Genomic DNA, 144,179 nt, shown 5'->3' with positions numbered 1-144,179 from the left:
TCAGCCATGGACTTGGGAGTGGGAGGTTAGGACACATGCGCTGTGTACATGCTGTGTCTTCCACTCCTGTGGTAGAAGCACTAAACAGAGAGTCCGGCGAGCTGGGTTCTAGGTCTGGCTCTGCTCTTTCCACGGACTACAGGTGTCACTCAGCTTTCCGTGCACCAATGGTCTCACCCATAAAACAGAAACAGTGAGTGATTTAAAATTTCCCTACGTGTCCTAAAATTCTACGGTTTCTGTAAAGAAAATAATTCACTTACTCTTCCTGTCTCCTGAAGAACAGTTTGTAAATGTGTAAATTTACATATATGTGCCTCTTTGGACATAAAATACAAATATTTTATAGGAAAAAAAGAGCATATATTTCTGAGCAGGATTATCCAGCAAGATTGCAGGATTTCTTGCCCAAAAGAGGAGTAAGTTTATCAGAGAAATATCTGTCCAGTTGTTGGCAAGAGCCTCTTGGATAACTCGTATTCAAAATAATGTAAAAAGTGGGTGCTCCTTTGGTGGGAGCTCTCACTGTCCCATCAACACCCCACTGGCGCATAAGAAGGAGTTCCTCCCTCGTTCGTTGTTCAGTCTGGGGTTGGGTGACCATAGGTGGGAGATCATTTGCATTCATCTCAACTATTCAACTGTATTCTTCATTTCTCAGAGGAGCTAGAAGGATTAATGACTGTCTGGCAATTTGACATTTGTAAGGCATTTTGTAATCCTCGAAGCAAAGACACCATAACCATGTAAGGTCTTTGCCAGGCTGAAATAACAACCTCATCTCTCTCTCTCCTTCGGAATCTGCCAATAAGCTCTCTCTACATACAAATCCTGTCATGCTGCTGTGAGAGAATTTAAAAGAAAAGCCATGCAAACTTATCCCACCCTTTCCCCCCCGTGATTCACCATCATTCTCAAAATAAGTGCGTCTTTATATCTGAACTTTTCAGACCTTGAGAGCTCGGGGCAGGATCAGACCATCTCTGTCCATTCGGAAGTTGGCTCCACCACTCCACGGCAGCCAGCCTTTGATCAAAAACTTGTCACGAGCAAAGGGCAGGCTGCTTTTGTCCTCCTCTCTACTACAGGCTCCCCCCTGTACTAAGGGTTGCTCCCCGCGAGCCCTCCTGGGGAGCAGGAGCAAGGAGGCAATATGTAAGCACACGCACACACGGCTACCACCAAAAGTCACTGGATAAGTGCCTGCTAGAACTGCAGTAGGATATTAGCACAGAATGAATTAGCTCCCACCAGAATGAATAAAAATCAACAGACTGACCATACCACGGTGCTGGCTTACCTACCGGTGCCGGCCGAGCTCTCGTACGCTGTGGGGGAGAATGTGAAACGGTGCCACCACTTTGGAAAACAGCTTTTTCTTAGAAGGCCGAATGGACACATACCCTACAATCCAGCCACTCAACTCCTAGATAGTCACCCAAGAGAAGTGAAAGCCTACACATACTACCTTAGCAGTGTGTGCACACAAATGTGCCGCATTATCCGCAGCAGCGTTCTTTTAATGATAGCCCAGATCATGGGAAAATGGGAAAATAACCCAGACGCTCATCAACAGGTGAGTGCTACTTTCACACGACAAATGCCTACCCTCCAAGAAAAAGGAATAAACTGTGGACACGTGCAAGTGATATGGCTCAATCTTAAAATCGTATTGCTGAGTTAAAGAAATCAGGTCAGAGTGGGGACGTACTATATAATTGCATTTATGTCAGAGTTAGAAAATGCAAACTCAACAATAGTGACAGATAGATCAACAGTCGCCTGGGGAGAGAAGGTCCCCAAAGGGCACAAGGACATCTTTGGAGGGGATGCATAATGCTCACTATGCTGATCCGGGTGGTGGCTTCACAGATGTTTCCAGATAGCCCAAACCAGCCAGCCGTACACTTTAAGTATATGCAATTTATTTCATGTCAACTGAATATGTTTTCTTTAAATGCTGTCTTGATCCAGTGGAGACCCTGGAGAGGGGCTGGTGGTGAGGGCCCCTTCGTGAGCAGCGGATTAAGCCCCCCCTGGGGCTAAGACCTCCTCCCTTATCACACCCTCACACTCCCGGCCACTGTCCATCTGCCCCATCAGACAACTGGGACCTGTGCCCCAGAGCCCACGGAGTTACCCCAACTGGCCAATCCTAGGCCTGCTTACCCTGCCTCACCTGTTCCTACCTGCAGACCACAGTCCCCCCCCTCGCCCCCGGCTCCTGACTGACCCTGCTGCTTTCAGGGAGGCCCCGCTTGGCCTGGGGAGTTCTCCCCGGGGTGCCGCGGGTGCGACAAACCCACAAGGCCGGAGTGTGGGGGTCAGGCCCAGGCCCCAGCCCACTCCCCAACTCCGGGGCTGCCTAAGTGCAGGGATGCTTCACCCAAGTCTCTGAACTTCCTTTAATGGGCAGAGAAAGGAGCGGGAAAGCATAGACCCTGGGGTGCTACAAGCTCACCCCTGCAGGGAAATGACAACTGGGAGCCCAGGGTGCAGCGGGGCACAGCGGGGCACAGCTGGCCAGGGGGGCGAGGGAACGCCCCGGGGACCTGAGGCCCACCCAGGCAGCTGGTGAGTGCAGGGGGGCCGTCCTGTCTGAGCCCCCCCAGGACTGCAGGGCACCCTCTCCTTTCCTCTGGGTCCCCACACCTTCGCCGCATGTCACTTCTCCCCTCTCGCACACTGGGCCCGCTCACTGCTGCAGCCCCCCCCGCCCCCCGCCCCAGTTCTACGGGAGCCTGGCTCAGGAGGCGGGGGGGGGGGGGGGGGGCACACAGGGGCCGCGGGAAAATTCTGCCCCACTGGCAACACACCTGTCCCTTTTAAGCTCCAACTCGACCGAGAAGCCGAGCTAGTTAAACTCTCTGACCTCACTGTGTCCACCAGACTGTGAGACAGGCCCTGGAGGGTTCGCGTTCATTTCTCCGAAAATCAATGCTTCAAAAACTAATTCACCAAATGACCAAATTTGCTGAAGGGCTGATTCACCAAAAGCCAATGTGCTGAGTTGTTGATTGAGGCTCACAAGTTATTGATTGGGGCCCAATGATCCAGGCCAGGGGCTTGTCCCCAGGGCCAGGGGCCAGAGCTGTGGAGTAATAAACGGATTTTGCTTGGTGTCCCTTCATCTTCCTTGTACAGCTGTCCCCAAAGCCTGGAGACACCATCTGCTGTGAGTCCAAGGATTTGGGGATCCTATGCTCCCACTATTGCTCCCTCAGCCACTTGCCCTGGAGATGAGACCCGACACTAGGGTGGCCCTTTGCTGGATATCTCATCACCATATTGCGACCACCCTCTACCTTCCACTCCTTTACATAATCTCAACATTGTAAGAGATAAACCTGTAGATAATTTATTGGGGGGGTATAAAAGCCCTTTTATAAAGTCATTTTTAAACAAAACAAAAGTTCACAAAAGAAAAAAGATACATAAAAAGAATAACTTGCTTCATATGTCCCAAAAAGAGAAAAAAATAAAGGGGATCATGCTCAACAATAAAGGGTTCTTTTTCTATTCCATTTATTTATTTATTTATTTATTTATTTATCAGAGAGAGAGAGAGCATGAGCAGGGGAGAGGGGCAGAGGGAGAGAGAGAAGCCCAGACTCCCCGCTGGGCAGGCAGGATGCTCAATCCCAGGACCCTGGGATCGTGAGCAGAGCCTAACTAAGGCAGATGCTCAACCGACTCCGCCACTCAGGGACCCCTTTCTTATTTTTTTTTAATACAAAATACATAACTTAAAACAGAGCTCAGGAGCAGACACCCAGTCCTGGAGACCCTCAAATAAAAGAAAGCAAGAGTTTATTTTCCTTTGCCTGTGCAGATACATGCAGAGGCGGGGGTGTGTGCAAACCAAGTAGCACAAAAGAGCATCTTCCGAATCTACCAACGCAGGTTGCCTCTGTGACTCACCAACATGGTAAATGAAATCACGTTCATCTCAACTTCATTTCATTTAAATTAAAAAAAAAATCTTGTAAATAAAATGGTGATGTCGAAACTTTAACGTCCCTAGTACCTGCTGCCAATAGGCCTGCACCGTGAAGGTGGGGCGAGAGTGGCCACACCTGGTGTGTGATCGCATCGCCAACAGCGCGGCGGCAGCAGGGCAGGGATGTCCCCTCTCAGCCCATGGACTAACTACATTCATCCAAACAGGCTCCGCTCTAGAACCCTTCTTGCTCAGGCTAAGAACTAAAATCGAGGAAGACTGGGAGTTTCAGAGCCGGCAAGATGAACCAAGGCAAACAATTACTGAGAACTTGGCTGCTGCTTCACCTGGCAAAGCTTGGCCTTCCCTTAATACCTGCGTATAATTTAAATAATAACTCTGAAATGCGCTCTCACTTGCATGGGAACTAGATTCTGCAGACTTTCTCATGGTCTGCCTGGAGCGCTGCCCCTTGCCCTCAGGACTGAGAAGCGATTTGTCACTGAGAGCCACCTGGCCAGACCCCACGGAGGACAAGCCGGCGGGGGCCAGTCCCTGTGCCAGGTGAGGGTGGCAGCCCCTCGGTGAGGGCAGCTCGCCTGCTTGGCCATCCCCTCTGAGCTTCTTGGAGACTTTTGGGACCTGTTTTCCTGACTTCTTTCATTACTCAGCATTTGACAAACTTTTTACAACTTTTCTAAGACCAATGTTTTATTAACTCAGGGGTCGATTCCATTTGAGAACTTCCCATGCTGTTCTACTTCCCTTCTGGACCTTTTTTTTTTTAGATTTCATTATTTATTTGAGACAGAGCATGTGGGAGACAGAGCCCAAGCGGGAGGGAGGGACGGTGGACAGGGAGAGGGAGAAGCAGGCTCCCCGCCGAGCAGGGAGCACTATGCTGGGCTCCATCCCAGGACCCCGAGATCATGAGCTGAGCCCAAGGCAGATGCACCCCAACCCTCATGTGCCCCTTGGCATCGGCCTCCCCACCCCACACACCAGTGCCCCTGAGGGCTGTTCCCTGAGTGGAGGCCATGGAGCTGCCCCTCTTCCCCTAGCTCCCTGCTCACTTCAGGAGAGGGAGAGCTGACTGTGTATTTAAAAGCTAGCTCATCAGAATATCTTGTGTTTGATCCCTCCTCCAAATGTCCTAGAGCAGGAAGAGAATGAGGGTGGCAGGGTACCTGAGTCAGGTGCGAATCCCCACGGCCCCCCGGTGGAGGAAGGCGGAGGGCATGCTGTTGGGTGGGTCTGTCGTTCCTCAGTTTCTCTACTATGACGCCTTTCTGGAAAGCTTTCCAAGCAGTAAGAGAGCTCTATATCTCCCGAGCCGAAAGGCCCATGCACCGTGGCAGTGCTCTGTCTAGGTGAACATGACCATTGCCATCCTATTCAGCCTGCCGCTTTGAGCTGTAAGTGTCTCAGAGACCTGCTGTCTCCCTAACCATCTTGGTGCCTCCGAGACGTGTGGAATGAGAGAGCAAAGTTCAAGGATAAACAGAATCGATATTGGTATTGAAAACTAGGCTGAACTTTTTTCCCACTACAAGGACTGGAGTCCATGTTTTTGTTGAACTTCCTTGTCAACAGCTGAAACTCTCGCCGATGACATGATACTCTACATAGAAAACCCAAAAGCCTCCACCCCAAGATTGCTAGAACTCATACAGCAATTTGGTAGTGTGGCAGGATACGGAATCAATGCCCAGAAATCAATGCCATTTCTATACACTAACAATGAGACTGAAGAAAGAGAAATTATGGAGTCAATCCCATTTACAATTGCACCCAAAAGCATAAGATACCTAGGAATAAACGTAACCAAGGAGGTAAAGGATCTATACCCTAAAAACTATAGAACACTGCTGAAAGAAATTGAGGAAGACACAAAGAGATGGAAAAATATTCCATGCTCATGGATTGGCAGAATTAATATTGTGAAAATGTCAATGTTACCCAGGGCAATTTACACGTTTAATGCAATCCCTATCAAAATACCATGGACTTTCTTCAGAGAGTTAGAACAAATTATTTTAAGATTTGTGTGGAATCAGAAAAGACCCCGAATAGCCAGGGGAATTTTAAAAAAGAAAACCATATCTGGGGGCATCACGATGCCAGATTTCAGGTTGTACTACAAAGCTGTGGTCATCAAGACAGTGTGGTACTGGCACAAAAACAGACACATAGATCAATGGAACAGAATAGAGAACCCAGAAGTGGACCCTCAGCTCTATGGTCAACTAATATTCGATAAAGGAGGAAAGACTATCCACTGGAAGAAAGACAGTCTCTTCGATAGATGGTGCTGGGAAAATTGGACATCCACATGCAGAAGAATGAAACTAGACCACTCTCTTGCACCAGACACAAAGATAAACTCAAAATGGATGAAAGATCTAAATGTGAGACAAGAGTCCATCAAAATCCTAGAGGAGAACACAGGCAACACCCTTTTTGAACTCGGCCACAGTAACTTCTTGCAAGATACATCCACGAAGGCAAAAGAAACAAAAGCAAAAATGAACTATTGGGACTTCATCAAGATAAGAAGCTTTTGCACAGCAAAGGATACAGTCAACAAAACTAAAAGACAACCTACAGAATGGGAGAAGATATTTGCAAATGACGTATCAGATAAAGGGCTAGTGTCCAAGATCTATAGAGAACTTATTAAACTCAACACAAAAGAAACAAACAATCCAATCATAAAATGGGCAAAAGACATGAACAGAAATCTCACAGAGGAAGACATAGACGTGGCCAACACGCACATGAGAAAATGTTCTGCATCACTTGCCATCAGGGAAATACAAATCAAAACCACAATGAGATACCAACTCACACCAGTGAGAATGGGGAAAATTAACAAGGCAGGAAACCACAAATGTTGGAGAGGATGCGGAGAAAGGGGAACCCTCCTGGACTGTTGGTGGGAATGTGACCTGGTGCAGCCACTCTGGAAAACTGTGTGGAGGTTCCTCAAAGAGTTAAAAATAGACCTGCCCTACGACCCAGCAATTGCACTGTTGGGGATTTACCCCAAAGATTCAGATGCAATGAAACACCGGACCACCTGCACCCCGATGTTTCTAGCAGCAATGTCCACAATAGCCAAACTGTGGAAGGAGCCTCGGTGTCCATCGAAAGATGAATGGATAAAGAAGTTGTAGTCTATGTATACAATGGAATATTCCTCAGCCATTAGAAATGACAAGTACCCACCATTTGCTTCAACGTGGATGGAACTGGAGGGTATGATGCTGAGTGAAGTAAGTCAATCGGAGAAGGACAAACATTATATGTTCTCATTCATTTGGGGAATATAAATAATAGTGAAAGGGAATAGAAGGGAAGGGAGAAGAAATGGGTAGGAAATATCAGAAAGGGAGACAGAACATGAGAGACTCCTAACTCTGGGAAACGAACTAGGGGTGGTGGAAGGGGAGGAGGGTGGGGGGTGGGGGTGAATGGGTGACGGGCACTGAGGGGGGCACTTGACGGGATGAGCACTGGGTGTTATTCTGTATGTTGACAAATTGAACACCAATAAAAAATAAATTTATTAAAAAAAACAGCTGAAACTCAGAGCTGAGCTCCTGAATTTGGGAACAAATGCTCTTCCAGAGATGCCTGGAAAAATCTCAGCATGAGGACTAAGATAAGTCTAATTGTCCCCACACTACACAGGTCTTGGAATGGACGTGGATGACAGTCCCACAAGGGTTTGGCCCAGTAGCAGCCTCAGTCCCCCAGTAATCCTCCCCACCCTCTGCGTGTAGACCCCAGATATTTCTCCTTTTTACTATTTTTGCTTTTCACTTCTCAGAGTTTTCTTTATAATCCCTTGTGCTCTGCTTTGCTCAACTTTTGGAAGGACTGCCTTCAATTATTATGGGCCTTTTAGCCAATGAGCATCTGGCTGCTTTAAGTCTTCAGCTTGGACTGAAAAAGCCAAAACTAAGAAGAGACCCGGAGAGTGGTCATAGGCTGAAACAAACCAACCAACAAACCAAAATACACTTAAGTGCAACCTCATATGTTCTGCTCTAAAGAAATAGGTTGATGTCAAGGCCTGAGTTAATAGCAGGCAGCTCTAATCTGGATGATGTGATCCTCTAAGGCTAAGAGCACTCTGAGATAGGAGGTAACAGGGCTGAGGAGGAGGCAGGGAAGGAAAGGGGGGTTTTCACCTGTATATGAGGCAGGTGTCTCTCAACTGAGCATCTGATAGTCCTTCCTTTGATGGTCTTTAAGTAAACAGCCTAGATGTGACTAAGCCTCCAACATGGCTCTAATAAATCAGATTTATAAAGCCACCTGCTTAGAAACATCAAGCATTGTTGGAGTACAATGCCCACTACGCACGTGAAACCATTCCTCTGGAATGCAGGCCAGTTTTCTAAGTAAGAAGGCATGTCTTCTCACTGACTCGTGAAGACTGAGGGCCTCGGGGATTAGGACAATGCATTTGTCAGAACTTCGTTAGCAAGCTTTTCTTAGGAATTGAGTTATCATAAATTATTTATTAAGTACATAAGAATTTGTTGGAAGGTACTAAAGTGCATCATGTGATCCAGGGAAGGGTCAACCAGCACGCCATAAGTCAAGTGGGGACGTATTTGGGCCTTAGGAATGATCAGTGTCAGAGTCCGGATGTCCCCAGGACTCTTATCTCTTTCTGTGCCTTCCCCCAGTGGCCTCCCCTCTCCCTCACTGCTGGATAGCTCTCTCCAACAGGACAAGAAACACAAAGGCCACCTCCCAAGTCCCACATCTTGCTACTCTTACCTCCACAAAGACCGTGTTTCATTGACAAATCGAAGCATTCCAGAGGAGGATTCTCAAAGGCAGTGCCCAACTGAGCAATCACGTGTAGTCAAAGGGATGTGGGGCTCCACTTAACTCACCCATAATACTAATTAAGTGAGGGCAGAGAGAGGTAGAGTAGAGCACTCCATGAATATGGCAGCTCCCAAGAGAACCATGGAGATGGACTGTAACGGCCATTCCCAGAGGAAGGGAAGGGGCTACACGTCCCTTAACACAGATGTCCAATGCAAGTCCTTCTCCTGGATGTCTCCCATTTTCCCTCAACTGACCTCAAGAAAAACCTTCTGTGATCACCACGTAGATGAAGTGTCCTGCCTACGGTCTTCCCCGCACTCAGCATAGACATCTATCCCTATACTGGGCTTCTGGTCAATTGCCTGTGGCTCTACCCGAGACTATGCTCTCCTTGAGAATGTGATGGTGGCTATATCTCTTTGCATTTCTAATAGGCTAACCCAAGGCCTGGCATGTGACATGCTTTTCACAAAAATTTGTTGACTAATACATCAAAGAAACTTTGAGAAATAAGGGCCAGTACAGAGGTGATGAGAGAGAGGCTACAGACTCACTAGCTAGAAAGCAGCTCCTGGGCCATTGGTGCAGGAGATAAGACACTTCAGAAGACCCTGAGGGCAGCATCACATGCCAGCTCAGAGCAACCAAGGGTATTCCCAGAGTCCTCAAGAAAAGGGCTGGATTTCGTTAGTTTATGTATATATTTTTAAGGTTTTATTTAAAATGATGACAAAATAAATCTCCATTTCCTTGATTTCTGTGAAATTGTGCTTTCCTGGTTCCCTTCTCTGTTTATTTTTAATGAAGGCGCACAACAAGCCCTTACCACGTGCCAATTATTGGACAAAGACAATACTAGGTATCAGGGCCATAAGGCATTCACAGCCTGTCAAAGCCAGGCAGGGACTTTAAGAGCAGAGGACAGTGTGTTCTTGGTCAGGCTGAGGGACCTGGAAGCTTTCAGGAACAACAATATAGAGAGTGAGAAGGCGGGCTTTTGGGTTGCAAGCACAGAATCCAACTCTGGCTAACTCAAGCAAAGGGAGATTATGGTAGAAAGACACTAATGAAGACAGACTCAGGAAAGGCAAGAGTCAGAGCAGATCCAGAGATCCAGGAGTCCAGCCAGCAAGGGACTGCCGACCATCTGTCAGAGCTGGGTGAAAGAGCTCCTAGCATTTCTTATCCTTCCTTTGATCATGTTTCCAAATCCTGAGATGAGGATCCAGGGGCCCAGCCTAAATCCCACATCTTCTTCCCCTTTGCCAGGGGAGGCTAAAACCTGTAACTGGCAGATCCACAGTCTTGCACATACTGGTGGAGAGAAAATGCCCCCTAAAGAATAAGGAGGACGAGATGCTGATAATAAAACAGGAAAGTAAGTATGGCAGAGACTAGCTAAGTGAGGAGAAAGAGGAGATCCCGGCAATTGTATGGAGATGCAATTGCTTCTGTTATTGGAGCAAAAGGCCAATGTCAAGATTGAGCAAGAGGAGTATTGTGTGGACCGGCTGCCATGAATTTTCTGGGCCAACTTACAGTGGGCTTTCTCCCAACAGCCTGGAGAACCACTGGAAGGTTTGAGGCAGGGAAGTTGACATGATGAGTTTGTACTTTACAAAGATCCCTGTCAGAGATGGAGCTGGCTGGTAGGGGGGCATCTGGAGGGAGGCAGACCTATTTGGAAGCTACTACAGGTTCCAGGTGAAGGTGGTAAGGAGCAAGGTAGGAGAGGAGGGAAAGAGAGAAGCAGGAACCAGGAATGACTGATGGGATGGAATCCTAGAACTTGATGTCTGGACCTGGGAAATGGGAGCAGGGAATCGAGGATGTCAGGATTTTGGGCTTGATGACTCAATGTGTAGTGACAAGGATAAAGGCAGAGAAGTAGCTTGGGAAGAGGACAAAAAATGGTGAGTTCAGTTTGGGATATCTTGAGTCTGAGGTTCTTATGAGGCTTCCCAGGGTCCTAAAACCACAAATCGACCCCAAGTGTAAATAAACAACACTAAGAATGGCAGCATTATTCCTTCTTTCATTCATCAAACATTTACTGACCACCCACCACGTGCAGGTGGTGGGAATATAGCAGTTAACACAACCCCTGTCTTTAAGGACTCACCATCTAGTGGAGAGAAGCTAACAAAAGAATACAGCACACTGAGATAATGTGCTATTACCGAAGTAGAGTAACAGAGCTACAGTAAATTTCCTCATTTACTATTACAATTTGGTCTAAAGCCAACTCTAAATGGAAGAAAGATTAGAAATGATTTTCAATAAAGCCCTGATGTCATTTTCCTGTGATCCCTAAAGTTTATATTTTCAACTCTCCAGAGGTCTTCAATTTTCACACTAAGACATGAAATTAGCAAAAAAAAAAAAAAAAAAAAAAATCCTCCATAATTCATTTTAGTTTGTTTCGATTAAATCAGTCTATTTTCACACCTAAATATATATCACATTACTGAACACCCAGTAACTGAAGGGAGTTGCGAACGGCTGCAATAAACAACAAGCTGATGAAAACCTAACTTGATAGAAAGCCAAGCGGGAAGTGAACCCCAGTCAGTCTCATGACCGCCATACGCCCTGACACCAGAGCAGCCCTGGGAGTATACTGCAGGCAGGAAATCTGGAATATCCTGCCCCTTGCTATTCCCAGGCCTGGACCCAGAGGATAATTTATTGCATCTTCATAGACAACACAGATCCCCACAGTCATTTATTTTCAAAAAAAATGATGATGCCAAACTCATCCTGGGAAACATACTCTGAAAATGTGTTTTAAAGTATGAAGTGTGTTGTGAAGAGTCGAGAGCACAGGTGAGTGGAAAGCCTTTCTAGCTGCCCCAGATTCAGGAGTGATACATGCTTGTGGTTGGCAGCTGGCTGCTCTCTAACTGGAGACACACAGCCGTCTAACTGGTGTCTAACTGGTGGTCACTAAACACATCTACTAAATGTTTCCCTGGTGCTTCACTCTGATGGTTAATCTTATGTCACCTTGGCAGGGCCATGGTGCCCAGATACTTGGTCAGATATTATTCTGGATATTCCTGTGAATGAGGTTTTAAAAAAATTAAGATTTATTTATTTATTTGAGAGAGAGAGAGAGAGAGAGAGAGTAGGGGGAGGGGCAGAGGGAGAGACTTCAGACTCTGCTGAGTGTGGAGCCCGACACAGGGCTCGATCCCACTACCCATGAGATCACAACCTGAGCCGAAGCCAAGAGCTGGATGCTTAACTGACTGAGTCACTCAGGCACCCCTGTGAGTTTTTTTTAATGAGATTAAGATGTAAATCAGTGGACTTTGAAATAAAGCAGATTATTCTTGAGAATGTGGGTGGGCCTTGTCCAATCAGTTGAAGGCCTTAATGAAACAAAGACTCATCTATCTCTCCCAAAGGAATTCTTCCCACAGACCGCCACTGTGTTTGGAACACAGCTTTTACCTAGGCCTCCAGATTCTCATCCAATATCCTGCAGATATTGGACTTACCAAGTCTCTACAATCACATGAGCCAATTCCTCCAAAATCCCCCACCTCCATCTCTTCCTTCCCCCCCCCCCCCCCACACACACAAACTGTTAGTTCTGTTTCTCTAAAGAACCCTGACTGATACATTTGGCTTGTCCTCAGCAGTGTTTTCTGGATACTGCCCCCAGGACTGACAGTGCCTTTTGCCCTAAATCCCACATGGTTTCTAGAACCTGCCCCTTTGTGGAGCAGAAGGAAAGGTGGGAAGCAGTTGAGTGGCAAAAGCAAGCCCCTCTCTCTGGCTTTCTGTGATCCTTCCCTAACATTGGTGCCCATCTCAAGTCACCTCTGAGAATTGGGGGCATCCAACCGTGTGGGATTTCATATGAGAGTGGCAGGAAGGGACCGTACCAAAAAGTTCCAGTCCATCCAGGCCATCACTAAGGGACCAATGAATGCATCACCCCTTGCCCCCCCTCCCACATTCATAAACATTTCAGGAGCACCAACCGTACCCCAGCTGATGTTGGAACAAGGGATGCAAACAGTAATAAAACAGAGCCGGCCCCCAGGGGATCAGAATCTCATATCCAGTCTCTTATTTTTCTTTATAACAGAAAGCATCATCCAGACAGCAGAATTTCAACTACCTTTTTAATCCTTTCAGAAACCATTTAAAGGAGAAGCTTCAGAGGAAAAGCTACAGATCATCAACTAGGGACCAAATTTTGACATCCCATAGTCTTCAGGTGACTCTACCCAGGGGCTGGGTAAGTGCTGAAGAACCGGAGGCACTTATTTTCAGATAAACACAGCAGCATACTTAGAGGCTGCTATTAAATGCATCCTCTGTCCACCCCCACCGGACTGCGGACAAAATTTTAAGGTTCTTCAAAGTGAGGATTAATCCTTCCTGGTGCAGGTTTTTTAGACATATGTAAGATTTTTTGAAGCTTAAAAATCCTATTTTTAATTTGAGCCAAAACACAGCATTAGGAGGGAATGCAGGCTTCATTTTGGAGCGAAAACTGCAATTCAAAAACTTGAGTTCCCCGAAGACGGGGCACACATGTGTAGTTGAGCGACTGTTGTCAGTAGATGGCAGCAGAGGGACTTCTGTGATTTCCGTCCTTGGCCTTGAGAGGGAAGGGGAAGGAAGGGAGTGGAATCCCGACCCCCCACCTCTGTAGGTGATTGCAGTGCTTTTTCGGTTGGCATCAAATATGTCAAATCCCCATAGTGCCGATTATATAGAGAGATATATAAAAAACATTACCCCGTGGTGTAGAATTGATTAGAATACAGCATCATCAATTTAATACGTGGGCTGGAGTTGGGGTGGGATGAGGCACGGAGAATCTCCTAGGTCCCAAACCCACTGGTCTCATGTGGCATTTCCTTGGCATTCATGAGCAGTGGTGGTATCCTAGTTTTACACCTGTTGGGTTTTCCGGAGGTGTCTTTCTCATAGCCCAGTGTCCCGGACACCCCTAGGTTCAAAAGTATCTGCTCCCCAAGTGTGTGGTATTTGTTACAGCAGCCCTAGCAGACTGATACAGTCTCCATTGCAATTATTCAGCTTTGCCATTGCAGAGTGAAAGCCTCCACAGGCGATGGGTAAACAAAATAGGTGGTTCTGTGATCCAATAAAACTTTCATTTCAAAAATGGTGGGAGCCAGGCACCACAGTTCAACTCCTGATCTAGCCTGATTCATCGCGTCCCTTGCGAGCATCATTAATTATGTAGCATGTAAAACTATAAATGAGGACAGGCCCAGCGAATGGATGAAAACACAAGTCAGAACAAGTTCAAGGCTTTGGGTACTATGATAACAGATACTATTCTGTATCCAATTTGCTTCTGCAAAAAAACAGAGATTTTTCTCTTAATTGCACTTGAGGAGATATTGTATGGTTTGCCAAGGAAAATAGTAATTCTACATCATTTCATTTTCTAATTAGTAATGGGAACTGTTTGTGTACAGGAAAGTAAACCAAGTACTATAGCCTACCACCACAAAATCACTGCCTGCTGGCCCCTGTGCTGTGGAATGTCCTTGGGTAGAGTTCAAGATCTCTGACTCTGCAATCTTTGTACAATAGGTTGCCTGGGACAAATGCTCTCTTAGATAAATACTCTAACATTTTATGATTCTTTTTATTGAGGTCCTAATCAACACATAGCACAACGAAAGGCACTGAGGAAAATATGAAAGAAACAAACTTGGCTACTCATAATCAGATGAGACAATCCATAAATAATTAAAAACCGTATATCAGGGGCACTTGGGTGGCTCAGTTGTTTAAGCTACCAACTCTTTCAATTCAGGTCATGATATTGGGGTTGTGCAATTGAGCCCCATGTTGAGCTCGAAGCCCAGTGGTGATTCTGCTTGTGATTCTCTCTCCTTCTGCCCCTCCTCCCCACTCATTTTCTCTCTCTCTAATAAATAAATAAATAAAATCTTAAAAAAAATACATTATAAAGCACTATATTCTATACCCTGAGGCATCACAGCTTTGTAGATACAATGAGAATTCAGAGGATAGATAAAAAGATCAGAGAGGGGGGCACCTGGGTGGCTCAGTTGGTTAAGCATCCACCCCTTTATTTTGGTTCAAGTCATGATCCCAGGGACATGAGATTGAGCCCAGCATTGGGCTTCACACTGGGCATGGAACCTGCTTAAGATTCTCTCTCCCTCTCCTTCTGCCCCTCACCATCCCCCCAAAAAAATGTTTGAATATCAAAAAAAAAAAAAAAAAAGATGAGCCCATATCAGAGAAAATATAAGGGTTTAGTTAATGAAAGATGTCTGGTGCTTTGACAGTGGAAAGAGAAAGGCACTTTATTTTATTTTATTTTAGTGTTTCATCTAAGACTGAGATTTTTACTGTATTATAATGGAATACATTCATAAATAAGTCCAGTAATACAGTGATTTCTCCTTATCTGCAGTTTTACTTTCCATGGTTTTATTTATTTATTTTTCTTTCTTTCTTTTTTTTTCATTCAAATTTTGTTAGTCAACATATAGTACAATGTTGGTTTCTGGAGTAGAACTCAATGATTCATCACTTGCATACAACACCCAGTGCTCATCATAACAAGTGCCCATCTTTTCATATAACTATTAGCCATCTGGATATCTTCCTTGGAAAAGTCTTTATTCATATCTTCTATTTCTTAACTGGATTATTTGGGTTTGGGGGCATTGGGTTTGGTGAGCTCTTTATAGATTTTGGATACTAATCCTTTATCAGATATGTCATTTGCAAACATCTTCTCCCATTCCAAAGGCTGCCTTTTAGTTTTGTTGATTATTCCTTTGCTGTGCTGAAGGTTTTTATCTTGATGAAGTCCCAATAGTTCATTTTGTTTCCCTTGCCGCTGGTGATGTGTCTAATAAGAAGTGGCTATGGCCAAGATCAAAGAGGTTTCTGCCTTTGTCCTTTTCTAGGATTTGATGGTTTCCTGTCTCACATTTAGGTCATCTATCCATTTTGAATTTATTTTTGTGTATGGTATAAGAAAGTGGTCCAGTTTCATTCTTCTGCATATCGCTGTCCAATTTTCCCAACACTATTTGTTGAAGACTGCTTTCCATTGGATATTCTTTCCTGCTTTGCCAAAAAATAGTTGACCATATGGTTGTGGGTCCATTTCTGGGTTCTCTGTTCCATGTATCTGCTTTTGTGCCAGTACCATACTCTCTTGATGACTACAGCTTTGAAACATAGCTTGAAATCTAGAATCATAATGTCTCCAGTTTTGTTTTTCTCTTCCAAAATTGCTTTCGCTATTCAGGGTCTTTTGAGGTTCTATACAAATTTTAGGATTGTTTGTTTTAGCTCGTGAAAAATGCTCATGGTATTTTGATAGAGATTGCATTAAATGTGTAGACTGCTTTGGGTATTAGAGACATTTTAACAATGTTTATTCTTTCAATCCATGAACATAGGATGCTTTTTCATTTCTTTGCGCCATCTTCAATTTCTTTCATAAGTGTTGTATAGTTTTCAGAGTACAGATCTTTTACTTCTTTAGATTTATTCCTAGATATCTTATTGTTTTTGGTGCAGCTGCAAATGGGATTCTTTGATTTCTTTTTCTGCTGCTTTGTTATTGGTATATAGAAACGCAGCAGATTTCTGCACATTGACTTTATGTCATGTGACTTTGCTGAATTCATATATGAGTTCAATTTTTTGGTGGAATTCTTCCAGTTTCCACAAAGTATCATGTCATCTGCAAATAGTGAAAGTTTGGCTTTTCCATTGCCAATTTGGATGTTGAGAAAGGCATTTTTTTTTTTTTTTTGAGAAAGGCATTTTAGATGTGAGAAATGATGTGAGTACAAGAATGAAGACTTGTAGAGGTAGGCAGCCATTGGAGCGACAGAAGCATATCACGAAAGACACGGAAGCTAACACAGTGGTTCTCAATTGCAAGTGGGAGAAGAGGAGTGTGAAGTAAAATTAGCTAGGAAGTTTCCTAAAATACATACGCTATCACTTCCAACCAGAGCACAACCTAAGAGATAAGAGATGGGTATGATTTGATAGACCTTCCCCGGTGATTCTGATGCCCCATGCCATTCTAATGGGTCAGAGGTCAGTGGTTTTCAAAATGCAGCCCATGTGCATCTACATCACCTGGTAACTTAATAGAAATGCAAATGTGTATGCCCCATCTCCAATGAACTGAGATAGAAACTCAGCAATCTGTGTGTTAACAAGATGTCCCTGTGCATCTGATGCATGGTAAATCTGAAAATTCTGGGCAGGAGGCCAGTACTTGGGGAGCTTTTAACAATTCTCCTGGGCAGGTATCTCAGCATGTATTTTTTTAAAAGATTATATTTATTTATTTTAAAGAGAGAGAGAGCGAGTGCAAGTGGGAGGAGGGGCAGGAGAGAGATAATCTAAAGCAGGCTCCGTGCCCAGGACAGAGCCTGATGTGCGGCTCAGCCTCATGACCCTGAGATCATGACCTGAGCCAAAAATCAAAAGTGGGATGCTTAACCAACTGAGTCCCCCAGGTACCTCTCAGCATGTATTTTTAAAAGGAAGAAAATACTGATACCTGCTACAATGTGGATGAACCTTGAAAACATGCTAGGTGAAGTAAGCCACTCACAAAAGGCCATATATTGTATGTCCACATTTATATGAAATACTCAGGATACATAAATCAATAGAGATCAAAAGCAGATTGGTAATTGCCTAATGGGGTTTTTTGGAAGGCAATGAAATGTTTTGGAACCAAACAGTGTGGTGGTTACACAACCTTGTGAATGTACTAAACGCAACTGAACTGTACACAATGGTTCATTTTAGGGGATGCCTGTCTCAGTTGGAAGAGCATGTGACTCTTGACCTCAAAGTTGTTGAGTTCAAGCCCCACATTGGGTGTAGAGATTACTAACTAACTAACTAAATCAATAAATAAATCCTTAAAAATTTTTTAAAAAGAAAATACAGTGGTTTAATACATTTTGCAAATTTCACCTCCATAAAAAAAATAAAAACTAAAAAATATATAGAAGCCCTTCTAATAAGAGCACATGGTGAGAATGAGCTCACATGTATGATTTTACTGCCAACATTGCACTATGGTCCTGGACTGTTGGTTTTCTCCATGTGTGCCTGTTCCCACTCTCCTATATCAAGCAGAGAGACTGGCTTTGTCTCTCTTACCTCAAATTTAAGTTTGTGGCTTAAAGCCAAAGTCTTCTGTAAAAGTCTAAGGAATTTGCAATGGTCATGTCACGGGTTGATGAAGAAGAGGAAAAACTGAAGAGAAAGTTTGAGGGTGCCTGGAGACATGCAAAAGATATTTTCCCCTAGGCTAAGTGGAAACAAGGGACTTTGGGTCCAAGAAAATAACAAGTAGACCATATTCCTTGGTGGTCCCTTTGGGAAGATGACAGACCTTCACAGCATTGAAAGGTAGTCCCACCTCTGCAATAACTACTGGGTACCTTGAATATCATGTAGGCTCAATCAATGCAGCGTCTAGCAGAAACTGTTATCCTTTGGATCAGAGGATCCATCTTCTCACTATCACATAAGCTTGTGACCCTAGAGAGGGAAATAATCTTAAAGTTTGCATTAGACAGGATAGGAGCTTTGAACGGAATTTAGGTTGAATTTAAGTTGATATTTAAAGATTAAGAAATGTGAGTCTTCTTAGAGCACACGCATGTAGACTGTGTTAATAGAACCACGTTGGGACGCCTGGGTGGCTCAGCAGTTGAGCACCTGCCTTTGGCCCAGGGTATGATCCTGGAGTCCTGGGATCAGGTCCTGCATTGAGCTCCCTGCATGGAGCCTGCTTCTCTCTCTGCCTGTGTCTCTACCTGTCGCTCTCTGTGTCTCTCATGAATATATAAATACATTTTTTAAAAAAATAAAGCTAATTCTTTAAAAAAAAAAATAGAAGCACCTTGCAGAGACCAAAGTAATGGAGCTAATATAATAGTTCATCTTTACTTTAGGCTGTAGGCTGTAGGACTACATCTGGAGTGTTGTGGCTAGGAACATTGATGAGGTTAGCTAAAAATAACCCTTGTAATGATTACAGTAGTGGTTAACATTTGCCATGCCCTAGGAACTCTTTTAAGCACTTATGCCATTATCTTCCACTGCCTTACCTTACTTTACATTATCCTTTATGCCATCTTACAAATTTATAAACCCATTTAACCAATATGGCAAGTGACAGAGCTAAGGGCTTAAGGCTTCTAGATCGCAACCTGAGCCAAAGGCAGATGCTCAACCACTGAGCCATGCAGGTGCCCCTGGAGTCTCTTTTATAAGGACACTAATCCCATTCATGAAAGCTCCACTCTCATGACCTAATCATTTCCCAAAGCCCCCCCCCCCCCCGCCAAATACCAACATAGGTTTCAACATATGAATTTGGTGAGGACACAATTAGTTTATAGCACCTGCTGATATGTTAAGAGCTATACACATTTTTTTTTACTTCAGAGCCAGATCACACATTTTCACCCTCTCATCTGAAACAACTGGGGAAAATGAACAAAATATGTGAAACAATGGTTTTTGGACAATAGGTAACATCACAAGCAAGTCATCCCAGAGAGAAGGGAAACAAAGTGATGCCTTCAATTACCTCCAACTTACTGCTTGGAGAAATATTCCAGACCATGACACAGAAAGGAGGAGCTTGGTCAAAGCCCATTAATCTGAGTTGAGGACGTAGAAGTAGGAGTCCAGGGAGGTCAAGGCAGCTCAAGTTCACAGGGCTGAGTATCCAAAGAGATAGCTGAACAATGAGACAATTCCAGAGACGTGCAGATAGTCCTCCCCACATATATGGTCATGACAAAATTACTCAAGGGCAATGAAAAAACTACCCAAAAGGATTAGAAGAAACTATGACCATTAGAGCAAATTATGACATACCAGGTCAGGAACAGTGCCTGCTCCCACTAGTCAGAGTGGAGAACACTGTAATTCACAGAAAATAGGTATGGGGAAAATCAGTATTAGACTAAACCCTGTTCTGACCATCCCAAACAAAGCCTGGAAACAACACGCAAAAGAAGCAAACTGTTTCTTTGATAAGTTAAACACATTCTAGAACAAAACTCAAGAATATTTATGGAATATAAAAATATCTAGCACCAATCAAGATAAAATGCACAAGGTCTGGCATCCAATGAATAATTATCAGGCATGCAAAGAAGCAAGAAAATGTAACTCATTATGAAGAAAAAAGCAACCCATCCAAAGTGACCCAGAAAAGACATATACAATGAACAAAGACAAAGACATATACAATGAGCAAAGACAAAGACACTAAAATAGTAATTATTACTATATGCCATATGTTCATGAGACTAGAGAAAAGACTGAACATGGTAAGACCCAAATCAAACTTCTAAAGAGAACAATACAATGTCTGAGATGCTAAATTTACTGGATAGAACTAATGGCAATTTAGACACTGCAGAAGAAAAAGATAAGTGAAATTGAAGACAAAATAATATAAACTACCAAAAATCAAGCACATGCTGGGGAAAGAGGCTGAAAAAATGTACATAGTGCCAGTGGGTTGTGGGACAACTTCAAGAGATTAATGTATATGACACTGTGGTCTCCAAAGGAGAAAAGAGAAGGTGATAGAAGATTTTTAAAAATGTGTTGAAAACTATGAATCCACATATCCAAGAAGCTCCATAAACCTTGAGCATAAGAAACATGAAGAAAATTATCCCACAGCACATCATAGTCAGATTGCCTAACACTAACACTAGGGATAAGGTCAATATGTTACAAGTAACTGAACTGAAAAAGACGCATTACATACAAAAGAACAAAGAGGAGGAGGATGGCAGATTTCTCACGAGAAACAATGTAAGCCAGAAGACAGTGAAATAATACTTTTAAGGTGCTGAAAGAAAAAGATCCTATCAATGTATTTATTTTTTCTGTTCTTTCTTTTTTTAGAGAGAGAGGAAAAGTGCACACAAGTAACAGAGGGGACAGGGGGAGGGAGGGAGAGAGAGAGAGAGAGAGAGAGAGAGAGGGAGAGACCCAAGTAGCCTCCATGCCCAGCATGGAGCACAGAGCCTGACATGGAAATCAATCTCACGACCCTGAGATCATGACCTTGAACCAAAATCAAGAGTCAAAGGCCCAACTGACTGAGCCATCCAGGCACCCCTCTATAATTCTTTACCCCCCCCAAAAAAAGTTTTCAAAATTATTTACATTTTTGTATAAAATTATTTATACTTTTTTATTAAATTTTAAATAAGTATAAAATAAGTATACATGATTATTAAATAAGTATACATGGGTCCATACTAATTGTATCTGCCTCCCATTGCTATTTTAACAATTACCATACACTTAGCAGTTAAAATAACAGAAATTCATGATCTTATAGTTCTGGATGTTGGAAGTCAAAGTCAGTCTTACTGGGCTAAAGTCAAGGTGTTGGTAGGGCTGTGTTCCCTCTGGAGGATGTGGAAAAATCTTCACCTTTGTCAGCTTCTAGAAGGTGCCTGTACCACTCCAGTCTCATCTTCCATCATCTCTTTCTCTTACTCTAACCCTCCTGTCTCTCTCTGAAAGGGACACTGATGATTGCAGTGGGCCCACCCAGATAATCTAGGATAATCTTTCATTTCAAGGTTCCCAAGTCACATCTGCAAAAATCACTTTTGCCATATAAGGTAACACAGTTACAGGCTTTAAGGGTTAGGATACGGACATTTTTGGGAGGCTGCTTTCAGCCTATGCATATGAATAAATAATAGCATGAATTTTTAAACTGGGGAGAAAAGACAAATCAGAGTTAACATCACCAGTGAGAATTCATGACAGTAGAATGTACCCCTGATATGATGTTAAGAAGGGCACTCTGTCTCTGTGGTATCTTTCCCAGAAACCCATAATTCCAGTCTTGTGAAAAAAAATAAAATAAAATCTGACAAAATCATACTGTCACAGAGCAGAGGAGACTAAGGATAAATGAGGACTAAGTGCCACATAGTATCTAGGATGGGATCCTGGAATAGGAAAAACCTGTTAGTGGAAAACAAGGGAAATCTGGATAAAGTCTAGAGTTGAGTTATTAGTAATGCATTGATGTTAGTTCATTAGTTTGCCAAGTATATCAAGATGATGTGAGGTCTGAATATCAGGGAAACTGTGAGGGGCATTAAGGAGCTCTGTCTACTAATTTTATAACTTTTCTGTAAATCTTAAATGATTCTCAAATTTAAAAATTCAGGTGAAATGAAAACTATTCAAACGTACAAAAGCTGAAAGAATACATCACCAGCAGACCTACACTACAAGAAGTGTTAACGGAAGTCTTGCAACTAGGAGGAACGTGATACCACATGGACTACTGGTATACCTGTGGCCAAACAAAGAACTAAAGGTACCAGAAATGGTTACTATATAAGTAAATATAATGACTCTTTTCCTATTATTTATATCTCTTTAAGAGACCATTAATAGGAGTGCCTGGGTGGCTCAGTAGGTTAAGTGTCTGCCTTCAGCTCAGGTCATGATCCTGGGGTCCTGGGATCAAGCACCACATCTGGCTCCCTGCTCAGTGGGGAGCCTGCTTTTCCCTCTCCTTCCTGCTGTTCTCTCTCTCATTATCTGTCTCTCTCTCAAATAAATAAATAAAATCTTTTAAAAAGAGATAATTAAGGACAGCCCGGGTGGCTCAGCGGTTTAGTGCCACCTTCAGCCCAGGACATGATCCTGGAGACCCAGGATCGAGTCCCACGTCGGGCTCCCTGCATGGAGCCTGCTTCTCCCTCTTCCTGTGTCTCTGCCTCTCTTTCTCTCTGTCTCTCATGAATAAATAAATTAAATCTTTTTAAAAAAATAAAATAAAAAGATAATTAATAATATAATATGGAATTTGTAACACATGTAGGAATAAAAGATGGGAAAATCATGGCACAAAAGTCAGAGGAGGGGGATCCCTGGGTGGCTCAGCAGTTTAGTGCCTGCCTTTGGCCCAGGGCACAATCCTGGAGTCCCAGGATCGAGTCCCGCGTCGGGCTTCCGGCATGGAGCCTGCTTCTCCCTCTCCCTCTGCCTGTGTCTCTGCCTCTCTCTCTCTATGTCTATCATAAATAAATAAAATCTTAAAAAAAAAAAAAAAGTCAGAGGAGGCAAGAGAAATGGAAGGATATAGTTGCAAGGTTCTTTTTTTTTTTTTTTTTTCTTTTTAGATATATTTATTTAGGGACTCCTGGGTGGTTTAGTGGTTGAGCATCTGCCTTCAGCTCAGGGCGTGATCCCAGAGTTCCAGAATTGAGTCTTGCCTCCCCTCGGGGATCCTGCTTCTCCCTCTGCCTATGTCTCAGCCTCTGTGTGTGTGTGTCTCTCTCGTGAATAAATAAATACAATCTTTTTAAATTTTTTTATTTATTTATTTTAGATGTGAGTGGGGGAAGGGGGAGAGAGGGAGGAAGACAAGCAGACTCCCCACTGAGTAAGGAGGCCAATGTGGGGCTCCATCCAAGGACCCTGAGATTATGACCTGAGCTAAAACCAAGAACTGGATGCTTGACTGAGTGAGCACCCACGCACCCCTACAGTTGTGGGGTTCTGATGCTATATGTGGAATGGTACAATATCGCTTGACTGTAGAGAGTAATAAGTCAAAGATGTATACTATCAATTCTAAGCAGGCACAAAAATAACAACAAAAAAGTTATAGCTAATAAAAGCCAGTAAAAGGGAAAATGTAATAAAAGGTGAGACAAAATATAGTCATAACTCCAAAAAGAAGAAAAAAAAGAGGAAGAAGGTAAATGGACAATAACAGAAGGGGAAAAAAAGGAAAAAATAGCTAGGTAATAGATTTATGCCCATACATATCAATAATCCCATTAAATGGCAGAGATTGGATTAAAGATAAATAATGTCCAACTATATGCTGCCTTCAAGAAACTCACTAAGTAAAGAAACACAAACCAAGTTAGGAGTAAAAGGATGGAAAAAAATCGTGCTAACACTAATCAAAAGAAGGCTGGAGTGCCTATATTAATATCAGACAAGGTAGATTTCAGAGCAATGAATATTACTGGCAATAAGGAACATCATTTAGGGGCACCTGGGTGGCTCAGTCCGTTACGTTAAGGAACTGCCTTCAGCTCAGGTCATGATCTCAGGGTCCTGGGATCCAGCCCCACATCCGGCTCTCTGATCAGTGGGGAGTCTGCTTCTCCTTCTCCTTCTCCCTCTGCTGGCCACTCCCCCTGCTTGTGCTCTCTCTCTCTCTCTCTCTTTTTCTGTCAAATAAATAAAATCTTAAAAAAAAAATCATAAGGCAGTCCAGGTGGCTCAGAGGTTTAGTGCCGCCTTCAGCCCAGGGCCTGAGCCTGGAGAGCCAGGATGGAGTCCCACGTCGGGCTCCCTGCATGGAGCCTGCTTCTCCCTCTGCCTGTGTCTCTGCCTCTCTCTGTGTGTCTCTCATGAATAAATAAATAAATAATCTTAAAAAAAATAAAAAATCATCATTTTATAATGATAATTGAGTCAAGATAATCATTAAGAAAATATAAGAATCCTGAATATTTATGCAAGTAATGTCGGATTTTCAACATACAAAAGCAAAAGCTGATAGAACTGCAAAGACAAGTAGAAAAATGCCCAGTGATAGTGAAAGACTTCAATATCCTTCTCTCAATAAGTGCTAGAACAAATAAACTGAAAATCAGTAAGGCGAGGGAAGACCTGAACAACACTATCAGCCAAATTAACCTAACTGAATTCATTTATAGGACACTTTATGCAAAAATCGTAAAACACACATTTGTTTCAAGTGTACATATAACATTGTACAGACCATATTCTGGGCCATAAAACAGGTCTTGCCATGTTCTAAAGGATTTAAGTCATACAAACTACATTTTCTGACTACAATTAAAAAATCAACAACAGAAAGAGATCTGGAAAAAAAAAACCCTCAGATATTTGAAAACTAAATAATAGATTTCTATTCCATTTTAAAAGTATAGCAGTAATGGATAACTTATGCCTTCTTTAAATCAGTATATTTCCCCAGAGTAGCCAGGAAAGCAGCCATCATCAATATTCAATATTTTATTAATTGCTGAGGAGCAACTAATCTGGCTAAAACTCCAGAGGCCCACTCAACCCTCTACTCCATTTGGTTTTGGTCCCAAGGAGGTGTGTGTTTCTTGGGGTTAGGAGGGCAGTTTTCTGCCAAGGGTGTCTTCCTACTGGAGATATCACATTGCCAAAGGTAGTCTGTGCTTCTCCCCTTCTTTCTTTTCGATCAGCTGTTACAACCAATTAGTAGCCTAGAATAAACGGACCAGTAGTCTTGACCACTAGTAGCCATGGCAGGAATAAGAGCAAAGGTGTTTTATCATTTTATTCTTCATAGGGCCAGAGCCATGAGCAGAAATCAGTGTTCATCTCCAGGGCTAAAAAACTGGTGGCTTGTCTGAGAGCAAAACTGATAATCCTATTGTTCGGGGGGATCTGTCTTTAGCCTTGTCATTTATTTAACAAAAACGTACTGAGCATTAACCATGTACTGAGCCCTGTACTAGGCATTCAGAGTATATAAGCCACAGTTCCTGACCTACAGCTACTCATGAGGTGATGGGTGAAATCAGGTGATTGAGAAATTTTAAAAGGATGCAATAAGTTGTCAGCAACATAAGTGTGCTATGGGCTGCTACAGGAACACTAGGTACTTGGAATTTAAAGAAAGAACAGAAATAACATCATCAGGAACAAAAAAATAATAAGCTTAAGATGTCTATGTATTTAGTGTCCAGTAGAGTGATGAGAACAGATTATTTAAATGTTGAAATGACTCAAAATGATATCACTCAATACAGGCTCTCTTCTTCCATTTTGTTGGTGGCGGTGATGGTGGTAGGGGTGGTTGGTGGCATTTATTTCAATTCCTGAAATAAATCAGAACTTGTACAGCTGAATCAAAAATGTGCACAGGTGAGAATTTTCAGATTCCAATGACAAATGTTCAGATCCCACTTTAATTACAGTTTCAGAGATGGTTTTCCCCTAAAATAATGTTAAAAATGCATGAAGAGTATGTCCTAAAGGATGTTAATTACTATGGAACTGGAAGTCTTTTTCATCACAAGAGATTCTTTTCTCACTCAAACCTGCACTTGGATCAACCACAAAAAAAATAAAATAAAATAAAAATAAAAATCCTTGTTTGCAGAGCCTTTCTTTCCCTACCTAATTGTTCCCAGGCCAAAAAAAAAAAATGCAGAAATATAATCATAGTATATAGGGTGGTTCAGCTGTGAACAATTTTTATATAATACAATAATGACTGAATATTATTCAGCCGAAGTGTAGTAAAACTCCATTGGGAGAACAGAGAAAAGGGGAAAAAATCCTTATTTGCTGCAGAACAAAATAATCCCTAACCACAAAAATCCAGATATAAAGAAATTTACAAGTAAAAGTATTATCTAGAAATAAATGAATTAATGGCTAAAGGAATTAAAAGCAGTACCTTTGAGAAAGGTATGATGAGAGATACATCAGGGGTGAGCTAGTTTTCATTATAAACTTTGCTATACTACTGACATCCTAAACTTTGTGTATAAAGTTAATAAAAAATTTAAATATTTTAGGTAAAAGAAATAAAAATTTTGCAAAAGAAAACTGCCCAGCCTTGGCTGATCACAGCATTTTGTACACTGAGACTCAGGAAAAGCTCTTGGGAAATACTTTCCTAACTGAAAAGTTTTCTCAGTGCCATGGTGACCGGCAATAGCTCTGCTCCCAGGAGTCATCTGGCCCTTGTCTCCACTGCAAACTACGTAAGGTGGCATGAAGAACATCACTTTTGTCCATTATATATTACACTTTGTAGATGTCTGAGAACTATTGAAGTCACTGATAGTTTCTGAGGTTTTAGAAGTATTTTGCTAGATTTCAGCAAGATATCATAGAAAGCCATTATTGCAGAATAACTACCTAATAACATATTCGTAGAGACACAAAATTGCATGTCAAAAAAGCTAATTAAAAGGTTTGTTTGGCCTAGCAGTGAGGTTCACCTTCATTACATCACTTGTTGGGCTTTAAGTCTGATCTTTTGCATTCTCCTGAAGCACTTAAATTTATTCACCCTTCCTCAACTCTACCATGAGTTAGCTGTTTGCCCATACAACTGTGTAGACCACAATCCAGGATTCCCAATCAGCCATTCTCTTTATAGGCTTCTAAACTTTGTTGTACATTAGAATCACCTGGGGAGTTTCAAATGATCCCAATGCCCAGATTTCACACCACAGCAATTAAATGAGAATGTTGGAGTGTGGGAGCTAGGCATCAGTACATTTTTAAGATCCCAAGGTGATTCCAATGCATAACAAAATTTGAGAACCACTGCAGCATCATAATTACTTCTTGGGAGTCAATTTTGCAAATATTAAATGGTGCCAACATACACACAAGCTGCTGTTCTCATTTTCCTTTGAGTGCCTGAATTTAGGGAAACTTTCTTTTATATGTCATATATTGCTGGTAGAAGACAGTCACAACTACTTCTGGGACAGGTTGCATTATGCGTGTTCTATTATGCATGTTGCATGCTGCGTGGAATTGATCTTCAGGGCCTCATGCTAGATGGATCCAGAACTGATTTCTAAGGAAAATCTGGGTTGGGAAAAATACAAGTTCTACACTTGGTCCACCATAGGAGTCCTTTATTGAGGCCCAACATAATCGTGAAGATTTACTCAGCATAAAGGTGATAATTCATTCTGAAGTTTCAGAACACTGGACATAGGAGATCGTACAAGCTTTCAGAGAGGAAAGCAAGACAAAATAAAGAGGTCCCGTATGAAAAGGTCTGTTATCAGAATATCTTTGCTTTCTTAATAGTAACACTGGTAGCCAGAAGATAATTGAGAGGCACACCATCTCAAAAATTTACTTTCTATACACAATGTTTAGAAAGCCACTGAAGATATGCTTTACAAAAACAAGTAAGTAAATCACGAAAGAGAATGACACATAACATAAGAAACAAGATTTCTAACACTAGAGAGAGGCAAAGAGAGTACTTACCACAATGGTGAAGGGAGAATTCAGATAATAGCTGGCACCAATAGAAGGCAACAGGTCAAGATAAAAGGTTTAAGGAGAGACTTCTTTTGGAAGATAAAATGATAAACTACCTCATGCAGATGAACGTATTGAGAGGAGGTTTAGACAAATGGTGAAGAATTTAGGATTGAGTTAGTAATAAGTACATGGAAAACTTACCAAGCAAACAAGAACCTCATAATCACTAGGAAAAACAAACAAACAAAGAAACCATATAGGAGAGAAAAGTAATCACAATTACTACATAGTTTGGCTCTTAATAGCAAAAAAAAAAAGGATCAGAATAATTAAATTCTGAATAGTAATCTACTTAGAATTATAACATGACCATATTAGAATGAAGGGACAGGAAAAGTTGGATGGAGGGGAAGGAAGTTGATAAGAAGAGTGGGAAGCCAATAGGCAAATACCTAAAACCCAAGAGTTAAAAAACAAAAAGAAGTATATTATCTTGAACTATGGCAGGCAGTACCAAAATCAGCTAGAAGAGTTGAAAGTACTTGAAATGGCAGGGGAGACATGTTGAAGATTGCTCCTTGCCTTGACAAATCTCAAAATATCAGTTGGCTCTTTAAATCATATATGTGTAGAACTTTAATAAAAACTTAAAATTTTTAAAGTTCTGAGGATTTTTATTTATTTGCCTGCTTTGTAATGTTAAGGTGAACTTCATCTGCCACTCCAAAAAAATAATCAGTACGATATGCATTTCCAACAAATATTCTGTGGAGTAGATTCCTGTGATGGAATTCATGCTACGAAGCTGGCACTGGCAAACTAGCAACTTCCAATGAGAAGCCAACCACATATGGTTTGCTTTCATTTATATCTTTTGTGAGGGTTCAACTTGAATACAGTTTTTATACATATTACAATTCCAGCATAGAGCCTCAAGAATTTGGCTAGCCAATGATTTTGAGGGTCTGTGCTGATTAGTTAACTTTTTAAATTGTCATATGTTGGCTAATAGCCCATGTTATTAAGCCCTACATAACATAACTATAGCAATATAAAGTATCTTAATCTCAGAACATTATCGGTTCTTCTATTAGTAGATTTATTAGATATTTCCTATTAGTTGAAAATAAGCTATTACTACCCATTGGGGAGTATTCTGGGAACTAAATTTAAGGAACCACTAACAGGAAAAGGAAAGCGGAGGGAGAGGAAGCAAGAGGATGAAGGTAAAGAGAAAGGCTGGACAACTTTGACAAGTCAGCCTATGCAACTGGTGCATGAAAATCATCAATTTCACATGGAATACTGTCTCTGGTTCTCCTTATAATTTACATCTACTTGTCCCCATTTTTGCTGTTACACTTACAAATCCTCTTTCCATACTCAACCTTTGCATTTTCTCCATGTTCTGCTCTATGATGACATTGAACTCAGTCATATTTCAGTTAAAAATTCATTCAGCTTCACTCATTCTTCAGAACATTAACTTTTTTTCCCCCTAAATTAATCTTCCTCCTTGTTATAATTTGCACACACTCCCTCTTTAGAGAAAAAAAACAATAATCCCCACTTTCCATTGCCTGCATTGTGTACCTTTCTTTCTTACTACTTTTCTGGCTCACTGAGCACCTTTTTCTAAAGGTATAGGCTTCTTTCTTGTCAATTAAAATCAGCAAGAGTATCAATGATCTGTCCTAGCCTATGCTGCAGAGTTATTTACTGAAATACACTGTTAACCAGAATTTATCTAATAAAACAATTTCACAAAGGAGGTTATACAGATATTTATTTACACACATATGAATAAGAAATGAAGCATTCAAAATTTTCTCTCTAATCCAAGCAAAAAAAAAGTGAACAAAAGTTCCAGTCAAATTATCAGATTTTTTTTTCCTATGCTAACTTACCACAAAGGGACCCAAGACCCTGAATTTCACCGTGAATATAGCTTTACATGGTTTCAGTTGTACTCCAACAGACTATGAGATAAATGAAAAATAGTAACTCAATAAACAAGATACCAAAGTCCCTATTTCCTCATTGTGCTGAATGGCACCCTTAAATCTCTTAAATGAAAAGGGTATGCAAACTATACACGTGAATGCATGCGTTTTCTTTGGAAGATGTACCACAGCCTTTATGATTTTATTAGGTTCTCATTCCAGTACTCCACATAGATTGAGAATTACTGGCATAAGGTAAAAATAAGTACACTGAGCATTAAAACTAATTTAAAATGTAACAACAAGTTAAAACAGTCACCATAAAGATGATACTAAATTAACCACAAAAGACAAAAACTATTTTTTTACAAAAACTATTTTAAAAAATAGTTTAATAAAAATTGGTAATAAGCATAGATTTCATGTACTTTTCTATAATTATGGTATATTTCACCTCCAAAAAATGCTTTTTAAAACTGTACATCCCAACAGAAAGAGAAACCAGTGTTTGCAGTCCCTGAATAAATCTTAAAGGACTAGAAATTTTTTAAAAAAGGATTCGAGAAATAAAAGCATGATGTGTTTCCATGTGTAGGGATGAGTTTAAAATGTGGTTTTATTCTTGATTCTCACAAATCAAGAAATGCATGTTTAAGTATATATTTAACAAACAAAAATAAATGCCTATTATTGAAATTACCACATTATATATATATATATATATATATATATATATATATATATATATATATAGTGTGTGTGTGTGTGTATAAAAGAGAAGGACAAGGAGGAAGGCAGGAAGGGACGAGGGAAAAAAGAGAACAAAGGAAATGAGACTGGCCATCCTCACGCACACACACAGCAAAAAATAACCACATGGAGACTAAAATAACTCTCCTCTTGGGACAAAAGGGAATTTAAAATTACTATCTACAAACTACATTCAAAACATATGGAATGTGATCATGGTGCCATTAATAATAACTCTCAGGTGATGAAGTTTTGGAATACAGGTGAGGTCTGGAGCCGACGACCAAGAAAGAATTCTTGAGACATCTTTGGTGCAAGATGGTGATTTTTATTAAAGTGTGGGGACAGGACCTGTGGGCACGAAGAGCGGCTGCCCCGGCCTCTGAAGGGGGGCTGACTATGTACCTGAGAGTTGGGAGGGGTGTGAGGATAGCGTCCTCTCTAAGGAATTTTGGAAGCAAGGTTTCCAGGACCCCGAGGGGGCTGCTACTGTTGGGAAAGGTCGCTTATTACCGTCTAATAAAACCTGAGTCATGAGACCCTTCAGATGTGTATCCGTGGGCCATGTGCTTAGGGGATGATCGCCAGCATGTATCTTGGGGGGTAGAGATAAAGGAACTTTCTACAGGAATTTCTATATGTTAAAGTAGACTTACAGGATCCTGGGGGTCGGGCTCAGATTGCCTGTTGTCCTCAGCGCAGTATGAAACTCGAGGCAGTTGAGTCCGTAGAGGAAGGTCCCTCTGCCTGTTTCAAGGACTTGTCAATGTGCTGCCCCCAGGTCGTGCTTTGTCCTCAGCTGGCCCTGCTCCCCCATCACAACCATTACCATTTTATAATATTTGTAAATTGCAGCAAATACAAAAGGAAAGATGAAACAGAAATAAGAAACATATGAATAGCAGGGAAAAGAAAATGTCATTATTTGTGGACAACACAATTATATTCCTAGTAATCTAAAAGTTTAGTTTAGAGTCTGTAGAGTTCCCTTCACTTTTGGCAACTTCTCCCCTTTCCTGGAAACTGTCCCTGCGCCCTGCCATTTTGTCCCTCTGGGCACTTAAAGAATGTCCCTCTGGTCACTTGAAGAATGGTTAGTGCAATGGGACTCCACTGTCTGGCAACAGTTGACTGATGGAGGAAAATCCTTAGTCTGAGTCCCTTCCCCAGATATGTGGACTTGACCCTGCCTTAGTCCTCCTTGGAATACTTAAACTGTGGTGTGTGAAACGCTGGGGTAGGTAGTGGCCATAACTGACTGAGACTCTCTCCTGTTCTCAGACTCCAGGAAGCATTCCTAAATCCTTAGAATACACTTTCCTTTTCTTCACACTAATTCAAATTCTATTTCTGTTACTTGCATCCGAAAAGTTTTAATTTGTGCGTCTACAAAGCTTATTTATTTTTGTTTAAGATTTTATTTATTTACCCACGAGAGACAGAGAGAGAGAGAGAGGCAGAGAAGCAGGCAGAGGGAGAAGCAGGCTCCCTATGGGGAGCCCGATGCGGTCTTGATCTCAGGACCCCAGGATCATAACCTGAGCCGAAGGCACACGGTCAACCACTGAGCCAACCCAGGCGCCCCCATCTAGAAAGTTTAAGTGAATCAACTGAAAACTGTTATTTTTTTTTTAAATATTCATTTCTAAATATTTGGGGGGCTTTGATGGTTAGATTTTTTTTAAGGTATTTATTTATTTATTTGTGATAGTCACAGAGAGAGAGAGAGGCAGAGACACAGGCAGAGGGAGAAGCAGGCTCCATGCACCGGGAGCCCGACGTGGGATTCGATCCTGGGTCTCCAGGATCGCGCCCTGGGCCAAAGGCAGGCGCCAAACCGCTGCGCCATCCAGGGATCCCTGAAAACTGTTATTTATTTTTAAAATTTTGAAGTAATACCAAACTTACGAAAAGGTTGCAAGTACAATACAAAAAACTTCTTTCCTAAACCACTGGAGAATAGTTTTTGTTGTGATAATCCTCACCTCTGAACAGTCTGGTAAATATTTTCTATAAACCGGACATTCCCCAACATAAAAACAATATAAATATAAAAACCTCCACCTCCTTGCTACATAGATAATGACCTTGCCCTACCAGCCTAGTGGCTTTAGGATAGAATTTTTCAGCAAAAAAAAAGAGTAAGAACTATTAAATATTTCTTAAATCTTAGAAAGATATATGAATACAAAACAAATTACACTTTTCTCTTTGAGTTTTTAATAGCACATGATTGATCACTAGGAAATACAGTTTGCAAGTATAAATTTCATAGAGATGGTTGCCAGAAAAAAAAAAAATGCTATTGCATGTCAGAAACTTTCTGCCCTGGAATTTTTCTCACTGAAATAATTTTATAACATAATTTTTGATATTTCAAATTTTCTTGGAAATACATAAAAAATATTAAAACAGAGGCACCTGGGTGGCTTAGTTGGTTAAGTGTCCAACTCCTGATTTCGGCTTAGGTCATGATCTCTGGGTCATGAGATGGAGCCCTGCATCCAGCTCTGTACTCAGTGTGGAGTCTGCTTGAGAGTCTCTCTCATCCTTTCCTTCTGTCCCTCCCCTCACTCACTCTCTAAATAAATAACATCATATATATATATATATATATATATATATAATATTAAATATATATATAAACAAGAGTCATTATGCATAACTACTGATGCCTTTCCTGAACATCAGCAATAATCAGAAAATAACTCTAACTCAGATCTGACTTCTGAACTCCAAATTTATTTTCCCAACTCCCTACTTAATATATTAATTTGTATTTCTTACAATCATTTTACACTTAATACATTCAAAATTAAACTTTTGATTTATAATCCACCAAATACATTTTCTGTTCTCTCACAATGCTCCCCACCCTGCCCTCAGTCTTCCTCAGTCCAGAAAAACTTAAAGCCAGCCCTAATTCTTCCCCTTTCTTAACTTCCCCCAATAGCTCATTAGGAACATTTTGCTCCCAAAATATACCCCAAATCTGTCCACTTTGCTCTCCTCTGCTATTCTATTAGCCAGGCTCCGCCATCTCCAAGAACACCAATATGGTGCCCACATTGGCTCTCCACCGCTATAGTTTCTATCTCTGCAATCAATCTTCCACACCAGAGACATCTTTGTAACACTTGAAGTAAATCAGGCTGTTATTCATTAAATAAACGAAGAAACAAGAAGTTTTACAATTAAAAAAATAGATCAAAAACTACCTGTTTTTTAAGAGAAAATATCTAAAAATCTTATCTGGGATGCTTTCTAGAATATCTGAAGGATTCGGAACTTTTGCATGTCCTCACCAACATGCATTGGATTCCAGTCTATTGCAATCATAGGGGCCTGATAGATGCCAAGGAAAAATTTAGAGATGTAGCTATCTACATGCAATTCATTCATATGAGGGAAATATAGCCCATAGTCTAGTCAACAAAGGCAAAGACAAGAATCACGGGAGAGGGGAGTGACAGGACAAATGATAACTGCAATGGACCAGGCGAATCATACTTTATACTTTCCAACTAAAAAGATTAGTTAGAAAATAGTAGTCAGTTTAGGTCATCTGCACTTGAGCAAGTTGACCAGGGGATCTGAAAACAAATGTTAACTGTTTCTGGGTTTTCCAAAAATCAAAGGCATTGAACTCTGCAGTGTAAGTGACAGGTTGCCAATGTCCTTCCTCAAATACCTCCATCTTGACTAGGTTAGGTCTCACCAATTCTCTCCATACAACTTTTCTGATACGAGAATTTCAAAAGCTACTTTAATATTTTGCAAAGAGCTAATTCAAAGTGAGTCTTTCAAGGCTAACAGTTTACTCTCAGACTATACTTGCAGTAATAATGTTCTCTTCTAATTCAAAAAAGATCATACCATCACCGGAATATACCCTACCCTTCCTCAGCTGGGATTTTGGTTAAGCATTTACCTCCACCACCCTGCACCTTACCTGTCCCCAGCCTGTGAAAGTCTGCTCAACTCTGATCTGCTCTCGGAGCTTCTCAGAACCCCTCCTCAGTTTTGAGGGGATTCTCTGTCCTCTTTCCTTGATTGCACTACAATGATAGCACAAATAACTGCCTGGACCTTAGAAAGAAATCCACCTGAGCTCAGTGGAAACCTTAAACCAGAAACACTGCTGAGATGCAGATGAAGTCTGAAGCAGCTGGCTCCCTGTCAAAACCAACGTGAGGGACTCCCTGCCACAGCCCAGTCCTGCAGCCCCTGTGACCCAAAGTCAGCCACAGCTTTATGTCTTTACAACAGTCCTGGAGAGAAGGCATTACCTCTCTGGCCCATTCCTATAAGGCATGGGGCTTTCAGGGCTGCTGGCTAGTAGTTCAATCTATGAATATCAAGTTAACTTTCCAACTCAACTTACCTGGTTATCTGAATCTCACAGTAGATGGGAAGCTGCTGAGGGCAGAGGTACTGTTTTATTCTCTTTGGTCTCCCCTAGTCCTGAGTGCAAATGGATGCTCAAGAACTGTGGTTGAATCTAATTGTCTTAACTCTGGCTTAACACCTCCATTTGGAAGTCTAATACGTATTTTATACCAGTTGCATCACATTATATTTTGATATAATTACTACATTGTTTTAAGAGGCATATTATCCGTGATGAAACATTCTTCATTCCCACCACACTCAACTGTTCCTGTCCTAGGCTTTAGTTTTATCTGAGTGGTACCACCATATCAAGCCAAATACCTAGAATTTATCCATAATTCTTATCTTTCCTTCATCTCCCAAATCCGTCCTTTCATCCTAAGGCCCTGTAGGCTGTCTATCCAAAATACATGCCAGTTCGAACTAATTCTCTTCATCTTTTCTGCTCCATTTGGTTCAGGTTCATCTCTTATCTGAACTACTACATTGATCCCCTAACTACTCTTCGCCTCTTTGATCCATTTTCTAGAATATATCCAGAATATATATGTTTAAATGGGCTTGAGATCAGCAATTAGGATTAATTGATATGAATATGAATTAATATGAATCCAAAAAAAGCATAGTAGCAAGAGACAAGTTGATCCTGGCTCCTGAAAATTAATAAAGGTGAGTACAAAGTTTAAGAAATCATTGCCTTGAAATCCGCAATTTAGCAAATTAACCCCAGCTACCAATGAAGATTTGTGGCCTTTGGTTTATCTGTCATTACTTTATTTGAGTTAAGAAGGAATTTATTGCCATTAAATACCCAGCACCAGCAATAGAAAACAGACCATGAATCATCTCGTATCTTATCTACTATCTCTTTAAAAATTTACCCTTTTACTGAGTCCTTAATCCTTTGACTATATTACACAGTAGAATTCCTTGAAAGATGTATAGCTTTAGAACTCTCCACCTTCAATGGAGTCCTTAAAGAAGAGCAATAGGGCAATGCAGTGTATATCCTAGGACAGTGCATACTACTGATCTCAAAGCCTATTTGCCATATCACATGGGCTTTGCTCCTAAATGAAAGTAGATAAAAATCTTCTGAAGATAGAGCAAATCCCCAAGTATCCACATTCTTTCCACATTGTTCCAAAGGTTCTCCCTGACCACACTCCCCCACAGTGGTTGCTCCCAGCTCCAACTCTTCTGAGTCAACCTGTTCAAATCGTTCCTTACTGCTCACTGAGCCAAATAACAAGCCTTTTGGGTAAACAAATATTCATTCAGCTTCAAGGTGTTACTGGAAAGTGGGACAACCAGAACGAGACTGGAACAAGCACAGTTGTGCAAGAATGTTTATCTGTAGCGCCAGGGCCAAAGGACAAATAGGGGCTGAAATGCAGACAGCTCAATTTGCCAAACCAAGTGCTGCTTCAACCGTATGTTCATTGGGCTCCATGTGCCCAATAGACTTTCCCTTTCTATTTCAAATAAAAACGTGCCATGTGGATTAATATCGATCTTGATCTTCTTCCTAAGAGAAGAAAAACAAGATTCTTCAACTCTCTGAAGACCTGTAAAACAAGAAGGTGGTCTCTCTTCTGAGATCAAACTTTTATTGTTTTCATTGAAAAGAGATGGAAATCGCAGTATATCAGTGGTCAGAGACTGACCCAGAGGGTTTTTATGGTCCCTTCATTCCCAAATAGATGCTGTGCTAGGCAAGATTCCATTATTGCCTATACTGCTTCTTCAGTTGTCTGGATGGTGCTCTTCATTTAACTGAAGGTTGATGACCAAGGGAGCACCACGTTTTCCAGATGAATGTCTTTACTCTCTTGGGACTCCTCCAAAGTAGGGAGTTAACTCCTGGTCTTTTGACTTGCGCTGGGGCAAAAATTATCAGCCCGCGGTGATGATTATAATAATTCTGTTGGTTCAACAAAACCTCTCCACTGAACTCCACTGGTTCAACAAAGTATAATTACTTTCTGGTCTTATTTTTCTGCATAAAATGGAAAGATAATTCATACAATTCATAAACAAGAGTGTTTTTTTTCCCAGAAAATTTGCAGCAATTACCTATTCTCCTCACTTATTACAACATATAACTTATCTCCTAGGATAGTCATAAATATTTAGAGAAAAAAATCAATAACTGGGTACATACCCCCCAAAATTGAAAGCAGAGTACACCTATGTTCATAATAACATCATTCACAATAGTCAAAAGGTGGAAGAAACCCAAGTGTCCATTGATGGAGAAATGAATAATCAAAATGTGGTATACACATACAATGGAATATTGCTCAGCCTTAAAAAGGAAGGAAGGGTCAGATCATGATCTCAGGGTCCTGGGATCCAGCCTTGCGTGGGATTCCACACTCAGTAGGGTGTCAACATCCCTTCTCCCTCTCCTTCTGCTTCTTACTCCATTCATGCACTCTCTCTCTCTCTCTCTCTCTCTCAAGTAAATAAATAAATCTTTAAAAAAAGAAAAAAGAAAAAAAATAGAATGTCTGAAAGAAAAAAATTTACTAGGTAGGTTTAAATAATGATGGAAATGACAGAGAAAAGAATGATAAATTGAAAATAGATCAATAGAAATGATTCAGGGGTGCCTGATTAATGATTAATGATTCAGTGGCTCAACTGGTTAAGCGTCTGATGTTGATTTCGGCTCAGGTCATGATCTCATGGGTCATGGGATCAAGCCCCAAGTCAGGCTCAGCAGTGAGTCTGCCTGAAGATTCTCTCTCCCTACCCCTCCCCTACTCATATGTGCTATCTCTCTCTCTCTCTCTCTCTCTCTCTCAAATAAATAAATAAATCTTTAAAAAAATAGAGATGATCCAATCTGAAGAATAAACAGAAAAAGGATTAAAAAATAAACAGTCACAGGGACCTATGGGACAATATCAATAATTATTGGAGTCCCCAAAGAAGAGGAGAGAGATACTGTGACAGACAAAATATTAGAAGAACAAATGACTAAAAACTCAACTTTGGTAAAGACATAAACTTAAAATTCAAGAGATTTAGTTAGCCCCAAATAAAATAAAGTCAAAGAACACCATGCTTATACACATCAAAACCAAATTGCTGAAAAACAAAGAAATGTCTTGAAAGCACCCATAACAAAATGATGCATTACATAAAGAGGAACGAAAATTCAAACACTACAGGTAGTAGAAAATACTAAGGATTCCTCATCAGAAATTAGAAAGGCAATGGAGTAAAATCTTTAAAGTGCCAAAAGAAATGTCAACTCCAAATTTGATAATCAGTGAAAATATCCTCCAGGAATGAAGTAACATGAGGTTATTCTTGATAAAGAAAACCAGAGAATATATTGCCAATATATCTGCTATAAGAGAAATTGCTAAAGGAATTAAGGTTGAAGGAAAATGTTCCCAGAGGAAAACTTGAACTTTAGGAATGAAAGAAAAAACAATAGAAGTAATAAATGTCCAGTTAAATGATATTTTTCTCTTTAAATTCTCTGAAATATGGATAAATGTTGAAAGCAAAAATTTAGCATTGCCTGGGAAGGTGTAAATGTGATACTATGACAATCATAAGATAAAGGGGGAAATATAAAGTAACCTATATAGTTATAAGTCCTATATTTTACCTGAAGCTATAAAATATGATCTCTAAGTAGACTGAAAACTTAGTCATGTATATTATAATCCTTTTAGCAACAACTGGAAAAAAATAAAAACAGACATAGCCAAAAAGCCACGGGATAAATTAAAATGGAATAACAAAAAATAGGGACACCTGGGTGGCTCAGACAGTTGCGCATCTGCCTTTGGCCCAGGCTGTGATCCTGGGATCCTGGGATCGACTCCCACATCGGGGTCCTCTTGAGGAGCCTGTTTCTCCCTCTGCCTGTGTCTCTGCCTCTCATGAATAAAAAAAATAAAACCTAAAAAAAAAAAAAAAAAAAAAAAACTAAACACATCATTTGTTAAAAAACCAAAGATTGTCAGATTGGATTTAAATAAAAAACTATAGTCTAAAAAAAAAAAAAGCCAGTTATATTGTACCTACAAGAAACTTACTTTAACTATGATGATATACGTATAATAAAAGGGTGAAAATAAACCACATAAACCCCGATCAAAAGAAAGTTGTATTGTCTATATTAATATCAAATAAATTATATTTCTGATCAAGAAAAATTACTTATCAGGAACAAAAGGGGACAATACATAATGATAAAAAGGTCAATTCATCAAGAAGACATACAATCATTAATTTGTATGCATCTAACAACAAGGCGTGAAGCAAAAACTGATAGGACAAGTTCACAAATACACTTTGTTGCATCAACATTCCTCTCTTAGTAATCTACAGAACAAGTAGACAGAAAATCAGTGTCATTTAAAGAATATCTGCCAGACAATAATAGAAGAAGACACGTGGAACATTCACCAAGATAGACCATTGGCTGAGCCATAAAATAAACTTATTTAAAATGAATTTAAAAGAATTGAATTCATAATGGAATTTTAAACTCCACGGCACTGTATTCTTCATTGGTGCTCAGAGTTGCCCGAGTTGTATTTCAGTTGCCCACAGAGGTAATTTGTTTGATTAACTCACCCTTTATTGGCTGCTTTTGCATTCCTGTCTCACTTCCCTAATCCCACACCAATGTTTCCTAGGATCATTTCCAAAGAAACTCCTTTCTTGAGGTCTGCTTCTGGAAGTCCAAGCTAACACAGCTGCTTATACTGTCAATTCTCATTATTTGAGGAAGTGAGATTTTCTAAAGTCGCTGCAAACACTGAATTAGCGAATCCTAAACCACCTTGCTGCAAGGGAAAATACAGTTGGGTTCCCAGGAGCCTCTGGTCATGACATTTTCATCAACTATTCAATACATAACCTTGTTTTATGCATGTTTCTGTTTAAAGACGACTTATTTAATATACATTGAAAATTTCATTAACATGGAACTCATGCCAACAGCACGGTAACTCACGTCTACATGAAGCTTATCTAGCACACATACGTTCTCCATTAGACACATCAGAGCCTTCCTGCAGTTAGATTCACTAGACAGCACTTCACCACGATCCTTGGGGGCCATTTGGAACAGCAGATCAACACCACACACAAATCTGGAAAACATGATACTAAATAGACCACGAAAAGGACACTTGTTTACAGTATGAGAGCTGGAACAAGTCAGAATATTACCTTGTTTACCCTCAGCTGGGAACACACATGTAGGGAAATACTAACCTTTGGATGCTCTGCACATGTCTGTGAGTAACTGTGAAAGACCCAGGAGTATTGATTTTTTTTAAAAAAAATTATTTATTTATTTATTTATTTATTTATTTATTTATTTATTTATGAGAGACACAGACTGAGAGAGGCAGAGACACAGGCAGAGGGAGAAGCAGGCTCCATGCAGGGCCTCTGCCTTTGGCTCAGGTTGTGATCCCAGGGGACGGAATCTCATATCAGGCTCCACGCAGGGAGCCTACTTCTCCCTCTGCCTATGTCTCTGCCTCTGTGTGTCTCTCATGAATAAATAAATAAAATCTTTATTAAAAATATGGTTCAAAGCACAAAAGCATTGATAATAACTCCTTAATAAATATATAGAAATTACTCACAACTTACTAGCAAATGTAGAAAACCATAGCCTAGATAGACACTTTCAATAGCTCATCCATCATTCAATACACATGCACAGACCATTTTGTGTCCAGCAGTGTGTCAGGAGATGGGACCTGGGGTTTACTGTATGTGGAATTCTCAGTGCAAGCTCTCGGGTGAGAAGTGAGATAAATTACTAACCAGACATGCATAGTAACACGGGTGCTACGAGAAAGAGAAGTCGGGGGGTTACAGGAGCTCAGGAGAACATATACCCAATGGAGGCTCAGAGGCAACTTCGTGGGTAAGACGGTAACATGAAGATTCAGAGAAACAGAGCATCCCAAGTTCACAAAGTTTCAAGTGTCGGGGTGGTGAGAATAAACTCGACTGGTAGGCAAAGGCCAAATCTTGAGGGCCTTGAGGTCAGGCTAACAAGTCTGATTTTTTTCAGAAAACAAGGGGGACCCACCATAAGATATTCATTCATGGGGGGTGGGAAGTTGGGGAGAATTGTGAGTATAACATCAGGTTTACAATTTAGGGAGACCAGTTAGGAAATAGATCGATGATGGGCTGCAGAGTCCGCAAAACTGGTAAGTGGCTGTTCCGGTAAGCTTAGTAATGAGAATTTGAGTCACAGTAATCCAAACACCAAGAAGGCATGAATTAAGACACTGATAGAGGGGAAAGGGAAAGAAGTGAAGACATATTTATAAGTCAGAATCACTAGGGCTTGGCAACTAATAGAAATGAAGTGTCAGTGGGGCAGAGGGATCCCAGGATGCTTCCAGGTTCCTAGCAAGCAGTTAATCAGACAATGGTACCAAAAGAGTTCCTCATGACTGAAGGTGACACTTCTTGTATGCCATAGCACTATCTGATGGCTTAAAACTCAGAAATAAAAATATCATTATGACTGAGAAGATTCACAAATGGCAGATTTTAGTCTGTGATCTTAAAAAGTAAACATGTTTAAGATTAAAAAGTGCCCCACCACCCCCAACCGCCCGGCACGACACTGCAAAGTGGACATCCTGGCTCCTAAGATTCATTTTAGCAGGAGAGAGCTCCTCCTGGGCACCTGGGGCCTCCAGGGGAGTTGGGGATCCTCTGTACACAGAACAGCATCAAATTCCCTTCCCAGCCAACCCCTCCCCTGCAGTCAATACTCTAAAATAGGATCTAGGGCAGCCTGGGTGGCTCAGCGGTTTAGCGCCACCTTCAGCCCAGGGTGTGATCCTGGAGACCCGGGATCGAGTCCCGCGTCGGGCTCCCTGCATGGAGCCTGCTTCTCCCTCTGCCTGTCTCTGCCTCTCTCTCTCTCTCTCTCTCTCTCATAAATAAATTAAAAATCTTAAAAAAAAAAGAACAATAAAATAGGATCTAATCAGAGAGGACATTCCCCTTCCAAGGCCTTCATAAGCAACAGGAGAACCTGATCGTATAACAGAGTGGAGATTCGACCTCCGGATGAGGTCTTGACTGGGCTTCTGCATTTCTTGTTCTTATCGAGGAGCACTGCAGCCTGAGGATATAGTGGGAGGTATTACTGCACTAAGAGCTGGATGACCACACATACCACTGACATCTTCAGCGGCTCTCCCCTGGCTCAACACAAAATCCAAACAACTTGTGTGTATCTGGTGATCTTCATGCCAAGGAGAGCATCCAACCAATGTTTCCCTTTAGCTGAGAACTGGTTTCTTTGATTACTGGCCACAGGGCCATCATAATCATGTTTAAATGGCATGGCCTGAACTTCTGGCAACAATTTCATAGAACAAGGGCAGGCCCAAGATGAACTGTCAGGAGCTGTCGACCTTCTCAATCATCTCCCCTCACTCATTCACTGGCATTTAATTGTCTTTTTTTTTTTAATAAATTTATTTTTTATTGGTGTTCAATTTACCAACATACAGAATAACTCCCAGTGCTCATCCCGTCAAGTGCCTCCCTCAGTGCCCGTCACCCATTCACCCCCATCCCCCGCCCTCCTCCCCTTCTACCACCCCTAGTTCGTTTCCCAGAGTTAGGAGTCTTTATGTTCTGTCTCCCTTTCTGATATTTCCTACCCATTTCTTCTCCCTTCCCTTCTATTCCCTTTCACTATTATTTATATTCCCCAAATGAATGAGACCATATAATGATTGACTTACTTCACTCAGCATCATACCCTCCAGTTCCATCCACGTTGAAGCAAATGGTGGGTATTTGTCATTTCTAATGGCTGAGGAATATTCCATTGTATACATAGACCACAGCTTCTTTACCCATTCATCTTTCGATGGACACTGAGGCTCCTTCCACAGTTTGGCTATTGTCATTTAATGGTCTTTAGTGAATACAACCAGCAGGGATGCAAATGATTTGTCCAACAGGAAAAAAAAAAATCACCCCAGAGTCTATGGTTTTATTACTCTGTAAGACATTTTTTTATACTAACTATATAAACGAGCATTTCAAATTGTTGTTTTGTTTTTTGTTTTTGCCATCCTTTGGTTCCCTAATTAACGAGTTAAGTAAACCTTTGACAAATGCACCTTCTAAATTTTTCAAATTCTACTTTGGCAAATATAGCTAATTTCCCACATCTCCCTTTTCTGTGTGAAATGTAGTAGGCACAAGCATGAGAAAAGTTCTCTTGTATTATGGAAGGTTTCACAATCCAAATATGCTCACCATTAAGGGACTTCTTAAAAATACTAACACGTCCTCAAGAGGTGTTCCATCTTCTGGAATCCAGAGAATTTCCCAGTATTTCTGCCACTTAGGACTAGTATATTTCCGTTGCCTTTGAGGGTCACCTAACTCAGTGGACGAGAGGATCTGGGCCTTTGAGAGACATCTCAGCCTCCCAACCACCACCTTGTACCATCTGAAGTTTTATTTTATATTTTTTATTTTATTTTTTCCATCCGAAGTTTTAGAATAATTCCAAAATGCTGTAGCTGGCCTTGGGTCTTGCCCCTACCTGCACCATTACCCAGATCTACTACCCAGAGGCATAAATACTAATGAGCCATTAGCATGAAATCATACAATTACTGGGGATTTCAACTGTGAGCTGTTGAGTTGAAACAGGATTCTGACCTCCAAGTCTCAGATCTTTGGGCAAGACACCTCATTAATCTTTCTTGATCTGCATTTCCACAGCGGCACAATGAGGCAACACCGTGCTTCCCACAGGCTTACAAAAAGAATGGCGAGCAGCCTGGGTCACTGTGTATAGGGAATCCAGTGTCAGCCTCAAAATCCGGCTGGCCCCAGGCCTACTCAGATGCTCCACCTTGAGCACAGTAAATCACACACATTTAGACACCTAACTGACTTTACTACATGACTCATGAGCCCGGCAGCACGCCGCCCTCTAGTACCTAGAAAGGAGTGCTGCTGAGCTGCAGGAAAGGAAACGTTTTTAAAGGCTGAAAGGGAGCAGAGAAAAGAAAATCTTTAGCAAAGAATGCATTGTGTTTGGCAAGGTCACCCTCCTAAAAAGAACCAGGAGGGTCAGTCTAGTAGGGACCAGCGGATCCCCTGTTGACCCTTAAAGGTCCCAGGGGGGAGGGGGTGGCCAGGAAGCCGCAGGTGGGGTGGGGGCCGGGTCTTCCTTTGCTGCCCCAGGGCCTGGCCAGAGGGGTCTGTATTTGGGGCCTGTGGTTTTCGTTTTGCCCCAGTTTAAAGCAGCGATCTTTGCGGTTCCCCTGGAAGGGGGAGGGGATGGCCCGAGGCCCTTCCAAGGCTCAACTATTCTTTCCGAAGAAAGCACTTTGTCAGGTGCGTGGGCAGAGCTCCAAGGAGGCCGAGGGTTACGGACGGCGGGACGGGATTTCGAGACGCTGAGCCGCCCGGCTCTGCTCCCAGGTGCGCTCCCAGGTGCGCTCCCAGGTGCGCTTCCCCGCCCGGAAGCCCTCCGCCCTCGGTGCCCCCTTAGGGCACAGCCCCCGACGCAGCGGGGGGCGCCTCGGGCCTTCGCTCCTCCTCCGCCTCCGCCTCCGCCTCCGCCGGGTCGCGCGTCACCCCGGGCGCTGCCCCGCCCCGCCCCGCCCCGCCCCGCCCCCGCTGTCCCGGCCGCAGCGCGTCAGTCATGGCCTTGGCGGGCGCAGTCCGGTGCTGGCGGCTGGGAGCAGGCCCGAGGTGAGCGCCGGGGCCGGGCGGGGGGAGCCGGGGGCCGGGGGGCCGGGGCGGGGGCCCCTCCCTTACCTCGTCGGGGCAGCGCCAGGGCCCCGGGCAGGGCGACGGCGGGCGTCCGGTTCCTCGGGGCGGAGGCGGCCCCCGGCGGCGGGTGCAAGGGCCCGGGGGCTCGTGGGGTCCCCCCGCGGCGGGTGCAAGGGCCCGGGGGCTCGTGGGGGTCCACCCGCGGCACGTGCGAGGTCTCGGGGGCTCGTGGGGATCCCTCCGCGGCGGGTGTAAGGCCCCGGGGGCTCGTGGGGTCCCCCCACGACGGGTGCGAGGCCCCGGGGGCTGGTGGGGGTCCCCCCGCAGCGGGTGCGAGGGCCTGGGGACTCGTGGGGATCCCGCCGCGGCGGGTGTAAGGCCCCGGGGGCTCGTGGGGTCCCCCCACGGCGGGTGCGAGGGCCCGGGGACTCGTGGGGATCCCGCCGCGGCGGGTGTAAGGCCCCGGGGGCTCGTGGGGTCCCCCCACGACGGGTGCGAGGCCCCGGGGGCTGGTGGGGGTCCCCCCGCAGCGGGTGCGAGGGCCCCGGGGACCCATGGGATCCCTCTGTGGCTGGTGCAAGGGCCCGGGGGCTCGTGGGGTCCCCCCGCAGCGGGTGCGAAGGCCCGGGGACTCGTGGGGATCCCGCCGCGGCGGGTGTAAGGCCCCGGGGGCTCGTGGGGTCCCCCCACGGCGGGTGCGAGAGCCCCGGGGGTTCGTGGGGTCCCCCGCGGCGGGTGCGAGGGCCCTGGGGGCTGGGGGGTTCCCCCGCAGCGGGTGTGAGAGCCCCGGGGGCTGGTGCGGTCCCCCCGCAGCGGGTGCGAGAGCCCCAGGGCGGCGGGTGCGAGGCTTCGGGTGCTCGTGGGGTCCCCCCGCGGCGGGTGCGAGGCCCTGGGGGCTCGTGGGCCCAGACGCAAGTGGCCAAAGGAGCTCAGCCCCCCCGGCTCTCCCACCCAGGGCAGAGGCCGCGTGGTCGGGGTGCCGCCCCCGGGGTGCCGCTCAGAGGACGCTCCCCTGTGAGTCCGGCCCCTGTGAGTCGGGCCCCTGTGAGTCCACACGTCCCAGGGTGTGAATGAGCCTCGGAAAGCAGCTCTGCTCAGAGCCAGAAAACCCGGGCGCGCGGTCGTTGGGACGCGGTGGGCTTACGAATGACTTTCTCGATTTTATGAATTAGATGGTTGTGTTTTGTCATTTTTTTAACTCCCTCTGAAAGAAGCTGTATGTCGTGAGAACTTGCGCGCTTGGGCTCTCTTATGGACATTTTGTTCTCCTTTCGTTTTGTCTTGGGAACTTAACGTGCATCATGTGGGATGCAGAGTTCTCCCGTTTTGGAGAAGAACCTGATTCAGTTATTTGATATAGAAATTATTGACGATTTTATCGAGTTGCTAGTATTTCAGAGTTTGATCCTAGGGTTCATTATACTCTGTGAAAAAGTTATATTATTGCAGAGGAAGCGATCCATTAGGTGTGAGCGTTCCGGAGGACTGTATCATTTTAAACCTCATTGATCCCATTAACTCTAACTTATATCTCAGGGTCATTGTGGGGAGCATCTGTTTTTTTGTTTGTGGCCTCGATACCATGCACTGAAATTTTCTCCTCTGCCAACTAAAAAACTACCAGGTTGCACTTGCTGTTTCTGCTCTGCTCCTAGCTGGCTGGTTAAACTTCCCAGGGTGAGTATGTAGTTACGGGGGGTTCAGGGCAGCATCACACACTAGCATCCACAGCAGTTAGACTCCCCCCCTAGGTAGTTCCCCCACCTACCGAGAAGGGGCTCTTTGTCTGGAATGCCAAAAACTGCTCATCTGCTTTCTGAACATTTCTCGTATCTTAACCCATCCTCCCCTCCTTCCGATGTGGGAGAGAAGGCAAAAGAAAAATTAAATTTCCTCACTGCTCACAGCCCACTGACACGTCCTGGCAACAGGCGGATGCCCTTCCTGTAGGAGCCCCGCCGCCTCCGGGCTCAGGCTTTGCTGAGGGCCGCAGGGATCCGAGCCCGAGCCCGACCCTGACCCCAGGACCTGGGAGTCTCCTCTGACATAGAAAAGCCCTTTGGAAACATCCTCTAGCTCCACCCCCAAGATGCAGGTTGGTGACCCCCGCCCAAGCATGGGACCCGCCCATATCCACCTGAAGGGTCTCCTGCATCAGGGTTTATTAGGAATAAGTGACCTTTTCCCAGCAACAGCTGATCCCCTCAAGGTCCTGGAGACCTTGCTTCCAAAATTTCCTTAGAGACCTGCGCTCTCCCTCACCCCCTCCTAACTTGAAACTGTATAATGGGCCACTCCTCGTGACCCCAGGGCAGCTCTTTCTGCCCATGGGTCCTGTCCCTTCTAATAAAACCACATTATTGCACCCAGGATGTCTCAAGAACTCTTTCTTGGCCTTTGGCTCTGAATTCCAACTTCTCTCCTACATCGCTTCCATCTGTATGTTGGGACACACATTTTACTGGACAGAATTGACCTGATAATGGTTTATACTTTGTTCATCAGTGAGAGCAGACAGGGTTTCTAGTCCTTAGAACACAAAGGGCCAGTTTCTGTGCACTTAACCTCTTCAGGCCCAGCGTCCTGCTCACTTCCATCTTGCATGCCTTTCATTTAATTCTTCTTACCTGTGTCAAAATTTACAGGGCCATTCAGGTTCTGGCTTCTTTGGTCAGTAATTTGAATTGCTACAAATACTATGCTGGTTTATAGCTTCCTTTATTTTGAGATTACTACAGTTAGCCTCTGTATTGATTTCATCTTCTAGGGATCATTTTGGAATCCACTGTTGGGGAGGAAGAAGCTTATTCCCCCCTCACAGTCCTTCCAGCTGGATTAACAATCAAATTGGCATGCGACAGATTAACAGGAGAAAATCAAATTTAGTTTCATACTATGGGGAATCCATATAGACGTGAAATTCCAAAGACCGGCAACCTGAGGCCGACAGACTTCTATTTTAAAGCCTCTGTTCAGAGCTAAGGAGAAGAGTAGGGCCCTGAGGATACAAAGCAGAGGCGGGAGACCATTAGCAGAAAGGGGAGAGGAGGTCATGGGAAAACAAAGGTTCTCCCATTATGCAAAAAAAGTTTATTAAATAAGAGGAATCTCTGTTCATGGCCCTCTTCCAGGTACAAGCTCCTCTTTCCAACCTAAACTTGGGCAGTTGGTGGGGAGGCAGAGCTTTTCCTGAATCTTCCGGGCTTTGCTCACTTTTAGCTCAAACTACTCCTCATGCCTAAGTGTCCCATGTTGGGACTGCCTGCCCGTGGCTTCTGCACCACTAACCGTTGGCCGCCAGCTTGTAAAGGGGCGGGTATAGGGAAGGGAACATGTTTCAGGAGAAATAGAACATTTGGGTATGCAAGGATTGGGAACAATTAGAAATCAGTCTTATTTGCAGTTCCCTGCAGATGCAAGCACTTTCACTGCACATGAGCAAAACAGCAATGGGAGCGAGTCAGAAGGATTTTGAGAGTGCGATGAATCAGGTGAAACTGTTGAAGAAGGACCCAGGAAATGAAGTGAAGCTAAAACTCTATGCACTGTATAAGCAGGTAAACATCTGAGGTCTGATGTGATTGAGAGACGTTTTGGGCAGATGGCCCCTCAAATAGATCTGCTGCGTGTTTTACTGAAATGCAGGGTTTGTGCTGCTGCCTTTCCCCTGAACAGTGTATACGTGACAGTTTTCGTATATTGGGCTTTGCAGTATTGTTAAGGCAGGAAGTAACCTATCAGGATCACTCCGGAGTCCAAGAGACTTAAAAGAGGTAACCACCAAATGTGTAGACCGATGAGGGAACAGAGGACAAAGCACATTGACAAGTCCTTGAAACAGGCAGAGGGACCTTCCTCTACGGACTCAACTGCCTCGAGGTTCATACTTCGCTAAGGACAGAAGGCAATCTTAGTCTGACCCCCAGGATCCTGTAAGTCTCCTTTAACATATTATAGAAATTCCTGTAGAAAGTTCCTTTATCTCTACCCCCCAAGATACATGCTGGCGATCATCCCCTAAGCACATGGCCCACGGATACACATCTGAAGGGTCTCATGACTCAGGTTTTATTAGACGGTAATAAGCGACCTTTCCCAACAGTAGCAGCCCCCTCAGGGTCCTGGAAACCTTGCTTTCAAAATTCCTTAGAGGGGACGCTATCCTCACACCCCTCCCAACTCTCAGGTACATAGTCAGCCCCCCATCACAGGCCCGGGGCAGCCGCTCTTCCTGCCCACGGGTCCTGTCCCCACGCTTTAATAAAAATCACCATCTTGCACCAAAGATGTCTCAAGAATTCTTTCTTGGTCGTCAGCTCCAGACCTCACCTGTATTCCAAAACTTCATCACCTGGGAGTTATTATTAATGGCACCATGATCATATAAGAAAACGTTGACGTTCTTATGCACACTACATACGTAGGGGTAAAGTAGTATGGTGTTTGGGATTCACTAAAATGAGCAAAAAAGGAAAGAGAAGGATGGACAAAGGCCCAAAAGTGATAGTTACTGAGTTGGGCTGAGTATTGGGAATTCATTATAATATTCTACTTTGATGTACGTTTGAAAATGTTTGTAACAAAAATTTTTTTTAATATATTTTATTTACTTACTCATGAGAGAGGCAATGACACAAGCAGAGGGAGAAGCAGGCTCCCCATGGGGAACCTGATGCAGGGCTCGATCCCAGGACCTTGGGATCACCCCCGGAGTGGGAGGCAGACGCTCAACCACTGGGCTACCCTGGCGGCCCTATAACAAAAATTTATAACTGAAGTTTTTAAGTTGTAACATCTGTAAAGACCGCATTGGGAAGTCGGCTGGTCTGGGCACCTGCATGTGATGGGCACGAGCCTCCCTTCCTGTTCTCTGGGTGTGTGTCGTGAAGATTTTGACTTTGCTTAGAAAGAGGCCTGGCCTTTGGCCCTGACTTCTAGGAGGTAGTCCCTGAGCCGTCAAAATATCATGCCTGATACGGTCTGTCTGCCCTGAGATTCTAACAGCGTGAGTTAGAGCTGGGGGGAGGAGGGAGGGACGGGGGGGGGGGGGGGGCGGGTTCTGACTGTTTAGCAGGCCCTGCGCATGCGATAGAGCTCCAGATGAGACCCTTGGACTCAGGCAAGACTCCAGTGAGCTTCCCTGGCAGGAGTACTCCCAGGGTGTTGACACACATCCATTCTGGGAGGAGTATTGCCGACCCGACTCCATGGTGGGTGTGGGAAGGACAAGGCCAGGGGCACCACGTTGCCTCCACTTCTCCAGGGCCTGCCTCTTGCGGGGTGACTCTTGTCTCTTTGTCTTTGGAAAGTCTAAGCCACCTCTACTGCTCTTGTTTCTCAAAGCCTCTTTCTTCTTTCCCCCTTTAGCTAATTAGGGAATTCAGAGTTTTTAAATGTGCCTGTTTGGGGCAGCCCGGGTGGCTCAGCAGTTTAGCGTCTGCCTTTCGGCCCAGGGCCTGACCCTGAAGACCTGGGATCGAGTCCCACGTCGGGCTCCCTGCATGGAGCCTGCTTCTCCCTCTGCCTGTGTCTCTGCCCCTCTCTCTCTCTCTCTCTGTGTCTTTCATTCATGAATAAATAAAAATAAAATTCTTAAAAAATAAATAAATGTGCCTAGTTAAGTGGAAAGCAGTTAGATGGGATATTCATCTCAAAACCCTCATTCCACCTACTCTCAAGTAAAATTTCATTGTTTTTATGTCCTACTTGCATAGCCTTCAGTTACGTTTGCAGAGGGCCAGTGGCTCTGGCCCCTGCCCATTCCTACTACCCTACCCCAGTACGCCTCTGTTCACTTAGCAGAAAGCCCACCGCTGAAACAGTGGTATTTTTCTGTACCTCTGAGTGAATGGGCTTACAGAACATACCGTAGGTTTCCACATGTTTGTTGGCTGGTTACTTTTGAAGATAGTTTGCTTGGATATTTTGATTGTGTGTGAAAAATGGGATCATCAATATAACACTAATGAACTATTAGAACTTTTTATAAAATACTTTGCCCAAACCCTTGTCTTGCATTGTTTTCGGATGCAGGCATTTTAACTTACTTTAGGGACTGGTAGCTGATGGCGCATTTGGTCTCTCCAGTCTTTTTTCTGTTGTGGATTTTTAGCAGCAGCATCAAAGAGAGGGGAAAGGGAAAGTTAAGTTGAATTCAAGTATTTTCTGAAAGTGTTTGGGAGGCGAAGGCGCATTCACACCAGATGTGTATTTTATGGATCTTAAATATTTGACACTCTAATTTGCATGGATGTTTGACTGATAGTCACCCTCTCGTTTTCACAGACCACTGAGGGGCCTTGTAATACACCCAGACCAGGTGTGTTTGACTTGATCAATAAGGCCAAGTGGGATGCATGGAATGCTCTTGGCAATCTGCCCAAGGTAAAAAATTTACTTGCTACTTTGCTTTTTATTTTACTTGCTCTACTCCTGAAGGAGGCTAGGTGCTTCTCACTATTAAACCATTGAAGATGGAACCTGTGAGGCCTGGACAGATTCTGTTGAATCAGATCTGTTCTTTCTTCATCGCAAGGTGCTGTTTCTGAGCATCGTAAGTTGCTCAAAATGCTTATTTGTTGACCATGGGCTGGAGCTCCTTGTCCTCTTCTCTTCAGGAAACTGCCAGACAGAACTATGTGGATTTGGTGTCTGATCTGAGTTCGTCTGACTCCTCTAGCCAAGTGAAGCCTGAAGCAGACAGGAAACAACCTGGATATGAAACCCTGGTGGTGACCTCTGAAGACAGCATCACAAAGATCATGATGAACCGGCCCGCCAAAAAGAATGCATTGACCATTCAGGTAACGTGACCTGCCCTGGGAGTTTGTCCTGCTTTTCTTGGTTCCTTCGGTCTATTTTACTCAAAAACTAGTTCCTTCGGTGTATTTTACTCAAAAACTCATTGCTTTTTTTTTTTTCTGATCTCTTGTTTGATTTGTGCAGGAAGATTCGTAACAGTGGCTACTTCATATAACAGAGTTGGGCATTTGTTATTTAGAATTTGTTGACTTCGGGTAGGTTCTATGTGTCCAAAACTTTCCTAGTGACAGAAGCATAAATAAATTAAATTAATATAAATGAAACATATATCTATATAAGAGAATATGTGTAGAAGTTGATATAGACCGTCTCCGGGCTTTGCTCATGTCACTTAGACTGGAGAGTGAGCACTGCTCAAGTTGCATGCACCTTTGTTTTGTACAAGGAGAGGGAGAAAGGAAAGAAGACCTTCATCTTAAATATAACATAACGCAGCTCTGCTTCAAATGAGCTGCTTCACGAGAGCACCTTTGGTCTTTGAATCTTTCATTGAACTAGAATGATAATAAAAATAACCACTTCCACCCCTTCCATTTGAAAAATTATAGGGAATTAATTGGACACTTGGTGCTCATCTACAAGTAAAATTTGAGAGGGCTATAACCTTTCTCGTTGGGTTTATCATCTACATTGTACCAGAAAGAGCATGCTCACTTAAAATAGTGTTAAATAAGAATTTCCTGAAGTTGGCTATGTGCCATTGACTTATAGAACATTCGATTCTCAAAACTTCATTTCCCTTGCCCTTGCCTCATTTCTGTGTAATCATGGTGTTGATGATGATGATGATGATAATGATAGTGATAGTAATAGCCACTACTCTTTACAGAGTGCTGAGTATATGTCAGCACTTTCCACACAGAGGTTTCTTTAATTCCCACAAGGAGCCTACTTTTAATACTATTTAACAATAAAATATTTAGGCTAAGTAGTAACGTGCTCCAATTCACATAACTAATAAGCCAGGAAACCTAAATTGAAACCCTCATATATCATATATCCATCTCCTAATCCCCACTCTTGCCAATTACCCTGTCATGCTGCGTCATCATAACCATAATAATAATGGAGTTATTTTGTCGTTCCCTCCCTCAGTGAATACGATTTCATCTTTACTTGTATATTATGTCAAGTCCAATTTTTTTTCAGTGTCTGCATATCCATAAATATCAAGCCTCTTCATCATTCCCTCCACACTGATGTCTTATCTGAGGTAGATACGGCACCAGTGCATTAAAAGCTATAACAGTGACACATCCAAGATTTTCAGAGACGCTGCTGATTTAAAATATTGAGCCCATTGTCTTTGGCTACCATTACAGTGTCTTGAAATCCCAGCCTTTAACACTTTCTGGACTGCCTGGGACACATGCTCTTTTTTTGAGGTCCCAGCTGAAAAATTGCTTCTTGGAAATCTTTTTCTGGCCTCCTCCCATCCTACCCGTGCTAGACGCATCAGTGCTTCCTCCAATCTATCTGCATGTTAGAGCTCCCCCTCTCTATTAATTCCAAAAGCTCAAGGACTGTGTCTTACTTGTTCACCTTGGGGAGAGGTGAATATATCCCCCAGTGTCCACGAGAGCAGATGGTACATAATACACAGCAAGTAACTGTAAAAGGAATGAAAAGCCTTTTGAGTGTATTGGGCCACCGTTTAGTTTATGTAAATACAACCAGTACAACAGTTGGCACTTGGCAGAGGCCAGGCTGACTGAGTGAGTGAATCCCATGTGATGATTGTCATTTTCAGAGTCCCTTTCTTTTTCTCGTCTCCCCCATTCACATAGATGTATCGGGAAATCATGCTTGCTCTTGAAGCTGCAAGCAAGGATGACTCGACCATAATTGTTTTAACGGGTAAGACATTCTCTTGGATTTTTAAAAATAATTAAATTTCTATTTAGGGGGATTTCCTACCAGATAAGAAATGGAGTAAATAGCCCCAAGGTCTTTTCCAGTACTGAGATACTCTATTCTTTTTAAACTTTTCTTTTTAGTTTTTAATTTTTTCCAAGCTTTCTTACAACAAATTCAGGGAAGTTAGGCTCTATAATTACTCTTATTTTATAGGTGAGAACACTGAAAGGTTAAGTTTTGATAAATAGTGCTTTTACCATAGTTAACTTTTTATATATTCTTCACTTTTGGTTTCCATTTCCTCTTTCATCCAAGCTTTACGTAATAATGATAGTTCCTTAAATTTCCAGAAAGTTTTTGTTTGTTGGTTGGTTGGTTGGTTTTTGGTTTTCCATTTCTGTTATTGATTCCTGGCTTCACTGAATTATAATCAGAAATGATCAGTTCTATTAGATTTACTATTTATTTATTTTGGGTTGGGGATGGGGGTTGGGGAGGAAAGAGAGAGAGAATCTTAAGCAGGCTCCATACCCAGTGCAGGGTTCAATGTGGGGCTTGATCTCAAAATCCTGAGATCATTACCTGAGCTGGACATTCAAGAGTCGGACAGATGCCTAACTGACTGAGCCACTCAGGCACCTCATTAGATTTATTTTTTAAAAATCTATTAAGTTTCCTGTAGTTTGCTCTAAATTGAACTCTCTACCGTCAAGATAAAGAACTGGAAAATGGCCAATTTTAAATATCATCCAGGAACTACTCCAAAATAAATTCATTCTTTTAAAGTATAGAATTAAAAATATATTGATTAGACTTACCTTTCTAATTTATGTTAGGTTCCCTCACTTCTGTTTTTTTCTTCTAATCAATCTCTCTTAGACTGAAAAAAGTAAATTAAAGGCAATTATTGCTATTGTGTTTCTTTCAGTTTCTCCTTCATGTCAAAAAAATTTTTTTTTGCTTTAAAGCAAGTTTTTATTTTTTTTGACACTAAAAGACTTGTGAATGGTTATCCATCATTATAAAATGGTTATCTCTTATCTCGTGTAATGCTTTTTGGCTTGAAGTCAACCTTGTCAAGTATTAATGCCATAACACCTGCTTCAGTACTCTTTGAACTTGACTGGCAAACCTTTACCATCCTTTTGGCTTTTTGTCTTTTTGAATTACTTTTTATAGTCTATGTCTCATAGAACACATTGTTAGATTTTCCCCCCTTTGATCCGATCTGATTGATTGATTGATTGATTGATTTAGTAAAGGACCATTTACCTATTTAGATTTATGTGTATGACAGATCTGTTACATTTTAGTTCTGGGATCTTACATGCTTACTACCTCTAATGCTTCTTTTCACTGTTATTTTTTATTTCATGGTCTGTTTTTATCTTTGTATGTGTTTTATTTCTCATGGTTTGAAAGGTTTTTCTTCTGCTTCTGCTCATTGCTTTTATAGCTTTGTATGGTACCCATCAATATGTCTATCTTGTATTATTCCCCTTGGATAGTGTCTGTTGGTTGCCCCTATAGGGAAGGGATGAGGAAGGTAGCATGCATTTCTCAACACCCCACAGACCTCACTTGCAAGTGTATAGGTCTGTTAAGTAGTGTTCCTTTGTCTTCTAGCATAGAATGTTGCCCCAGAGAAGTTTGGGGCTATTATTACTTTTGTTTTTAGCTCTTTTATAAGATCCCTGCCACCCCCAGAAGACCAGGGGATACGTTCCCATTCTTTTTCTTTTAGATTTATTTGTTTATTCATGATAGACATAGAGGGAGAGAGAGAGGCAGAGACACAGACAGAGGGAGAAGCAGGCTCCATGCAGGGAGCCCGACACGGGACTCGATCCCAGGACTCCAGGATCGCGCCCTTGGCCAAAGGCAGGCGCCAAACCGCTGAGCCACCCAGGGATCCCCAACTTTCCCATTCTTTATCACTTTTTCATAGGACGTGTATCCTGCTAAAACTGATTATCAAGGGCTTGTTTTAAGTTTTCTTTGATAATATCTCTGAATTTTTTTGTTTCAATTGGTCTGTTCTTTTTGAAAGAAATCCTAGTTATAGAAAAGAATTGTCTGGTCTGCTGGGACTATTATCTTCTAGTTTCTCTGAATTCTTAACTCTTGTCTTCTGTTATTTTGCTCACTAGCCTTGATCCTGTACTCCAGTTCCCTGGTTGCATTTTTAGCTTCTAATGCTCCATTTTACAGCTTCTAATGGCATCACTTCTTTGTGGTTGTGGTTTTCTCTCTAGCTTTTTTCCTGAATGCTTCCAGGCGCTTTTCTTCTCTGTCTCTTGTCCATCACTCAACTTGTGTTGAGTTCATGAGAAAGCCCAGCTGTTAACTTTTTATATGTACGTTAAGGACCAGCATCAAAGTGTCAAAGTATTCATAAAATTATTAAAAATAGTATTTATGATAGTATTTGCTCCTGATAGAAATGTAGGGAAAAAAATTAAAGAAAAATTTATATGTAAAAATACTGTGGATAGCAAATATAGCTGTTTCTCAGCTCCCCAAAAGGAACTGTCTAAAGTCTGACTACAAAATATGTCTTCTGAATTTTTCCTTTGAAATTTGCCCTTGAGCACATTTCAGTGTGGTCTCTACCTTTTGATTAGATTCCCCACTCTGACCTTTGTATCATTAAATCCAGGGACATTTTTCAGGCTTCATCTGACTTTCCCTCCTTCTTAAACTCGGTCTTCCCGAGGTTTCTTTGGCACAGCCTGCCCCTTGATCTGTTGTCTCTGATTCCTTTGTAGGTTCATCCTCTGTGTGGCCATCAAAAGCCTGAAGGCTCAGTCCTTAGCATGGTTTTCTTTTCGCTTCTTGCCCTCCCTGGACCCTGCATCCGTGTCCACTCTCCCAACAAAAGTCTACATGCCGGTGCTTCCCCCCTTGGTATCTTGGTATCTGGAGTCCCCAGGGCTCCCAACCTGTGTACCCATGTGACACTTTTTCACAGGTGTCACCTCCCACATCTTTCTCTCTGGAGCTTTTTCAGTGTTCCAGATCACACTGGGTGCCACATCTACCCTGTTCTTGTAGACCAGAATCCTAACATTCATTATTGACCTTGTCCCTCTCTCACTTCCCATGTCCAGTCTAATCCCATTTCACTTCATGAGTATCTCTGAAGTTAGCCCTTTTTTCCATCTCCTCTGCAGTAGTCCAAGCTACCATGGACTCTTGTATGAACTGAAATAAGCCCTAACATATTCCTCCCCCATTTAAAACTTCTTTAGGGGCACCAAGACAATTCAGTGGAAAAAAGAAAAATCTTTTGATAAGTGTTGCCAGAGCAACTAAATATCCAATGGGGGAAAATGAACTTCATCCCCATCTTACACCCTCTACAAAAATTAATTAAAAATTAGTTTAAAAGTTATGTAAGCATAAAACCCAGAAATATAAAGCTTCTAGAAGAAAACAATGTGACCTCTGTGACCTTGAGGTGGGCAGAGATTTCTTGGACAGGACACAAAAAGCACTAACTAACCGTAAAAGTAACTTTACAACTTAGACTTCATCAGAATTTAAAACATCTGCTTATCAAAGACAATAGTAAGAAAATGAATATACAAGTACTACAGGCTAGGGCAGGGGGAATATTTGCTATACGTAAATCTGATTAAGGATTAATATACACAATATATAAAGAACTCCTTAGAAAGCAATAAGAACAACAATCAGATGTAAAAGCTAAAGGACTTAGACACTTCATAAAAGGAGACACACAGATTGCCAATTAACACATGAAAAGATGCTCACTATCATTGGCCGTCAAAAAACAAATTAAATGCACGAGATATTTCACCCAGTAGAGTGACTAAAATCTAAAAGATAATACAAAATATTGGTAATGATGTGGAGCAACTGGAACCTCTACACGTATCTAATAGGAGATCACTTCTGAAAACTGTTGGCAGTGTTTTATGGAGTGAAACATAGTGGTGTATCAATCCGCTCCTGAGCAATTACTTCAGATAAATTAAGCGTGTATCCACAGAATGCTTTGTAACCCAATTCACAGTAGCTAAAAACAATTCAGATGTCCATAAAGAAAGTGTTGACTCGTCATACAGTGGAATACTACTCAGCAATATAAAAGAATGAAGAACTGATATGAGAATATAGGTGAATCTTTAAGACCTGGTTCAGCAAAGAGCACACAGACACAACAGCACATATTAGAGGATTCGGTTTATAGAATTTCTAAAATAGACAAAAGTATTCTGTGGTGACTGAAGTCAGAAGGTAGTTGTACTAGGGCAGGGTGGGGGTGGGATGGCTGGAAAGGAGCTGCAGGGAATTTTCTGGGATGGTAGAAATGGTCTACATCTTGTTTCAGATGGTGATCACACAGGTATTTGCAGCCATCAAAAATCACTGAACCAAGCGTTTAAAACTGGTGTTCTTATATGTAAATTATGCTTTAACACAAAACACCTTCAGTGGCTCTTAGAATAAAAGTCAAAACTTCATGGGTCAGCAAAACCCCACACAGTCCGTCCTGCTTGTCCTCATCCTCCACTGGCTTCCCCTCTGGCTTTTTCTGCTGTGGCACACTGGCCAGAGTCCCCACCTTCACAGGACCTTTGCACATGCTGTTCCCTCTGCATGAACTCTTTCTAACCCTCTTCTTCTAGCTAACATTGCCCGTCCTTCAGCTCTCAGTTCAGTTGTTCCCTCCTTAGGAACATCCCTCCCTAAACTGCCTGATGAGAACAAATCCCCTGTTACATACCCTCGTGCCATCATCAAATACTTCTTTGTATCAGAGTTGCATTCTCCACATTTGCAGTGTATGCTTTTAAATCAATGTCCAGCCTACTTACTAGTCTATAAGTTAGGACAGGAGCCCTAGCTGGCTCACCAGTGTACTCCCAGTGCGTGCCGTAGAGCCTGGCACACAGTACATACTCAGTCATTACAGAACGAATGAATTGTGAATCTGTTGATTCTATTTACAGGAAATGGTGACTATTACTCTAGTGGGAATGATCTGATGAATTTCATGAATATTCCCCCTGGTGAAATGGAGAAGGAAGCTAAAAATGGTGCCATCTTACTGAGGTAAGAGTGACATTTGTCTGATGCCAGAGAGCTCATTCTTACTCATCAAAGTGTGATTTAGTCCAGAAGAAGTAAGATAAATGCTTCTGTGTGTTAGTGTAATTAATGTGTCTTTGGACAAGCATATTTCTCCAGACTGCCCCTGTCAATATGTGGGCATTGATTCTATCACTTTAACTTCTGTTACCCGTTCAGCCTGCTGCTCCACAGGAGATTCGATTGCAAAGCACTAAAGTAAACTACAGTTATAAAAAAAGTTCTCTCATAATGAAGCAAGCAGAGCGATTTAGCAAATTCTCATTTGGCCAGAGGAATGCATGATTTCCATGACTGCTGGTAACGGGACAGGTGAAATAGTCTCAGCATAGAGGTCACGAAGGCCTCTCTCTTCCTAATTCATTTTGCCCTACAAGGTTTCGAATTCCCACTGAGCTATAATATTGTAGCATATACTCAGCCAGCCATCCTAATCTTGAAGTCTGCGACTGACAGCCCTGACCAGGCTGCCCAGAATGCGCGACTGAGCCACGGTCAAGCTTATAGGACCCACTGTGTAAGCTTCCATCAAATGCCATTCAGATGGGTGTCCAGCCTGGCCAGAGTTTATTTCAGACCCATGCTGTCTTGCTTGTGCTTCAGTCATATGCTTTGGGACATTTAAATGCGGTTTTGTATTTCCATTTCTGTAGGGATTTTGTAGGCTGTTTTATAGATTTTCCTAAGCCTCTGGTTGCAGTGATAAATGGTCCAGCCATAGGAATCTCCGTCACCATTCTCGGGCTATTCGATCTTGTGTATGCTTCCGACAGGGTAAGTCAGCCCCCAGAAACTTACTGACTCACGAAGTAAAAATGAGGTCCTCTGAATTCTCTTTTGTTGTTGCTAGTAGTAAACAGATTATATAATTTATAGTAGAATAGACTAAATTTTGATTTTTCCCAAAGAATTACTCTAATTTAATTCAACGTGTCTTATTTGTCCTTCATTATTAACTTGGGTTTTCCTAAACACCAATATGGTTGTGAACATTGTCCCAACTATTTTGGTTCTATATTCTAATCAAATTATGTAACAGTCACTCAACTTTTGGTTTTCCAATTAATCTGAAATGGGAGATCTGGAAAGCTTGTTATGGTCGGGAAATAGCATTTTTTCATGTTCTGCAAGTGGATAATGTGATACTTTATTCCAAGTAAACAAATTGTGGACTTTAAAATTTTAGAGTATTTGAATTTTTTTAATAAGAAGGGACTTCCAAGCCCTCACTCCCTTCTATGCAAATAAGTAAACTGAAGTTCAAGTTACTTCCCTGAACAGTTTAGCCTTGGGTTCACCACTGAATTGCATTGATTCTAGTTTCTGTTCTTCTGGTAGTATTAATGTATGTCATAGTAGAAAATAAAATGTTGAAAAATCTGGAAAAGCATACAGAAAAGGGTAAAGTTGAAAATCCCTTCTTATCTTACCACTCAGAGATAATCAGTCCCTTGACTCCTGGAACCCTAGGCTCTCTGCAGTTCTGTCGTTATGATCAAAGATGTGATGACCATTTGTCTCAGAAATTTTACTCTAGATTTTTTACTATGGAACTAAGAACCACTTGTAGGGTTATCAGATTCTTAGAGTACTTTTTGCTTATGCAGTGGTAAAATTTCCTGCTCTACAACCTTGTGGGAAACATTCGGTTTTTGCCACTGAAGAGATTCCTGGTTTCATTTGGAGATGTTTTCCCCACTGATAGACATAACCATATTTTAAGATTCTTATCTCTTGGGTTCGTTTTTTGTTTGTTTTTGTTTTTGTTTTGTTCTTTTGCTGGATTCAGTTTGATTGGATTGGGCATGTTGTTAGACCTAATTGTTTTTAATAATTGTCCCATGAAAACATCAACTAAGATTCTAGGGGCCAGGCTGCCTAACCTTCATAGATGGAAGTTTCTGCTCATGTGAGAGGACTGATTGATCAACCAGTCTTGACCAGGGGTGGGGGTGGGGTTGGGAGTTCCAGACTTAAACGTGGGGGTCTCATTCTCCAGTACTTAGAGAGCAAACATATCATCCTATTTGAATATTGTCCTGATTCTCCCTCAGAATTAAAAATGACTGTCACATGTGTCTTCTTTTTCAAGGTTCCTAGGACTTCTGTCCTATGATACAAATTGGAATTGAAATTGAAAGAGAACACACATAGATCATTTAAATGCTGAAAGATTTGGCCCAGAGTAAAATATTTGACAAACAGTGACCACTTATAAGAGTTCACCCAACTGAATTAAACCAAGGTTCAATTTAAAATCAGAAAAAGACACAGAAGAAAGAACCTGTGAAGAAGAATGCATTTTATAGGATTTATCATTGACTTCATAAACAGATACCATATTGAATGTGGATTAACACTCATATAATTGAATCCTTCTTTATTATGGGCGGTAGTTAACAATGCCTATTAGTTTCCTTGTCGGCAAATTGTGCATTTTCCCTACGAGGTAATAAAAGGGTGGACATCTTAAAAATTATAAATACTTGAGAACTCACCACATACAGGGCGCTCTGTTGATGCACATTATGCATATTCGCTTAATATACCAGCAGCCCCGTAAGATAGCTACTTTTGTCTCCATCTTATAGAGTTTGCTATGGCAGAAAGAAGTTAAAAAGCTCCCAGAGTCACCAAGCAGTCTGATGCCACAGCCTAACACTTAATTACATCTACTGTTTCTGAAAATAAAAGCTAAATGCTTACTTATAAGGATGATTATAAATAAGTTAAATGCGGTTTACTATCAGTTTTTCACATACCTGTCTGCGGCCCTTAGCTATGGCTGGTGTTTCCTTTCAATTTCCCACTTACACGCCTTAGGCTGTGACTTCTCAGTATGTCCTGACTTCTCAGTATATCTTCTTGAATAAACTTTCTTTGAGGAGGAAATGATAGGTGACATTAGTAACTTTTTATTTTACATTTTTGTTTTCGTTTATATACTACATACATTATATATTTATGTCTTCTAACAATATTCATTAAGAAATAGCACCACATCTGATTATGGGAAGTGAAGTCTGAATGTTCTGTGTACATATTATCAATTACCAATTAATTTCCTTTCATAAAGACTTGTCATTCGTCAAGAAATACACAAAAATATTTGTTAAAAAAATTCGGGGGGACACTCCTGGGTGGCACAGTCAGTTGAGCTTCTAACTTGGCTTCCAGTTTAGGTCATGATCTAGGGATCATGATCCCAAGGCTCCATACTCAGCAAGGAGTCTGCTTAGAGTTTCTCCCTCTGCCCCTCCCCATTCCCTTCCCTCCCTCTCTCTCAAATAAGTGAATAAATCTTTTTTAAAAAGCAAAACAAAAACAAAGGACACCTGAGTAGCTCGGTTGGTTCAGCATCCAGCTCTTGATCTCAGCTCAAGTCTTGATCTCAGGGTTATGAGATCAAGCCTAGCAGTGGGCTCCGTTCTAGGCACTGAGTCTACTTAAAAACAAACCCAAAAACTAAAGATGGCTCTATAGTCTAAATAACCAATATTGAAATAGATTCTACTGTTTAAAGCCAATTTAATAACCTCTCTGAGGTAAAATCAAGACAGATGACAGAATGAGGAAACAATTTTCCAATTGGTATAATAAAGGCTAATCTCTCTAATATATTTTTTAAAATACAATTATAAAGCAATAGATCAACAACTTAGTGTAAAAATGGGCAATGGGGAGGAATATATAGCCCACAGAAAATTAAGTATAAATGGCCCTTTACAACATAGGAGAAAGGCCCTATCAAGAAAATTACTTGCAACCAGAATATGTAAAGAACCACAACTCGATAATAAAAAGACAACCAATCTAACTTTAAAATAGTGGACAAAGTATTATAATGGTTACTTCACCAAAGAAGTTAAATAAAAAAAGATAAAAAGCACATGAAAGGATGCTCAATGTCATTAGTCGTTACAGAAATGTAAATTAAAACCACAGGATACTACTAACACCTCCTGGGATGGTTCAAGTTAAACAACTGACAGTAACAAGGTTCCCTGAGGATGTGGAACAACCGGGACTCATCCACTACTGGGAGGAGTGGTCAACGATGCACACGTTGGAAATTGTTTGGGCTGCTTCTTCTAAGGTTTTTTTTTTTTTTTTTTTTTTTAATTAATTTATTTTTTTTTCTTCTAAAGTTTTAAACCACATTTTGCCACACAACCCAGCAATTCCACCCCTCAGTATTTACCCAAGAGAATTGAAAGCACAATCATGCAGAGACCTGTATACAGATTTTCATTAGCGGTCTTAGTCATCCTAGCCAACCTACTGGAAATAACACCAGTGGCTTCAACTGGTGAGTGGATAGACGAATTGTGATGTCCGTGTGATGAATTCTACTCAGAAATGACAAGGAACAAGCTACTAATACAACAGCATGGTGATTCTCAGAAAGTCTTAATGCCAAAGACCAAAGGCTACCGAATGTATGATTCTGTTTATACTACATTCTAGAGAAGGCAAAAAGAGGGACAGAAAACAGATCAGTGGTGGTTTGGGGGTGACAGGAATGGGTGGACTGCAGAGGGCACGAGGAGCCCTTTGGGGTGATCTAGATACTCTACATCTTGATGAGGTGCTGGTTAAGTAAGTGTACATTTGTTAAAACCCACCAAGCTGCGTATTTAAGAGTGAATGGTGTGTATATATCGTACCACAACACTCCTACTTTAAAAAAAAAAAAAAGTTCCTCACTTAAGCATTGTGAGGATATATACAAATAATTATTTTTAAAAATCACATACAGAAAGTAATTTTCTTTTCTTTTCTTTTTCTCCAAATAGGCAACATTTCACACTCCTTTTACTCACCTGGGCCAAAGTCCAGAAGGATGTTCCTCCTATACTTTTCCCAAGATAATGGGCCAAGCCAAGGTAGCTTTTGGAAACCTTAAAAATAAGTTGTAATAAGTAACTTCTGGGGGCGCCTGGGTGGCTCAGTCTGTTAAGCATCTGGGGATTCTTGATTTCGACTCAGGTCATGGTCTCAGGGTCCTGGGATCTAGTCCCATGTCGCGCAACATGCTCAGTGGGAGTTTGCTTGAGGATTTTCTCTCGCTCTCCCCTCCCCACTTGCACTCTCTCTCTCAAGTAAATAAATAAATCTTTTTTAAAAAATAAGTAACCTCTGTGCCAAAAGCAATTCTGTATTCTCTTTTCCTTGACAATATAGACAGAAGAAGAGTGAGTTATTTGCTCAACTCTAAAAATGTCAAGTATAGAAGAGTTAGGCTATGGGAAGTATCTAATATGAGGGAAAATTAGAAACTCTCCACAACTCCTCAAACAAAGATCTGCTCTTGCAGCTGGGTGCCTGGTGCCTCATCCTCCACTGCTGTGTGGCATTAATCATTAAAGGACCAGGGCTGGGGCACCTGGGTGGCTCAGTGTTTGGGCATCTGCCTTTGGCTTGGGTCATCATCCCAGGGTCCTGGGATCAAGCCCCATGCCTGGCTCTGTGCTCAGCAGGGAGCCTGCTTCTCCCTCTCCCTCTGCTTCTCACCCTGCTTGTGTTCTCTTTCTTTATCAAATAAATAAAATCTTTAAAAAAAAAAAAAGACCATGAGGAAACTTCCCTCTGTTTCCTAAAAGCCCCTAGTTCTGAGGTTAACTGACTTGTGTATCATTAAGTTAGTGTCTTAATCTTGCTTTTCTTTGCAGGCAGCAGAGATGCTCATGTTTGGAAAGAAGTTAACAGCTAGAGAAGCCTGTGCTCAAGGACTTGTTACTGAAGTTTTTCCCGATAGCACTTTTCAGAAAGAAGTTTGGACCAGGCTGAAAGCATATTCAAAACTCCCCCGAAATGTTAGTGTTGGTTTTTGGTTTTTGGTTTTGGTTTTGTTTTTTCCTAGTAGAAATGGAAATAATTTCTTTGCCTTAAGAAAATAAGCATTTTAAAAAACAAGATATACCTTGGTAGGCTTTAAGCACATCTCAATTTGAGATTAAAAATAACTGTTACAGAAAAAAAAAATAACTGTTACAATGTTAGAAGTACTGATTTTCATTCAAGTTCTCAAATAAGCAGTTCATTTTTCTGATATGTATGAAGGCAGAGGGGCGGTCCTTTCTGGAGGTAACTTTGAGGAGAATGATAAGCCGTATGTGCCTGTGCCGAACACTTTCATTCTTGAATCCAGATGAGAAGCTGGATAGGTTGACTTTTAGGAGATTCTTAGCGTGTATCACTTTCATTTTTACAAGTGATAAACTCGCGACTAACTGCTCTGGTATTATTTCTGCTCAAAATGTGGTCCCGGAACCAGAAGCTTTAGCATCTATCTGGGGCTTTTTAGAAATGTGTGACCCCAGGCCCTATCCCGCATCTACCGAGAAGGTCTGTATGCACATTAAAGTTTGAGAAGCACTGCCCAACGTTACACGTACATCTGAAGGCACAACAGAATTACATGATCAATGGAGAAACAAAAATCAGAACTATCGAATAATCCCACTCCCGTTAGAATGCCTCTTGACCTCACTGTTGGTTTTGTGTTTTCAGACCTTGCATATTTCCAAACAGAGCATCAGAAATCTTGAGAAAGAAAAGCTACATGCTGTTAACGCAGAAGAAAACAGCGTCCTCCAGGAAAGGTGGCTGTCAGACGAATGCATAAATGCAGTCATGAGCTTCTTATCCCGGAAGGCCAAACTGTGAAGCCTATTCTAGAAGAGTTAAGCATTTCAAAGAATGGGATATGCTATCATTTCTGATTTCTAATACTTGAACTAAATAAACCGTGCCTTTCTTCAGTGCTAAAATACCACTTATGATTATCATATACCACTAGCACAAATTATGTACAACATAAATAAATTAATTAATTAAATAAATAAAAATTAAAAAAAATATGTACAACAAGCTTTAAGAATTTACATAGGATTTCAGTCATAGGGAGTCTTACATCTTTCGACATGAATCGCTGTTGCCAGGAACACTGAAACATTGTGCCAGGGGCCCTGCTTTGAAAAGCGTTCACAGCATTACAGGCTGAAATCATGTCTTCAAACACCACGATGGCACTTTGCCGTCCACAGAGGGTGACTGACTTAATTGGCCCAAACACGGACAGCCTCTGGATTACTGACTGAAGGTCTTCGGTGGGTTGCATGTATTTTTTCAACCATCTAGCAAAGGAACAAATGGAGCAGTAGTAGTATTAGAAAACAAACACAAAAAAAAGATAAAAGAATCTTTGTTTCATTTCCCCCCATAATTTAATAAAAGGGCTTGAAGGGAAAATTGGGTTATTTCCCTGGAAATAAAAGCAGTGTTCTGGATCAGTTATTATATACTTATTTATCACATAGTCTTCATTCCTTTTTTAAAAAAATAGACTTTATTTATTTATTTGAGAGAGAGCACAAGCAGGAGGCAGGGGCAGAGGGAGAGGAAGAAGCAGGCTCCCCACTGAACAAGGAGCCTGACTCAAGACTCGATCCCAGGACCCTGAGATCATGACCTGAGCTGAAGGCAGACACTTAATTGACTGAGCCACCCCGGCGCCCCTACACCTACATAGTCATTCTTGTTTAATGTGGTATGTTCTAAAAGGCATGCCTGCAAGCTGCCTTAACTGTCTTCACAATTTTCTGTTTTGATTAGTGCCATATATGTTAATTGACAAAGACAAGGGTGTAATTCCAGTGGCTACCAAACTGGCATGGAATATTTTGCTCTTCTAGATACGCTCTTTCCTTTTCAATCTTTTCCTTCAAGCATCAGCGTCCAGGTAGCCAACCCACTGAACCTATTACTTTTTAGGTCTTCATTTTTTCACTCCTAGTAACTGTAATCCAAATTTTTAGTCTTACAGAAAATATATGAATAGTAGTAGCCATGAATGTTTACTGAGCACTTACTGTTTGTTACTAGCATTCAATGGCCATCATCCCATTTTATCCTCAAAAAGCAATGCCAGAAATTGAAAATGAGGTAGGTACTGTCGCTACTACCTTTGTACAAGTAGGGATGTAGGGGCACAGGGATTTAAGTAGCTTGGCAGAGTCCAACTCCCAGCAAGTTTTGGCAGAGAGTTCCAGTTCCTGTATGTTACCCTGAGCCAGCCATTGCCTACCCTCCCATTCATTTCAGCTAAAAGCTCTGGGCACTGCTTGCAAACTGCCGAAATTGAAAGCAGATCGATTGTGGTAGGGCATCAAAACAGAGAAGCAACTGCACAGGGAGGAGTGTCTCAGATTGTGGGAAATGCAGAAACAGTTGCTGGGCTCTCCTGAAGGTGTGACTTCCACCTCAAAGGGAGACCCCTATTAAGCAGGGCTGTGGTGGCCACAGTGCAGAGGGCCAAATAAAACTTGAGATAAAAACATCTTTCTGACCAGGAAAAGGGGGATAGAGAATAAGGACAACCCCAGAGCAGAGAGAGAGAGAGAGATGTTCCCTAACCCTGAATGAACACACGCGGGTCTCAGGTTCATAAGACCGACAAACAACAGAGTAAAATCTTCGAAAACTGAACTGGTATTTTTTTTTTTAAGATTTTATTTATTCATGAGACACACACACACACAGAGGCAGAGACACAGGCAGAGGGAGAAGCAGGCTCCATGCAGGGAGCCCGACGTGGGACTCGATCCCAGATCTCCAGGATCACGCCCTGGGCCGAAGGCGGCACCAAACTGCTGAGCCACCCGGGCTGCCCTGAACTGATATTTTAACCACCACCCAAACAAGCTCCAGATGGTGTATGTAGTTTGAACCTTTAGCAGGTTGATTACTTGATAAAAACAGAAACAGCAACATTCTCCAGACAACTGTAACAGGGCACACAAAAACAATATTCTCCAGATAATGTCAGCAGGACCCTGGATCCATGCAACCCAATGTTCACATTGTCCGTGGTACAATCTGAAATGACTTGACATGCAAAACCCACGAAAATGTGAACACTGGGGTGAAATAAAAACACATGCCAAGAAAAAAAAAAAAAAAACATGCCAATCCTGAGATGATCTGGATGGGATTGTCATATGAGGACTTTAAAAGTGTATTTTTATGAGTGTTCCACAAGGTAAAGCACACTTGAAATGATTAAAATGATATGGTTCTTCACAGAAACACAAACTACAAAAGAAGTACCAAATACAAAATGTAGAACAGAAAATCTGAAATTAAAAATAATTCTCTGCAGGGTCTCAATAGCAGACTCGGCAACAAAGGAAGGAGTCAATAAACTTGGAAGATAAATCTACAAAAATTAATGTGAAAAACAAGAAAACACTGGGCAAAGATGAATATACCATGAAATCCACAAGATGGTGAACTAGGAAGTCCTAGGGCCTCATTTCTCCACAGAAACATCAAATAAACAACTACAGAAACTAAAGAGCTATGGCAAACAAGTGAATGTCCAACAAAGAAAAATCACATTGAAAATTAGAGGAAATCATGTGATGTTCTTACTTGTCCTTGTACCACTCACTACCCTACATGGTGTGGTTGGAAGAAATTTGCCTAATTCCTGGCTCCCTCCCATGGGATAGAAGGAGCAGAGTGGAACTTGCTTGCAGCCTTCTGGCCTGTCTGGGCTGCCTGAGGAACTGTTTGCTGTCCCGCCTGACTCACAGCTCAGAAGGGAAATGTTGACATAATTTGGATGTGAGACAAGAAACCATGAGAGGCAGTGGCACACAATGAAACACATGAAAAGTATAAGCTGACTGCAGACCTATGGATGCAGGGAAGGAGATCATCAAACAGGAATCCAGGGGCACCTGGGAGGCTCAGCCTGTTAAGAGGCTGACTTAGCTCAGGTTATGATACCAGAATCCCAGGATCAAACCCCACATCAGGCTTCCCACTCAGAAGGAAGTCTGCTGCTCCCTCTGACCCAATCCCCCCTTATGCACTGTCTTTCTCACACTCTCAAATAAATAAATATAAAACATTTCAAAAAACAAACAAACAAACACAGGAATCCAATAGAACACTTAAGGCACTGAGAAGAAGCCAGAGACTCTTCAGGAAATTAAGACATTTAAGAGCAGCCGAGGGAAAATTAAAAAAGAAAAACAAACAAACAAACACACAGACCTAGACAGAAAGCATGACCAGAAAGACATGAGAGGGCCCAGGCTGATCTGAAGAGTCACAGGCCCACTCATTATCTTAAAAGGGGCTTGTTTTTGCAAAAATGTCCAATTTTCAACAAAGGGTCATAAGGTATGCAAGGGAACAAAAACATGGCCCATTCAAAGGAGGAAAATGTTCAGAAACAATTTTTTTAAAAAGGCATCAGATCTACTAGACAAGAACTTTAAAACAAATGTCAAATACCTCAAAAGAGCTAAAGATAAACATGAACAAAGAGCTAAAGAACATCAGGGAAACAGTATGTGAAGAAAATAAGAGTGTCAACAAAGAGATGCAATTTTTATTTTTCTTAAACCAAACAAATTTTGGAGCTGAAAATGACAATAACTAAATGGAGAAATTTGCTAGAGCATTCAATAGCAGCTTCAAACAAGTGGAAGAAAAATCAGCAAACTTAAAAAGAGGTCATTTGAAATGATCAAGTTTGAAGAGCAAAAAGAAGGAAAAATGAAGAAAAGTGAATAGAGCCTAAAAGACTTACGGGACAGACTCCATCAAGCCGACCAATGTAATCACAAGGGGAGTTCTCGGCAGAGAAAGGGTAGTGAGGTGGGAGGAGGAGAGAAAGGGACAGGGTGATTATTTGGAGAAAAAAAAAAAAAAAAGAATGGCTAAATTTGAGGAAAGATGTGGATATACAAATCCAAGAAGTTCAATGAACCATCAGTAGGATAAACACAAAGAGACCTACAGTGAGACACATAAACAGATCTGGCAAAGACAAAAAGTGAATCTTGAAAGCAGCAAGAGAAAAGCAATTCATCACATAAAGTCATCTCCAGTACAATGATTAGCAGATTTCTCACCAAAAACCTTGCAGTCCAGAAGGCAGTTAGGATGATATATTAAAATACTGGAAAACCAAACCAAACCAACAATTATCAAATGATAGCTCTACATCTGGCAAAACTACCTGTCAAAGATGAGGGCAAAATTTAAGACATTCCTATACAAAAACTGGGGATGTTCATTACCAGTATCTGCTCCCCAAAAGAAATACTAAATGGTGTCCAAGTTGAAATGAAAGGATACTAGTAACCCAAAGCCACTTGAAAGTATAAAGTTCTCCGGTGAAGGTAAATACATACACATATATAAAAGCAGTATTTTTGTAATTTTGGTTTGCAACTCCACTTTTTATTTTATCTAGGATTTAGAAGACAAATACCTGAGATGTAATTATAAATCTATGTTAATGGGTGTGTAATATATAAAAGTAATTTGTGACATCAGTAACTAAATGGAGGGTCGGAGCAGCCATTACAATTAAGTTGGTAATAATTTAAGATACTTGTTATAGATTATAGATACAGATATAAAAAATATATAGGGGTGCCTGAGTGGCTCAGTCAGTTAAGTGTCTGCCTTTGGCTCAGGCATGATCCTGGGTCCTGGGATCGAGCCCCATGTTGGGCTCCCTGCTCAATGGGGAGTCTGCTTCTTCTCCTGCCTGCTCCTGCACACTCCCTCTCTCTTTCTCTCAAATAAATAGATAAAATATTTTTTGAAAATAACATATATAGTTAATAATCTGTGATATAATCTGTAATCTAGATTTTTATAACTATAGGATGTTATATGTAATCCCCATGGTAACCACACACACACAACACACACACACAGACACACACACACACACAAAACCCCTAGAAGATACACAAAAAGAAATGAAAAGAGAACCAAAATGTGTCGGTACAAGAAATCAAATAAGCACAAAGTGAAGCAGTAATGCAGGAAATGAGGGACAAAAAAAATATGTAAAACATAAAACAACATGGCCAAATAAGTACTTCCCTACTAGTAATTACTTCAAATGTAAATGGATTAAACTCCAAAAACCATAGACTGAAAGAACGGATGATAAAACCAGTCAGAATTCAATTATATAATGCCCACAAGAGTCTCACTTTAGATTTAGGGACATATGTGGGTTAGAAATGAAAGGATGAAAAAAATAATCCTTGCAAATAGCAAAAAAGAACAAGGATGCCTATGCTAATATCAGACAAAGGAGACTAAAAAGGTCCTACAAGAGATAAAGACATAATGGTAAAAGGGTCAATACAGCAAGAAGATAGAACAGTTATAAGCATTTACATGCCAAATATTAGGCCTCCAATAAATAGCAATACCATATGATATATAATAATAATATTTATATGTATATATATCTACACGATGTGCCGTATGGCATAAGGGCAGACCTATAAACAATGGAATAGAGAATTCAGAATAAAAGTTGGCGTACACGATCAAACGTTGTTGTTGCCAATGGTGAAATGATTTGACGAGGGTACCAAGACCATTCAATAGGGAAAGGATGATCTTTTCAGTAAATGGAGATTTTTGTTTGGGTGAAACAAAATGTGTTATAGACAGACAGTGGAACAGCATGCAGCCTTTATTTTTTTTTAATTATCTGTCTTTTTTTAATTTTTATTTATTTATGATAGTCACAGAGAGAGAGAGAGGCAGAGACACAGGCAGAGGGAGAAGCAGGCTCCATGCACCGGGAGCCTGATGTGGGACTCGATCCTGGGTCTCCAGGATCGCGCCCTGGGCCAAAGGCAGGCACCAAACTGCTGCGCCACCCAGGGATCCCTTTTTTTTTTTTTTTTTTTAATTATCTGTTTTTTGTTTTTTTTTTAAATTTTTTCATGCAGCCTTTAGAAGGAAGGAACTTTTGTCACAGGCTACGATGTGGGTGAACCTTGAAAACACGCTCAGTGAAATAAGCCAGACACGAAAGGACAAGTACCGTATGGTTTTACTCATTTTAGGTGTCTAGATTAGGCAAAGCCGTAGAGACAGAAAGTAAAATAGTGTTTGCCAGGGGCCAGAGGAAGAGGGAACAGGGGGTTAGTGTTCAATGGAGACAGAGTTTCAGTCTGGGAAGATGGAAAATTCTGGAGATGGATGGTGGTGATGGTTTACACAACAACGTGCGTGTACTTAATGCCACTGAACTGCACTCTAAAAAACACGGGAAAAATAGAAAAGTTTGTGTTAGGTACATTCTACCTAAATGTAGGTAGAATTGATACTGATAAAAATATTTTTAAAACAACAATATTTTAAAAATATTTTTAAAAACAACACAATTCACCATATTAGTGGAAAAAATTAATTTGATCAACTTGATGGATATAGAGGAATCATTTGGCAAAACTCAGTGTCCATTATGATGAAAACTAAGCAAACCAGCAATGGTTATGGACTTCTTCAAACTGATAGAAGTAACCTGCAAAAGCCAATAGCCAACAAAATACTGAATTATTTTCCCCTGACGGTAAGAACAAGTAAAGGACGCCTACTTTTACCAGTCTTAGCTCTAAAGGATACCAAATGAATGTTTGTGGAAGAAAATGTGAATAAATATGTCATGTTTTATGTTTTAACAATCTCTGGCTATCTTTTCAGAAGCCAAACAAAGTAGGTTGTAAATTAAAATATGTTAGTTCATGTCAAGACATTTATGGCCTGAAACTGAGGTGTATACACTTTCCATGATTGTGAAATTGCTTTTTCTTCTTTTGTTTTTTTTATAGCCCTCCAAAGTGTGGTCAAATAATCTTAACTCAAGTCATCAGGAATCATTACTTAAAATAATTTATACCCTTAATCTGGATACAAATGTCATGCCTTGCATTGTCCAAGAAGAAAATACCACAGTGAGAATTATTTTATAACGTATCTTTGGCTTCTTTGAATATGGATTTTAAGCCAAATTGCCAGGGTATGCCACTGAGGATACAGGGGGTGGGGGGGGGGGCAAGTAAACAAGGAAATTATTTCCATAGAACAATGACCCCAGGGGGAGCTTCCAGTACAGGCAAAGTCATGAGCTGGAAATCCCTCCCTGTGTCTGTTACCTCATAAGTGCTAAGTAGAAATTCTTTATTAGATAAGGTACAGCAACACATGCAGGGATACTAAAGAAACAAATATGGAAACATCATTTGTCTGGCATAATTAGGGAAAGAAGCAGACCAACAGAGATAATTTGCCAAGGAACTGAAGTTTGTAACTTGTTGGGGGTTTTGTTTGTTTAAGAGGGAGCATGTGCACATGAAGGGGGAGGGACAGAGAGAAAGAGAGAGAGAGAGAGAATCCTAAGCAGGTTCCACAGCCAGTTCAGTGCACAGCCCAAAACGGGGCTTGATCTCAGAACCCCGAGATCATGACTCCAGTCAAAATCAGTAGCCAGATGCTTAACCAACTGAGCCACCCAGCTGCTCCCAAAGCTTATAACTTTTAGTGTCAGAACCCAAGCAATTCCACGACCCCACTGTTACCACCTGGTCTGAGGCCCACCATTCCTCTTCTGCTTCCACTCTTGCTCCCCTACGGGCCAGGGAGGTTTCAGATCTGATGCATCACCCCTCTTTCCAAGACCATGAAACGGCTCCCATCTCTATCAGTCGACTACACAGAAAGCCAAGTTTCTATTATTTATGTTATTGTGTCCTAGGCCCCAGGTCGTGCTGGGGCGAGCTGGTGCTTCCTGACTCATGCAGCATGAAAGTGCCACAGCTCCATGAGTGGGTCCCTCCAAGAATCCCATTCCAGCCTTGTTAGATCTCTGCTCACACCTGTCCCTGTCTCCCTGGGTTTTCTCTCACTGAGGGCTCCTCCAGACACCTGGGTGTGTGAAGATGGGGCTTATGTGCTCTTCTACATAGCAAGACTTGTCTTCATGCTTACCATATACCTCAAAAAGGACACGAAGTCATTGTTTTAGCTAAGGCATAAAGGGGGTGTCTGGTCACCCTGTATATTTCTCAATATGTTGGTGGCAGACAAAAATTAGACACCTACCTGACAACTATGGTTGACATTGGAGGCTCCTCCATTTTTTTTTTCCATAAATGGCATTTCTTCCACCCACGATTTGCATTGTTGATGGATTTTCTTCTCCACAGGGGTATGCTACTTGGCTTTGGGGTCGCATTAATCTCTTTTGGAAGTTGATGTCGTGCTAAGATCCTTTCTAAGCCAGAGAATTCAGGATTCTGACCTGGTAAGGGAATAAACATTAGTGCGATTCGGTGTGCCTTTCCATCTTTGCATAGCAAGAGTAACATGGCCCTGATTTGAGAAAGAATATCTATGCCACCTCGTAATTGCTATTGAGCTCTATGATTCCTTCACCACAAAAATATTGCTGAGCAACACTTAGGCCCTAGCCTGGTCCTGGACACCTAACAGACGCACAGCAAATGAATGAGTGAACGAACAAACGAACCAATGTGCTGCCACCACCATAAATACTGAAAGCTATTTAAGCAATTTGTGCCTGATTCTCAAATTAATGGCAATTTGCTCTACAATTACTTTTATCTTCAGAGATATTAGCCAGACTCTGCATTGACATCACATCCACTGCTTCACATGGACCTCATTTGGCCTCTGACCAAATCGCTCATCTCAACGGCACCGGGAGCTTGTGCCAGAATGTAATTCAATATACTGCTTCCTCCATCAAAATAGTCCTGGTACCAGACGGAAGGAAGAGAGGGAAGGAGGGAGGGAAAGAAAGGGAGTCAGTAGAACTACATGGTGGATTTGGTGACGTAGCTGATTTACACTGAAGTGTAAGCTTCTTCTCTCTCTGCCAGCTGGTAACGGTTTAAGAACCAAAAGCCAGTGTGCAGGCTACACTACGCGTGGCTCTGCAATCCATCTGGGAGCAGTAGAAACTAAGAGCACGGTCATTGACCTAATACAGGATGAGGGCTGAGCCCCAGTGATTCAGGGGGACCCTGCGTAGAACTTAGACCAGAACCCATCCAGCCTCCCTTGTTTCTCAGACTGAAACACTGATGGTCCCTCCCACGCAGGCTAATTGGCTTCAGACCACAAAGAACCAAAAAGTGACCCAAGGGGCCATAGCTCGGCTATCTCACTAGATGATGTAATGACTAATAGATTGATCCTTAGAGGCCTGAAAATCCTTCCAAGTGACCAGGGCTGGAATCTGGGGCTGCAGCCCAGGGGTCTCAGGCCTGGCGCAGCCAGCTTCCTCGTACTGCTCTTAGAAGCAGTGTATTAGCTCAGGATCCCACAGCTGGGCCCCCAGAAGCTCTCACAGGCACTGGCATAATAGGGGTAGCATATGGTTTGCTTTGATTGTCAGAATTGCAAAGTCAATATTAAACTGAATTAATTAATCCAATTCAGTATTTGATGACATCCAGCTAAAAATATTTTTTTCATCTTGAATGAATTGTTCTTTATTGTCTTGTATACACATATGTTGGTATTGTAAACTGCCTCAAATCCTTTCTGTAAGCAAACAGGGATACCAGAAAGAGAGAAGAACATTTGAAAAATACCACAAATTCTCATATTCTCCAGGATTTAGTACTGGGCACCAAAATGAGATAAAAACTCAGAATTCACTTTGAATATTTAACTAGGTCTTACTGATGGCTTCCTTTGAAAATATAAGCAAGTTCCCGGTTTTGAACGAAAGCACAAAAACTATAGGGATCCCTCAAAAAATTATTAGAAGTAGGGGCTCCTGGGTGACTCAGTCAGAAGAAGGGCATGTGACTCTTGATCTCAGGGTTGTAAGTCTGAGCCCCATGTTGGGTGTAGCGATTAGATGACTTAAATAAAACTTTTTTAAAAAAGAAATTATTGGAAGTATAATTATATTGAATATAAATTCATAAGTGAAATTTTACTTAAAATTACCTAAAATTTACCTAAATTTTGGACTGTGGGCTGCTTGGATGGTTTTTGTATTTCTTATTTTTATTTTTTTTAAGATTTTATTTATTAGAGAGAGAGAGAGTAAGTGAAAGAGAGAGAGCATGAGTCTGCAGAGGGAGAGGGAGAGGCAGGCTCTCTACTGAGCCAGATGTAGGATTCGATCCTGGGACCCTGGGATCATGACCTGAGCCAAAGGTCAACGCTTAACCAACTGAGCCACCCAGGTGCTCCTGTATTTCATATTTTAATGTATAGAATGCAATACATGTTAGATGGGTGGATGGATGGACAGAAGAATTGGCGGATGAATTAGTAATCACGTTACAAATCAGCGTAGATCAAGTACACAAGTACCTGAGCCAAGTCCACAAGCCAGTGTGTGTGTGTGTGTGTGTGTATGTGTGTGTGTTTGTACCAGAGGCAGTAAAAATAGGTAACTGACAACTTCAGATTTTAAAATTATTTGTTGCTTTTGCACCTTCTAATGGTCTTCTTTAATGTGCACATGGGAAGTCATGGATTTGGTGGCCATCAGTGGCCGGCTGGCGTGTGAACCGTACACACACACTGCTTCTAGAGTTGCCCCCGCTGGTCTCTCCTCTGAGTCCCCTTACTCCGTGGAAATCACTCTTCCTGTCTGCCCTGCTTCTCTCTGCATCCAATTAAGCAACCTCCCAAATGTACCTGGGGGACAGGGGCAGGGAAGCCATGAATTAACCAAGAGAGGTATCTTCTTAAGCATGAAAAACAACATACCAAAGCTTTAAACTTCCTCCCATTGTCTACTTTTTTGGTTTGGTGCCAGTCATTGAAAGAACTCGTTTGGAGAATGTATTCAATGTCACAAAACCGATACTAAAGCCATCTCAGGATAGCTCCTTACACCGCTGTGCTGGTACCGGGGCTGGGAGGAGGAAGGCGGCCTCTCCCATAGGCTTGCGATGTTTGGGGGGCAGTTATCTGAGCACGGTAGATCTAAATGCATATGGTATAATGGATCCTCATTTCTCATTTTATGTTGTTCGCATGATTTAACGTCCTATTATTTAAAATTCAAGAAAAAAAAAACCACCCTGTGGTTTCTAACTCTAAATCTTCAGCTCTTTTTTTCTTTCTTTTTCTGATGGCCCTGGGTAACAAATATAGTCTACTGCAGGCCAAGCTTCCCTGCAGGTGCAGATGGGGGGCACGAGGAGAAATAAAACTTATTTTTAAGGTCAGGTGAAATTTCTACCAGATAGAAGGCTTTAGACATATAGCAGTGAGACCCTGGAATCCATTATTGAATTCGTAATCTGACGGATGATCGGGTGAGAAACAGGGTCACCTCTTCCAGATGCACCTTCAGGGCCATCACTGAAAATGGTGTTCTGGAAACGAAACAGCCTTTTAGTGAAGAATTCAGGGTCGCAGAGGCTAATGTCCCCTCAGTGACCCCTCAGTGACCGGATTCTGCTCTAGGCCCAGGTCTTCCAAGGCGCACACATGGGACTCTGAGGAAACATTTCTACCTCCCAATACCATTCACCTCGTCTAGATCATGCACTTTCAACAGCTTTCCAACCACGGCCAAGAATCCCTACGGCCCAGCACCTCTGAGACAAAGGGACCTCAGTGATCTCGAGCAGCGCTTTTCCCTGGCAGGGACACCACCAGTGGCTGAAGGTGCATCGATACCTATTAGTGTCTACAATGGATGCTAAGGCAACAAGACTGAAATCAACATATCATCGGAATACCACCGGTTGATGGTAAATCAACCCGCTTCTCCAACCTCACATGAACACTGGATGCATTTTCAATGGTAAAACTGCGTTTTAATTACAAAGATACATGAGAAGATTTCCATTGGAATAAATAAAACCAGACAATGGAAAAGTAGTGCACACAGTCAAAGGGAAAGTCTTCATTCCTCTTTCTCCAGAGGTAGATGCCGGCCTGAATGCGATGTGTCTCCTTCCAGAACTCTTCCCTCTGCAGGTACATACATGTTTGTATGTACAGGTGTATAGGTTTGGGGGCTTTTGGGGTATAAATTGAATCACTGTTTCTTATTTTGTTTAGAATTTTGTTTCTTATTTTGCTTATTTATTAATATTCTAAAGTGCGTTTTGTAAATATTTGAACGTCACCTTCCTTTTTTATAGTATTTCGCAATATGGGTGTATCTGTTTATTTAGTCATTCTGCTGTTGAATGACAAGAGGCTCTTTACAGTTTGTCACGGTTATAAACAATGGTTCAGTGCACACACTCCTTTCTGCATCTGAGGCACAGGTGTGAGAATTTCTAGAGGACACTAACTAGAAGTGGAATTGCTAAGTTGAAAGTCATGCGTAGATAATGGGACGTCAAAATGTGAGCTATTCTGTTGTTTCAGTTTTGTCCTAAGGCCATACAGTCTGAGAAAAATCCAGTAGGTGGCAGTTACCCACCTACACGCAACATACCTATCTATTTAAGAAAAAGCTAAACATTCTTTAAGGCATGGTGAGATTTCTTTAGACTGAGTTGTAATGCTGTATAATGTAGAATCTCTCCTCCCGCTGGCGACTGAAGGTACTTTAATAGAACTACCCAGGACCCACGATTCTATGGTCAACTAACCTTCAACAAAGCAGGAAAGAATATCCAATAGAAAAAGTCTCTTCAACAAATGGTGTTGGGAAGCTGGACAGCAACATGCAAAAGAATGAACTGGACCACTTTCTTACACCAGACACAAAAATAAATTCAAAATGGATAAAAGACCAAACTGGACCACTTTCTTAAACCAGACACAAAAATAAATTCAAAATGGATAAAAGACCTAAATGTGAGATAGGAATCCAGCAAAATCCTAGAGGAGAACACAGGCAGTAACCTCTTTGACCTTGGCCACAGCAACTTCTTTAGACATGTCTCCAAAGGCAAGAAAAACAAAGGCAAAAATAAACTACTGGGACTTCATCAAGATGAAGAGCTTTTACACAGTGAAGGAAACAATCAATAAAACTAAAAGGCAGCTACAGAATGGGAGGAGATATTTGCAAATGACATAGCAGATCAAGGCTAGTAATCAGAATCTACAATGAATGTATCAAAACCAATACCCCCAAAAAAACCCAAAAAATCCAGCCGAGAAATGGGCAGAAGACACAAACAGATATTTCTCCAAAGAAGACCTACACATGGCCAACAGACACGGGAAAAATGCTCCACATCACTTGTCACCAGGGAAATACAAATCAAAACCACATTGAGATACCATCTCACACCAGTCAGAATGGCTTAAATTAACAACTCAGGAAACACCAGATATTGGTGGGGATGTTTGGAAAGGGGAACCCTCTTACACTGTTGATGGGGACGCAAACTGGTGCAGCCACTGTGGAAAACAGTACAACGGTTCCTCAAGAGGTTAAAAATAGAGCTACCCTAAGACCCAGCAATTGTAACTTGCCCAAAGGATACAAAAATGCTGATTTGAAGGAGCACATGCACCCTAATGTTTACAGCAGCACTATCAACACGGATAAAGAAGCTGTGGTATGTGTGTATATATATATGTATATATATGGAAAAAGAATGAAGTCTTGCCATTTGCAACAACGTGGATGGCTAGAGGGCATTATGCTAAGCAAAATAAGTCGGTCGGAGAAAGACAGACAGCACATGATTTCACTTATATGTGGAATTTAAGAAACAAAACAGACGAACACAGGGGAAGGGAAGGAAACATAAAATAAAAACAGAGTGGGAGGGGCGCCTGGGTGGCTCAGTCAGTTGAGTGCCCGACTTGATTTCAGCTCAGGTCATGATCTCAGGGTCCTGGAATCCAGCCTTGTGATGGGCTCCCCGCTCAGTGCAGAGTCTACTTGTCCTTGTCCCTCCCCTTCTACCCCCTGCTCACTTGTTCACTCTCAGTCTCTATAAAATAAATAAATAAAATCTTTAAAAAAAAAACAGGGAGGTAAAGCATAAGAGATTCTATACTTAAGAGAACAAACTGAGGGTTGTTGGATGGGAGGAGAGTGGGGGGGATGGGGTAACTGGGTGATGGGCATTAAGGAGGACACTTGTTGGGATGAGCACTGGGTGTTATATGTAAGTGACGAATCACTAAATTCTGCTCCTGAAACTCATACAACACTGTATGTCAACTAATTTGAATTTGCTATTTTTTTAAAGATTTTATTTATTCATCAGAGACACAGAGATTGAGAGAGAGAGAGAGAGAGAGAGAGAGAGAGAGAGAGGCAGAGACACAGGCAGAGGGAGAAGCAGGCTCCATGCAGGGAGCCTGATGTGGGACTCATCCAGGGTCTCCAGGATCACGCCGTGGGCCGAAGGCGGCGCTAAACCACTGAGCCACCCAGGCTGCCCCTAACTTGAATTTAAATTTTTAAAAAATGATAAACGAACAAACAAATAAATAAGAGAACTACCCGGGGGAGCTGGGCTGTGTTCCCTAACACCCGATGTATTCCTTTCCTAGGACTGCCATACCAGTGTCACAATCTGGGTGGCTTATAACAACAACAACAACAACAAATGTATTCTCTCCCAGTTCTAGAGGCTGGAACTCCAAAGCCAAGGTGTCATCAGGCCCATGTTCCCTTTGAAACCTCCAGGAGAGAATTCCTCATTGCCTCTTCCTAGGTTTTAGTACCTGCCGGCAATCCCTGGTGTTATCCTGACTTAGAGCCGCATCAGTGCAATCGTTCCCTCTGCTGGCATGTGGCCACCTTCCCCCTCTTACAAGGACCAGTCATGTCAGATTAGGAACGCACCGCGCTCCAGTCTGACCTTACCTTAATCACATCCGCATGTCTCTCAAGACCCTATTTCCAAAGAAATCCACATCCTGGGATACTGGGAGGTTAAGACTTCAACATATCATTTTTGGGGACACAGCTCAGGAAGCACAAGATAAGTGGCTAGGACCACAGCTGCCTGTGGCCACAGAGGCAAAGGTCAGTGCTGAGAGCCAGTTATGCTTTTGCCAAGTGGGTGAAGGTATGAAGGACAGGGGGCCAGGTTTTCTACAAGCTCTGTGCTGATCCCCTGGAAAGGGGTTAGCCTTGAGTCATCTTGAGTAGGATGTCAAGAGGGCTTCCGTCCACCGGTGAAGCAATCTTCACTGAAATACATCGGGGGCGCAGCCGACAGAAGCTGGGGCAGGGGTGGGGGTGGAGGAGGAGACATATCAGCAGGGGGTGAGTGACTGAGACACCTGCAGCAGGGGAACCCACCAATTCCCCAGGAAAGAAGAGGCCGGCTTTGGAAAGCTGCCACCCCTAGAGGCAGGCACGGATGACAGGTGACAACCTGATATTTCACTGTCAAGGAAATCGTTTCAGTTCTTCCTACCCTCACGCTTGTCAAGCCAACAGCAGCCCATGAGCGGGGATGGAGGGATCCTCCAAGGAAACCTCCCGCGCCACCAGGCATCCTCCCGGCCCGAGTCTCCGTCAGGCCGGAGCAGTGGGGAGCACAGAGGTTTTACTCTGGATAAGCGTTTGGGATTTGGACATTAGGGTGGGCTTTTTGTTATCTGAGTAAGACCAGGAGAGCTATGAGATCTGCTCATGATTTCACTCAAAGGTGATGAGCCAAGAACCACAGAATGGGCCAAAGGGGAATGCTGTGAGAAAAAAGAAAACTATTTTCTACTTCCTCTTTGCCAAGCTCACCTCATTTATTAAGCCAGTAACGTACATTTTAAATTTTTACAAAGACTTTCAAATCGTCTTCGAAAAAGCCTGCATCAATAGGCATGATCGCGAGGGCACTAATTTCCCCCGCGTGTCCATCATTATTGATCTTTCAAAATGTGACCAGTATGATGGCCTAAAAAATATCGCCTTGATTTACCTTTTACTTCCTTGATTACCAGAGTGTTTGAACATCTCTCCCGCCTATTGATAATTTGTATTTCATCCTGTGAATTGCCTGTCTACGACATTTATCTCTTCTAGTAGTTCGTTCCTTATGTTTTCCTTGATTATTTTTACATAACCGTTAGTATGACCTGGATGATGGGGTCAATTCATAACACTGTGCCTTCAGGCGCCAGGGACTACCCGCAATCCAAATGGACAAATCTGCCATCAAGCCTTCTTCCCCCGGACTTGTGTCTTAATCACTGTGGCAGCTGCTACTTTGCTTTTTTAAGTTCATGGGCACAATCGGTTACCAGCCACCTTTGTCCTTCACTGAAGCTCGAACACTTTAGGACGAGGCTCCTCCCAGTTCTGCGAATCAGTGCAGTTATCACCTGCCCTGAGGACTCTCCAAACCCCAGAAAAGGAAGGTCATTTATAATCTTCAGGGGATGTATCTGGCTTCTCTCCAGGGCGTTACAAACGGAGGCAGAAGCAGCAGGAAATAGAGCAAAGGAAGAAACTTCAGAGCCTGACCTTCCGCTTGGAAGTTCCCTCACTCGTGTCAAAATCAAATCTCCGCCTGTAAATCTAGTGGTCACATCGCACTTAGTCCACTTCCCATCCTTCCACAGGTGAGCTTTGCCAAAAGAAGAGTGACACATCTATGGGTTCATCAAAGACCAGTGAGAGAAAAGCAATGTGAAGGGGTGATGGTGGGGCGCAATCGGAGAGCCCGGGGCCCGTGTGGCATATTCTGCATGCAGGGGGGCCCTGGGTCTCAAGGATGGAGCACGCTTGCCGTGGAGAGAGTCAGTCTCGGGGCGCCTCGGTGGCTCGGTGGGTTGAGTGTCCCACCCTTGGTTTCAGCTCAGGTCATGATCTCAGGGTTGTGAGATCAAGGCTCTGCGCACAGCGGGGAGTCTGCTTGAGACTCTCTCCCTCTCCCCCTGCCCTTCCGCACCTGCTAGGGCATGCCCTCTCGCCCCCCTTCCCCTGTCTCTCAAAGAAAGGAGTGGGTTCCTACTGTTGGCTGAAACAAGAGGCAGCTTGCACCAACATCAAGTGCACCCTCACCAAGAAGCCTCCCCCGCCCCACCCAGCTGCACCCACGTACAGTCTTGCTTGTCCTCCGTCTTGTAGGAATGGAGGGTGTCCACGAGCCGACTGGGCAGCAGCCTGTGGAGGCTGGACAAGGTCTCAAAGGTGCGACGCAGAACCTCAGGCTGCGCGTAGCTCTTCGGGGTCCCGGGTTTGCCCAGGAGGGGAAGCTCCAGCGTGGAAGGGGGGCGGGCGGCTGGCCCCGCGGGGACCCGCCTTGGCAGCGGGGAGGGCGCACCGGGCATCGGAGGCGGAGCCGGCGCAGGGGCCCCGCGGACCGCGCGTGCAGGGGGGCCTGGAACGCGCCCCTGGCGAGGGTCACAATGGCCCGAGCTGGAACCCCGCGCTCGCCCGCTCTTCAGCCCAGGGGAAGCCAGCCCGTCGGAAATAGCCGGCCCAGCCTTCCGGGGACCGCGGGCAGAAACGGGGGGCCCTGCTCCCCTCGAGGGCAGCGGGAGCCCGGGGCGCTCCCAGCCGGGAGCAGGGCCGCGCAGGCCTGCGGCCCCGGGACCCCCGAGGTGGGCACAGCGCCCCGGCAACGCCGTCGGGGGCGCGGGACATGGCCCGGCTGACCCAGGTGAGGGGCGCACCTGCTGCTGGTCTTTCTCCATCTCACAAAGCGGGATTCCGCCCTACCCGCAGGAGCCCTTCTTGGCGGTGGACCTGGTGACATCACTGTAAGCCACCCCCGTGCTAAGGAGCATAGTCAATGGTATTACAATAGCATCATAGCCTGAGCTAGCGCAGGCCTGAGCAAGACAGAAGGTGCGAGAACAGCCCCCAGACTGGGGGCAAAAGCACAGATAATAAGAAGCCAAGCCCCCCTCCCGGCTCCACCCCCAGGACTGGTGCTCCTCGCTCTGCCAAGCGCTAGGAGGCAGGGGGAGCAGGGGGAGCAGGGGGAGCAGGGGGAGGGAGGTGTGGGGCCAGCTGTCTGCCAGCCTTAACACCCTGGGCCAAGGGGGTCCCCTGGGGGTGGGGTGGGGGGGTGGCTCAGTGGATTAAGGCTGGTCTTCGGCCCAGGGCATGACCCCGGAGTCCGGGGTGGGGGGGTGGCTCAGTGGATTAAGGCTGGTCTTCGGCCCAGGGCATGACCCCGGAGTCCCTGGATCGAGCCCCACATCCAGCTCCCTGCGTGGAGCCTGCTTCTCCCTCTGCCTGGGTCTCTGCCTCTCTCTGTGTGTCTCATGAATAAATAAATATTTAAAAAAAAAAAAAAAACCCTTGGCCAAGACTATATGCACATGGTGGTGACCTCATGGGACACGTCGGCATCCAGAGCAGAAGATGCAAACTTTTGCTTCTTAACTTGCAAACTAATTTTTCGGTGTGCACAGTTAAAAAGTGAGCCTTTTAAAAATAAACAAAAAAGGTATAGTGTAAATACAAATGTATGTAAAAAGATGTTCTAGAATCAGAGCCACTCAAGTATAATGGGATTCTTATCCTTTCATGGGTGTTTTTGGAAAGGGAAGGGAACTGGTGGAGTGAGGGGAGTAGAATAGGGAGTGAGGGGGAGACTTCTTTCTTCCAGGGGAACTTGAGTGTATTACTCTAAATATTTACACGATCAGAAAAGAACAAACCATGTTATAAGCCATTCCACAGGCCAAGGAAGCGATATATTAAAATGGATCCTTTTTTTTTTAAAGATTTTATGTATTTATTAATGAGAGACACAGAGAGAGAGGCAGAGACACAGGCAGAGGGAGAAGCAGGCTCCACACAGGGAGCCCGATGCGGGACTCGATCCCTAGACCCCGGGGTCACACCCTGAGCCAAAGGCAGACACTCAACCGCTGAGCCACCCGGTATCCCAAAACTGATCCTTTATACTGCATGTAAATGGATATATGTAATATTTATATATATCACATACACAATCAACTATATATATCAATATATATCAATTTACATCCAGTATAAAGGATCAATTATAACAGCATTATATATATATGACGCTATTGTAATACCATTGACTATGTTCCTTATACTGTACCCTTCATCCCTGCCATATGTGCATAATCATTGCTCTAAATAGCAACTGTTAGAATGTTTCTACTTATCTGGCTTATTGACCTTGGCTGAAATCAGAAGTAGGCCACATTATGATATTTTATTGTCAAATACACTGATGGATAAATGTCCTTTGCAATGGATAAGACTCCTTCGAGGAATCCATCTCCTACCTTTTCTCTAATTGTGCTGTAGTGGGAAGAACAGGGTTCAGGACCAGTTGGCAGTAGGCTGGCGACCCCCTGCTGCTAACTAGTCTTTAACTAGTCCTGTGATCTTGCTTTCAGGCCCCCAGGTCTCAGCCTACAAAACTAAGGTTCTCTGACAAAACGGATCCTTCTCTTGTGTATCTTGCTTGGAATTCAGCTTCTTCCAATTCTGTTCTCCCACAATCAATACATTTACGTTTCCACAACCACATTACTAATATATTATTATTTTTCAAAGAAAAGATGAGACAGTTCTCCTAAGCCAGAGGAGGCTCCCTTTCTTAGGGTGACAGTGAGTTGCTACGAAGAGCCAGGCGCGCCCCTTAGGTAGCAGCGCTGCGTTATTAGCTAAATTGATCCCACAGCACAGCACCTGCAGGACACCGGGTTGTTTTTCTAGCTCGGCTGATCTCTTATTCATGGCTTTTAGGTAAACGGCAATTCCTTTTTTTGTCCCAAAGAGGGCTGTTGTGTCTCCAGAACACCTTCCCCTTCCCCTCGGCCACGGTGGATGTGATAAGATCAGCTGGCTTCCAGAAGAGAAAGTATTCAGTAATGTTCAAAGGGAAAAGATCATCTCCAAGTTTCTTAAAGAAAGCGTTCTAAAGAGAGTGTTCCGATCAAAGCAGATGAGGTGGGACAGTTCCGACCGCCAGAAAGAAGGCCCAGGCTACAGCTTTCCTGGCACCAGAAAGTAAGTCCCGATCCTGAAACTTAAAAATCCCAAGTACACTGGTGATGTAAGGCTAAGAAAACAAAACTGCAGGGCATAGGCATCTAGGAGGAAGCCAGAGGGCTCTTCAAACTGCAGAAATCAAGTTCTACAGAAAAATCTAAATATAGGTAGATATTTACAGTTGAGAATTTATTTAAAAAATACTGGCACTTGATGGGATGAGCACTGGGTGTTATGCTATATGTTGGCAAATCGACCTTCAATACAAAAAATAAAACAAACAAACAAACAAAAGTACTGGCTGCAACTTACGCAGGTGTAGAGTTTCCCGATGTGTGTGTTTCTCTTCTGGAAATCTATTCCTATGCATCACCACCACATTCATTCTAGGAATAAATAGATTTTCAACAAGATTTGGTACATTGTTTTGCATCTAAATGGTGGTCTTGCAAATGAGGGAGCAAAGTGTTCAAGGTTAATTTTTAAAAGAGAAACACAATTTCTAACTTTAAAAAATATTTTTATATGTATTTCCTAAAAAAGAATTCTACAAACCCAAGAAAGTTGGGACATTTAAGGTAAATGCGTACAGAAATGGAGTCCTACGTCAGGGATAGATATAACTGGCCATTGAGAGCAAAGTAGAAGAAGTAGAAGCTGGAAAAAAGGGAAGCACAGGACTAGTTACCTCGCCCTACACGAAATACAAATCACCCATAATTGAACTGAAATGTTTCCCACTGAATAGACTCTTATTCACTTGAGAACAAAAAGGCATGCTATTAATTAGAAAATATGGCCCTGACTTTCTGAAAATATTTACATAATTACACCGAACAAGATTCCATCACAGTAGATAGCCAGCTGCGACGTTGACAGTACAGCAGGGACAAATAGAGGGAGGTGGAGGCAAATGCACGGGTAATATAAAAATATGAAAGGTTTTGAAAGAGGTGGAGCGGAATAGAAGGATTTCCCCGCAGAATAATTAGAAGCTAAGGAGTGTCGTCACTGACATTTCTTTGCATCACCCTGGACCACAAAAAGGAATGGGTAATCAAAGTGCTTTCCAAAAGAGTTTTCTGTTGGTCCAAATTGTCACCTCTCTCCGAGTGGGAGAAATGAGGTGAGCGGCAAGGCGCGCTTACCTGCCCAGTGATTGGCTCAAGGCTTTCCTTCTTTCCACCAATTCAGACCACCTCCCTCGTAATGAATGTAAGAGCTTGTTAAATGCCACGAGACAGAGGACTCGAGCTCTCCTTCCTTCACTGGGTTAGCTAATGAGGCAGAGGTTTAAAATATGGCAAGCCTGATGCTACCATTAAAAGCTGAATTCCAAAAATAAATAAATAAATAAAAAATAAAAGCTGAATTCCCGGAGTGGCCCTGGGATGGCCTGTATGGGATGTGCATTCTGTTGGGCCAAGGGCTGACGGTAGAGCTGCACCGAGCCACTGTGGGAAACAGGCCTCTATCCAAGGACCACCCCCTCATGGCTGCATGAGAGCCAGCTCAGACTCAAGGGTTTGGAGCGAGTAGGATTCTCTTAGTTGCTCACCTTATATTTCCCACGACCACCACATCTCACGCTTGCTTTCCTCTCTCTCAGCCTTGTCTCCTCACCGCCCGGGCTGGGTGCTCTCCCGTAGAGAGTGTAAGGGGCCAATGCTGTCACCAGAGCTCTCACCTGCAATACTAACAACTTTATCAATTCAACAAGTGATGCGGGGGGGGGGGGGGGGGGGCATGATTTTTATGCTGACATCAAAGCATTCCAAAAGTCTCCAGAAAAAGGAAGATGAGCCAAATTGATAAAGTTTTTAGGAATATGTCCTGTCAAGAAAAAAAAGAGAGAGAGAGAAAGAGAGAGAGAGAGATTCTTAGAGGATGTATTTATGGATGACAAATCTCAGAGGGACTTTAAGAGATGAAGGATCAGCTCATGTTCTGAAACAAAAGGAAAACATGGAAACCAACATAAAGCAAGGAAGACGGGAGGTACGGAAGCTAAATAAATGGCATGCATGCATGCGTACACATATGCACACCTCTTTTTTTGTCTCCTGTCTAGAGAACATAAAAGGACAAAATATTTCCCAGCTAGATATACTTGTAGAAAGTGTTAGCTGGAAGTACACGGACCCCAATACTTACCCAATTCACTGCTTTTCAAGTAACTGTAAGCTGGGAAAACAATATATTGAAGGCTCAGGTTGCTCATTCATGAAACAGGAATAGCTAGTAGGACCACCTTCATTGGGTTAAAAATATACTATTGGTTGATCCAAATAAAATGTTCAGCATTATGCCTGCCACATGGTAATCGTATCATAGCTAATGTTATTTTTTTTAGAATAATTAAATGAATTCAAATACATCTTGAGTGCCTACTATATGCCAGGTAGCAGGCTAGATAAAATAAGGCCAGGTCTTGCCTTTAAGATACTGGAAAAGATAGAGAGTGAGATACGGTAAGTGAATAATCATAATGTAACAGTGAGAAGGGAATCATAAACAAATGACTCATAATAACCTGATTGGGGAATCTTGGAAGAGGTTGTGATCTATTCTTCCCTGACCCATTTGTGAGGTAGATTTATAAGGATAGGACTTAGCTTAGGAGGGAGGAGGGAAAATAAAAAAGGGGAGCTATTATAGAAAAAGAAAAATGATGTATATACTGGAGGAGAGAGAGTGTTTAGAAACGTTGCAAAATGTCTGAGGTCTTGGATGGGAAAGCACTGGAACTGATAAGCGGACCCTTAAAGCCTGGCTACAGAATTCGGGCCTCATTCTTTGGCATTGGGAGGGCGTTAGAGCAGGTCTGTGTGTTTTATCAGCAGAAGGGAAAACAGTCTGAAGGAGGAGAGGGCCTAGGAGGCCTCCCGGGAGGCCGATGCTAATCTTATATTCATTCTCCTATATTTACTGTGCACCTACATGTGCCTAGAACAGCTTGCAGGGGGCAGCGTGTACCAGTGAACGAGACCACCAAGGCCACTGCCCTCACAGTTTTATACGCTACTGGGAAGAAACGGGCCATAGAAAAGCACACACGGTTACCAAGACTGTGAGGAGGCCGGAGAACACGTTGAAGCAGGGTGTTATGAAATGGAGTCAAGTAGGCGGGAAGGCTGCTTGGAAGTTGAGTCAGAGAAGGCCTCGCTGGGAGGCAAACAGAAATGCAGAGGAAGGAGACAGATACCTCTGGGCAGGGGATGGGGGTGGGAGACCCGAGCGCTGACCAACCCTTTAAATTGTATGGGACCTATGGGACCTATGGTTTACGTGTGCATTTTTCTGGGAAGACTCTCAGAGGAGTGTTGCATCTCTTCCCCCCATTTGTTAAGAACCAGCACGTTGAGATGCTTAATGAAACATTTTGGGGCTCAAATCTACAGTTGGGTGTTCAACCCAACAGAACGCAATAGCGTCATCAGCAAAGGGCTGCAGCCGTGTCTTCCTCAGATGTCTGTGCTTTATTATAAAGGGCATCTCTGACACTTTTAGTATTTGTTTACTTACTTACACACATGTACCAGACATGTTCACTTACATATTTATGTGTTATATATGTATGTACGTAATAATGCCTATGTAATAGGATATCCATGCAGATGTGTGGCTATATATGTGTGGATATATATGGATATATGCCAACACACACATATTTCGGGGAACTGAACTAAGACATAGGCATTTGGGGGACAAAACTGGCCTCCTCTGTCAGCTAAGTATATCCCAGATAGAAAAAAGTAATAATACTCAGCTTTTGTTTTCCCACTGTAAGACCCATAACTGATGTGGCCCAACCAGGGGTGGGCTTGCCCTCTGCTGGGGAGCCTTCCATCTTCTATTCTGGCTGTTTCACTATTCTGTACCCCAAGCGCAGCCAACTGTCTGCGGCTCTGCAGGTGATAGCCCGGCTGGTTAGGTCCCCTGTGCACTGGGCCCCTGCCTCGCTGCCACAGGTGCTTGCAGGGCTCTCATCCCGGGGTCAGGGTCAGGGACAGGGTTAGGCCGCGGTCAAGGGAAGGCCGTGGATGGAAGGCCGCGGAAGCAGGATCCCAGCCCTGACCCCAGCCCCTGCCTCACTGCTGCAGGTGCTCGCAGGGCTCTCAGCCTGGGGTCAGGGTCAGGCTGTGGCCGGAGGGCAGGCCGCGGAGGGAAGGCTGCGGAAAGAGGACCGTGGCCCAGTCCCCGCCTCGCTGCTGCAGGTGCTCGAAGGGCTCTCAGCCCGGGGTCAGGGTCAAGGTCAGGGTTAGGCCGTGGTCAAGGGAAGGCCCTGGAGGGAAGGCCGTGGATGGAAGGCCGCGGAAGCAGGACCCCAGCCCTGACCCCAGCCCCCGCTTCACTGCCGCAGGTGCTCGCAGGGCTCTCAGCCCGGGGTCAGGGTTGGGGGGTGCAGGGTTAGGCCGCGGCCCGAGGGAAGGCCGTGGAGGGAAGGCCACGGAGGGAGGACCCTGACCCCAGTCCTCGCCTCGCTGCCACAGGTGCTGGCAGCGCTCTGAGCCCGGGGTCGGGGTCAGGGTCGGGCGCAGGGTTAGGCCGCGGCCCGAGGGAAGGCCGTGGAGGGAAGGCCACGGAGGGAGGACCCTGACCCCAGTCCTCGCCTCGCTGCCACAGGTGCTCTCAGCGCTCTGAGCCCGGGGTCGGGGTCAGGGTCGGGCGCAGGGTTAGGCCGCGGCCCGAGGGAAGGCCGCGGAGGGAAGCGGCGGAAGGAGGGCCGCGGCCCTGACTCCCGGCCGCCGAGCCCCGGGCGCCCCCCGCCCCCCGCGATGGCCGAGCGCGCCGGGCCGCCCCCGAGGAGGCTCGGAGGGGGGGCGCGGGGGCTCCCGGCCGGGCTCCTTGCCCTGCCCCCGAGGCGCCGGCCGAGCCCCGAGGACCCGTGGCCGCGGTGGAAGGCGCCCGCGCTGGGCGGTAGCTGCGGGGCTGCCCGGCGGCGGGGGGCGTCCTCGGGGTCGCTGCCCCCGCCCCGGCCGGCCCCCGCGGTGCGCAGGCCTCCCGCCGCCCTGGGGCCCGTGCTCCCGGCCGCCCGCCGCCCGCTGCCCTCCCTGTCCTCCCGCCGCAGGAAGCCCGAGGCCGCGGGGGCGCCCGCCCAGCCGTTCGCGCCGCCCGCGGAGGGGCCCGGGGCTCGGGGCGGCGGCCGCGGAGACGACGGCGGGGACCACACGTGGGCCTGCGGCGCCCTGGGGTAAGAGGGGGCCCCTGCACCTGCGCTCCCCGGGCGGGGGGGGGGGCCGGGCTGCAGATTCCGGGGTCCCCCCGCCCCCCGCAGCGGGGCTCCCCTCCCGCCCCGGCCGCGGCCTCCCCGGGGCGCCCAGCCCTGCCCCGCGGCCCCGCCAGGGCCTGGCATCCACAGGTGACCAGTACCCCCCCCCGTTTTTATTGATATTCTATTTATCCGCGAGAGACACAGACACAGAGAGAGGCAGAGACACAGCGGAGGGAGAAGCAGGCCCCATGCAGGGACCCCGAGGCGGGACGCGATCCCGGGACCCCGGGGTCACGCCCCGGGCCCAAGGCAGCCGCTCCACCGCCGAGCCCCCAGGCCCCCCTGGATCTGGACCTCTTGATCCAAAACTTCCCTGAACCGTATTTTCTACGGATTTCTTGAGGGCACACCTCTCCCCGCAGGAGCCCATACACTGTAAAGGAGTCACGGATACTCTGGCTCTGCGGCTGTCCTGCGTGACTCTTTCCAGACGGTCCTGCCGTGACCCGCAGCCCGTCCTACCTGTTAGCCGGGGACTCCCTGCTGCTCCGGCCTCACACAGGTGCCCGGAGAGTTAGTGTTTGGGCCTGTGGGCCCTCGGTGTCCCCGCCCCGCGCCCCCAGGTCAGGCCCGTTTTCACACCCCGGCACCTGGTGTGAATGATGAAAAGCAGACATCCCGGGCCTGGTGTCTAAGTTCCAGAGAATTGGTCATGTTGGTTCTAATCTGCATCTCAGCTCTTTGATAGTGTCTCCATCCCCCGCCCCCCCCAAGACCTTAGTTTCCTAAGCTTCTGTGGGTCAGGCCCTCCAGTTTGCCTTTGTGGGAGCTTTGGGGCGCCTTGGGCCTTGCGGGGCCCATCTCCACCGCCCCGGCCGGGCCCTCGCAGCCCCCCGCCCCAAGCACCTTGGGACCTCTGGGTGCAGAGCCAGGCTCCCACTTTTCAGCGGCCCCTGAGGCACCTCACCCGCCCTGTGCCTGTCCCACCACCTGTGTAGGATTCTAAGGAAACAGAGGAGCAAAATGGGGAGAAGAAGCGGTGAGAGCGGCGGCAGCAGCCCTGGCGCCCCCGGCACCCCTCCCCAGGTAGGGCGGTGCTACCCTGGGCGGCTGGGCGCCCCCACCCCGGCCGAGCTCCCCCCACCCTGCCCCAATCCCTGCGCCCAGTGTCCTCGTGGCGCATTGGGAGGAGCCAGTGGGCCGTCTTTGTGCTTCTTTTAACAAAGGGAAAAGTCAGCCAGCAGCTCCCCAAAGCTCCAAAGCAGTTCTTGCAGCAGCTGGATTTGGGGAGAGGCCGCGCCTGGCTCCTCGGGCCGCGCCCACCTTTCCTCATTCCCTCACACGCACCCTGGGAAGACGGGGTCAGGGGGTGGGCTGTGGGCAGCAGCAGTTCCCAGGACCTCCGGGGGGGCGGCAGCACGCCTTCCCAGTTGACCCAGTTCTCGCTGTGTGACCTCAGCCGCTGGTTTCCCTTCACTGTGTCCCCCCAAGAGTCTTCCCACCACATGCTGTTTTGCCCGTTAGGGGACTAGGACCCCAGAGCTGAAAGAATCCTGATCCTCTGTCAGGGAGGTCTTTAAAAATCCAAATAACTGAGACTCACCTCCATCCCCACGGAGTCAGAACTTGTCATTCCTCCCCCCTCCCCCCCAAGGATCATTATTTTTAAAAGATGTATTTAATTTAGGGAGAGAGCTCATGCACCTGTGTGCAGGGGAGGGGCAGGGGGAGAGAGTCTCAAGCAGACTCCTCACCTGGGACTTGATCCCATGACCTTAAGATCATGACCTGAGCCAAAATCAAGAGTCAGATGCTTAACCGACTGGCCACCCAGGCGCCCCTCCAGTGTTTTATGTATGTATGTATGTATGTATGTATGGGGTTTTTAAAAAAAAGATTTTATTTATTCATTCATTCATGAGAGACACAGAGAGAAGCAGAGACACAGGCAGAGGGAGCAGCAGGCTCCTTGCAGGACTCGATCCCGGGACCCCAGGGTCACACCCTGAGCGGAAGGCAGATGCTCAACCCCTGAGCCACCCAAGGCGTCCCTCAAGTATTATTTTTAAAACACTCCCTAGAAGAGGCTCATGCAGAGACTGGCCGTAAGTCCGTGTTGTCTGGGGAAGCAGGGAATTCACCTCCAGAGAAAGATGACCTGCAGCCGACCTTCCGATGGTCAACTACCCTTCCCGCCAGGGGATAGTTTTCTCATGGGCCGGTTACGTCCTCATACTATCCTCAAGCTTAACCTGCTTAATCTCCCTGTTCCTCCTTTCGTTTGGGGTGATACCTAACATTTTAGTTGTGTATTGCTTAGAGTTTAATTTACAAAGGATTTTCTCTTTTGAGATAGAAAACAAACTGAGTTCACTCCTTAAAAATTACTTTAAAAAAAAAATGAACTCCTCACCTCTTCATGTTCCCTAGTACAGGGTAGATTGCTACAGTCCTCTCCTGTACACGCCCCACATTTCCCCCCACACAGCACCTGGCACGTGCCTGGAACATAAATAGTACATATTAGGGCCTTTCCCTATTCACTTTTTGGCTTGCTTTTGAACATTTCCCAAGTGGTTTTCAACATCCGGAGTCTAGAATGAGTAGCGGACTGGTCAGCGTTGAGTACAATGTGCAGATTAGAGAATTTTCGTTGGCGGATGGAAAGATTTCATAGGCTATCAGATGTGGTGCTCAGATACAGAAAACTTGGCAAATGTGCCATTGTACGCCAGGCACACACTGAACTGGATATTTTATTATAGCTTTATTTTTTTTTAAGATTTTTTTTTTAATTCATGAGAGACAGATAGAGAGAGAGAGAGAGGCAGAGACACAGGCAGAGGGAGAAGCAGGCTCCATGCAGGGAGCCTGACGTGGGACTCAATCCCAGGGTCTCCAGGATCCCACCCTGGGCTGAAGGCGGCACTAAACCACTGAGCCACCGGGCTGCCCTATTTTATTATAGTTTTAAAACCAATTTTGAAAACCTGTGTGTCTTTACTTTTAATAAAATAAGAACAAAACCATAAGTTAATGGAAAAGCCTTTCTATCTCCTACTAGGTGTTACCAAGCTGGTAATAGTTTGAAAAGAGAACAGTGCATGCTTCTCAAAAATGCTGTTAGTGTCCTTATAAGAGGGAGAATGGGTCATGAAACTTTATGCCTTTCTCACACTTTAGCCACAGACATGAAAAATTATGTACTTGAGCTTTTAAAGTGTTCTTAACGTTAAGTTTATCCTAAAACAAATATTGTTTTAGAACTTGTCTCACTGGAATTTGGATTCGGAAGTACCTGCTCCTGAAAATAAAAATCTCCCACCTGGAAAGGATAGTGCAGCAGGTGGTAAGAAATCCTAGACGTGTGTATTTATATTTATACATGTTGCAAATCTATATTCATATTTATGATATCAATGGCCACTCATATTAGAGGGGGTTTGTTTTTAATACAACCAGTTTTGTGTAACTATTAATTGTCATTTTTTCCATACATATTCTTTCAGGCAAAATTAACAAGGTAAGGATAAATGTTTGGTTTTAAATCGTTCACAAAACATTATTTTAAAACTATATGTTCATTAAAGAAAATTTTCTTTCTTTAAAAATTTCAATTTCATTTCTGTAGAGTTCTTCAAACAAGTCAAAGCTCTTTCTGTTCTGCAGGGCTGCAAACTGGTCATTAAGTTAATATATATTTTATCATATATTTTGTTCAGTGTGCCAATACCAGAAGTGGAAACTAATGTTGCGTGACTAGTGTTTTGTAGTCACTGCCAAAGGAGAAGTAGTCTCAGCTCTTAAGATATACTGAAGCCGTTAAGATGGTTACTATTTTGTTTTGAAGTAGTGAGGAATCTTTCATCTACTTTTTTTTGATCGAAATATAAAACACTTAACTGTTGGTAAAATAAAGTTAATCTTAATGATATTCGAAGCTCATTAGTTAACACTGCTGGTATTTGTAACAGATTATGCTAAATTGCTGCTGAAGTCAGTAAAAACAAATGATATCTGTATGTATAAAAGGGAGTATTTTATGACTTTATATTTCTTGGTTAGAACAAGAACTGTATATTCTTAGAACAATAACAGGAAATAGGGATGTATTGTGTTTAAAAGTCTTCTGCTGCTTTATAGAACCATTTGGAAATTCCAATAGATCAACTGATGCTAGAACTTAATTCGTCAGAGCATGCTCACAAAAGAACGCAGGTGAGATTTTATTCATCATACCCAAAGCATTTTTCTTGAAAATGCATGCAGTTACTAAGATGTTGTCCGTGGTTTTTCTGTTATCAGAATAGTAAACAAGGGATGTTTCAGTTATGGAGTTATCCTCTTAACGAAGGAAGTACCATGGAGAACAGGTGAGAGAATATTGATTTTCGTAAACCCCTAAATTAATGAAATACACTTAAATACACATGAGTTAAAAAAAATACTAAAAAAAGATACACGTGAGTTTACTCATCTGAAATACCAGGAGAAAAAAACAACCGGAAGAAAAAGTATTGTGTGCCACTTGTGGCAAATTATGGAAGCTCACCCTAAAACAGGAAGTGGCTGGCATACACTGAGGGCATCACTGGAATGTGAAGAATTCAGAGTTTTCTGTGCCCTTACAAGGAGAGTTTACGTGGGTAGAGTTGGAGCTTCTTGTTGAAGGGAAAAAGAAGTGTAACAGAAAAATCATAGTGCATCGGGTAGGAATGATTTCTGTCCCTTGCATATGTGAATCCATTTAACTGCCACAACGATCCTATAAGGCACTGTTGTCAGCATCCCTCTTTTACAGATGAGGACATGGAGTCAGGGTGACAAGGTATGTGACTTGCCCAAAGTCATGCAATGAGTGGATGAAAGAACCAGGCTCATGCAGTATATTGCTTCTCAGACCTTGTGTGGGTTTGATTTCTTAGTTTTTGGTTCTTAAACTTTGGTGCGTGTTGGGACCAGCTCGAACGCTTCTTACAAACAACCACAGGTTACTGCTACGTGGGGATGACATTTATTCAACACCGCGTCACTTTTACACACAGGATGTTGTTTGATGGAGCTCCTGAATCTGAACTAGAGAATTAGTTCCTCAGTTTCGTGCCCACTTTTGAGGGTAGGGTGGCTCACTGGATAGTAGCCGACTCCCCGGCTCCCCATCAGAGGGCCTTACGTCTGCTGAGGCTCCCAGTAAAACTCACCTGATGCTGAAGTTTGAGGCGTGAATCCAAGATGTGCTATGGGGACCATAAGGACTAGTGTCCTAAGGGAACGTCAGTGTGAGGGGCATAGGAAAGCCACCTTCACTAGAAAGATCTCCCCTGGGAACAAGGATTTCAAGGTAAGAGGTCAAATGAAATGAATGGAGTTTTATCACACTAACACGGAGCAAACATAAACTGAGTCAGGAGCGGGGCAGTGGCCAGGATTACGAACCAGGGTCCCACCACTCAGCTCCACCACTTAGTAGGTGTGTGACCTTAACCACTCTGTGCCTCAGTTTCCTTACTCATAAAAGGTAGAAAGTAAAAGTCCCTATTTTATGGGGTTGTTGTGAGGACTGAACAGTATGATGTGTTTGATAGGCATTCGTCACTACTACCGGGGAAGCCTACGTATGTTGCAGAGTTAGAAGTCAGTGTCAATGAAATATCCTAGGACTGAGATTTTTCTCCTCAGTAGCCATCAAGAAGCCCAGAGCATAAAATCAATATCTTTCATCTAATGTTTTACATTTTGCAAAGTACGCTCATGTAATTGTCCTGCTTCTCAGCCCACCCCAAGGTCGGTACGATCATTACCATTCTGCTCACTGGTGGCAAAGGGGTTCAAACCTAGGTCCTCACGCCCAGATTTCATGGTCTTTTCAATAAACAACATGGACTGTGTCTATTATCAATTGTAGGTTTAAAGTGACTTCCTTGTGGTTTTACAAAGTTTACAAGTTAAATATTTAGCTAAATCAATACATTTTTACTATTTTCTACAGAAATGAAAGTATTTTTCAATATCCTTTACTTTGATGTGTTTAAACTGGCATGAGGGGCAGGCCCGGTGGCGCAGCGGTTTAGCACCACCTTCAGCCCAGGGCCTGATCCTGGAGACCCGGGATCGAGTCCCACGTCGGGCTCCCTGCATGGAGCCTGCTTCTCCCTCTGCCTGTGTCTCAGCTTCTCTCCTTTTGTCTCTCTCTCATTAATTAAAAGCAAAACAAACAAAACAAAACAAAAAACCCAAAAAAACTGGAATGAAAGGAAGCAAGAAGATAATGAGACTGTATATGTCAATTAATGCTTCAACTCTTCCAATGTCAGTACTTCAATAAGCTTGAAAAAAAAATAAAGTAAAAACCAGACTATAAACTCAGTATTCTATGGCATGGCTCTTTTGCAGTTTTCATTCTAATACACTACCTAGAAGCATTACTCATAAAATAAAAGAACACTATCGGATGAAAATTACTATGGGATAATTTTTTTTAATTGTATAGTTTTTTGGTTTTTTACTATGAAATAATTTTTGGTAAACATTGTTTTTGCTTCTTTTTATGTTAGCATGACTTTTTAAAACCACAACAGCTAAAGTAGAAGGCCTTCTTGAGAAACCTAATTACATCCTTTGAGTTTCCTTTTATCTAATACTGGGTGCATAAACATTTCACTATAATTTCACTTTGAGTTGGAGAGCCCGCTTCTCAGATGTCATCACTGCACAGTACAATATTAATAACAGGCAAACATATAATTAGCCATCGTTAACCGGTGGCCACTCATACCATAGATGCAGCCAGCCATTTGTGGGTATGATGACCTGGTCACCTGGGCATGCACGAAGGGATGTCCAGATAATATCTAATCTATATTTTTTAAAAAATGTATATAGTTGTATATAATTGAGCATATTTAGAAATGAACATACATCTGTTACAGATACACAGAGGCCGTTGGAAACTAAATGTTAACCAGACTTTGATAATTTTGCTTATTGATTACCATTTTAACAGCATTTTAAGTCTAGTCCACAAACCATTCATTAATTAAATCCTTTTTTAAAGGGATTTCAAAAAGTCTGCAGTGGAAACTGGCTTTAATGTAACCAATAATCCCATGAGGCTCTTCACTCTGAACCACTCACTGACAAGTGCTTCATTCGATAAGCAAGTTGATCCTTACCCAGGACTACAGATGCCGTCAGGTCTCTGCTGGCCCTATGCCGATGGAGACTTCTTTAAGGACAGAAATGAGCCTTATATTAATTTATGTTCAACTGCAGAAAACAATAGTGGTGAATCTTTATGTGCCCCAAACTGGAACTTGAAATACGGAAACAGCAGTGTGGAAGAAAACTTAACAGACGAAAGTGATTTATCTGAAAATGAAAAAGCAAACGATAGTTTGCTCAGCTATTTTAAAAAGATGGACCTGAACTTAAAGCCAGAAACAATAGAAAATGTTGAGGAATCTTTCACAGAGGAACCAAGTGAAGTATTTCCATATCCCGATTTTCTCCCTTCTCCTTTCAATACCCTGGACTTGCACAAATTAGCCCTCTCAAAATCTGAAACTTGGAAAGCGACAGTGGAGCCTCCAGAAAGCTCTGTTGAACATTTGATCACTCGTTTACTGGAAATGGAAAGATTACAACATCTGACTATACAAAAAGAGAGGCCCAGACTACAAACTACCTTCTGTGCTCCTGCAGCTACTGAACGACCTTTCTCCTCCAAAGCTATCCCCAAAATGAGACAGCCCAAACTTTCGGACTCTCTGAGTCTTCAGACAACTTGTGTCAATAAAAGTCGTGAAAAAAGAAAAAGCACTTGTGGATCTTGCAAGCTTGAACAAAATGCTTCAAAATGGAATGGGAGCAATGCCGGCAAATGCAAATGGACTTCCAAACCACCATCTCTCAAAAGTTCATCCACCACCAAACAATTGGTTGCAACTTGTGATGACATTAGGAACCTCAAAAGCTCCATTTTAAATCCATGCCAAGAACTCTCAACCAAGGCCACTACTTCCCAGACAGCCCAATCATTGGTTAAAATGGTCTCAACCAGATGTCTGCCACCAAGGTCTCCGATCCCAGTTTCAGCTATACCTCTGTCTTTTCCCGAAAATCAGAGAGAAGAAATTAAGGCACCAAGGACCAAAAAGAAAACTTATCAAAAAAACATTGAATTAAACAAATCACTCTATATTCAGAAGTTAAACTGTTTATCACCTTCCTTTACAGCTAAGGATAAGTGTTCACCCATTGACCAAAAATAACTTTTCTCCTCCTCTTCTCAACGTGAGCAAGTCTTATTTCCAAGAAGCTTGGACTAAAACATGCCTCATCATTCCGAGATGCAGGTATTACACACATGAAGAACTTGATGTGACATGGAGTGGAACTCGTGAAAAGCACTGCTGAGATGTCTAATGTATAAATCCAAGGGCTTCCATACTGACGTACTTAGCAATCTTTTGCATGTTGTGTTTCAAAGGAATGTTTCACTTAGTAAATCAGTCAAAAGACTATTCTTTTGTTGTGATTGTTTCCCAGAATTCCATCATCAATAAATGCTGTAATCGACTTACTGCTGGTATATTTTTGTGTTCTGTGACAGTCTTAGGAGTGCAGTTACCTCTAGTAGGGACTTACTCTTTGGGTTTTCCTGTTCTGGTGGTATCTCTTTTTCTTTACTATTTCTAAAACCCCCTTAGTCTATCACTTTGACCTATTTAGTTGACCATTAACAGCTAAAATACTTGATTTTGTTGAATTAACATGCAAGATCCTCTAGATCCTCCCATGAATCTTTAAATTTTTTTCCTTTCCCAGGTCCTTTGTCACATACATGAAAGCGAGATCAGTTCTCCCGGGACCTAAAGAGAGCTGTAGGCATGAAACAACCCTCTTCCACTCAGACCTAACAGTTTTCAGAATGTCAAAGGAAAAATGAGAAAAGGTTGCTGTCCACATAGCAGCCAGAGTCTATTGTTAATGGCACTTTCCCCCTTAAGTTCTTTGTTGCTGGAAGTCTTAGCCCTGGTTAGTTCATATGCAAACAGCTAAGGCCTCTTTTTCTAACTTTCTTTTCTTTTTCTCTTTCTTTTTTGTATATATATATTTTTAATTGAAGTTCGATTTGCACCAAGGCTTCTTGACTCATTAAAAAGAACTGTGTGTGTGGAAGGGAGAGCGTGTGAAACAAGTGAAACAAACCAGTTGAGTCGGGGCTCTGGTGCAGGCCCGCGTGCACAGAATCTGAGAGTGGGGTTCAGGGACCCGCATGATAAACCTCCTGCGTGATTTTAATGCAGGGGGTTCTTGGATCACATTTTGAAAGATATTGTAAAGGGCAAACTTGATGTAAAATGCATAGCTCAGTTTGGATGTTTGGGGGCGAGGGGATAGTATGTTTTGGTTTTTAGTGGATGATTGGTGAATTCAATTCAAACATTAAAAAAAAAAAAAGACGAAAACTTCAAGCACTGCCCAAAGGAAAATGAGAAGTAAAAGGCTATCCCCACTCCCAGCCACCTGCCAAGGCATGGTCAGTATTACACTTCGTGGATCATCCTCCCGCCACCCCTCCCTCCCCCCCCCGCCCGCCCCATCCCAGCAAGATGAAATATTCCAGATAGGGACAGGGCAGATGAATTAAAGGATGATTCAAGTCCATGTTGAAGAGAGCAACTGCAGCTTCAGTTTCTTCTATTTTTAGTAAAAAAATAAGGCTCAAAGAGTTCTTAGAAGCAGAGGATAGAATGCTTAGTTTTTAGGTTAATTTCAAAGGATTTTCTGGAACCATACCAACACAATAGAAAATAAGTGTAACTGTTCAGGACCTTATAGGACAGGATTTTACCTCCACCCCACAGCTGGTGTCACCATCCACAGAAACAGAGAATGGGTCACAGAACAGATGGTCTCGCCACTGGTCTTCCCCACCAGCCACCCTTCCTCCCCTCAAAGTTCTCATGGAGTCTTGAGCCTCATTCGGCAGCCCTCATCCCCCTTCTCGTTTCTACCTTCTTTACCTGCTTGGATTTTACCTACTCACCGTTAGGGTTGTAATGATGTAATTTCCACCTGTGAAAACATCAGGAAAGGGGACATGCCTGTTCCACTGTACGTACCCCCAACAATCATCGCCTGGCATTGGAGGCGCCCTTCAAAGTACTTGATTAAGGAAGGGGCTTGGCCCGGCCTGGAGGACAGTTGGGGGACACGGCAGCTACGAGCACTGGCCGCACAGCCAGATGGAGTTTGAACCCAGGCTCTGTCACTTGACAGCTCCGCACTCAGGCAGGCCCCTTAAGCTCAGTTCTTCACTTTCCTAATGGGTAAGGTGAGTAGAGCATCTTTTATCTCACAGAATCATATGAGGATCAAGTGGCTGGCAAGTTAAAAAACTGATGAGGGAAACTAGGAGTGACACAGAAAGGCCACACTGAATGGAAGGAGCTGCCTCGGCACTGGAGTTAACAACTCAGATGATGAAGGTCCTGCTTCTCGCGAGGCCAGTGCCAGGCATCCGGTACATGGTAGGGGGTAGTGAAGACACAATCCCGTTTTCAAGAAGACCCAGAGTGGGAGTGGACGTGGGAGACGGCAAACAGGAGCTGGGAAGTATTTTAGAGGTAGAGGTAATAAAGGATCAGCAGTTATGAGAAACGGATCCTTGGTACTCAAGGATTGAGGGGTGGGAGGAGATGGATTCTAGGCTTTGAGGTCTGAGAGGTAGGTAGGCCAAATTCTAACTGGAAGCATAACCAGGCTACTTTATTTAGGATGCCATTAGACCCAAGAAAAAGGAGCTACTGAAAACACCTATCAGAGTTTTCAATTAGTCCCAATTGTTTTAAATGTAACTATGCAAAATACGCATTAGCAGCAATGCTGACTTCAATAATGAGGCAAAGGCACTCATTTTAACATGATCATTAGGAAAAATAGTTGAAATTTTTTGTCTGAGCCCCTAAAATGAGGACAGAAGAGGCACATACATCGCAAGTAGATGTAGCCATCTTAAGTTCATCTTGTGAAATGATGGGAGTAAAATAGGCAATATTTGGCTAAGAGAAAAACTGACCATTGGGCGAGTGGGAGCAAACTCGAAAGACTTGGCTGTTTTTCAAACCCGTTCGAAGCCAACTTCCACCACTATCCTTGAAGAAACACTTGGTAGCTTCTAGCACACACACAAGCTGAAGTAATTCTATTTAGGCAATTCGAGTTGAATTTGGCTTCCTGGCTTGCTCATAAACTCCCCATGTTTTGGCTCTCCTGTATGGGCGCTTTTTCTTAGCTCTTTTTTGGATCTTAACCGTGGCAGATTCTTACTCATCAGTGAAAAAACATGTAAGAAAGTTCTCTTGAAAGCGTGCCATACCCCCTCCCAAGCCCAATGCACCCGGCATACTACTTTCCCTAATAAAACACAGGAGCTTGTGACCCTAGTCAGTTGCTTTAGACAGAGGAATACGTAGTTCTCAAACCTCCGCTGGCCCACGTAGAAAACTGCAGCCGGGGCCTTGGCAAGGCGGCTGGCCAGAGCCACTGCCATTATGGCCCATTTCTTACAAAAACCAGGGCTCGACCACGAGGTGGAGAAGGTAGCATCTGCTAGGTCAGGTGTGCCCCACGTAGCCAGACACTCTGGCCCTGCATCCTCCAGTCCCGCTTTGTGTGTTAAAAGATTCATTCAATCTCCTGGCCCTTCTTAATGCTTTACATTTTAAGCTGAGGACATTTCCTTAAAAGGAAATGAGGAGTGGAGAGACGAAGGATACAGTCCAGTATTTGTCAGGCTTCCCCATCTGCAGTGGACCAACTGGTTTACATCATTACAGCAAAGGGAGTCCTCTCATTATTTATGTTTCTATTAGCATAATCAAATCAGAAATATATGTAACAAGAACACAAATACCATACCCTTTGGTGTGTTCTGCATGGAGTTGCTGGGAAGTATTTTGGGGTCTGTAAGGAAGATCATACCAAGTCGGCCGTTTCCTCTACAACTTTCCCCTTCACGGGTACTCACAATGCACATCAGGTATCTTCTGAGGAACTTTTAACACAAATATCTAAACTTTAACCTGGCAGCTGGCAGTCCTATTTGGGCACAAAATACCTTTCAAAGCACATCTATGAACACCAGTGAAATAGCATCTAAGAAACTTTAGGTAGGAAATGATGTTTTTAACTTAAAACTAAACATAAAATACCAAACTACAACGAAGGAAGAATCAGGAGACAGTATGGTAACAAGAGACATATTTTATTAGTTTTCCCAATAATTGGAAAACATTGCTGCTAAAATTTAAGTTACAATTCAAATGATACCATGATTAACTGGGATACACATTGAGTATTTTCAGAGACCAGCTTCCATATCTTGATCACTAAATGGAAAGATTCTTCAGAACAGTCCCTTACCCTACATACAGAAGGAGAAAAAAAAATTAAAGATGCCATGATGATATCTATCAAACTGGAAAACATTTTAAAAGTCAATTTAGCATACATTATTGACATGTAAAAAAAACACAAACAAATTTGTACCGAACATTTCCATAAGGAAGAAATGCCATCTAAAAGGATGATAAAACTCATGTTGAATACAAACTTGAACTAGGATACTACTACAAGAAACACTTTATGAAGCCCAGTTTCTAATCAGGTCATCATAACTAATGAAAGGAAATTATTCGAGTTTCTACTTTTTTCCTATCTCCAACATTTAAAAGGGCATTCTTTAACTACTTCTGTGATTCCGGTTTCATTTCAGAGATTCTATTTCTACCTAGCCAGCTAGCGTTACGAAATGATAAAGAACACAGAAGGAATGCAAATATGAAACAGATCTGAGAACATTACATTTCTTTGCCTCTATCACATACCATGAAACATACACATTTTTTGTATTGTAGAAATGTCCTGAGTATTTGTTTTGGAGAAAAAAGGTAATTATTATAATGGCAAATAAATTACAATACCTTAAAAAACAATTATTTTGAAAGTAGTAGAATGGAATGAGTTATACATTGGGGAATAAACAGGATGCTATTAATAAGGACTTAAGGGTGAATATAAATACTGGGAAGGTCTTTAAAATTTATGACAAGATGCTTCCCCCTTCCTTCAAATCTTTGATACCTCATTCAACCTGATTTCTGATACCTTCAAGTATAAGGTCCATCTAGAGAATGGGGTCTACAGTGTATCTGCTTTCCGGATCTCACCCCCCAGCTACAGAAAGAACTATGACGTTTTTGAGGATTATGTCCTAAGATTTAGGAACCCCGACGTCTGACAATCACATGGTATTTTTGCTCAGATGTGTATTAAACAAATGCTTTATCTGAGATTAACTTGTTTGAAAACTATACAGCTACTCTGAAATACGAATGCAGGATAAAGATAATTCACTAAATTAGAACCATCATCTAACAGAGGTCTTACGAAGTTCCAAATTTCTGCCTCAGAAAATTACTAATTCTAATAAAATCACGTATATGTATGTAAAGAATGTTTACAGGGTTCCCTTCAAGTAGACAAATCTAGGAATGCTAAATTTGGGAACAAAGATCTACTCTCACTTATAAAGAAAAACTGACAGTGGTTCTAAATATTTTGTCTATCTTAAGACCATGACTGGACCACTTGTAAAAAAGTTATTAAAAGGGAAAGTTGGGGAATAGAGTATTAAAGGAGTTGGGTAACACTGTTCTTAAAATTCCACTTTCTATTCTTTTGCATCTGCAAAGGAGGTAAGATACCTAAAGACTACTTTTTGATGTATGTGATCTTGGTGGTTTTTCTCACAACCCCTAGGAACCAATTTTGATGGCCATGTGTTCTGTGGAATCTCACCATTCAAGAGTCTTTCATAGTATCACTAAATCTGACCACAGTGTTTATTTGGGGGGGGGGCGGGGGGGTGGGTGGGTATGGAGAGGAGAGAGTGGGGAGCAGGGAGAGGAAGGAAGCATGATAAAACAAGCACTTTACAGATGAACACCACAACAGCACTACTACTCTAAGTGCCAAACATTAACGAAACCCAAATCATAATGCTGAAAACTAAAAAAATTAGACAAAAATTAAATGGAGGATTCTTTTTTTTTCTTTCTCTCTTTTTTTTTTTTTTTTAATTTTAAATCTTTTATAGGACAGAAACCTTAGCTCATGTCTTCTGGCTGTCATCATCTTCCACTGAACTGCACCTAAAACACAAAGAACAAGTAACAAGCAACTTTGTTTTTTAAAGAATAGGTTAATAGTTTTGAAGGCATAAGATGAACTGTTTCTAGTGGAAGTTAACTTATTAAATAATTACATAAAACGAAGCCATGAAAATCACCAGAAGCATCAAAATGTTAACTATTTTGAGTGCAAATAACTACAAAAGACTCGAATATGCAGCATATTATCACCAAAATAAAGTAAGTCATGGTGGGAAAATCACTACCCATTTTATTTTGTTAAGGTAGACAAGCTGCACCTGTGATGCCTTATTTAAAAGGCATCACTCTACCTGAAGATGGAAACCACCTTTAATTTATTTTAGTAAGTCTAAACCATGAAGAGACGGGGTGTAGATTCAAAGTTGGCTTATTATATCATCTATCACCTTCCTGGCTGTAGTTCATTTCATGTCTTTAAATGGAGCAAAACCCACCAGAAGAATGCTGCTATTCTGATTTTCCATTCTTGAATGCACCAAAATGTGCATGCTTGTTGTAATTAGGTGCCTGGGTGAATAAAAAAATCCCATTTACAATTTAAAAATATTATTTAAACCCCTAAAATCTGGTTATTTTCCACAATGCTCAGGAAGACAAGCATTATATTTTACCACCCAAACAGAAAAGATGTACATACATTTCTGAAAAGTCTCTCCTACCATGTTAAAAATATGAATTCCTTTGTGTTGCAAACCCAAGCTGATTTACATGATTTGTTTTAAATTGTTGCTAAATGTTTATCTACACATGCTGTCAGAAATAACCTTGTTAAGAAGGTGAAGCTGGTGTCTCAGCAAATCAGACCCCTTGGAGAAGGCGGTGAGTGGCCTGTGCCCCGTTTTCCTTTTCTCTTTCCGCACCATCAAAAGGAAAAGTGAGAAAATAGCAGAAACATTAGTTAAATCCTGAATTACACCCCGTAACCTACAGGAATTATCTCACTACACTGAAAACTGACAATACTTGTAGGATTTTTTTTTTTTTGACGAAATAACTTAGAATCCTGATTATTACTAAAACGATTAACTTGTGGCTAGGCTTAATCTTTAACAAATAATTCTTTTAAAGACTTAAAGGAAGAAACGAAAGGTTGCTTTTTAACTATTTATGGTTTACCTGACTTACCAGCACTGAAGACAAAAACTTTTAAAAATGGCTACAAATGCCTTGTTCACAAAAGACTTTATTATCTAGTGATGCATACTGAGAACATACAGAAATCTGCATGGTCCACTTCACATGCAGGAGAACAATCTTCACTTTACAATAAGTGAGTGTCAACTGTTTTATGCAATAGACAACACTTTAAAGTCACATTCTTAAAGAAAAGCTTCATTTACAAAAGAAATAAAAGGTAAAGAAGCAATTACCGCTTTTAAAAAGCAGCTGCTTTGTTCAAGAGTGGAAGGTTTATGCCTGTATTGAAAGACAACATGATCACAAATAATGAAAACAATGAACAAATGAAAAACACTTTTACCATAAAGCAGTACACTTTCAAAATGACATACAAATAGTTAAAAATTTCATTATGTTGTCTAACTTTTAAATATGAGGACTTTCAGAATTAGGCCTCAACATGTGTAATTAGTAAAGGAAAACTATGCCTTGTTTCTACGTCACTACGAACTGTATTTAACAAAATGTATATAAAGTCTATAGCAAGTTGATTTAAAAAATTAAAGTTAATAAGAAACAGTACACTGAAGGCGCTCTATCCATCAAGCGCATACTCTTCCAATTTTAAATGTGATGAACAGAACAGAAACTGTAACTATGCCACAGTTGCAATGCCAAAAAATAAAAAAGATCAGTTATCACACATGCAGGGAATTCCGCCACAAAGCTAATATCCCTCATTTGTCAACTGTTCCAATAAAATAACATCTTAAAACACCAGTGATGTTGATGGTTTAGCTTACCTTCAGTGTACTGAATGTTGTACACAACCTGCTTTAAAAGAGGAGACCATCCCTGCAGGCAGGCTCAAGAAGGAACAGACCCCTTTCGGCACTGACTACACCAAGGGCATGCTGCTGTGGCCTGCACACACACACCTAGGAAAACGTGAATATAAACAGCATTTATGCTGGCCATTTTATCTGAAGACCAATATGAAGCCAAGTTTGCTAAAAATAAATCAACCACCCAGTATTACTACTCATTTTATAACAGATGCTTTTTGTCTTTTATGTGAACTGCAACCATATACATTAGCACTGTAATTTTGTGCAGTCTTGGCAATTAAAACAGTTCTACAGTGAAATTTCACATAAGACACAAAACAGATTAACTAACATTTCTAAAAGAAATATCACCCTTGGTGTTAATTCAAATATATCATGCTTCCTCAAATTTGCTGGAGAAATATTTATAAGTTTATATACATTAATAAACTGCTGTGAAATTTCTTCAGTCTTTGTATTTAATTACTCAAACCCTTGGAGCTTCTTCATCTCGTTTAAATTTTTTCCTGGATGAAGGCATGCTGTAGGGCCTGGTTGATGCTAATTCGTTTAGCTGGGTCCAACATTAGGATCTGGTCCAACAAGTCCTTTAGCTGGTGTACTTTTTTACGCTGGTCTTCAGGAAGTCGCTGGCACCCAATCAAGTCAGCCAATAGGTCCTTGGTTGGATTAATGGTGCTCATGACAGTAACTTTCTCCTAAAAATAATTTTTAAAAATGTGTATGTCTACATGAGTTACTAAGTATATGTACCTTAAACCAGACTGCTTGGTCTATCAGAACTTTTAATACATTGCTATATATAAATATATCATCATCTACTCATTTAAAACTTCCCCATGGCTTCCTCTATTCTCTACATCTTTTTAAGAAGCAACCAAAAAACCTGAATGAAATGAAAAAAAAAAAAAAAAAAAAACAACCCCAAAGTAGCTATGATAGTTTAAAAAAAACATACTGTTAATTTGGTAAAAAGATCAAAATGCTAACAGAAAGGAAGTCTATGAAAATCGACACACAGTTAAGTAATTAATAATAATTAACAGCAAACACTTGTTATTTGAACTGTCCTTTCCCTACCCTAAAGTGGTAACAGGAGGACACGGAAATGTTACGTGCTCTGACAAAGTTAGGAATAGACAATATAATAGGGACAAAAACAGAAAAGCCCTTACTTCAACCTGTAGGTTTTGCAAAGCCTCATACAGAATGTGTATTTCCCCTGAGGCTTGAAGCTGGATCAACTTTTTTTAGGGGATGAGGAAGTACAGGTGGCAAATAAGGTCAGGATGGTCTGTAAGCAGAGAGGTCTGACACAGCATGCCCTTCAGCTAACTGCCAGATGTGGAATGGTGGGGTTTACAGAGCACCTACCACGAGGGGTTGCAAACTGCTGAAGATGGCAGAGTTCCATCAGAGAGGAACCCAATGAAGAGATTTTAAGCAGGGAGAATAACACGATCAGATTTGTTTTTAAAAAGTTCACTCTGGCAAGCAGTACAGAAGCTGGATGGGAGGCCAGAGAAAGAATGATCCAAAGAACAGAGGAAGAGAGTCTAAATAGGACCTATAATAAAAATAGACTCATTATCCTAGACAAACATTTTTAAATCCCTTCCTCTTTCTCATAGCCTGATTGTGTTTGATTCAGGAATTGGCCAACAGCAAAAGGAATTATTTTTAGTGTTTTAAATGTTCACAGCTCCTAGTACCACCCAGTATTTAGTTCATTCACAAATAAGACAATCATTTCACGTAAGGACAGTTAAAAGAGACTTACCCTCTCTGTTACTTTATCAACTTCTATATACATGAAGTTGAGATTTTGATCAAAATGTTGGTCTTTGAATACGCCTTTCCGAATCATCTGGCAATAAAGCAAAACAAAACTTGGGTCTTGAACTATTATGAAATAGTCTGGCCTACCAACAATTTAACACATAACCAGTCACAATTAAGACTTATTTTGTCTCTCTGGGTTTGTCTTCTCATTTAGGAATCTTTTAGATTCCTTGCTCTAGAGAGTTTAACATCTTTGAAAAGGCTAATATAAATGCTGTGCCTAGAACTACTTAATAACTTGAAATTGTATTTTCCAAGGCAGTGACTTAAACCAACTATACCATCACATTGTGCTTTCACTATTCAAAACTGAGGCTTAAGCAAAGACAAAATCATTTGCTCTCAGATAGGAAAAATATAACACATTAGGGGCCTTTTCTCTTGGCAGTTTAAGAAACCCAGTGACATTTTAAAAATTAAGTTCCAACAGCCCTGAAATGATACAGGTCAGACCTCATTAAAACAAATACCAACGTTAACTAATTTCTGTGTAAATTATTCTAAACAAGTGCAACATGATTGAATTTGGACAGTACCTAAAAAACATAATGGCTTCTGACCTACTTTGGGAAAAATCTGTAAACTCCCAGAAATTCAGCAAATTAAGCTGAAGTCATCGGAAATCTAACATATAGCCCTCAGACAAGTTATAAGTGCCTAAAATTTCTGCTTCATTTCTGAAACTAATTATTGCAGCTGAAGCATTAAGGGCAAGTTTTATGTTAGAAGGACGTCAATTTCAAGTGAGTTTTTCTTGGTACCTTCCTTTCCCAAATAACTTCCAATCTTTAATAAGCTGATTGCCATCAAGTTCCTTTTCCAATATTCACCCGTCATTCTCTGGCAACTGAGCCCTTCTTCACATCTGAACTAACCTGACCTGCATCTTTTTTCATTCCACCTCTCAAGCATGTTTGGTGCTGTTACCAATAACGGTGTGCTCCCAAGGCTGCTTCTCTGCCCATCATTAAAGGATAATAAATGGAACAAGGGAAGAACAAAGATATGAAACAGTCATATATACATGTATGGTTGCTTAACAAATGTATGCTCATCAATCTCTCTTCCTCAATTCCAATTCTATTCTGTAGGCCCCTACTCTTCTGCTTAAAAGAGTAAAGAAAAGCAAAGAGAGATGTTAGAGGGGAACAGGAAAATGGAGCTCTCTTATTCACTTCTGATAGCTCTTCGCTGACTAGAACCACTACCTTTAGTAGCAGAAATGAAAAAGAGCTAAGGAATCACAGTAGCCATATAGCTGCCTTTCTGAAATGGTTTTATAGCCACTAGTGAGTGATGAGTGCAGTAATGCATTGGTCTACAGTAAACTATTGCTAAGACGTTAAAAAAAATAATAATAAAAACTCACATTAATGCCCTACCTTATTTGGCATCTTTCCTTTGAGGTCCATGGCGAGCTTCAACATATGGTTATTGGTTTTGCCAGGAAATAAAATTTTTCCAGTGTAGAGCTCATATAAGGTACAACCTACAGACCACATATCTATACCATAGTCATAGCTTTTACCTATAACTGAAAACAAAACAGAAGTTTTAATACATGATGATAGTAACAATCCACTATTTACTTTCATTAATAGGGGATTAATTTAGCTTGGCTTACATAACTGCAATCTTAATACCTCACTTTGGCATTAGCTTCATGTTTTTTTTTTCCCCCACTAATTCTTAACTTAAAATCTTAAAAAATGAGGGAATGCAGAAGGAATTGAAAGGGGGGCAGGGGGCAGAGGAAGTGTGTATTTCTTTTATTTCACCTTTGGTGGAGGTGCTAACCAGCCTCAACCAAGGCACAGGAAGAGCAAAAAAAGGTCCCATACAATCCATAAATTTGATAATCAGACCTTGAGTAATCAAGAGCAGTCTTCTAAAGCCGAAGATTTTCCACAACTGTTTTGCTACTCTTGCCAGACATGATCAAGACTCCTGTCACAACTACCACCATTCCACCTGAGGAGGATGAACTTGCTACGGTTCCCTTCCTCATCAATGACCTCGTGCAGCTGCTGAAGTGCGATGGAAAACAGTACTTAGACATTAAATATGCTGTTTCCACTGCATATGATGGCCCAGGTCAAAGAACATTTGAAGAAACTTACTGATTTCAGGAGCACGATAAAATCTACTGACAAGATAAGGTGTTATGTCATTATCCGCAACATGTGAAGCCGACCCAAAATCGCAGAGCTTTAAAATAGTTTTTGATTCATTAACCTGCAAAACAGTTTATCATGGAAGTTTAATTCATGTCCAAAATAATTATGACAAGTAATCAGATAAAAATAACTGGCTTTGAGAAGTTACTTCCAATACTGAAAACAAAGTTACCCATTTTAAAATTCCTTTTCTAATTATGTAATAAGTCAATTTCCTAATTATAAAAAAATTAAAAGCTATTAAATATTTGATTACTATGAGTAAAAAAAAAACTTTTTTCAGTGAAGAAATACGGGCTAATACCAAGGACATTTAATTTTAACCAATGCTACTTAGAAAAGGGAGGGGTATAGTAAGAGAAAAATCTCATTGAAGCAAAGCATCTTCTAAAAATCCCCAGAATACCTGAATCAAGTCGAGTTACTATTTAAAGGAACATGAAGACAATTCATTAATAAGGATCAGATTTAGGTTAACTTTCAAGTGACTGTAGTTAACTTTCAGTTGCCAGAAAATTATGACAGCAATGAAAGCAGAGGATGATTCAGATTAAATCTGGACAAAAACAGAATAAGAACATTCTTCATCCGAAGCGGCTAGACCATCCCATATTTAGCAATCACTTCAAGTCTAAAAAGTATCAAATCCCTTAAATATAAAGAAGGTATTAGTTAAGAAAATGTTAAATATATTTGGCACAACTGATAAACACGAACTCTATATTAGTTATTTGTTTCTTTTTTCCTTTGTAAATACTTCAACATACACAGTAACAGTGACATCTGCTGAGAAAGGCTGGAGTTGCTCCCATGGCTGCTGCCACTCATGAGTCAGAAGCATGTTCAGGTCTAACAAGTGAAGATAATTCATATTCCAGAGTCCCTTCCCCCCTTCAAAAGAGACACACACAAATTCCGAGTTGGGACTTGAACTTGGCCTACAGTTCCCACCCCAAAGAAACATAACACTTTAAATAAACTAGGCACTTTCTATTGGGACACCAGAACACTTGGTCAGTGTTACAGATTGGCCCATTAAAGAGGATATCCACAGAATTAAGCTAGTAACGGAAATGATTATTTTTCACGGACAATTTTTAAATGAGAAATTATCAGTTGAACTCCTGGGCTGGCTAAGACGCCTTAAATAATCACAGGATACCCACACTTATCTGCACTCTCCAGTTTGGCTACACAACCTCCATGAGAAACATGGAACTCCTACCACACTGATGGCTGAAATGCTGGGCTAAAGGGTTTGGATTTTCATTCATAAACTCCCTCTGGTTTCTGATGTCTACCTCCTCGTTCTCAGGAAGGAGAGAAACCTGTAATGTCTGAAGTCCATGTGTAAACTACCAGAGTAGCATTAACTCAAAGAAAATGAAGTTTTAAAAACAAGAGCTCCTAAGATACTGGCAAATGTCTTAACTTCTATGGTGGTTACACAGATGTTCACTGCATAATTACCTTTAAATTTTACATATTTTATACAGTCTTCGGTACAGATGGTGTATTTCACAATTTAAAAGAAACAAATGGAGATAAACATTAACTTTGAAGTTGACTAGACAGGTCTATAATTCACTTATTTCACTGTAATTACTTAGCTTCTCTAATCCCAGGTCATATTAGATGTGTAACACATTGTAAAGTCAAACAAAATCTATTACGATGAAGGTCTCATTATTAATGCGGTAGTCTGGAAAGAAATATTTTAAGATACTAAAAAAGAAGAAAGCTCTGAACTAACAGCAAAGTTATTGATGAGGAGTCCTTAACAAACTTTAATGGGATCATAATCTTTTAAAAGCATAGAATGTTATCAGCAGACAAGCTAGGAATTCACCAAGTTGTGAACACATCCCCAACGTTGAATACTTCAGTATGGGGTGAAGAAATGGGGCCAGGGAAGGAAGTAGTACGTGTACACTCACCGCTCCCTAATGGGAATGTATTACTTCTAAATTAAAACAAAAACAAAAACAAAAACCAAACAAAAAAACCACACAAACCCTGTGAAAGCTGTGTATTACCACACCAGAAGTCTCTACTAGGGAGGTAAGATTATGAAAAGGGATGCCTTTCAACCTTAATCACAACCGAGCTCTGCTGTGTTTGGGCTCCTCCTGGGCACCTATAAAACACTACTCCATGTATCTACTTAAGAAATAATTCATTTAAATGTCTCTAACCCTGTTAGACCACAAACTAGAGAACAAAGAGCCATGAACAGTCCTATTTCAAAATGCATTTATTCTACTTAGATACCAGAGGAAGCCCATCATTATTATACTAAGGCACTCTTGGGAATTGTGTGTACTCTAAATCTACCAATTCAAAGGAAAAATTGGGACAACAGCCTATTTCCTCTTTCTTTATACTTAACTATTTAACACTTCATGGACCAATTTCCGAAAAAGTAAACACTGGTTAAGTCCTTTCTAATGGGTAACTAATATGCTGAGTTGTTCTTTTAAGACATCATTTCTACAATAAGACAGTGGTAATCACGTTACTGGTAAGAATCTAAATGGATGCACAAGGCAGCCTGATCGTTTGACTTACCAGGATATTGTCTGGCTTGATATCTGCATGTAGGATATTGCATCTTTTAAGGAGCTTTAATGCCAAGAACAACTGCTGACTGTAGGATCTTACAGCTTTAATATGAAGACCAACATCCTTACCGTATTTTTTTAACACCTCTCGTAAATTCATACTTTTAGGAGAGAAAAAGAAAAAAAAATCACAAAATTAGGGGTGAAAATGGAAATAAAAAAGGCAAAAACATGTTTAAGTATAAAGTAAAATCAAATCCAAAATACAAACTAAAATTAAAGTTCTCTGTTCAAGAGCCCTCCCAGAAATTTAATAAATTACGCTGAAATGAGAGCACATGAACCTGTGTGTATATAAGACAATTTTCCAATAAAACTCAATTTTCAAAATAAATAGAAGGGAAGACATACAATGCCAAAATTCTTATTGATTTTAGAATGGGTTTATATTTGAAAGCCTAAAACCAAAGCTACACTTTTGAAGATCAAAATTGTTATTTCTACTCCACTACTTCCATTTCTTTTTATTACATTGTGAGAAATCTCTCTGTTGAGCTGAAGGCTACATGAGGTTAGTGCCTGACATATAGTACATGGTCGATGAATGTTTATACATTAATGATTGCCAAAAAGCTAGCTCTTAACCAAAAGTAAAAAAGAAAACCAGAGCTAACTGGAAAAAATAAACACACAGAAATCTGTCATGGCGTTTATCTAAATTTTTAGCAATGTACAGGTTTGACAGTGTACCTACCTTAGAGGCTCAAATACGAGACAGAGATGCTGTTTGTGATAAAAGTGTCTGAAGAGTCGCAAGCAATGAAATTTGTCATCAGGATCAGCATCATTAAGTTTTTTCAGGAATTCTAGTTCTTTTAAGCCAGTTTTTTGCCTGAAAAGAAAAATAAGCTTACTTCAAAACTGAATGCAGCATTTAAGAAAACTAAACAATATTTTCTAGTATCCAGTCTCATCTATCGCAAGTGATACCTTATATTTCTAAAGTACCAAGAGCCAATCTGTTGAGGAATGACAAGTGTCTATGTCATTCACACAGTACTTTACACTTCCAAATATTGTTTTCATGGCACTTATTTCCACAATAATCAACAGAAAGAAACACTGGAGGAACAAACTCACCTTGCTTTAAGGAAATTCAATGTTGCATATTTTATTTTCAGGGAGGGGGGGATGAAGAGGGAAAGAGAGAATTCCAAGCAGGTTCCACGCCCAGCATGGAGCCAGACACGGGGCTCAATCTCACAACCTTGAGATCATGACTTGAGCTGAAATCAAAAGTTGGATGCTCGACAGACTGAGCCACCCAGATGCCCTCAATCTTTATATTTTTATTTTAAAAATGTCTTGATGTAAATGCTTTAACAAAAATGGAACCACACTAAGAGTCAAAGAATGGATGTCTTATCAAATACTAACATTTGATTTTCCTCTAAAATTCTAGTTCTAGGGATCCCTGGGTGGCTCAGCGGTTTAGTGCCTGCCTTTGGCCCAGGGCGTGATTCTGGAGTCCCGGGATCGAGTCCCTCCGTCGAGCTCCCTGCATGGAGCCTGCTTCTCCCTCTCTCTGTATGTGTCTATCATGAATAAATAAATAAAATCTTAAAAAAATAAATAAAATAAAATTCTAGTTATAATTTGTCAATAAGCCATATTTTTTAAATGACTTTAAAATATTTTCTAAGCCTAGGGCAGCTGAAGATGTTGATATACATTATAACTGTTCTTTCTAATGTTTTAAAGCCAATGGCAAGTTGACTTTAACATCAGCTCAGTGTGTGGTACAGACTGTACTTATTAAAACTTATGGGTATGACAATTACTTCTATTTTACAAAAGACCAGGGGCAACAGATTCAATACCAGACTTGTCATTTTATAACTGCAATACTTACAGACTGTGTTAACTTTTAAAAAATGTTCACTTGTGAATATCTGTGTTTTTTGGTTTTATTATATAGGTCTTCTGAACTTACATGAGCTCATTGTTTCTGATGATTTTTACAGCCACTTCTTGGTTGGCTCTTGCATTATCTCTGGCTCGTACAACATTACTGAAGACACCCTGGCCAGTGTAGCCATACACATTGTAACGCTTATCTAGGACTTCACCTATGTTCACACCTATAAAAGTAAATTAAGAAATGGAATTTCGACCATATTAAGTAATTACTTAAAACCATGAGACACACATAATAAATCAAAAAGAAACAGTGCAGTCACTTAAAAAAAATGTGTCAAAGCTCTACTGTGTGCCTGATTTCCTGGACACCACGGAGAATCAAAGACGAGCCTCCATCAGTCACTCTGTCATAATGTGGTTCAAGCTGCATGCCCAATCCCTATCAACTGAAGATTTTAACATTGAGTAGGGAAGAAACGTGCTCACTGAAGTGTTTCCAACTGTAGTCCTGAATGACAAATACTGCATGACTGGTATCCCAAGTTCCTTGTATGTCGTATTTCTTGGTTTCAGATCAAGACGAAGCAAGTGACATTCCCCTTTCCTCCTGGAGGATTATCTCATAGCTGAAAACAACTTTGAATAGATTTAAGTTGCACATCAAGTCTTTACCTCACTTCTATTCATTAAGCTCCTACGCTGCTTACTAGAATACAACATGGGTTCATGCAGCTATTAGATGTGCCACACATTTTAAGTGATGGCACTGTAATGTGACTTTCAGAGCTCTCCAATGTGTGACTGCATCAAGCAATATATTTCCACAAAATGTAATGAACTCTAAAATTAATTAGAACTGTGAACTTACGGTAATAGCCTTCTGCATCTGTCCAGTTATCCCTGAGGTTGGGATTCTCTTTGAAATCTTTTCCAATGCCAGCAGCCCGAAGACGAGCACTCTGAAATGAAGCAGGTGACAACAGAGCGATTTACCTACTAATCAGGCGCTTCCTTTAAAAAGCAAAATGGGCCAAACCAGCTATAATTCAATATAAACATTTTAGCCAATTAAGTCAACTCTTACCATCACCTGTGTAAATGCAATATAGCTAAAAACATTATTACCCAAATCTCACATCACAATAATGATCAGAAAAAAAATTAACCAAGTATCTTCAAAAACTCTTAGGAATAGGACTAGGGCATTATAAATGAAAATAAGAACTTGGAACTTGATCTGGTTTTCCTTTTTCTTTTTTAAAGACTTTATTTATTTATTCATGAGACACACACACACACACACACAGGCAGAGACACAGGCAGAGGGAGAAAAAGGCTCTGTGCAGGCAGCCCGACGTGGGACTCGATCCCGGGTCTCCAGGATCACACCCTGGGCTGAAGGCAGCGCTAAACCACTGAGCCACCCAGGCTGCCCTAGATCTGGTTTTCTATTGCTCTTAATAGACAAAGGAGGACAAAAATTACAGAAGGGCACTCAGTTAACCAGTGTTCAACTCTCTCCCCTACCAATTTCCATATTTCTTTCACTGCTTTGTCCACGAAACATCCCTTGGCTTCTCTTCCCATATACCCATGAAATGTCACTGGCTGCACTACGGTTTGTGTGGGAAATTAACAGTATTTAGCACTTCTGAAGAGTATTACATCACTTTCCATGATACCAAGAAGACCCTGAACCATACATAGTCTAAGCAAGCGATTGGTGCTGATACTTTCAGTGGCTTAAACATCCTGTCATCCTGTCTTAACTTTGTTTTGGTGTTCTTGTAGCAAAAATACATACATTACTTAAGCCAATGACCAGTGTTTTCAGGGTCCTGGACAGATTGCTTAACCCTACTCCATTTTTAATGTTTCTATTTTATGTTTATCCCTCCACTCTCCCTTGCCAAAGCCTCCTTATTTTTTTGTGTTCTCTTGAATTTATAATGAAAATGGTCTCATACTTTTGAATATGTTAAGACTTTTCCAAGAAAAAGTACTGATAAAATAGCTTTAAAAAAAAATTTCTTAACCCCCTTCCTTGTATTAACATTCCCAACTCTTCAGTGAGTGTATTAGTATCCAAATCCTAAATTCTCAATCACCTACAATATCAAAGCCCAAAGTGGACTCTCTTCTAACACAGGCCTAGAAATTACTGACATCTTATCTCAGCTAACTAAGCACCCCCACCGCCATTTGTAAATCCAAGAAAAAATTTCAAAACAATAACTACAAAAAAAACCCTACATGTTTAAATCATTTGTTTTTCTGAAGCTCTCAAATTATTCTGCTATACTCGTTTTTAAAATCTTGACCTAATTTTACACTTAAAAAATGTTGTGACACTAGTACAAAGAGTTTTCAGATACACCTCAGACTGTCCAAATGTTAACAGTTATTAATTTGCTTTATCCTTCTCTATATACAACACACATACTTAGTATATATTTTTAATAGCTCTGTTTTTATGACTTTAAAAGTTACTTACATCAAAATAGGCAGCAAACATATCATCAGATTCTGTAAACATATCAGGTGCCAAGAGCTTCTTTTGAGATGAACCTTAATGGAAAATAACAGTAATATTTGAAAAATGAAGGGATACGAATTAAAACACAAATAAGTCATCAATGTAAATCATTAGCAATTCATACTTCCCCCCCTTTTGTACATCAGTTTTTCATTAACCAACTTAAAAGTCACTTTGTAACACTTTATATAAAGCTATCTATTTTTTACTAAAATAATGCATTTTAGAAAGCTGAAAGACCTAATGGCAGTATTTTCTCCACTGTTAAATATGCTAATAGCTAAATGATTATGTATTAAAATCAAAGTTCCTCTTTAAAGTATTTAATTTCCAAACTGCAACTCAATCTCAAAAAGTTAATACTCCCATTATAGATCTAGATCTGTATATATTTCTCCCCTAAAAAGTCCAATAACCCCAGAGAAAAACTGGGCAAAATAAAAGGAGCTAAAAAAAAAAAAAAAAAAACCCAGGCAATGGTTTTAAGCATATGAACCTATACCCAATCTCATGTATAGTAAGGGAAACACAAGTTAAAATTACTATGAAATACCATTTCTCTTTTGAGACAGGCTAAAAAACCTGAAAGCATGATAACATTCTGGTAACAAGGCCCTGATAAACAAGTATTCAGACATTACTTGGGAGGCAACCGTACAAGCCTTACAGAGTAAAATTTGTAAATATAGCAAGATTATATTCATCGGATACAGCAACCCCGATTCTAGGAAATCATCTTAAAGACACCATGGTGAACATTAAAAAAATGACTTAATGTGCAATGCTACTGTAATTAATGCTCCAATGAATAATCAACAAGTGGATACAACACAAACATCCACTCTTAGAAGACAGAGTGAATAAACCTTGGTATACTGATTACACTGGAATAGCACATAGCTGTAAATAGGAATGAAGATCTTTTCATACTGATGAGTTTGTCTATTTTTGTGTGTGCTTGTCTAGGCAGCATACAACACACAGATGTGAAAGACATTTTAATAATCAAACAGAAAATTCCTAGAAATCAAAAGCAAACAAAATAAACCTAAATCTATCTGGTGTGTAGTATAACCATACAGAAGTATTTCACATGAATTTATACCTTGGAATGTATCCCAAAAAGAATCATTACATTTTCAATTTGCATTCACTACATTCAATATTGGTGATTATACTGAAAATTATGTACATGAAAGCCTCAAAATAATCTAAATAATGTTATTAGGAATCATGTTTTTCACTATAAAAGAAATAGGAAATCAAAGAAGTTAATAAAAACCCTATAATCTTAAGTTCGAATTGGCAATTTTTCAGTATGAACCTCCTCTTTCCAAAAATATATGTATATCCTAGCTTTGAACTGAAAAGTCCCATGAATGATGAACACACCCTAAGTGCCTTGTGAAGTCTAAATGGCATTTCTTATTAAATGGAACCAGGGTTTCACGGAGCAATAGCTGCTTCTGTTCTGGGATAAGATATGCACAAGGTGACTTGTGGTATCCTACAACATGGTAGAACAGGGAGTTTGCAAACTACAGAGTGGGGGCAAATCTGGTCCCTTGCTTGTTTTTATATGGTCTATTTTTACATTTTTAAAGGTTATGGGGAAAAACATAAGAATATTTTGTGACATGTGAAAACTATATGAAATTTAAATTATGGTGCCCACATAGTTCTGGGAATGCAGCTGCTTCTGCATTACGACAGCAGTTTGGTAGTTGGAACAGAGAAAAAAAACAAATTACGAAAGCCTAAAATATTGACTGACTTTTCACAGACAGTTGCCAACCTGTCCTAAAAAGAAACATATTAATACCAATAAATCCCATAGGATGTGGATCAAAAGCATATTAGAAACCAACTTAAAGGGGCTCCCTCCTCATCTCAGTTGGAGAGAGAATTTAAGTACATAATGATACCAAATAATAAAAACCTGACAAAAGCCACCTAAATCTCACTGGTCATCTCTGGAGGTTGTTAATGTACCAATACTATTTTATACTAAGTATTAGTCAATAAAAGCAAAATAATCAAGCATTTATCCCAACTTTCCCGTACAAACCATCTCTCTTGGGTAATCAAAGAACAGAAACCTCTTCTTTTATGGAATTACAGCTAACCATTCAAAAGGAATAATGGACATTTAAGAATTACCACTTCAGAGTGTGCCCACCTACCCCTCAACCCCTGAGAAATAATGGATCTAAGTAATGATCACCAATGGCTGCTGAAACTGCCAGGTCAACAGCTGAAGGGAAACTTCATGTGAGACAGATGTGATCATCTTATCTAAACACAAAGTCTCAACATCAATAAAAATAGGACAAGCACACACCACAAACCACCTGATGTGATGCAAGTACACACCACCATTTATGCAGTATTCTTGCCAAAAAAATTAACTTAAATCTACTCAAGTCTTTAACACTTTTATTCGATTCAAGAAACACTGAGATAGAGGAAATAAGATAAATGATGCAAGAATGTGGCAAAATCAGAATGGAAAGAAAAGTTTATGGGACACATGGCCCGAGTTATCTCCACAAGTATATGGAAAGAGGGGGAAGAGAAGGATGAGAATAACTCTTAAAGACGGAGATTAAGAGATATGTGCATCTTATTTGGATTTTGATTTAAACCAATTGTAATTAGAAAGACATTAAAAAATGATCAATTATTTAGATATAAGTAGTGTTTTTTTTATTTTTTAAAGATTTTATTTAGAGAAAGTGTCAGCAGAGGGAAGGGAGAGAAGTAAAGGAGGATCTTCAAGCAGACTCCCGGCTGAGTGTAGAGCCCAATATGGGGCTTAGTTCCAGGACCTTGAGATCAAGACCTGAGCAGAAATCATGGTTGAACACTTAACTGGACTGAGCCACCCAGGCACCCAAGAACTGTTTTTGTTGTCGTTGTTCAAGTCCTTATCTAGCAGAGATACAAAATGAAGTATTTATAGATGAAATGAAATCATGGCTGGGATTTGCTTAAAATACTCTAGCAAACAAAACAGAAGGCAATGACATTTTTTTTTTTTTTTTTTTTTTTAAAAAGAAGCTCTATGCCCAAAGCTGGGCTTGAACTCAAACTCAAGATTAAGAGCCACATGCTATGACTAAACCGGCCAGGCAGCCCTGACGGAAGGTAATGAATACATGGGATTCAGTATAATACTGTTTAGGTTACGTCAACTAGTCAAAAACATTTATAGGGAACATTTAATATTGTTATTATCATAAGACTTAGCAAGGGCAATGTTTCTAATCCTTTCCATATTTCCCCATCCTAAAACAATCTTTCATTATTTACAGAACTAAAAATTCAGAAAAAGAATGGTCCAAATAGAAATCTAACTTACCATTATTCTGTTCAACGGTCATTAGATTATGCTTGGCTTTTACTGAGGCCTCAAATGTATCAACATTTTCTCGTTCATACTCTTTAACATCAGCAGCTACCCTTTCCAGAATGTCATCTGGAGAGGGTGACCGTGTACAGGTACTGCTCTGGGGACTGCTTGGTTCAGATGGCACAGACATATTGCTATCTTCAGCAAGATATTTATATTTCTGTAACAAAAATACAACATATTATTTTCATAAAATCCGACGCATATTTGCTAAGAGGTATTGCACTGAAAAGAGTGTAAATGTTAAAAATTTTAAAAAGGTACTGATGCCTTGATTGAATCAGATCCGCAATCCCTTACATATAACTCCAAAACTCACAAAACTCTGAATAAGTTTTTCTATGTTTGGTGCACACTCCTGAGGAGACAAAGCCTCACCTAATAGATGTGAAACTATTTATAGTCTTTTTTTAAATCTCCCCCATTGTGAACATAATATGCCTCACTGCAGAAACACTAATGTGTTTGATAATGGGGTGCTGTTCCTGTTCTAGACCCCACTAGTGGGGCTAAATAATATACATAGATGCACCATATTACCTTTCTAAAATTCAAATAGTTCTGAGTTCTGAAGCACATCTGGCCCCAAGGGCTGGAGATAAGGGATTGTGGACCTGGGCAAGAACAAAAAAAGATTCAACCAAGTCTCTAGGGATATCAGTCTAATAACAACAATTTCATCAGTGCCCCAGAAAAGTGTTTATCTGAAACTCCAGTTTTGGCCCATATCCTCTGGTGATTCAAGTTCTTTCCTTTCCTCTGACCCACCAGTGCCTGATTTATGATTTGCTATGTATATGTAGGGGAGCTGGCACATCTCTTCTTTCCTTCTGTCTGCTGTCTTCCTTATAGGACCTAAACATTTTTTCACTTCTTCCAGAATGTGTTCTCAACTCCATCACTCACCCTGCCATTATTAGGAGAAAATTTTACACTTTACAGGGACTGCCATCCACAAAGGATCTAATGGCCATGGCTCTATCTCAGGATGGCCAAGATGTAACTGATAATCTATGAAGGCAGGTAACCTGATCATTAAATGACAATACAAAGATCTATGTACAATACCCCTTTCTCCACCCCATTTTCTTAATTACCTACCTCTAAACTACTTTTTAAATTACTGAGATGTTCTATTTAAGCAATCACATCTACACAAGGAAATGTACTTTTTTTAGTCATTAAAATGCCCCCCCATAGAAAAAGGCATAATTTTTTGTGAAACAAAATTCCTCCAATTTATTCTATACTCATTTACGAGGGCTTTCTTAAAAAAAAAAAAGGAAGCTTCAAATGTTGTTAGAGTCCTATATGTAAAAAGGGGCAAGTATTTCAACTTTATTAGGAAATTATCTTTTCAAGTCTCATATAATTTCACATATATGATTTTTAAAGACTTACTCAATTGTTACTAACATCACTTCCTTATTAAAGTAAAAAACCTTTTACTAAGAATAATTGTTTAAGGATTGCTCAAAACTTTAATATCACATACCTGAACAATTGCCTGCCTCTGTATTCTTCTCTGTTCTATTAGAGCTTCTTCATCTTCTTCCTCTACATCAAAGTCTTCAAGGCTTAAAAAAAAAATATATATATATATATATATTATATATACACACACATACACACACACACACACACACACACACACACACTTAATTTCAAACATCCTTAGGGAGCCATAAACCAGAACTATTACATAATTTAAAAATAAAAACTGAAAACACAGGTCATCCACAAGCTCCAGCCTAAGTCTTAAGCCATCTTACTCTTTTTCTCCCGTTTCTAAACTCTCTCAGTTGCCTGGTTTGGAATCCTGGCAACTAATTCAACCTTCCTCTGTCTCATTATTTTCATCATTTGTTTCATGGCACCAAACTAGGGAACAGAAGAAAGATCCTTAAGTTCAAAAGAGTAATCCCTGGCTCTACCATGACCGTGGTATTACTCAAGTCATTTCACTCAGCCAGCCTCAGTTTTAACCCCAACAGATTAAGAGAGTGAGACACACAAGCAACCAGTACCTTCTCTGGGTCACTGGGAAAGCTATGGATCCTTTCCCCATCAAAAACACACATGTAAATTTTCACATGCACTCTGAAGGGGAATGTGACTCTACCTCCCAGACCTGCCTGATTAGTCCCAATTTCTTCCCAAAGAACTCCGTAATCTTTACCATCCCTTCTCGCACCTTTTCTATGATCTGCTATTTTGCTGCAGATGAGTAAGCAAAGTGTATTCTCAAGGTACCAGGATCTATGTTTAACATTCCTCACTTAATTTGCATATCACTAGCTCTGACTGGGCTTTCTTGACCTTAGCACTATTGACATTTTGACAATTCTTCGATATGGAAGAGGGCGCTGTCCAGTATATTAGCAAATGCCGAACAGTATCTCCGATCTCTAACCACAAGATGACAGCCAAAAATACCTTTAGATATTGCCAAAATGTCCTCAGAGAGGCAAATTACCCCAGCCGAGGGCCACTGCTCTAAATTATCTTAGTTCTTGAGATGTTCCATCTAGACAACTAAATTCGCACTAAAAAACATTTCTCCATTAGACAATGAAATGTGTCTGTAGCTTTTACACTGTAACAGACATACCCATTACCAAATAGCCTCAACTGCAAAGTATGTAATCTTTTTACACAAACTAAGAAGTTTAAAAATTCGTATACCACCCCCTGCTCCTCCAACCACTACGAAACTGCTAGTCAAGATTGCTAGGGCTATTTAACAGATCTGTTGTCCCTAACAAAAATGAAGAGAAGGCTCATGATATTCACTCCAGTCCAACTGAAACCTCTAAATTCAGAAAAGCATGACCTCTGTCACATAACCTATAAGATATGCACAAAAAATTAACTTTCAAATTCAAGACCTAATTAATAGATTCACTTACAACATCCAGGTGGAAATCAAAGAATTTCAGGTCAAATAGTACTTGTCTAAATTGGAAAAAAAGGAAATTATGGGATATTCCATTCTTACTTATCATCAGATGAAGATTCTTGTTCAACTTTCATTCCTTCTGATAGACTTCCTTTAAATTTATCTTCCTTTACTTTGCTTCTGCTCCTACGTCTACGACCACCCCGTGATCGAGACCGCCTTCTCAAGCGTGACCGGCTCCTCCGACCTCTGTCCCTATTTTGGGGAAAAAAACTTATATATATATATATACACACATTTAAAGTACAAGGTGGGGAAGCTGTGGGTGTGCTGGGGGCAGGAGTATACAGCAACTTTCCGTATTTTTCCAAAGCTCAATTTTGCTGCGAACCTAAAACTATTTTAAAGATGAAATCTTTGGGACACCTGAGTGGCTCAGCGTTTGAGCATCTGCCTTGGGTTCGGCGTGATCCCAGGGTCCTGGGAGGGAGTCCCATTTCAGGCTCCCCGCAGGAAGCCAGTTTCTCCTTCTGTGCATGTCTCTCTCTGTGTCTCTCATGAATGAATAAAAATAAAATCTTTAAAAAATAAATAAATAAAAATGAAAATTTTTTTAAAAAGTTAATTAAAAATTTAAAGTAAAATAATGTATCAGAGAGACTGGAGTAATCAACTTAATTGAAGGTAACTAAAACACAGTTATTGTTCTTACTGGACTGTGAAAGGGGCACAAAAGAACTTTGTGGGCAATGGAAATGTTCTTGATTATGATTATGGGACTATGTGTTCATCAAAACTCATGTAACTACACCAAAAAAGGGTGAATTTAGTTTATGTGAATGTTTCAATAAACCAAAAAAAAAAAAATATATATATATATATATCACCAATAATAAGGTATAGAAAAGAAACGTGACAAAAAGTCTAATTATTTTGGTCTTCAGACATTTTTATAAGTGCATAAAGGTCTTGCCTCATGTTAAACAAAAACTATTATAGCTCAAGAATTAAAGGCAAAGTTTATGTTAGAAAGATGCTGTGGAACCTCCAAACAGAAAAGGCTGCTAAGTCTAGAAGGAACTGGCAAACTCTGTTAATGTCACATCTGACTACCTTGCTTATGTCACATTTCTCCAAAACCCTTACTAAAATGACATGAAAAGAACAACTGAAAAGAAAATCCTCAGGCAAAGAGACTGGGAAAAACTATGACAGCAGAAATGTCAAGAACATTAACAAATCAAATCTAAATATTAGTCCAACAAAATCAGACAAAGTAAATAAGAAACAAGTAAATTGCATGCCACAAAACCCAGGAAATCCTCAAGAATTGGAGACACCATATTCTGCTGGATATGTGAGGTAAAAGCTAAAAAGAACTGGTTGAAAGTCTTTAGAAATAGGCTCTTGTATACTCCCTTTTCTAACTCAGTAGAAAATACTAACCATCTCCCTTCACATTCTGGCAGAGTACTTAAAATTTATTTTATTGAGAGGTGTCGGTTGTTATAAAAACTGACCCAGGTAGCAGGGAGGCACAGTCCTGAACATGAAAGGATTAAGCGGAAGTCTACTTTATGAAGAACCATAACTCTCCTGGCAGCCATGTCAATGTTCTCCAGCAGATGAGAGGATTCTAGAAAACCGCTAGCCCAAAAGAAAAGAGCTTCAGTCATTGATACGCTAAAGAGATTTAATCACACTGAAGTGATACCCACTAATCCACAAATTCTACATTCTCAGAATGAAGAAAGCTTCCATTCAGCTTTCTCAGCAGCTAAGTTTTAATTGAGAATAGGCAACAAGAAGGACCCAGCTGTTTGAATGAAGTCCTCAAAAAGGTAAAGGAACAGCAAAAGGGATCTGGGAAGAAACAAAGTACAGGTAAAAAGAACTATCAAGAATAAAAACTCCCAAAAATAAACTCATTACCATCTTTGAGATGTTATTTCTATAAAACATGAGTAAAAAGGCATATAAAAAATTAAACAGCCAGTAAGTCTTAGAAATAAAAATACAGAAGCATAGGAGAAAAAAAAAAATCAATAGAAAGGAAAAATTCAGACAAAAAGTAGAAAAGGACAAACATAAAAGATGACTGTGGTGGGGGGGAAACCAGTGGAATATAGAAGGCCCAATGGAGGGAGGGGAAGGGGGAGAAAATAATGGGCAGGAAAGCAAACAAAAACAAAAACAAGAGAGAGAAAATTTACCAGAATAGCTAGCTATCATCTTCCTGCTTTAAAAGGGCCTATATAGTGCCCAGCAAAATCAATGGAAAGAAAAGAACCATGCATCAAGGCACATTATAGCGGAATTCCAGAATGTAGAACATTTATTATAAAAGGAGAGGAAAAGAGAAAAATTAAGTCCTGTAAGAAATGCCCAAGCATCAGAATAGGACACTGGGCACCTTCCACTCAGGTCATCACCTCAGGGCCCTGAGATGGAGTCCTGCCTTGTGCCTGCTTCTCCATCTCTCACTCTTACTTATGTACGTGTCAAATAAATAAATAGATAGCACTTCTCAATAGCAATATTGGAAACTAAAAATCAGTGAAATAACAATTTCAAAATTCTTAAGAAGAAATGATTTCAACCTGCAATTCTATTCTTTGACAAATCAAATCAGCAATGAGGATTAAAAAAATAAAATAAAAAGGCTTTTAAGAAACAAAGGTCCCCCAAAGTGTCCTTTCCATAGGAAGCTATCAGAGATGCATTAACAAAGCAAGGAAGTAAAACATGAAGATGCTGCATACAGGGAAGGGAACCACAAAATAAGACAGAAACAATGGAATACTCAGAGGACAGAAAAGGGAAAACAAATTCTACAATGATGGTAATGAGCAGGCCTATCAGTCAGTCTGGAGACAGAAGGCTAGAAGCATTAGCTTGTCCCCTTCCTGTGACTATCTGCTCAGCAATGAGCAATATTGTACAAGATCATAATAACTGTAAACTGGAAGCAGAGAGAAATGTGATCCAATTAGGTAGAAAAGAAAGTGTGAGGGGTGGGATTAAAAAAAGTAATTGTTGGGGCACCAGGGTGGCTCAGTTGGTTAAGCATCCAACTCTTGATGTCAGCTCAGGTTTTAATCTCCTGGTTTTGATTTCAAGCCCCACACGGTGGAGCTTACTAAAAAAGAAAGAAAAAGAAAAAAGAAAGAAACATAATTTTCCAAAGTAAGAAATAGATAATACGGCAATAACTTCAAAAATTTAAACATATACCACCTCAGACAAAGCCCTTCAAGAAATCTAGTATATGAAAATACTCAGATGATGTCAAGATGTACTCACTGGTTGGAATATAAGCCTTTGGAGTGCTGTCTTTTTAAACTACATTCATGTATTAGTTCAATTAAAAAACATTAAAAAATTGGCATATGAAGTCCATTTATATTTGAGTGAAAATATTTAACACACGGGGCACCTGAAAGGCTTGAGTTGATTAAGTGGGGAGTCTTTTGAGGTCTTCTCCCTCTTCCTCTGTCCCTCACCCAACTTGTGTATACACTCTCTCTAAAATAAATAAGCCTTAAGAAAAAATATTTAATGCATATATTTTTAAATGATTCCTGCTTCACAAATCAACACTTTGATTAACCAACTCCCTTTATGTGCTTCACGTAAAATGGTTTCTATTCTGACTTAAACAAGTGTTTTGCCCAGTCTTTCACAATTACTGAGGATATCATCTTGAGTTAGGTTTGTTCTAAGGGAACCAAATATAAATTAATAGAAAAACAGACACAGTATTTGCAATTACATAATGCCAGGAAACTGGGCTACTTATTTATTACCTTCTGATCTACCCTGTTTAAAAAAAAAAAACCAGTAAGCATCGGTCACCTATTTAGCTTAAGAAAGGGAAAAAAGCATTCCCCCTTTAAAAGACTGAGTTTTCAATTAATGCTGATTTATTTAAATTTGAAAGAAACATCTATTAAAGAAAAACCAGTGTGTGCGTGTGAAATATCACACTAGTAAAAAGGAAACTACACAGGATCACAGCTACAACTTTTCAGAGAAAAATGATCTTTAAGAAAACCTACCAACTGAGCTAATACAAAGCTTCAAAGCACACAGTTTAATGAATTATAAGGTCAACATATGTAACATATCTCTACCTCCTCCGTGGAGACCTGCTTCTTCTCCTCGGTGACCTACTACGTCTGAGTGGGGAACGAGACCGTCTTCTAATAGGAGATCTACTTGTCCTTCTTCGGGTCGGAGACCACCTATTGAGTGGGCTTGCATCTTTTGATCTTTCACGTCTACTGAGGAGATCATCTCGAGGTCGTGTTCTTAAGGGGACCAAATACAAGTTAATAAAAAAAATACATCGAATTAATGAATTTGTTTTGCATATAAAGGACATCTTAAGAAAGGGTACACTAACCTGAAGACAGTATGCACATATTAACATGTTTTTTAACAAAACTTGAATTCAGAAAATCACAATGACATTTTGGTATTATGGTACGCACATAGTAAAAGGTCTACTTCCTCCTTCCCACAATTTGAAGAATTACAAAGGTTATTCATGTTGTTAAAGCCACGGATTCTAATTCCAGATAAAACTTGCCTAAGGGACAGTACTCCATTTCCTCAGTTTGAAGACTGTCCTCTGCCTAAATTTTGACATTTTTGCAATATAGTGTCTCATTTTTAATATATCACATATAACAGCATCTTACAATCAATGTTAACCTTAAAACAGCAAATGCATGTAAGGGATTAGAGAAAGGGACAGTCCATCTAGTCGAGGATATATATATTGGTATATCCTTCCTAGAAAGACATTTGACAATACTTTATAAAATGTAAATGCACATTACCTTAGACTTTGCAATTTCACTTCTATGCATCTATTCTATAAAGAAACTTCACATATAACCAACGGACATCTTTGCATACAATTGTGAAAAACTGGAATCAACCAAAATTTTCATGTTTCTGCAAGGGAATGATCAGAGGTGACCCCTGAACATGTAGTTTTGAACAGCGTAGGTCTACTTACAGGCAGATTGGTTTTTTTTTTTTAACACAATACAGCACTGTAAATGTATTTAATCTTCCTTATGATTTTCTTACCTCTAACTTACTTTCTTTTAAGAATACAGTATACGATACTACAGCATACAAAATATATGTTTTCTAAGGATTCCAGTTAGGAATAGGCTATTAGAATTATGTTTTGGAGAGTCAAAAGTTATAGGTCCATTTTTGGCTGTGTGGTAGACCGGCACCCATAACCCCTGTGTTGTTCAAAACTCAAATGCATTACTGTGTATCTGTACTGTGAAATACGGTGCTGCTATATAAAGAGCTAAAAAAGATGTTTATGGTCATAGAAATGTTTCATAAAATAAAGCAAATCACATGTTAACATGTAAGACTCCACTTCTATAAGTAAGAACATTCATATAAACTGTATTTATGTCCATAAAAAAAAAAAAAAAGGCTAGGAGGACACAATAGTATGACTGGTAGTGGAGGGCTCAAAAAGGAGAGATTTTACAGGCTTTTGCCTATCTGAATTTCCCTTTAATTAGTATCTTTTCTGTAAGCAAAAAAAACTTTGTTTCATATATTCAACTCTAGTCCTTAATAAAAAACTGCTCAGAATTTCCTTTTCAAATGGAAAGCAAATTGAAACAAAGATCATTTAGAAACACTTTAGAGAACATAATCAGCAACACTAACAACTCAATTTAGAAAGCTAAAGGAAACGAAGAAGGGGGCCATTTAATTACAGTGTCATAAAAAGCAAGAGTATTTAAGACACAGCACTTTGAAAACAGCATTCTTGAAATTTTTCAGAAAATAATTTAAACTTCAGGGTCATCTTGCATTTATACTTACACACAATACGTGGCTAGGAATTTGTATCTTTACATAGTATAAGCCAACATTCTTTTAAGCTAAACTTGGCTAATTTCACATGTCCAATTATTCAACATAGAGATACTAAAAAAATCGGTTCTAAAGCAGTTTAAACAATTCCCACTCACTCTGCTAAAATCCTTCATGTGCCTTAATCACCTATTAGTTATATGATGCTCAGTAAACTAAATAATCTCTCAATCTATTTTCTCATTTATAAATTGAATAGGAGAATCACTTCGCTTTATGAGAGAAAATCACGAGAATTTGAGAAAAAAACCCAATGGGGTAAAAGTATTATGCAAATGTGAATTATTACTATTATTGGTAAAAAAAAATAAAAATCATTTCTTACACACTATACTTCTTCCTAAACTTAAGACTTAAACAATGAGATTTATGTAAAATAATTAGTAATAGAAAAAGATGTCCACATTTGCTTTAAATTTATTTTGGGTGCAAAAAAGATTTGGTAGTCCCAATTTATATTAGAATTCAAAATCATGCCAATTCAAAAGAATGGACACATCATAATCCTTAAATTGATACCTTTTTTTTAAAGTTAAAAATTTTAGCTTATACTGTAATAATCCTTGCTCTAGAAATTCCCCTCACTTCCCATAAATGGGTATACATAGATTCATCAGCCAAATCACTTGGATTTAAAGGAGTGTTTCTGTATATCGGATACTAAGTCAATAACTTAAAAAAAAAAAAAAAAAAAAAAAACCACACTGATTCTGTTACCAAGTCCAATATTTGTAAATCCCTTGGTCAAGTTTCTCATTGAAAAAAGTACAAATATTAATATAGTTAGTGGATAGGATCTACCTAAAACCATAAAACTCTACTTAACACCTTAAGATTGATTATACTACCTCATTTCTTGTCCACAAGTTCTAGTTTCTTCTTTTTAAAATATAGTGCATTGGTAAAAAATCACTAACATTCTAAAAACAAGTTACCTTGGAGAAGAAAGTCGTCTCCTTTCTGGTTCTCTTCGTTTTCTTTCCAAGGATCGGCTCTTGGCTCTTCTCCCAGGAGACAGAGTTCGGGAAGGTGATTTGCTCTGCTTAGACCTTCTATCATTTACAAGTGGAGATCTACTTCTTCTTGATTTATCCCGTTGTTTTGGAGACAAACTTCTTCTTTTAGGACTTCGACCAGGTCTTCTACTGGGTGACCGATTTTCTTTCCCAGAAGAAGCGTCTTTAGAGGGAGATTTAATTGGCTTCTTTTCTTTATCTGTGTCAGATCGTTTTGATTTTCTCTCTTTGGATCGTGATCTTCTGTCTTTGGATTTACCTCTTAAGTCAACTGGGGATCTGGATTTTTTGCCTCGATCACGACTTCTGCTTTCATTTATAATTGGGGATTTTTTTCTATCTTTTGATCTACTTTTATCTTCAATTTTAACTTTGTCATCAGGAGGAGACCTGGCCTTCCCAATTTTCTCTTGAGATCGCCTTCTAAGGGTAGGAGATTTTGATTTTCTTGCTTGATCTTGAGACTTACTTCTTTTGGATGGACTTTTAGACTTTTTCCTCTCCTTTGACTTGCTCCTAGTTGTCTTCTCTTTAACTATTTCAACACCACCCTTACTTTTCTTTTTATCAGACCTATGTCTAGTCCGTTCTTTGGATCTGCTTTTACTTCGCTTTTTTGTACTATTTTTATTGTCCATAAGTTCAAGTTTACCCCCCTTTGTACTTGAAGATCTGGTACTAGACCTATTTCCATTTCTTGCTTTTTCATGAATCTCCCCCTCTTCTTCAGAGCCAGACTCATAACCTTGCAATATGAGCCCCATCCCAGACTGGACCTTTCCTTCCATTAACTCATTATCAAGTTCAGCTTTAATCAAGGCTCTCTGTTTTTCCAAGTCTTCCAGCAAAGCTAAATCATCAAGTTTAGTTCTTTTAGCTGGAGACATACCTTCTTTGTCAGAAGCATCAATAACTTCTTTTCTTTTGTGTTTCTTATGTTTATGCTTATGTTTATGTTTTTTATCCTTGTCTTCTTCTGAGGAATGTTTATGTTTCTTATGTTTACTTCTGTGTTTATGTTTCTTTTTTTTGTGACGACTGTGCTTATTTTGAGACTGGTCTTCTGATACTTCTCCATTTTCTTCATTTACACTCTTTTCGGAATTATCAGCATCTTCCATCCTATAAATGTATCAAACACATTTCAAAATTATATCATTTATCAAGTGTTTAGTCGCAACAAAATAATAATAAAATACATCTCAGTGTAATACACGAAGTTTGTCATTGAAATATCTTCAGAGCAGCTTCAGATATTTTATTAAAAAGACATATGGCAACAACAGACTTAATGATTTAACTTTGTTTCTAATAGTTGAACTCAAATATATAGATTACATACATAGATTAATCTTTAATAGAAAAAATTTAAAAATCAGTACCGTGAAATGTTAATATTGATTTTAATAGTCATTCAGTTACTTGTTTTTAAATCATAATTCCCCACACAGATTTAACATCAAAGACACCCCTCTCCATTTTCTTTTTCCGTAAAACATACTGCAATATGTTGGGAGACTACTCTCTTTCTTCACTTTAGGTTGAGAAGTATACTTTTTCTTTCTAAAATCTTTACAGCCAATATTCAGTTATGCCCAAAACAAGCACTCTTATCAGTGTGCACTGGTGGCTGGTTGTTGAGCGTAACATACCCCCAAGGGTTAAAACTTCAAAGTGAGCTGGCCAAGGAGTTAAGACACTCAGCCTGTGGTGGCCACTGAGCAATCATGTGGTACTAGATTCAATCACATCAAAGGGTCTCCTGCAAGTCAACAACAGTCCAATGTCAGCAAAAGCCTGTGGTTCAACTAGAATTTGTTCACTGTGCTAATCTCTTTAAATTTCAAATGAAAGATTAGTTTCCCAAAATATGCTCATATTGATAGGTACCATGCAAATAATAATAATAAAAGTAATTACATCAGAGGGGTAGCTTTTGCTTAAATGTTTGGGCTATGCTGAAATAGTTTATGATTCTAAATTATTTGGCTAAATCCTTACTGTTTATTAATCCCAGGTTAAAGGCTACAACAGCATTATTTAACCCTCTCCTTTAAAATCACTCCATACTAAATCATCACATTCCAGAATATGGGACGAACTCCACAGATTTTAAATCATCTGGATGCAGACTATCACACTATTATTGGAGGAAGATATGGATTATTTTGTCAATGTCCTTCAAATTATGTACTCCTGTACTTTTAGTAAATTTATTATTTGTTCTTATTTTAAGAATTAAGGAATTCATTTTTTCCCCCCAAGAGTAAGCAGGGTAGAGGTGGGTGAGGAGGAGCAGAAGGAGAGGGAGAGAGAAAAATCTTAAGTAGGTTCCACACTCAGCATGGAGCCGGATGCAGGGCTCAATCTCTTGATCCTGAGATCATAACCTGAGCTGAAATCAAGTGTCAGATGCTTAACTGACAAGAGCCACACAAGGGCCCCAGAATCAATTTCTTCTAATATATATATACATATACATATATGTGTGTGTGTGTGTGTGTGTATATATATATATATATGAAATATATAATCACTATACCACTTAAGGCATTAAGAAAGGTAGCAGGAAAACAAAGATGTACAAGACCAGTATCTACCACCTTCAAGGAAATTACAGTCCAGTGGAAAAGAAAGTCACATGAAACACTGGAAGAATGCAATGATAAAGACCCAAATAAGGGCATTACGGAACACTGAAGATCACCTAGAATCATTCAGAAAATGGTCAAGGAGATCAAAGAAAAACCCAAGCTATTTGTTAGGAAGGGACTCTGAAAGGAGAGAAGGAATGTTTATTGAGAAGGTATGTAGATTATAAAGACTAATACTGTCCTAGAGAATGAGTAAGAAATTAACCCGAAGGGAAAAGAATACTTTACCTAGGAAATAAAGGTGACAAAGGCACAGTTATAAATAGCACACTATAAGCAGATCGGTGTTGCCAGGGATTAAACTTCTGAAGAAACTGGTCTAATGGTTACGATCTCAAATAGACCTAATCCAGGAGATAAAAAGATATTAAACAAGATTCTGGAAGTCAGTAGTTGAGACAGACTTTGAGGCTCACTGGGATCAGAGGCCCAGGATTAGGTTGCTGGATAGGTGGTCTATAAGGATACTGCCATTAGGCAGGAACTGGAAGAGAGGGGTGACACACCCGAGGTACACTTGCAAAGTTGTTAGTTGACAACAATGAGGGGTGTGGAGAACATGAAGAACACACAACTACTACCACAAGGCAAGAGCTTTGGTACTGTGGACTGTGAGAAAGAAGTACTTAAGAAAGCTGCAGAGAAGGCTGTATCTTCTGGTTCAGAGATTTTGGCTTGGACCGACTTCTCTCTAATGGGATACAAAGAAGACAATAATCTTTGTCTTCTTTGTATCCAATAATCCAATAATCTGGATCATCAAATTTTCTCAAAGAGCTAGAAAAAGTGTGATATCTTTATGTGAAAAAAAAAAAAAAAACCTCAATATGGTTCTATTATTGAGGGGAGAAGGTGAAATCACAGATTTAAGAAGATACAAAGACCTTTTTAAAAAAAATTTTATTTGAGAGAGAGGGAGAACACGAGCAGGGGAAAGGGCAGAAGGGGGGAGAGAGAGGATCCTTAAGCAGCTGTGCGTAACACGGAGACCAAAATGGGGCTCATTCCAGGACCCTGAGATCCCGACCTGAGCTAAAACTAAGAGTCAGACGTTTAACTGAATGAACCATCCAGGGGTCCTGATACAAAACATTTTCAGTTCTTTATACAGTTCTTTATACAGTTATATCGTCATATAGGTAACCACATCCCTTCCCTTGGCATCATCTCCCATCGCACGACCTAAAAAAGTGGTGGTATGTATCTTTTTTCCTGAAACTTAACTTACGGGGGAAAAGTATGAGAAAAACTAAATGAAGCTAATTCGATATATGGAGAACCTGTTTAAAGGCTGAAAATGATTTTCAGGTATATAAAACCTCAGTGGCCAAAGTACACAATTCTAGTCAATAAGCTAAAGGTTAAACTACCTAAAGATCCTCTAATGTGTCTTCAGGAACCAGTCTCCAGAGCCAGACTGCATGGATTCAAATCCTGGGTCCAATACCTACTACTTATGTGGCCTTAGGCAAATTTTAAGATCTGTCTGGTCTGCAGGCACTTCATCTACAAAATGGAGAAAACAGCACCAACTTCAAAGCAAGCTGTGAGGACTGCATGGGTTAACGCGTCATTAAGGCTCATAACAGTGCCAAGCAGAAACTAAGCGCCCCCAAAGTAAGAGATTATTCTTCCTCAGAGACTGGATAAGTAAATTTACTTGCCATGACACCATGGAGCCGTCAGGGCGGATACTAGAACGTTACTTTAAGCAATATGGTCAAAGAGCAAGGATTAAGTCAAGCTACATTGTTCAAATGCTGTTTCCAACATAACACACCTAGCGTCAGTTTAGGCAAGTTACTCCTCCGGGCCTCAGTTTTCTCAACTGTACATATTAGGGAAATAATAGTATTGATAAATCAGAGGCTTGTTGTAGCGGTAAGTTCATGTATAAAATGCTACCAAAGTATTAAAGAAACACCGTATATAGGATAGAGAAGACGAAGTTTCAAGGAAGTTTTAAGGGTCTTCTTGCCTTTGGTCAAACACACATCAAGTTACTGAGAAGGCTAGTATTCCATTACTTGGAAGATACTTTTAAATGTCAGACCATCTCATTACTCTGTGTGAAACTTGATTATTACTTCCTATCATATTCAGAGTAAAAACCAAATTGTTCACAAGGCCCCACACTATCTGCCCAACCTCCCCTACTACTTTCCTCCCACACTCACTGTGCTTCAGCCACACCACTTTCCCTAACAATAGGTAAATTCCTACCGCAGGGCCTTGATAACTCATACTTGCTGTTTCTCCACCTGCAATGCTTTCCCCACACATACGCATTGCTGTTCCTTTGCCTAGCCTCAGGTCTGTGCTCAAATTACTTTCTCAATTTTTTCCCCACCGATTCCTTTTAATAATAATCCTCACCCTACCACACACGTATCCCCTTTCTCTGCTTATTTTTTCCTCTGAAGTAACTGCCACCACCTAATTCTTGTCTCTCCCTGTAACATACGCCCTACTAGAGACGAATCTTAATCTATTTAGTTCACTGCTCAATCCCTAAGGTCTAGTAAACTATCTAACCTATAGTAAGCAGGTACTCAGTAAGCAATCTGTTATGTCAATGAAATGATTTGTACTGGCTAACACATAAAAATTGTATTCATTAGACTATACGGCTGGGCTTATACTGGCTATCCTACACTCATCTCTTGTCAGGAAATATTTTGCTTTTGCTCAGTTATATCTCCAATGCCTCACACTGAATATAAGTATCTGGTGAATGCAACATCCCCAAATGATTTAACTATCTCCCTCCCCAAGAAAAGTCTATTCTTTGAATCCTTTCTAATGCTTCCTACAATTTACAAGTCTTTAAGGCGTTGCAAATCAAAATCCTTAAGAGTTTACCAACAGAAGTAATTTTCTTCAGAAGCAAATCTAGCTTCTAAAACTTCTGAGAATCCAAAGCTACATCATGGTGCCCAGTGCCACTCAAGAGTTATTTCCATGAGCGTCTCTAGTTTCTAATGTAACTTAATCGAAGAAATAAGGACTACATTACTGATGTAGACACTGTAAGGACTTAGGGCCTATTAGTTTAATCTTAATAATTTTAGACTTCTTTTACACTAGTGTTAGCTCACCCGCCTCAATGCAAATTCCATAGGAAATACCAATTGAAGTCAGCAATCAGGAAAACCTGAACTCAATGAGTCAAAGGCATATAACAAGCTTGTGCTAAGGCAGCTAATTTAGGTTCATCAACAACTTTCTTCTAAAATTTTAGGAAGAGGTACCCTTATTAAGAAACTTGATAGTCTTCTTGCATAGCTCCTATTTATAATAAATACAGGTATTTAAGTTCCATATACGTAAACTTACATTTTAGCAGTTACATTTTGCAGTTTAACACTTGCAATTTACACATTCAGCAGGTCTACGTTTAAACTAACGTGGTCTACAACAGGTTTGTTATAAAACAGGACTTACTGAGAATTGAGCAGTATCCTTCAAATCACATTATTTGGAAACGAAGCTGATCTGAAGTGAAGACTATATGTAAGTGTTAACACTATTTCTATCACTTATTTTGTTAAATGTAACAGTCATCCTTCAATGGTCTCTGGGCATCTGGCACAATGAAACAACTTTAAAGACTAATTACCAACCACTAACGTTATTTTAACTTCTCTTTGAATTTTTTTAAAAAAAGATACTCTTAATGACATCTTATTTGGGAGGCATTCAATTTATGCTTTGGAAACAGAGAATGGTGAGCAAAGTGAATGCCATTACTTCTTTACAAAGAAAGTAATTAAACTCGTTTCTCTGACAACTTCAACTACTTTAATGCAGAATTAATGTAGATGTAAAAATAAGAATGGATCTGAAGGATCCAGTCTTAAAATGAACTCCTCCACCCCTCCTTTTCCAAATCGGGTGTGGAAAATTAAGCTTCAAAGAATTAGAACTGTCACATCAAAAAGATGGACCTTTCTGGAACACTGTAAGTCAATAAAAAGGATTTCAAACCATAAAGGCTATGTTTAAAAGGAGCCACAATGGGGGATCCCTGGGTGGCGCAGCGGTCTGGCACCTGCCTTTGGCCCAGGGCGCGATCCTGGAGACCCGGGATCGAGTCCCACGTCGGGGCTCCCGGTGCATGGAGCCTGCTTCTCCCTCTGCCTGTGTCTCTGCCTCTCTCTCTCTGTGTGACTATCATAGATAAAAAAAAAAAAGGGAGCCACAATGTACAGTGGGTGACTTACACAGTACCATAGTTAGGAGCAAGGCTCCTGTATTAAGACTACCTGGGTTTAAATCCTGGGCCTGCCACTTAGCGTGACCTTGGGCAAGTTAACTTAATTTCTCTATGCTTCAGTTTAATCATTTGTAAAATACAGGAAATAACAGTATCTACCTCCAGAGGGTCGTTATAAGGATAAGATATTTGCTCAGTGCTCTGAACAGTACCTGGTACTTGCTAAGTGCAAATAAGCAAATGCAGATAAAAATTTAAATGTTTAAAACCATCAAGAGGCTGAGTTAAGAGGATGGACAAAAGTAAAAGCCATTAAAAAGCTAAGTAAGTGTTCGTTATGAAGTCTCGTATTTGAATATGCATGTAAAACGACAAAAGCGCTCCTGAAAAATGAATCTAAACTGTACCTGAAATCAAATAAACGGACACGAGGCTACAGAACTTTGAAGAGACTGCTAGAAATAACAGCTGCACGACATTTGTACCGCACTGGCAGAGGCACAGAAGCCGTGCCACTCTGTCAACTCGATGAGAAACAAAAAGAGGTGAAGTCTAGTAGAAACTTCACAATCCGTCTGCTCTCTTCTAAGTCAAGTTGGGAAGAAACAGGGCCGCCTCCAAAAACCATTAATGAAAAGACTCAGCGTGATTCTCTGAGTAAAGCAAACGATTAAGGAGTCCAGAACTGAATGCACAGCAGTGAAATGCCGGGGAGCCCGTGGCAACAATTTCTCCTCTCCGTCCCCTAGTTGCTGGGAGACCATAGCCACCTCTTATCCTAAAACGAATTTAAAAGACAAACAGGTAATGCTAATTAATGCACAAAAACAGTCGCGGCGTGAACGGTCTTGGAATCCACTCTCTCTTCCGGGGGTTCTTGCGTGAGCCTTCCCAACCCGAACCGGAACGTAGAATAACTGCTCTCGAGCAAAGAATTAAGACTCTGCGGCATTATGCGAGTGACGGGCTCAACTTGGCCCGCAAAGATTCTCGCGTTAGCTTTGATCACAGACCTAGAGCGCTGGCGGCTTGGAAGCAGCTGGGACCTGTTCCCCTCGGGCTCCCAAAGAAGCCCTGCAACCCGAGGCCAAAAAACGTCAGGCCTCAAAAACCAAGAACTTGATCCCGGTCCGCCTCAAGTTTGCAAGTTGGCCCGTCGGCTGCCAAGGGGCGGAGGGGGGACGGAAGCCCCACGGGGCAAGGCTGGCCCCGGCTCCCCAGCTGCCCTTCTCCTCCCTGCAGCCAGGACGAGCACAGGGCCCCGCGCGCACAGCCTCGGGGCTCGCTCTCTGCAGCCGCCGCCGCCTGCAGCCCGGGAGCTCCGCTCGGCCCCGGGGGGGAGGGGGGGGCACGAAGGCGCGACCGCACAGTGGCGGCAGCCGCCTGGCGCCCGGGACCTGTAGAGGCCGCTCGCGCGTACGCCTCCCGGGGCAACGACGCGCGGCAGGCCGCGGCCGCCTCCGAGCCAACAGCCGCGGCCTCCGGGGCCCGCCCGCCCCACCGCGTACCGCGCGGGGAAACGCAAACTTTGCTTCTCGCCGCGAGGCCTCAACTTTCCCGCCCGCCCGCGCAGGTCCGCGCCGCTTCCCGCCCGGCGGCCCCGGCCTGCCGCCCCGCGCGCCCGCAGACTACTTACTCTGGCTGTTCCCGCAGCGACAGGGTCTCCGCGGCGGCCATCTTGAACTTCCTGACTCCTCGGCGGCGGCGGCGGCGGCTTCCCGGGCGGCGGAGGCTGGCGGAGGTGGAGGAAGAGGGAGCGGCGCCGTCGCGCATGTGCTAACCGCGGAGGGGACCGTGGAGCTCGGAGTCCGCTCTAAGAATCCGGATGGAGAAGTGCATCCGGGGACAGGGCGCACGAGCGCCGTGACGCAACTTCCGGGGCGGGGCCTGGGGCGAGGGGGCGTGGCGCGGGCGAGGGGCGTGGCTGCGCGCGGAGGGCCCCGCGGCACCTGCTAAGGGTTTAGGGGCGAGTGCCCCAGGTCTCCCCCGCGGCCCGGTGTCGGCGCCGGGAGGGGCGGCGGGAGGGGCGGCGGGAGGGGCGGGCTCGGGGCTCCGAGAACGGCCTTCGTCGTGCGGCCAAGTTGAGCGAATTCTCAAACCAGGGCAAACGGGGTGATCTCGCTCCTGGCACGCAGCGCGTGGGACGCTTCGTAAATGCCTTTTTACCGGCTGGTGGCAGGAAAAAGGAGAAAGAAAAATCCTTTTTAATGAAGGGGCATCAAGGAAAAGCCTGCGGCGAGACGTTTTGAGAATACTGCGAAGTTAGGACTGAGTCTACGACGCAAATGTTTTTTTAGACTGGGATTATGATGGATACATTTATTTGAAACTTTTCTATTTCCTTTCAGCCTTTGCTTAATTTAAAGGTAACCGATTCAGGAGTCGTTAGGTTTGCTGGTTCGGTGATATGTTTCGTCCCAAACACTACGTGATTTTCTTTTTCTATAATAATGAATTCTACGGTAATGGGGCCAAATATTTTTCTGAGAAAAGTTTTTGACTTTTACCACCACGCAGGTTTCTATATTCGTTTTCTTTCTCTCAAAAATACCTTTCTTTATTCTGTGGAACCCGAAATCAGGGTGACGATCGTTTTCCTTCCAGAAATCAGTTGAGTTTGGTTTAACCATAGAAATCTGACATCAACTGGGGGGGGCACTTGATGGGATGAGCACTGGGTATTATGCTATATGTTGGCAAACTGAACTCCAATAAAAGAAAGAAAGAAAAGAAAGAAGAGAGAAAGAAAAGAAAGAAGAAAGAAAAGAGAAAAAAAGAAAGAAGAGAGAAAGAAAAGAGAAAGAAAAAAGAAAAGAAAGAAAAAAGAAAAGAAAAGAAAAGGAGAGAGAAAGAAAGAAAGATCTGATAGCAGGGGAAAAAAAATCTGACCTCAGAATATCTGGGCTTGTTATACATGCATCTTGGCTTTCCGAGGCAAAGATTTGCAAATATTCTTACAGAATGAGTCCTGCCATTGGCTTTATCCTAAACGTTTACAATGTGAAGCACTTTTCCTTCGTGGACTCTGTTAATACAGAGCACTAATCCTTGGATAATTACGGATTTTTGTAGATTCCCTCTCCTTCCCAACTCCGCTGCAGCACTTCTTCATGCGGTCCTTAATTATATTGTTTTCTTGGTGAAGGCTTTTTCTTTCTTCTTAACAATGAGATTCAGATATAATAAACTGGAAGACTTTTCTCATGGGATAAAGTTTTCAGAAATATGTTAAGGAAGGCTTATATCTTCAACCATGTCTCTGTTTAAGAGCTAATGGTGTGGGACGCCTGGGTGGCTCGGCAGTTGGGCACCTGCCTTTGGCTCAGGGCCTGATCCTGGAGACACAGGATTGAGTCCTGCGTCGGGCTCCCTGCATGGAGCCTGCTTCTCCCTCTGCCTGGGTCTCTGCCTCTCTCTCTGTGTGACTCTCATGAATAAACAAATAAAATCTTAAAAAAAAAAAAACAAAAACTAATGGTGTATTGGTTGGGACTTCAGAGTTCTGATTGTTTTCTGCCTTGGGATTTTCATCCCTATGTATCTTTTCAAAAATAGTATGAATTGAGTCATATTTATGGTTTATTATATTCTCTGCCCCACCCACCAAGAAGGCAAGACCATGTGTCATTGCATCCAGACTGGCTAAAGTGTCATTAAAATAACAAATTATTTAGGGGGATCCCTGGGTGGCTCAGCGGTTGACCACCTGCCTTCCGCCCAGGGCGTGACCCCGGGGTCCCGGGATTGAGTCCCTCATCGGGTTCCCTGCATGGAGCCTGCTTCTCCCTCTGCCTGTGTCTCTGCCTCTCTCTCTCTGTCTCATGAATGAATAAATAAAACCTTAGAAAAAAAACAAATTACTTAAAAATAAACTTTAAGATTAAAATGGACAAACACCGGAGCGCCCGGGTGGCTCATTGGTTGAGCGTCTGCCTTTAGCTCAGGGCGTGACCCCAGGGTCCCAGGATCGAGTCCCATGTCAGGCTCCCTGCATGGAGCCTGCTTCTCCCTCTCCCTGTGTCTCTGCCTCTCTCTCTCCGTCTCATGAATAAATAAATAAAATCTTAAAAAAATAACATTATTTAAAAATAAATTTTAAGATTAAAATGGACAAACACTGGAGCGCCCAGGTGGCTCATTGGTTGAGTGTCTGCCTTCAGCTCACGGCGTGACCCCAGTGTCCCAGGATCGAGTACCGAATCAGGCTCCCCTGCTTCTCCCTCTGCCTCTCTCTCTCTCTTTGTGTCTCTCATGAGTAAATAAAATAAAAAAATAAAATAAAATGGACAAACACAGACATAGTGTAGGTATGTGCAAACCCGTACCATTTATTCTTGGAAATAAGAGCAAAACTGCAAGAGATCTCCTCTTGGATATAAAGTCTTGGAAATAAGAGCAAACCTGCAAGAGATCTCCTCTTGGATATAAAGAAGAATATCCGTTAAGGCGAAGGAAGTCTGGCACACCTGGCAACAGCAGGTAAAAGGTAACATACTTAGGAGGACTCAGTTCCGACGGACGTGCCAAGCCTGGGTACGGGAGGAAACCTAACCCCCACGCCTGCGCGCGTTCCCACCCTGCTGCTTCCCCCAGGATCGTCGTTTGTCTAGACTCTACTTACAGAGCAGCCCCCTGCACAGCTCGTGGATGCTTAAACGGGTTTTGAGTCCAAGATCCTGGAAAGAGCTCCGGATGGGCATCCACACGCATCTTGGTTTCCCGGGTCCAAAGGCTGTAGTCTCTTCCTTACCACTGAGGACTGGAGAGCTTACAGGCAAGTCTCAGCTTCCTCTACCATAGTGTTACCTCCTTTGTCCCCTCTGCTCTAGGATTCTAAAAAAAAAAAAAAAAAAAAAAAAAATAAATTAAAGATTTTTGTTTATTCATCAGCGACACAGAGAGACAGAGACACAGACAGAGGGAGAAGCAGGCTCCCTGCAGGGATCCCAGGACCCCGGGGTCACGCCTGGGCCCAAGGCTGGCGCTAACCACTGAGCCACCCGGTGGAGGGGGGGCGGGGCCCGATTCTGAACAATTTAGCCGAATCCTTTACGCGTTTCCGACCAGTTGGTGTCCCTTGCACGGTTCCCGCCCCACCGGCCGCGCCAGGCGGACCTGTCGGGGATTCACCCAAAACTGTCGGTAGTTTTTTTCTTTTTTTTTTTTTTTTTTGCAAGAGCGGGGTTTGGTTTGGGCGGCGTTGAACGAGGGCAAGCACCGCTGACCGCCGGATAGTCCGGCGGACGTTCACTCCGGGACCCACGGAAGCCCCAGTTCGGCCTCGTAGCTCTCCGCACCCGAGCCCGGCGGCCCGCCAGGCGCCCCCGCACTCCCCGCCGGAAGGCCCCGGAGGCTCGGCCCCCGCGAGCATGCGCGTCCCGGCCCACCGCACCGCCGTCCGCCCGCGCGCCCAGGGCGGCGTGTGCCTGCGTGCGTGCGTCCGTGCGTGCGTGCGTGCGTGCGTGGAAGGGGTGGGCGTGCCCCAGGCTCCCCGCTGTCCCCCGCCCTTGTGGCGGCGCAGCCCGGCTCGGAGCCGCTGTTCTCCGCCCCGCCAGCCTCGCGGCTCCGGCCGCCTTCCCAGCCCAGCGGTTCTCCGGGCGCGGCGCCGGCCCCCGCGAGCGAGTAGGGCCGCGGCCGGGGCCGGGGCCGGGGCCGGGGGGGTGGGCGGCGGCTGGTCCTCGTGGCCGCCCGAGGCCGGAGCCAGAAGACGCGGACGCGCCCGCGGCGAAGAGCCTGGGACCGCGGCGCCTGCAGCCCCGCCGCCGGGACACCGCGGCCGGTCCGGGCCCGAAGGCGGGCGGCGGGGGCGGCGGGGGCGGCGGGCGTCTTCGACCTCCTCTCGTCTCCCTCTTCCTCTCCTCTTCCTCCTTCTCTCCTCTTCTTCCTTTCCTCTTCCTCTGCTCTTCCTCTCCACTTCCTCTCCCTTTACTCTTCCTCTCTTCCTCATCTCTTCCTTCTCCTCTCCTCTTCCTCTCCATTTCTGTCCTCTTCCTCTCCTCTTCCTTTCCTCTTCCTCTGCTCTTCCCCTCTTCGTCTTCCTCTCCTCTTCCTCCCTCTTCCTCTCCTCTGCTCTTCCTCTTCTTTTATCTTCCTCTTCCTCTCCACTTCTGTCCTCTTCCTCTCCTCTTCCTCTGCTCTTCCTCTCCTCTTATCTTCCTCTTTCTCTCCACTTCCTCTCCTCTTTCTCTCCACTTCCTCTCCTCTTCCTCTGCTCTTCCTCTCTTCCTTATCTCTTCCTCTCCTCTTCCTCTTCCTTTCCTCTTCCTCTGCTCTTTCTCTCCTCTTCTTTTATCTTCCTCTTTCTCTCCACTTCTGTCCTCTTCCTCTCCTCTTCCTCTGCTCTTCCTCTCGTCTTCCTTTCCTCTTTT

General features: G+C 41.9%; 4 protein-coding genes across 39 annotated transcripts; 2 read left to right on the top strand and 2 right to left on the bottom strand.

Annotated features, from left to right (window-relative positions):
* Positions 1–44,593: 44,593 nt before the first annotated feature.
* Positions 44,594–65,400, top strand: ECI2 (enoyl-CoA delta isomerase 2). 6 transcript variants are annotated; one of them, XM_025445670.3, is made up of 11 exons: positions 44,613–44,709; positions 46,267–46,407; positions 48,134–48,287; positions 51,016–51,114; positions 51,348–51,533; positions 53,340–53,409; positions 58,389–58,491; positions 59,181–59,301; positions 63,324–63,413; positions 64,200–64,343; positions 65,041–65,400. In XM_025445670.3, the coding sequence occupies exons 3-11, from the start codon at positions 48,144–48,146 to the stop codon at positions 65,194–65,196; spliced, it is 1,113 nt and encodes a 370-aa protein (XP_025301455.1). In that variant the 5' UTR covers positions 44,613–44,709; positions 46,267–46,407; positions 48,134–48,143; the 3' UTR covers positions 65,197–65,400. The 6 variants fall into 6 exon arrangements, with proteins under 6 accessions (XP_025301449.1, XP_025301455.1, XP_025301463.1 ...); XM_025445678.3 differs by having other exon boundaries at positions 44,619–44,709; positions 46,355–46,407; XM_035710514.2 differs by having other exon boundaries at positions 44,619–44,709; positions 48,144–48,287.
* LOC112659204 (uncharacterized protein C6orf201 homolog) lies at positions 51,604–82,959 on the bottom strand. Of its 7 annotated transcripts, none has more exons than XR_003136272.3 (8): positions 82,350–82,959; positions 73,471–73,669; positions 65,444–65,666; positions 61,290–61,405; positions 54,228–54,289; positions 53,667–53,828; positions 53,087–53,162; positions 51,604–51,772 (listed from the first exon to the last, which is right to left on the bottom strand). XR_003136272.3 is itself a non-coding variant. In XM_025445726.3 (5 exons), exons 1-4 carry the CDS (start codon positions 82,942–82,944, stop codon positions 61,307–61,309), a joined length of 1,116 nt encoding a protein of 371 aa, XP_025301511.3. In that variant the 5' UTR covers positions 82,945–82,959; the 3' UTR covers positions 51,604–51,772; positions 61,290–61,306. The 7 variants fall into 7 exon arrangements, 1 of the variants encoding a protein (XP_025301511.3); XR_003136274.3 differs by having other exon boundaries at positions 53,095–53,162; XR_003136275.3 differs by lacking the exon at positions 53,087–53,162.
* FAM217A (family with sequence similarity 217 member A) lies at positions 82,692–99,030 on the top strand. 9 transcript variants are annotated; one of them, XM_025445545.3, is made up of 9 exons: positions 82,692–82,910; positions 85,020–85,252; positions 90,306–90,428; positions 91,448–91,535; positions 93,714–93,798; positions 93,959–93,972; positions 94,593–94,667; positions 94,755–94,822; positions 97,504–99,030. In XM_025445545.3, the coding sequence occupies exons 1-9, from the start codon at positions 82,893–82,895 to the stop codon at positions 98,717–98,719; spliced, it is 1,920 nt and encodes a 639-aa protein (XP_025301330.1). In that variant the 5' UTR covers positions 82,692–82,892; the 3' UTR covers positions 98,720–99,030. The 9 variants fall into 9 exon arrangements, with proteins under 9 accessions (XP_025301330.1, XP_025301342.1, XP_025301353.1 ...); XM_025445568.3 differs by having other exon boundaries at positions 82,693–82,910; positions 84,989–85,252; XM_025445585.3 differs by having other exon boundaries at positions 82,871–83,010.
* Positions 99,031–102,701: 3,671 nt separating this feature from the next.
* Positions 102,702–143,188, bottom strand: PRPF4B (pre-mRNA processing factor 4B). 17 transcript variants are annotated; one of them, XR_007408432.1, is made up of 21 exons: positions 143,037–143,187; positions 142,433–142,644; positions 139,448–139,980; positions 130,861–132,063; positions 128,137–128,313; positions 124,103–124,258; positions 122,600–122,681; positions 121,054–121,264; positions 117,651–117,724; positions 116,025–116,115; positions 115,230–115,377; positions 113,991–114,128; positions 113,244–113,397; positions 110,619–110,733; positions 109,881–110,032; positions 108,437–108,523; positions 106,060–107,354; positions 105,454–105,539; positions 105,124–105,196; positions 104,623–104,668; positions 102,702–102,879 (listed from the first exon to the last, which is right to left on the bottom strand). XR_007408432.1 is itself a non-coding variant. In XM_049106010.1 (17 exons), the coding sequence occupies exons 3-17, from the start codon at positions 139,582–139,584 to the stop codon at positions 107,151–107,153; spliced, it is 3,129 nt and encodes a 1,042-aa protein (XP_048961967.1). In that variant the 5' UTR covers positions 139,585–139,980; positions 142,433–142,644; positions 143,037–143,187; the 3' UTR covers positions 102,702–107,150. The 17 variants fall into 17 exon arrangements, 1 of the variants encoding a protein (XP_048961967.1); XR_007408424.1 differs by lacking the exon at positions 105,124–105,196 and having other exon boundaries at positions 106,060–106,105; positions 106,612–107,354; XR_007408431.1 differs by having other exon boundaries at positions 105,124–105,539.
* Positions 143,189–144,179: the final 991 nt, after the last annotated feature.

Source organism: Canis lupus, chromosome 35, assembly GCF_003254725.2.
Source record: "Canis lupus dingo isolate Sandy chromosome 35, ASM325472v2, whole genome shotgun sequence".
Classification (NCBI taxonomy): Eukaryota; Metazoa; Chordata; class Mammalia; order Carnivora; family Canidae; genus Canis; species Canis lupus.
The sequence above is the reverse complement of the archived record's forward strand: the minus strand, read 5'-3'. Positions and strand labels throughout refer to the sequence as shown.

Coding starts and splice junctions, on each gene's coding strand:
- ECI2 (XM_025445664.3), top strand. CDS start 44,660: ATGGCCTTGGCGGGCGCAGTCCGGTGCTGGCGGCTGGGAGCAGGCCCG. Junction 51,534..53,339: donor AGAATGCATTGACCATTCAG/GTAACGTGACCT, acceptor CCATTCACATAG/ATGTATCGGGAAATCATGCT. Junction 59,302..63,323: donor TTGTGTATGCTTCCGACAGG/GTAAGTCAGCCC, acceptor TTCTCCAAATAG/GCAACATTTCACACTCCTTT.
- FAM217A (XM_025445545.3), top strand. Junction 91,536..93,713: donor CCCCCGGCACCCCTCCCCAG/GTAGGGCGGTGC, acceptor ATATTGTTTTAG/AACTTGTCTCACTGGAATTT. Junction 94,823..97,503: donor GGAAGTACCATGGAGAACAG/GTGAGAGAATAT, acceptor CCTTTTTTAAAG/GGATTTCAAAAAGTCTGCAG.
- LOC112659204 (XM_025445726.3), bottom strand. CDS start 82,944: ATGGAGAAAGACCAGCAGCAGGTGCGCCCCTCACCTGGGTCAGCCGGG. Junction 73,670..82,349: donor GACGGAGGACAAGCAAGACT/GTACGTGGGTGC, acceptor TTCCCTTACCAG/GTCAGAATCCTGAATTCTCT. Junction 65,667..73,470: donor ATGTCAACCATAGTTGTCAG/GTAGGTGTCTAA, acceptor TTCCTTTGCTAG/ATGGTTGAAAAAATACATGC.
- PRPF4B (XM_049106010.1), bottom strand. CDS start 139,584: ATGCGCGACGGCGCCGCTCCCTCTTCCTCCACCTCCGCCAGCCTCCGC. Junction 128,314..130,860: donor AGACGACTTTCTTCTCCAAG/GTAACTTGTTTT, acceptor GGTCCCCTTAAG/AACACGACCTCGAGATGATC. Junction 117,725..121,053: donor GACCGTTGAACAGAATAATG/GTAAGTTAGATT, acceptor TTTTCCATTAAG/GTTCATCTCAAAAGAAGCTC.